Consider the following 130,366-nt stretch of genomic DNA (forward strand, 5'->3'; position numbering starts at 1 on the left):
ATCAGTTTTCGGCATCAACATGCTTCGCATTATTCAGACACCTTTGTGAAGCATGGATACTATGCTATTATACTACAAAACCAACTTTAAAAAAACCCCACAAACCAAAAAATTGTTACATACCCATAAGTATTATAACTGGATTTAAAGTAGTTAAATACCATAGTGAAGCACGGGTATCAAGCTAGTTGAAATATAAGGAGGACCGTATTTCTCCACACCCTCAAAATACATTGAAGAGCAAAGTGATCAATTTCCATTGATATGATTTGAGAAAGAAAGGCAATCAGTATTTGAATAAATCAATATACAAGCAGTCCATGTTCATTCAGGGTAAAGAAACTGATATGCTCAAGCTCAAACGAATCATGCTTGCAAGAGATGCATGACTGGATTTTGAATGAACTTTTTAATAGCAAAAACAGCTGTGGGGGATGGGGGCCGTGGTCTGTGGTGCAGTGGGGGAGATCACTGGGTAGTATACACGTAGTATATTGTTTTCTATAAGACTAAGTTCCTGCTTGGAGGTCTTTGATACTGGTGCGGTTCTATCTAGCACATAACTTATATTATTGGTTTCTTGGACGGGGGGGTGTCCATATGACCTTTTTTTCTAAACAGAAAAAGAAACTCACTTAGTTTTTAAAGTGACATACTTTCCCTGAGTTTTTCATAGAATTGCCATGTGCTGCACCATTTATTAGTAATTTCAATCCATTATTTAAAATGTTTTCTCAATACTGTGTATATATATATATACGTGTGTGTGTGTCAACTGAAGAGACACTTTCTGCATTGGATAAAGTGGGATTCTGACCCAGGCAAGTGTCCACCAAGGTCAATTTATTCGTCTTTACAGTGAAATGGAGGTCCCCTTTGCTTGGGTTTTGTTTTGGATTTACTAACAGGGAACCATGGGCCCAACAACGACCTCTCTCCAGATGATTCTTTTAAGGAATGCCTCATTTTTAAAAAGTTGGTAAGTCCTTTTAAAATAGCATTTGGATTTTCAGAATTTTAGTTCTGACGTTCAGTGGAACCCCCTAAATGGAATTGGAGTTGGATATTTTCTTTGGAAACAGTTATTTTCCATTTGTAACATAAGATGTTGAGTTTAAATCCATCTTGAGATTCCACAGGGACAGCAGTCATACATTCTGTATGCTAGTATAATGTGCTTTGATAGTTTTAAAGCCTAGGTGCGCTCAGATAGTCTTTTGGATGGTGAGTTAGGGAATATTCTTTCCCCCTATTTAAAAAAAAAACTGCCAGAGGTCCAGAAGTAACTAGGACTTGACTTCAGTGGACTTAGGATGGCACTATGTATCTCCTGCATGCTCGGAAGAATACCAGCAAGGGTTACCATAAGCTCAACTGGCTGTCAATGTTGACATCACCATACTGATTTCTTCCCTCTTTCTTTCCTCCCCAATCAGAGTCCTGTGTCTCTTGGCTGGCATAAGCTGCTTTGGGACATGGCTACTGGTAAAATGGAATTTAAATATAATGTTCACTCCAAAAACATGAGAAACCTATTTAGTAGAGAGAGGAACAGACTGTGTTCAGCTAGCACAGTGATGCATCTGTTGTACCACCATTAACTGTCTCCAGACTTTAATGTTAATAACATAAATAAACAGGATTATGAGGTCCCCTAGATGGATCTACTGTCTCTTCCTTGGTCACCTGTTTAATACAAGAGGAATTAGAGATAACTTCCTTCCTTCCAGAAGGTTATTAGACATGACAACAGAGACTGAAACCAGGCAGAGTCCACCTTGATTCGACTTACAAACGAACACTTACGGGAAGAAGTCATAGACTGGATCGTGTTTGAATTTATGGCTCGCATAGAAATCGGTCTTTGTAGGGATGACTGCTGCAAGGAGGTAGTCTCCTGGCCTGTGATAATTATTTGGATAGGTGATCAGATCAGCCACATTTATGTTCCCACAAATCAAATGAGGCAAGAATAACAGTAAGAGCAGCACCAGCAGCATCGGCATCCTGAGAAGACAGACTAGTTTTTCTAACTAGTTACAACAACAGAATTTACTAACTGCATTATCCTCTTGTTTTCCATCCGTGCTGCTCAAGGTCTTGCATGCTCAGAGTCCCCGGATGATTTCACAGCCAGGCACTGACGAGACTCAGATGTACAAGCTTAGCTTCAGCAAGGTTGCTGCATCGTGGGAGCTCAGCTGCAGCTCACTTTACCACCAGCCTGCCTCTGTGCCGAAGGAGACTTCATCAGCAATTATGTGAACAGAATCTCCAGCCTAACTTACATTTAACCCTCCTGGAACACATATTTGCAGTTTTCTTTTAACCTTTCAGATGGGGCAATTTTATTATGTATTTTCAAAGTGAGCTCAGGGACCTCCATGAGCAAGAAGGAACAAAACTAATCAATCTGGAAATTACAGGGAAAATAATTACATTCCCAAAGCCCCTGGATGTGTTTGTACCTTCTGTGAGCAGCTGGCAAAAAAAAAGTTTCCAAAAAGTTCATTGATGTCACAGTTTCTCAGATTGTCAAGGAGGAAACATTATCTAACTACATAACTGAGTATGCGTATTTGAGTCAAGTCACCCCATATCCCACAGCGCAGGCACATTAGCGCACCCCTAGTGGGGATAAGAGGAGAGTTGCTCCCAGTTGCACTCACCGCCCAGCTCGATTTGGTGCCTACAGGTGCTAGGGAGGGAGCAATGTCAAGCCTCCAGGGCACCTGGCACGCCCCCCCCCCGCCCCCGCGGCTGCAGCCGGAACTGGGTTGCCAGCTCCAGGTGGTGAAATTCTGGGGGATGGGGGGGGAGCCTCAAGAGGGTGGTTTCTAGGAACCTCAGCCAGGTATAATGCCATAGAGGCCACCCTCCAAAGCAACCCTGTTCTCCAGTGGAAGGGATCTCTGTCAGCTGGATATCAGTTGTAACTCCAGGAGATCTCCAGCCACCACCTGGAGGTTGGGAAGTAAGCTTGTCAGCTTCAGGTGGAGTTCGGGGAGGAAAGGGACCTCAGCTGGGTATAATGCCATAGAATCTCTTCTCCTAAGCAGCTATTTCCTTCAGGGGAACTGATCTCGGTGGCCTGGAGATCAGTTGCAGTTCCAGACCTCCATCACCACCTGGACATTGACAACCTGCCTTCGATGACAGAACAAGTCAGGTGGAGAGGAGAATTTGAGGTTGCAAGGCTCTCCCGCTTGTTCAGGGGCAAAAGGGGTCGCTGCCTCATTCAGGGAAGTCCTCTCAGGCCAGCAAGCAGAGATTGTTTACGTTTGCAGACCCTTCTTTTTCTGAGATAAACGTATTCACAAAGTGCTTGGATAGAAGTGGTGCAGTCACTGCTGTTGGTCTTTAGGGCTCAGCTAGATTCCCGAGATCACTGGGGTATCAAGTGTGCACATGGGAATGCACTTAGACGTAAGCCCCACTGCGCACCACAGCATTTATTCCTGCAGAAAGGCCTAGCGCTGTAAAGGGTCTTGCAACCCGCCGGTGGATCCTGGCTCACGGGGGGAAGATCACTGCTTTAGGAATTCAGGTTGCGTTGGTTAGAAATAAGAAACTTGAGACAGAAGCGTCCGTGAGCCAAAGCCTACTCACATTTGCTAAAACATCAGAACGTTTCTTATATTTCTTATAATGAGTTCCATGGTCTTAACTCACTAAATTTTACAGAAACGTTGAATAAAGAGTCTTTTTTTTTTTGGATTAAAATGAAATTTAAATACATTCTGTTTCAAGACTTATCCTGAAATATATATTGTTTTTAAAAATAAGAGCAATATGGTAAGGCGGATTATATTGAAACAATGCAATAAGAATGGAATAAAATCAGATCACAACATTAGAGAACAATCCACTTAAACAATATAATATAACCTACAATGCAACAAAGTTGGCCAGTAAAATTAGAGAGCAATGCCATAAAACAGTATCATGTATACAATGGACAAAGCGGTGAAAACTGCCTAAAATTTCATAGCCACTAACTCCAACCCTATTTCCTTCGTAAAAAGTGCCCTCCTGACCAACTGTATTTTACCGCAACTCTGTTCTGTTTGTAAAAAGTGCCCCCCTGAACACTTCCATTGTATGCATCCTGCACAATAATAGACGTGTGGGAGACTTCCTTAGCTCCTCAGGCAGGCCGTTCCATCAGGTGAGAGCCACATCGGGGAATGCGCAGGTGTGGGGAGTTGTTGCTCTAACCCAGTTGCAGGGTGGTACCGGCAGGCGGCTTTGCTCAGAGGAGTGAAACTGCTGCAGCAAAGCATACTGGGAGAAGTAAGTACGAGTCCTACGCTATGAGGGACTTCTCACCTATAAAGAACTTGAATTCAGCCTGGATATGAATGGAGCAGCTGATCGATTGGTGTAATGGGCATAATCAGCAGGGGTCATTTTGTAGAAAAAGAGCTGGAGGAACTCATCAGCACAACTCATTAGCATAACTCATTAGCATATGCCATGCCCCTTGACATCACTAGAAATGTGTCGTTGGCGATACTGATTTGCTTATGCCACACACCCTGACATCACCTATCCTGGCTGTTTTGGACCCAATCCTGGCCATTCATGGCCGAAAAGGGGCCCCAAATGGTCAGGATTGAGCCACTGCTAAACAGGAGAGTGATCCACCACCTGTCAGAGGCCCAATCCAGGACAAAATGGGCCTCAAATGGCCAAGAGTCAGGTGGGCAGGTCCACCTGACATGTGACCTCTTTGGGGAACTGTTGGAACTGCATTCCTGCGCGTTCCCCCTCGAAATGAGCCCTGATAATCAGCCACCAAAACTATAATACCATCCTAAAGAGAGTCACATGTTTCTAAGGTGGACTTAGAACGGTAAGTATTCAGGATTGCCTTGCTAATCTCTTTAGCCTTTCCTCTTGGGAAAAGCGCTCCCATCTCTTGATAATTGGGGATGATTTTTGGCACACTTTCCAGCACTACAACGACTTCTCTGAGATAAGGCAACTAGAATTGTACACAGTATTCCAATGTGGCTGCATCATAATGCTATAGAAGAGCATTACAATACTCCCGCGGAGGTGGCAAGGAGGCCCAGCGCAGCGCATCCCTCCCAACCGTTTGCTAGAGCCCATTGCATTTTTTCACACAACTGGCTTTGATGCTAGTTTAGAATAAAACTAACAATATGAGGGCTCCTTTGGTGCAAAACCAGTAACAATAAAGGGAGAAGACCCTCCTCTGAAGGGGAAAAAATCTTTCTTGTCATATAACATACAATCAATGGCCATTTTCACACATCTTACAGGCCTCCAGAACATTGAGCAAAACTCCTGGCAGACAGCGTTTTCTTGCGTGAAATTGCGCCAAGAAGACAATTTCATGCAAAACTCACGGATAACACTTTTAGAACTCTGATTCTGTATAGAGTGGAAACCTAACGGTTACCTTCATGGGCGTAAACTTTGGTACTAATCCTGTGGTAAAAGACATTTTGTCACTTACTGTTTGCAATGGAAATAATGGTTTACATGCTGGAAGGCTGTGGCAACACAGAAAGGGAGGTGGAGTATATCCTTTACCAACCTTCTGACTTGTTTACCAATGAGGCCGATGCTCAGAGGAAACGGGCAGTTGTGTGTAAATGGGTAATGGTAGTATTTCATAGCACAGAGGTAAATACTATCGCTTGATAAAGAACTTCCCGCTAAGCCTCTGCTAAAGTGGCAAGACATTTTGTCTCCAGATTGTCAACAACAAGCACAGGTTACCTCACAAGTGGCAGCTTTCAACCCACTGGAATACATGCATGAAAAGGAAACTTGTTTGATCACTTGATCTGGGTTTCAGTTCACCCAGAAGAGATGGAGAGTGGGGGAAATTCAAATAATATCCACATCAAACTAGCTGGTCATATGCCTATTTATTTATTTATCTATCTATCCCATTCCAAGGTCTCCTCCATTGGTGCCTGCATGCTTCACAGCAGAGTACACATTTGAACTCAGGTCTCCCAGATAAAAGTCTTAACTGTTACAACATATTAATATCACGTTGCTCTGTCTTAAATCAGTGGATTGATGCCATCAGTAGTGATAGCTCGTATACAAGCCAGGATCTAACACCAGAAAGATAGGGAAGGATATACGGTGATTTTGAGAAACTGACCAGGGGAATATTCTCTAAATAATGCCTTTCAGAGTCACACTTTTTCTCTCTTTTTCATCATAAGATGCTCCTTTGTGTTCAGACCAGGCCTCAGTACAATGATGTAGCATTTGGGAAGGAAGATGCAGCCCAACAAGCCAGCACTGGAGGCCAGGATGGAGAAGATCTGCACGGCTACCATGTATTTCCCTTTCGTGCTCAGGTACGTGGGCACAAAGGACACCCAGACGCTACAGAAGACCAGCATGCTGAAGGTGATCAGCTTGGCTTCATTGAACGAACCAGGCAGCTTCCTGGCCAGGAAAGCCACTGTGAAACAGACAGCAGCCAGGAAGCCCATGTAGCCCAGGGCCGTATAAAACATGGCGACAGACCCTTCGTTGCACTGCAGTGTGATCTGTCCAGGCTGGGAGTGCATGTCGGAGTCTGGGAAGGGGGGAGAGATTCCCAGCCAGACACTGCAAATGGCCACTTGAAGGCCAGAGCAGGTCATGACAGTGGAGTTTGCCAAGCTCTTCCCCAGCCATTTCCTCATCGTGTTCCCTGGCTTTGTGGCCATGAAGGCCACCACCACCGTGATAGTTTTGGCCAATAAGGAGGAGATGGCAACAGAGAAGATGATGCTGAAGGCAGTCTGTCGGAGGAGGCAGGTCACCTTCCCAGGCTGACCCATGAAGAGGAAGGAGGACAGAAAGGAGAACAGGAGGGAGATGAGAAGAATGTAGGAGAGATCTCGGTTGTTCGCCTTGACAAGTGGAGTTTCCAGGAATTTAAGGAAGATTCCTAAAACAACGCTTGTGGTCAGGGACAAGAGTAGTGCAAAGAAAGCCATGACGATCCCCAGAGGTTCTTCGTAGGAAAAAAATACGATCCTCTTGGGAACACATTGATCCTTGTCCTCATTTGAAGACTGATCTATTGGACACTCCTCACAACGATTTGAATCTAAAAAAAAAATCACGTAATTTGTTACTTCCTTCTTAGATGCATTTTTGCTTGCTATAATATTATTCCCCCATATTTTTCTGTATCCTCTTTTAATTGATAGAAAATGCCTCTTAATTTTGTTCATCATACTGTCTCAGTTTCCTTCCTCTCTTTTCCCAACATGCTCAAAGCAACAGTCTTGTTTTGTTTTGGGTTTTAAGTTTTCAAATGGTTTTGATTTGTTTTGGTAAACTACTTCCAGAAGGTCATGAAAAGGGAGGCATAAAAATTTTCTTTAAAAATTAAACAATTTCTAAACAAACAAATGACTCTCTCTTCCTTTGTGTTTTTCCTCCCAACAAGCCAGTTAAGTGGGCTAGGCTGGGAGGGAGAGCAACCCAACCAAGGGCACAAAGCAAACTTTATTGTCGGGTATGTGTATGTTGAACAGTCATCTGCCAATCCACTATTGGTGTGTGACACTGAGTTGAGAAATGTATCCCAGCAACACAGAAGCCAATGACAGCAGCCAATAGAAGGTCAGTTCTGGGGAAGAGTTAAGCTCTGACAAGGGCAATTTTAGCCAGCTAGGCTTTGAGGGCTGAGAGTTGGAGGCTGGGAGTGGTGAGTGAGTTAGTTTATCAGGAGTGTGCAAAGCATTCCCAGGTCCCCTGGGGCCCAAACCGGGAGCTGGGGGGCTTGGGGGGGGCATGTGTGCAGAAATTTCCTGTGTATGCATACAGACTCGACAGCCTTTGTTGGTCTCAAATCAGTATTTATTTTTGTAGAACTTTAACCAAAATCTATCATCAGACTTTCCTAGCTAGATCTCTGCCTAACCTCCTAAGTTCACCATATTTTTGTACCTGTCTGTGTGGAAATTGTCCCTCCTCTACATGGTACACAATCATAGCAGCAAATCTGCTGTCCTTCTGGAACCATCTTGCTATATCCAGGCAGGCAGCTCTTGGTGCATACCGATCTAGGTTGTGTCTACATGGTACAGAGAAAGCAAAAAGTTGATTAGGCTCACATAAGAGATTCTGGATCTAGGTAACCAAACTCTGCTGGGCTAGATTATTTGGCCATAGGCAGGCACCACAGGCAGTGGAAACAGAGGCAGAAAATCACCGAGTGATTGGCAGCAGCATACGTGAGAGGGCAGCGGCACAAATGCAGACAAGCTCTGTGCTGCAGCAGGAGAGTAGGATCAGGATGGTGGGGTGGGGGAGGAGGCAGCAGGCAGAGTGGATACCCGTCCCACCCCTCCGCCCCTGCCCAAGCTCCAAAAGAGCCCTTCAAGGCACTTCCGGCAATGTTTTACATTCTGAGGCTCCAGAGACCCTCACTAGGGGTGTGCAGCAGAAAAATTTTCGGGATTCTCGTTTCGGCTTTAGCCGAAAAGAGAATCTCTTCCGTCTAAGCCGAAAGCCGAAACGGCCAGCTGTTTCGGCTTTCGGCTTTTTTTCGGCTTTCGGGGTTCGGGATTCGGCTGTTTTCAGTGGGAAAATGCCTCCGCGTCTTTCCGGATGCCTGGGGGAGGCATTTTCCCACCGAATCAAGCCAAAATTGGTGGGGACCTTCCTCTAACCCCTCTCTAACAACCCCCCAAGTTTCAGACGGATTGGACTTTGGGGGGCCATGTTATGGCCCCCCAAACCAGGTCCCCCTATCCTCATCTTCTTCTTCAGTATTTCCAATGGGGGGAAAATGAAGAGGCAGGCTTCCTTTGCCAAGGGTGGCATTTTGCATGCAAAATGCCCCAACCCTCTGGGGCCCTTCTCCCACCCTTCCTCCCACCCCCCACCAAGGCTCAGCCTGCTCCCCCTTGGGGGGGCATTTCATGGCCTCCCCAAGTAGGTGCTCTCAGCCCCCAAAGTCCACCCCCTACTGCCCCATACAAACCCAATTCCCCCCCATCTGCCAAACACAGACCCAAATCCCCACATTAGCCCCTCACAGACCCAAATCCACCCCCAGCTGCCCCACACCCACCATAACCCCAGGGACAGGCTGGCCAGCCCTCCCCCTTTGAGAACTCCTAAAATCTCTTTCCCAGGGCAATTCCGCACAGCCCAGGGGTGCCACAATGGTGGGCACACTCCTGAGTGCCAACTTATCCCTGGGAAAGAGCACCTGACACACAACCACCCCCTGACACCCCCCCACCTACAGAGAAGGCTGCCTAGCCTGCCCCATTGTTCCCAATGATGGGAACCAACGTCGCATCAAAGAAGGAAACACAGACACACAATGATTCAAGTTACAAAAAAACTTTATTTTGTCACTTTCAAAGTGCAATATGGGTCAACAAATCACAACATACACAATAACTGTTGCCCACACAAAAGAACAACAGAATTAACTACACATCAGAGAATCTTAAAAAAAAATTTTTTAAAAAAAGTTAGAAAAAACTTTATTTTGTCACTTTCAAAGTGCAATATGGGTCAACAAATCACAACACACACAATAACTGTCGCCCACGCAAAAGAACAACAGAATTAACTGCACATCCGAGAATCTTAATTTTTTTTAAAAAAAAAAGTTAGAAAAAACTTAGTGTAGCAAGAGGGGTGGGGGGTGACGAAGGAGTGAGTGATTCACTCCTTCTCCCCCCTCCCCTCTTCTAAGGGGGAGACACATCTCTGCTGCTTTGCAAATGCAAAGTGCAATGCAATGCTTGCACCTTGCATTTGCAAGGCAAAGCAGGATTCCCTTCCCTCCTTTGCAAAAGGGGTGGGGGGTGACGAAGGAGTGAGTGATTCACTCCTTCTCCCCCCCTCCCCTCTTCTTTGAGCCTGCAGGAAGCCTTTGCTTCCAGCAGGATTTTGCTAGGCGCTTGCTAAGGCAAACGCCTAGCAAAATCAAAATGGCGATTCTCGAATGCCGAGAGAAAGCCGAAAATGCCGAAACGTTTCGGCTTTCTTTCTTTCAGATACCTGAAACGTTTCGGCTGCCCCCGAAACGTTTCGGGTACCCCGAAAGAAGCCGAAAGAGGTAATTTCGGCTTTTTTTCGGCATTCGGAATGCCGAATTGCACACCCCTAACCCTCACCCCCCCCTCCCCGGCTTCTGTTCAGGTTGGTATTTCTCTTATTTTGAGGTTCTGTGGCTTAATATTAGGATTCTCTGGTTTGATATTGAGCCTCCTTGACTTTGGTTTTATCGGGCTTTGTTGGTTTAGCTTACATGGGCATGCGATTTACGTTTGGAACTAGCTTTTGGCCAGAGAGTGACTTCGCTTAAGCTTTCCCTTTACTATAAACCTTGGAAATGTTTCTCCCTTATGAAACAATGGAGAATAATGGGGGGTAGCTTGTTCAGTGGTCCAATCTAGCTGAAAGTTGGGAGGTCTTTAGTGGACAGGAAGGAGTAGCTTCCCAGCAGGTTTGGTGGAGTTTTTTTGAAAAATGATCTCTCCTCCCAGCTTCACAGATAATTTTCCCCATTTGGGATTCTCTAAAGAATCTTACCTGGATACCGGTTGTTTTTTTTAAAAAATTATTTATTTTATTTACTTTAGATTTCTATTCTGCTCTCTTCACGAAGGGCTCAGTGCAGATTACAACAGTTTAAAAACATATTAGAATTAATTTATGCAATTAAAACCATAAATCAATTTAAAAGAGAATTTAAAAAAGAAACTCACTCACAGAATTTACGCTAATTACAATCAGATGGCGGCAATCGATAGGCAGCAAGCACAACTCAACAAGATAAGGTGGTGGACAGCCCTAGCAGGGAGGGATTCAGGTTTTATAATCTTCTCCATTTTTTTGGCCAGCAGAGGCCAAGCCCTACCACTACCATATGCCTGGTGGAATATCTCTGTCTTACAGGCCTGGCAAAATGATAACAAATTCTGCCAGGCCCTGGTCTCAGTAGACAGAGAGTTCCACCAGGCTGGAGCCAGGACACAAAATGCCCTGGCCTTGGTTGAGGTCAGGTGGGCCTCCTTGGGGCCAGGGACCACCAATAGATGTTTCTCTCCTGGGCAGGGCTTTTTTTCTGGGGAAATAGGTGGGGAAACTCTCACCTGTGGCAACTCCTGGGAGGAGGTGGTGCGCCTCAACATGTGTGTGTGCACAGTGCCTGCGCATTCCTGGAACTGCATGATGATGTCACTTCTGGGAAGTGATGTCATCACACAGGCGTGGTTGCCCTGGGAGCACTCCTGTGCTCTATAGGGGGGTTCTGATTTGGCCTGGAACAGGCTGCTTCACCACGGGGGAACACTCCCCCGCCCGGCAGTGGCCAGATCTGGGCCATTTGGGGCCCAAATTGGGCCAATATGGGCCCAAAATGGCCTTGATCAGCATGGAACAGGCTGTAGCCACATGGGAGAAAACTCCCCCTCGGGGCAGCAGCCCAAACCTGGCCATTTAGGGGCCAATCCAGGCTGTTCTGGGCCCAAATTAGGTCAAAATGGGTCAGAAATGGCTTGGATCGGCCTGGAACGGGCTGCTGCCACATGGGAGAGCACTCCCCTGCCGGGCAGTGGCCCGATCCTGGCCATTTTGGGCCTGATCCTGCTGATTTTGGCCCAGAATTGGGCCCAAAATGGACAAAGGGGCCCAAAATGGTCAGGATTGGGCAGCTGCCACAAGGAAGAGCACTCCCCCACCCAGCAGAGGCTGAATCCTGGCCATTTCAGGCCCGATCATGGCCATTTGAGGCCCAAATTGGGCTCAAAATGGCCAAAAGGGGCTTAAAATGGGAACCCTCCCACACCTGGCACCGGCCCCATCCTGACCATTTTGGCCTCAATCCGGGCCATTTTGGGCCTTAAATGGGCCCAAAAGGGCCGAAACGACACCAAAACGGCCTGGATTGGGGGAGAAACGGTCTAGATCAGGGCCGATTCCAGACGGCCCTCTGCAATCCAAAACATTGCGCGTTGTTGTGCATCATCGTGCAGGTTGCTGCTGAGTGGGGGAACCTTTCCCCTCCCAGCACCATCGTATCCTGTCTGTTTTGGCCCTGATTTGGGCCGTTTTGGGCCCTAAAAGGCCAAATGGCTTGGATAAGGGCTGAAATGGCCTGAATTGAGCTGGTGCCAGGTGAGGGAACTCTCCCCCACTCAACTCTGGCCCGATTCTGGCTGTTTCAGCCTTGATCCTGGCCGTTTTGCCCCCAATCCTGGCCATTTTGGGCCAGGGCCCAGATAGGGGCTGAAATGGCTGGGATCCCCCAGTGCTGGGTGGGGGAACCCTCCCCTGCCTAGCAGGGGCCTGATCCAGGCTGTTTTAGGCTCAATCTGGGTCCAAAACAGCCAAAATAGGCCATTTTAAAAATACTCACATGTCACCAGTCACGTGGGTATTTAAAAGAGCTGCCAGAACACAGTTCCGGGGTGTTCCAGCTCAAAAAAAGCCCTGCTCCTGATTGGAGCATCCTCTGGGGCACATATGGGAAAGGCGGTCTCACAGATATCCCTGACCCCCAGTTCCAGATCAACTGGATTTTTCCCCTTGCACATCCCTACACATCACTGTTCTCACAAAGGTCTCCTCTGTTCCTCCAACCAAACCAAATAGTACAGATGTGACTCTGGTGCTCAAGTGAGTCACACAAACCTTTCATAGGAAGAGCCCTGTTGGAGCCAGGACAAAAGCCAGCTGAGTTTAGCCTCCCACCCTGGCCAGGCAAGCCATTTCTGTGCTGGTGGGTGCCAAGCACTGTGAACACTGAAAGCACTATCCAAATGCTCCTACTCCCGAAGCAGAAATGTACAAAATTGTCATAAAAAGCAAATAAATGTCTCACCTGGTTAAACAATCTGGGCCAGACAATGCCATTCTCCTGAATGTTCAGCTCTGGGCCTGAGGGAGCCTGGATTTCAAGACCCCCAACTTTCACTCTCACGGCAGAGCCATTAGGAAAGACAACCAAATTCAGAATATCATAGTCAGCAACTAATTCCCCATCCTCGTTAAAATGCACATTCTTTATGGTTGTCGTGTTACAGTAGATGTTTCTCAGAAAAGGATGAAGCTGAAATGAGAATTCCAAGACCAGAGTCAGGGAAACGCTTTAGGTACCACATTCTTCTCCATTCCATTTTTAAAAGAGTTTGTTAAGAGCAATAGCAGTTAGAGCCAGAGGGAAGAGTGTTGCGATCCCTTCATGGTCCCACACACTTCATGTGTGATGGCACTGACGCCTCAAGACCCCGCAAACCTCATATAGGAAAGATATCCCGTTTGGGTTGTTGGCTGGGATGGTGTTGGTTCATTGAAGATCCTGGACATGTAGTCCAGCACATTGTGGCATCTTTCAGGTCCTTTGGATAGCTACATGACCGTCAGGACTAGAGATGGGCATGAATGGCAATATGAACTAAAAAAAACCCCATGAACAGCCCAATCTGCTGTTCGCGAACAAGCTGTTGGTGAGGCCCCATTCTAAACGAACAGGTGGTTGTTGCAAGCCTCATTCGTTGCTGTTTGTTGCTGTTCATCAAGGCAGACAGTCTGGCACCTGCAATCAATTCCCTTGGCAACTTAGGCAGGATAAAAATATATTCAGTAAATACTAATTAAAGATATATACTGGAGGCAAATGGCGCCTCAGTAGAATAATTCCTTGCACTTGTAATATAACGGAAACCTGTCTTACCTGCCACGGCTGTATATTGTGATATTCCGGTCTGTCCCTAGCCATTATATGGTTATATCTAGAAGAAAGCCTCCTGTGTAAGGCATGTGCCACAATATAGACAGCATTATGAACAATGTAGCTCTCTGCAAAGATCTCTTTTTCAAGCCAAGCTGGGGGGGAGCCCTTTTCTATGCATCTGTTCCAAGTTTTCCGTGACCATCTTGGGACTGGCGTGCTGTATGATACAGAACTGTAGCAGTGAAATATATCTGACCAAACTTGTCTAAGGGGATATTTTTCTCGAAGCAAGGAAAGTTCCTGGAGGTTTAACCTGTCCGTCGTTCTGATCACAAAGGACAAGGCGCCGTGGAAGTATCTGACATCCCAGTGGACAAAGGATGTGCTCAAGGTGAAGCCCCACAGGGTGGTTGTGATCCAGACCTTCCCTGCAGGGTTACCTGTTTTTATAACCAATTGTTCCAGTATGAAAGGCAAAACTAACATGGAATGAGGGTCCCCATAATAAATGAACACATTGACTTTCTCCTTTGTGAATTCTTCCCAGATATTTTGATTTGAGTGATATGCAGTGCTCGAGCGGAGAGTCATCATTGTAAAAATCCTCCATGTGAAAGCAATGCAACTCCCGCTCCTGGTGAGCACTGTCCGCCAGGTATTTACAAACAAATCTCCATCTTCATCAGCTGGGGCCACGAGGCCGACCCATGTCCATCTGAAATACGAGAGCAGCTTGACTATTCCCATGTACTGGGACTCTTCATTCGGGCTCATCCAGTATGAAAAAGGGAACTGAGTTTTATCGCTTCCAGCATGGTGCACCAAACCATAGGTCAGCTAGTGAAGAAAAAAATATAATGTTCCAAAATTTGCAAGCATAAAATGCAGGGCTGGCATTGGGTCTCAGGCTCAATCTCTGGCGTCTCCAGTTAAAATAATTAGGTAGTAGGTGACAGGAAAGACCTCCAGCTGAGACCCACGAAAGCTGCTGCAAGTCGGAGCAGACAAGACTGATTGTGATAGGGTCAGACTTGGTATAAGGAAGCCATGTGTGTGTGTACATTAAAAAGTAATTTATGGATAAAGGGGTAGATGAGTCCAAAGATCAACATGTTTGGGCAAAGGGGGTTGATTCTTTTTAAGCAGATAATGAGTGTGTTGTGCATATTTAGTACCTTATCTTGTTTTAGCTCAATTGGTAAAGAAGAAACATAGGCCTTTTATTTGCTCATAAGCAAAGGAAGAACAATACCGTTACCAGGATAAAGGCTCCTTGAACTGATACATTCTTCGGAGCTATGATGCTACAGTACAAGCATTTATACCCTTAGATTAATTAGCATAAGTTATATAAGTCACAACCTTGAAACTGCATCGGTCAAGTAAATGACCACCCCAAATGGTCTAACAGTCTCACATTGGTAGAACAATTCTAGACATCATTACAATATGCATACTTCTCAATATCTTATCAAGGATTATCTTCTTGTGTTAGTATTGCTTAGCACTTTAGAACATCTTCTATCTTTCTCACACTTTCTCTTTCATAAAGGTCACATTATTTCCTGTCCTTTGGCATCTAAATGTCACTTCAGCAACCTTGTGCTTTAGAGATTATTCTTTTAGATAATGTGGGAGGGGAGCAATCCCCCTCCTTCGGAATGCAGTTGAAGCTATGTTCCCTGGTTCTCCCACTCCCAGGTGGCTTCTTTTCTGTTTTGCTCCACCTCTACCTCTGGCATGTTTAATTCAAAAGGAGATTTCTCTTATCAGTCTATGCATAGTACTACAGGTGCATCTGACTATCTATGAGCCACCCCAATACACACAGGTGGATTGCCCTTCTTCAGACTACAGTAACAAGCATTTCACAGTCACTGGCATACACTCATATGTCTTTTGCCTTAGTGTTTGCTGCAGTATATAACAGTAAAAATACAGTTCAGTTACATGAAAATAGGGAAGTCACATAAAATATCTTAATCCATTAAATTCACTTTCCACAAGTGTACTAAGGGAAGGTGGCATGATATAGCCCAGTGTCTTCATATCTTGGAAGCTAAGCAGGGTTAGTATTTGGAGGGGTGACTGGCGTGGAAGACTCTGCAGAGGAAGATAATTGCAAACCACCCCTACGTCTTACCTGCCATGAAATTTCCTTGCTGGGGTCTCCATAAGCTGATTGTGACTTGATGGCACATATGCATGCATGCAATAAATGTACTATTTTGGGGAGGGGTCAGTGGCAGAGAATCTGCTTTACTGGCAGAAGGTCACAGGTTCAACCTCACTTTAAAGTATCATAGGTAAAGGTAGTCCCCTGTAGAAGCATTGAGTCATTACTGACTCATGGGGGGACATTGCATCATGATGTTTTCTTGGCAGACTTTTTACAGGGTGGTTTGCCATTGCCTTCCCCAGTCATCTACACTTTATCCCCAGGAAACTGGATACTCATTTTACTGACCTCAGAAGGATGGATGGTTGAGCCAACCTTGAGTTGGCTACTTAAACCCGGCTTCTGCCAGGATCGAACTCAGGTCATGAGCACAGCTTGGACTGCAGTACTGCAGCTTATCACTAGAGGTGGGCATGAACTGGAAAAAATGAACCATCATTTTGTGGTTCGTCCCATTTCACGAACCACAAACCATGAACTTTCACAAACTTGCTTTAGTTGGTGAACCGGTTCGTGGTTCATGGGGTTTAAATGCCCCTTTCCGTACGGCTGTGAAGCCGCACGGAAAGGGGCATTTCACCCCACTGGCTTGAATCAGGAAGATCCCCGACAAGCAGCTGATTCGGGGTTTAAATGCCAACTGTTCTTCTTCCCATGTTTACAGGACTTTGCTTATTCCCTGCTGGCTTTAAAAGCCAGGAAAGGGCTAAATGGCTGGTTTCCCTTCCTCCTTTGGGGTATACACACACTCTCTGTTTTTTTTAAAGGCAAGAAAGTGTTGAAACATTGTAACATAGCAAAATGGCAACATTGAACCATTACTGCACTTTCCTCCTGGGTTTAAAAGCCAGGAAAGAATTTAATAGCTGCTTTTCCCTCCCCCCCAGGCATGTTTCAGGCTTTGCCAAAGGGAATAAAAACCAAGCGTTTTGCACAGCCCTTTGGAAATGTTGCAACACTTTCTTGCCTTTAAAAAAAAGAGAGAGAGAGAGAGAGTGCATACACACACTCTCCTGCAAACATGGAAAGCAGAACAGCCTGCATGCAGCAGCAGGGAAAGGGGCATTTAAACCCTGAATTAGCTGCTTGTCGAGGCTCAATCCAAGCCCGTCTCCAGGTGCCTAGGAAACTGATTTATTGGTGCCAGGCTGTCTGCAGTGACAAACCGAAAACGAACCAAACAAACCAGCCTAAAGTTCATCCAGGTTCATCAAAAATGGGATCTGACAAACTGCTGGTTCACGAACCATGAACCAGCCCAGTTTGTGACAAACTTTGGTTCGTATTTCAGTTTGTGTTCCATCTCTACTTACCACTGTATGCCATGAGGCAGAGTGGTAAAGTACCATATAGTCTGTGAAAGGTCTAAGACCCTGGAAAGTTTTTGGCTGTCAAAGTAGACAAGACTGCCCTTGATAGAATAAGGGTCTGACTCAGTAGAAGACATATTCATGTATTTAGTGCTAAAATGCTTGCAGGCAAGTCTCAGGTTCAATCACTGGCATAGCCATTTAAATGGGTCAAACAATGGGTAATGTGAAACAGACTAGGCTCACTGGAGAGCCATTGCCTGTCAGAGGAGAGAATACTGGGCTTCTGGTGAGGGAAATGGTGAGCGGACATCTCCTCTGAGTACAAAGAGACAATACAGCTTAATTACTGGCAGGAGAGAGGTTCCTGTTGGCTTATCTTACTTGATTAAAAGACAGACAGGGAGATTACCTAAGTGTATTTCTCAAGGTTGCTCCTGGTGGAGATTTATTGCAGTGATGAAGGCTTTTGCAATTTAACTCCTGGGTTGAGCGACCTGGAGTCTTGGGATATTCATCTAAGCTTGGAGCTGTGGTTGAAGCTGTAAAAGGATATTAAGCTCACCCACCCTCATTTCTATGGGAATCTAATGCACAAAGAGAGATTTTCTCCAAGACAAAGACACAACTGCTTATGGTGAGACAAGCCTTCTTTCTGGAATTATAAAAAGTTATCTGAATGATTTATAGATTAATAACTAAAAAAGTTTAAAAAGAATAAAAGGCTTTTGCAGTGGAAAAGGGGACAATACCTTTTTTCAAAGAACTTTTAAGTTTAATTTTATTTGTGATGAAAGTGCGTCTGTGGAAATGTTGCCAGCTAAAAAGAACGGATGGCCATGGGATTGTTTCCTGTTTACTTTAAAGGACTGCCAGTAATTGGAAGGTTCTATACAACAAAAGTAAGAAAAATTGGCAGACTGAGATCTCTGTTGTTATGATGACAAGTTATAAAGCTCTGGAAAGCAAAACTACATGCATGGTTGCTTTAAGATTGCAGATCTGTTTTCAGTTTCTATCTAATAATGGTAAATACCAGAAAGAACCCAGGCAGAAGAGGATCAGTAGATATATCTGCTGAAAAACTGGCTTCAATGGATTTGATTCAGAAATGGTTTGAACAAATGGGACCTTAGATGGAAGATTTGGGGAAAGATCTTGGGAAGAAATGGAAGATTTTGAAAGAAAAATGGATGAAAGAATTTTACAAGTTAAAGATGACTTGAAAGGTGAAATTGGAAAAAATCTATGAAGCAAATGTCTGGAGAAATTAAGTCAAATTGATGGTTCTAGAGAATAAAACTGATTTTTTGGACGGAGAGATGGATAGACAAGTAGATAATCTGGCCTCATTGGAATTGAGAGAAAGGGAGTTTGGCTTGAGATTTAGAGCCATTCCAGAGATGCCTGGTGAAGATATCAAGAAAAGAAGATATCAAGAAAAGAAAAGATTGTTCTAGCCTTGGCAAATCTTTTAGATTGTGATCAGAAAGATATGGAATCAGAAGTTGACAAAGTGTATAGAATTAACTCTAAGTTTGACAAAACAAGAAAAGTTCCAAGGGATACATTGGTTCATTTTGTAAGAAGGAATATAAGGGAGCAGGTTCTTCAACAAAATTAAAAATTGATAGTTGTTTTGAAATAAATCTGAATTTTACTTTTGTGAAAGAGAAAAGACTATGCATTTTTGACTGACAAATTAAGGCAGAAAAAGAATGCTTTTCTGTGGGATACCCCAGAAAGTGTGATTTTTACATTTAAAAAATGAAGATTCAGACTGAATTCAATCCAAAAGGTGACAATTTTCCTAGAAAGATTGAAAAGACATTTGGAGGAGATGGAAAGTCCAACAGAACTTACACAAGACCAGCTATAAGATTTGAGAAAGTATGACTCTGAATTGGATGCTACAGGTATTAATTTTGGAAAGAAAGAAAAATTCTTTTTTTATTTCTTGTTCTTGTTTTTCCCCATATTTTTCTTTTCAAAAAGGAGAATTTTAAAATTTTTGATCACAATATATATTATAAAGGTTAATTTGAAATATTCATGGAACAAATGCTCCTCAAAAGAGAAAAAATATTTCACTATTTGAAAAGATTTAAAACCGGATATTATTTGCTTACAAAAGACTCATATCAGAAAAAAGATATAAAATATTTGGTCTATAAAAAGTTTGGTGAGGAATTTATTTCAGCAGACATCAGGAAGAGGAATGGAGTTTTTTATATATTAAATCTCATTTAAAACCCAATTTGGTGTTGAGTGATGATCATGAAAGATCTGTCAGTTTAGAGGTTGTGAGATTAAGACTATGGTTGTGGGAATCTATGCCTCAAGACAAAGCTGGGTTTTATAAAAGATTTATGGAGACTTTAATAGATTTACCATATGTAAGTTGGTGTTTGATGGGAGATCGGAATGGAATGATTTCTCCACTAATGGACAGGCTTTCTGAGAAAAATATCAAAATTCTCCAGGGCAAACTACCGAAGAATATTTTTGATTTATTGGACAATCTGGCATTGGTTGATTTGTGGAGACAGAAAAATGTTAACGTAAGAGAATATACAAAATTTTTAGAAAGATGTAGATCTTTTTCAAGAATAGATATGATTTTGACTACAAGAGATAGCTAAGATATCTAAAGTAGGGATTCTACCAAAGATGTTTTCAGACTACAACCCAGCAACTATGACTTATAAAAGGAAAGCTGATCTTTTTAGATGGAGATTAAATGAATTATTGTTACAAAATGAAATAATTATTAAAGACTGTAAAAGGAAATTAAAAGTTTTTTTGAAAATAATTTAAATAAGGGCACGAATCTGAGAGTGGTTTGGGAAGCAAGTAAAGCCTTTATTGGAGGCTATTTAATACAAAGTTATGCAAAGTTCTGCATTTAGGTAGGAAAAATCAAAAGCATAATTATAGAATGGAGGAGACTTGTCTTGGCAATAGTATGGGTGAAAAGGATCTAGGGGTTTTAGCAGGGCTTATTTGGAGGCGGAAAGCGCCGGAACAGTGTTCCGGTAGCTCTGAAAAGAGGTCACGTGGGTTTTGGCCCCACCCACGTGATTCCTTTTCCTCCTGGCTGTTCTCGTCTTTAGCAGCAGGCTCTGCTGCTTTACTTCCATTTGTGACTTGTGGGAGAGAAGGAGGGAGAGAAAATGAGTGAGTGAGTGCAAGCTGGGTGGGGCTGGGCTCCAAAGGACCGTAAGCTGCTTAGAATTCATTCTGCTCTGCTTGCTTTATTTTCATTTGTGACTTGTGGGAGAAAAGGAGGGAGAGAAAATGAGTGAATGAGTGCAAGCCGAGTGGGGCTGGTCTGCAAAGGAACATAAGCTGCTTAGAATTCATTGTGCTGCTTTATTTTCATTTGTGACTTGTGTGTGTGAGAGAGAGAGAGTGAGTGAGTGCGTGCATGCGTGCAAGCAGGGCTGGCTCTCCAGAGGAGGGTAAGCTGCTTTGAGTTCATTCTGCTTTAAGGAAATATCTGGAGATTTTTGGGGAAAGGGGCCTGAGGGGTGGATGGTGCCTTCTGATACACTTCCGGCGATGTCAGGGGGTGTGGCATATGCTAATGAGATATGCTAATGAGTGCCTGCAGTTCTTTTTCTAGGAAATGACCCCTGGGTTTTAGTTAAACATACAGTAAACATGAGTCAGCAGTGTGAGGTGGTAGCTAAAAAGGCAAATGTGAATTTGGGCTGTATCAATAGTAGTGTCCAGATCGCACAAAGTGATGGTATCGTTTTACTCTGCTCTGGTTAGACCTCATTTGGAATCCTTTGTTCAGTTTTGGGCACTATTTTTAAAGAAAGATATAGACAAACTGTAACATGTCCAGAAGGCAACACAGATGCTGAAGCGTCTGGACACCAAGTCTTATAAGGAAAGATTGAAGGAGCTTGGAATGCTTAGCCTGGAGAGGAGCCAACTGAGAGGTGATATGATAACCATCAAGTACTTGAAGGGCTGCCATATAGAGGATGGCACGGGGTTGTTTTCCACTGCCCCAGAAGGTCAGACCAGAACGAATGAGTTGAAATTAAATCAAAAGATTTTTCGGCTAAACATTAGGAAGAACTTCCTGACAGAGCGATCTCTCAATGGAACAGGCTTCCTTGGGAGGTGGTTGGCTTTCCTTCTTTGGAGGTTTTTAAGCAAAGGCTAGATGGTCATCTGACAACAATGCTGATTCTGTGAACCTAGGCAGATCATGAGCGGGAGCGCAGGAAGGGTTACATCAGTGCTTAGTTCTCATGGCTCCTTCTTATACACTCAGGGTGATGCCACTTTGGGGTCAGGAAGCAATTTTCTCCAGGCCAGTTTGGCTAGGGATCCTGGAGGTGTTTTACCATCTTCTGGGAATGGAGCAGGGATCACTGGGGGTGTGAGGGGGAGGTAGTTGTGAATTTCCTGCATTGTGCAGGGGGTGGACAAGATGACCCTGGAGATCCCTTCCAACTCTATAATTCATTGATTCTATGATTCCATTAGCCATGCCATTTTGAGAATATGAAATAAACTAGCAACAAAGCCCGTTGCATGAAAAAATGCAATGGGCGCTAGCAAACAGAAGAGGTGCACCATGCCGGGCCTCCCTGCCGCCACTGTGGCCTTTGGAGGGACACACTGCCTTGCCTGGCCTTCTCACCTCTGCAGCCTCTGAAGGGATGCGCCACCTTGCCTGGCTTTCCCACCACCATGGCCTCTGGGCAGGTGCACCAGGATAAGAACTGAGTTGTCACCAATATGGCTTGGCTTAGATATGGTAGGATTATAAAGCTACTCAGGATGTGTTTAGGGATGAAGGGGCTCAGAGAGCCAAACCACACCCTGCCATGAGACACCCCTGCTGCCCCCTAATTCTGCACTGGGCCTGGGTATTTCCAGATAGGCCAGTCACCCCAGTGTAAAACCTTTGGAGTTGGGCATTGGGCTGCACTGACAGAACCCGAATGGGCTTTGATGGACTGTAAAGGACTGACTTGCTATAAAACAGCTTCATGTGTTCAATTTGTACTGGAAATGTAGGGGATTTTGTTTTAAGTCCTACTTCCTATTTCTTTCATATTGATGAACAAAGTTTGAGTTCAGTATCACCTTAAATACTAACAAAACTTTCCAGGATATAGGCGTTCCTGAGTCAAAGCCCACTTCATCAGAGTGATCCCCACGTTTCATACTGGGGCTCCCCACTGGAGCCCCACTGGAGCCCCACATTTTTTTTTTGTTTATTAGTTGCTACTTTGACTATTTTTTGTGTAGTTGGATTGCTGTTACTGTCATTTTCTCTATATAAAACTCCTAATTAAAAATGATATTGATAGACCAATGGGCTGACTCAGTAGGAAGCAGTTCCATGTATGCATGAGGAATGCATGTGCATGCACGCGTGCACAAACAGAACATAGGTGTGTCCATGCATTCTCCCACTGACCCCAATGTCACCCTCCTGAAGAGACAGCAGTTGCAACAGAAGTTGGGTCCTCCTGGGCTTGCCCTGCCTCCTCTCCCAGCCCACTCATACCTGAGGAATTTTGTAGATGCTCAGCACAGTGGCCATCTGAAAGAAGACCTGGTCATCGCCACCCTGAAGGACCGCCAGTGGCTCCTCCTGCTTTCCACACAAATAGTTGGGGAAAGCCAAGTGATGTAGCCCGGTACAAAGGAGGTCTACGGTAGTCTCAGAAGCTATCCTTGCACTTTGGTAATTTTCATAGATGTTGTAGCCCAGAGTGATGTTAGGTAAGAGTCTGGGATTCTCATTGATCTCACTAATGGCGAACAAGATAGCCAGGGTGTGCTCGTAGTTCGTTTCAAAGAATCTGTAATGTAAATTCAGTGGCATATCATAAGGTTACCTTCTAGCAAGTTGGAACACAAGATCAACTCTGCTTCTTCAAAAGATGTCGTTGTGTGGCACAGCCTTTCCTCCTTCCAGGTCCTCCTTGAAATGCACAGTTTCTGCTAAACAGTTGACAGAACCCCTGAGTTCCCCTTCCCACAGAAACTAAGCCAAAGTCTTTGTAATTAAACCAATTGCATCCCGTGGCCCCTTGACAGTTGCCTCTGTAAGAATTCCACCCCAGGCCTTCTCAGGCCACTCACTCCCCCAGCACCTGGAACAAACCAGCAAGACAGCAAGTCACAACCCTGCCCAGAGCACAGGGGTAATTGTCCGAGCAAAACCCATTGTTGTCTGTGGGAATCCCTCTCAGTAGTCCAATTCCCTGTGAATTTGGGGTGCACTTTCTCCTCTTCAGCTGGTACTACCTCTTTGGTCACCCTCTCTGCTCTGTTTGATGCCAGGAGAAACATCAAGCCAGGCTCTTTGGTATCGCGGGCACTACCAAGCTAATGGATGGAATGAGTGCAGTCTTTTATCTTTAAGCACTACACAAGCTTTCTTTTACTATCCACACAGATACAGAATCTAAGAAAAATAACACTAAACAGAGAAAGATGTCATTGCTATCTTGAAACTACCCCTGTCGGGGTAGGCCACCTGAACCACCCCCATATAAACGTTAAACCCTTCCAACCAGTTGTTAAACGTGCGCTTGGCCACCGCTTTCTTAGCCCCGTGCTTATCCTTCCTGGAGGGAGGGCCGCTCCTCCCATCCTCGGCCTCGGGCCTGAGGAAGGAAAAGACATCCACATAATATCCATCTAGAATCCATTCTCTGATCTTGCGGGCCAGATGGATTCCGGGAGGGTCCTCATCGTCAGTAAATAAGTTAGGGAGAGGAGGGGCCTGCTCCTGCCCCTCATCCCAAACAGCCACACGTCACCACTTATGGCGGTTCCCTCCCTCCTGCGCCGAGCCCACCTCGGGAGGCCTGGGACAGAGGCGGCAGTTACCCAATAATTCTCCCCAGGAACCTCCTCGTCGGAAGAGGAGGACTCACCTGAGGATCCCCCGCTGTCTGATTCCTCCTGGTGTCTGTGCCTCCGAGTCTTCCTTCTGCTGGTCCTCCTCCTCTTAGGAGCAGGCAGCCACTCACCACTGGGGCTGCTGGAGCTGGAGCTTGGCAACCGAGCGGCCCGGCTTCCCTTGCTGGCCCTCCGGCCGACTGGCCTCTTCTGGCCCCCAATGGGCTCCGAGGGGGATGAAGCCCATTCGTGCCCAGAGCTCCCCAGCTGCTCCACCCAGGCAGTGAGCAGCTCTAAGGCCTTACTGATGTCCTGGAGGGAACTGGGGGGTGGGCCAGGGTTACCACGCCCCGCGCCCCGTCCCCCTGTGCTGTGCTGCACTGCTGGCTTGGCCCTGGCACCCGCCCCTTGCCCCTTACTGCCTTTCCCAGTTGCCTTGCGGGGGGGGAGACAGGTTGCCCAGGCATTGCCCTCTGCTGTACCCTTCCAGCCTGCTTGGCCCTCCCTGTCTGCCCCTTGGAAGGCTTTGCCTTGGTGGCTGGCTTGCTTGATGTGGGTCTGTTACTGCCCACTCGCTTTTGCTGCGAGGGCTGGGCAGCCCTAGCTCTGCCCGATGGAGCTTGCCCTGAGCTGTGCTTCCCAGCCCAGGGTCCGGCTCCCCTGGAGCTCCGAGCAGGCGCCATACTATGGCAGCTGCCTGGAGAAGGTAAAGGAGAGAGAGTAGGGGGGGGTAGAAGCCCGCGGTGCAGCCTGTGCCGCACTGAGGCCGGGCTGATCCTGTGCCCGGGATGGAGCTTGCCCTCCTGAGTAGCACGTGGCCATGAAGGCTCCCTGCTGCTCTTCGCTCATCTCTTCACCATGCCAAGGCTTGGGCTCAGCTAGACCCAAGCCTCTGGCCGCGGCGCTCCCACCCGACTTGGCCTTGCCCGAGTCAGGGAGCCGATCGACGAGACCATTGGAGAGAGACTGCTCCGACCTCCCCGTCCGTCGTCTCGCAGCTCGCCCAAAGTCCTGTCATCTCTGCCGCTCGCCGCTGCTCCGCTGCTGTTCTGCTTCCTTCTGCCTCGATCGCGTCAAAAAGCAGAGTGAGGGGGAGTGGGGCCGGCTCTTGTTTAAATGCAGAGCTGCTGGACCAGAGGGAGAACTTTGCTTCTCAGGTCCGGTGGCTGGCCCCGCCCCCCGGCAGCTCCTCCCCGGCTGCCTGCGATTGGGCAGCCAAGATTTAAACTGATTGGCCGCCCCGAAAGCAGAGCACACCAGGGGAAGGAAGGAACCGGCCGCGCCCGTCCCAGCCTCCGGGCTGGCCGCCGTAAACCCTCCGCCCGGTTAGTCGGGCATCGGTTGCTTACCTGGCATTTGCTTTCTCCCCCATCCTCTACCCCTCATTATGGGCTGGATAAAATGGGTACATGCGAGGAAGGTGCTCTCCCACTCTCACCCACCATACACCTCACATATCTCATGTATCACACACCAACCATGAGTGAACAGCCTTTTTTCAATGGTCCTCGTCTCCAGGTACATTAGAGGTGCATTGGAGGTGCATTGGGCCATCTGGCCTCTGGAGCCTCAGTTCCTGGAACCTAACAGAATGTAGCGGTCCAATGGGATAACACTACATACAACAGAGGGATTCAGGATTTTCACTCCAGGATGTGAAATCATATTGATCCTGAACTGTGATGACCTTTCCTAGCTTGGCTGTCTCCATCTCAATAGCACATCTCCATAAATACCAGTCCATCCTAAGATGGAATGATTTCCCCTGCTCGCATCACAACATATTCCATCTCCCTCCCTTCTCTATCCTTGTGTTAAAGTTTAGATTGAACTCATGGGGGTGGGTTGTATTGGGGCGTTGTTGTTCCATAAAATGCCATGCACATCTAGGATACTGTAGCAATCATAAATCACACCATCAACAATTTTCATTCTCATAGGTAATGTGTTTGCCTTCCATTCTTTCTGCCTTAGGGGAGATTTCTTTTAGTTTGCAAAGTTTCGTTTACAAAGCCTTCTTCCTTATGTCTTGAGAGTTTACATTCTATCCTGGGGAGTCCAACCCACCTGAGAGTCATTTGCATTTTCCTGCCCCCAAAGGAAGACTTTTACTTTTTAGCCTTTTGGCTCTCAGTAGTCTCGGTCCCTTTTAGGGGTGAGCTGGCAGCGTGAGGTAGTAAGCCGTTGTCCTGCTTTGACCAGTACCATTAGCATAACTAAGAACTTGAGCCCTCTGTGCTATGAGGCTCCTTTCTTCAAGCTCTTCTATTTTGCAGCTACCAGTTTGTAGCTGGACATGGACAGAGAGCAATCACGGTAATCAAAATATAGGGTGGACAGCATTTCTCTACAACCTCAAAATATCTTTAAGAGCAAAGTGATCAATTTCCATCAATATGATTTCCTGTTGATGTGAGAAAGACGGGAAATCAATATTTGAATAAATCTATATAATATACAAGCATTCACATTCCATGTTTGTTCAAGATAAAGAGACCTTGGTATGCTCAGGCCCAAATGAATCATGCTTGCAAGAGATGCGTGACTGCATTTTGAATTGACTTTATAACAGCAAATGCAGCTGTGTGTCAGGATCTAAAGTAATGTTCAGTTTCCTAACCAGAGTTACGCCATGTTTAATCTGTAGTTGTTTAGCTTTTTCTCCCTCCAGGTCCAGATGCTGTTTTGACTGCATTTTCCATGGGAGAGAATACTTCTTATCTGTCTCTTCACCCGAAGACCTTGACAGCCCGAGCCTTCCCATGTCCACATTCTCAACATACAGAACTGTGGGGGGAGGCTGGGAACGAAGGGTTTGATGTATTGCAGGTTTCGTTTTGTATCTCATTCTCAACAATGCCTTCGTTCAGTCAAGTCATTTTTAGACCTTGGAATATGGACACTTGTATCAGAGCCTAGTCTTTCAATAAACCTTTTGAAATCAAGAAACTTGTGCTTCTTGCAGAAGGGGGAGATGAACTCTAGATAACAGGGATTCCATAGTCTGACACTGTGAGGGATGGGTGGCCATGGCATGTGGGGCAGTGGGGGATTTCACTGGGTCACTACTATACATGGGCCGTTTTCACACTACTAACCTGCTTCCGTAATGTTGCAAAACATCGCGCAAAAAACACGGAAGATAGCGTCTTCTCGCGAGAGTTTTGTGTGATGTCATGCAAATGCAAGAAGACGCTATCTTCCACATTTTTTGCACGACGTTTCGCAACGTTACGGAAGCAGGTTAGTAGTGTGAAAACAGCCATGTAATATATTGTTTCCTGTAAGACTAATTTTATACTTGGCAATCTTTGATAGTGGTGTGGTTCTATCTAGCACATAAACTATTTTATAGGTTTGTTTGGGGGTTTTTTTGTCCATATGACTTCTAAACAGAAAAAGAAACCCACCTAGTTTTTACGGTGCCAAGGTTCACTGATGACATTTTTATTATCTGAACCCATGGCAAAGAAGGCCTCAAAAGATTTCAGCAGGCTTTCCACAACTTCCACCCTCCACCCCCCATCAATATAACTATAAATCACTCTACACAAGAAATACATTTCCTGGATACCACTGTATGAATACATGAGGGACACATAAGTACCAAGTTATACAGGAAATCAACAGATCAGCAAACATTCCTATATGCCTCTAGCTACCTCCACAACCACATCAAGCAATCCATTGTGTATTGCCAAGCCCTACCCTATAATCGCATCTGCTCCAACTCCACAGACAGAGATACTCATTTCATGGATCGACAACAGACATTTTTCCAACGGCAGTATCCCCCTGACATGGTGAGAAAGATGATTGGAAAGGTCAGAATGACATGTAGGAAGAGCCTGCTACAAGACAATCCTAAAGAAATTAACAACAGAACTCTGCTGGTGGCAGGGCTGGATCGAGGGGGGGCAGAGGGGTAGTCTGCCCCCAGCACCTCCAGGGAGGGGGCGCCGGGAGCAGGGGCCAGCTGCCAGAGAGCACAGGCAGCAACACGGGCAGCCTTGCAGCCCCCCGCGCTGCCTTTCGCCTGCCCCACAGGACAGGGGGAGGCCGGCTTGCCGCACACCCCCTGTCCTGCAGGGCAAGCAAAAGGCAGCACGGGGGGCTGTGGGGCCGCCTGCTCTGCCTTTTGCCTGCCCAGCAGGGCAGGGGGTGCACAGCAAGCCGGCCGCCCCATCCTGCAGGGCAGGCGAATAGCGCGGGTAGCCTCGCAGCCCCCCGCGCTGCTTTTGCCTGCCCTGCAGGACAGGAAGTGCACAGCAAGCCAGCCACCCCCTATCCTGCGGGGCAGGCGAAAGGCAGCGCGGGGGGCTGCAAGGCTGCCTGCGTTGCTGCCTGTGCCCTCTGGCAGCTGTGCCAGCGTTGCTGCCTGTGCCCTCTGGCAGCTGGCCCCCTGTCCTGCAGGGCAGGCGAAAGCAGCATGGGGGGCTGCGAGGCCACCCGCGCCATTCACCTGCAGGGAGGCGAATGGCGCGGCGGCTTCCCAGCCCCACATGCTGCCTCTGTTCCGCCCTGCGTGATGCCGTTACCAAAGTGACATCATCACGCAGTGCGGGAGCGTGCTGCACGCGCGTGCGAAGTGGCCGGGCAAGGGTTGCCCTGGGTGCAGGCAACCCTAGATCTGACGCTGGCTGGTGGTCACCTACAGCTCACAACTCAAGCCAGTTCAATGCATTATTAATGATACACAACCCATGCTGGATTGTGACACTTCCCTCACGCAGGCCCTTGGAGGGATGACCTTTTCTGACTTATAGACAACCTGCTAACCTAAAACAACTACTCACTTGCAATGATAAACTACTTAACAGTAACATGGACTCTGGTACCAAGGCCTGCAACAAACTAAGATGCCAACTTTGCTCTCTTATCCATCCTAGCAACACCATCAGTGGACCCAGTAACATCAGCCATACCATCTCAGGTTCCTGCTTATCCTCTAATGTGATTTATGCCATCACGTGTCAGCAATACCCTTCCACCCACCAAATTGGACAAACTGGCAGTTCCTTTGACAAAGATTTAATAGACATGTCTAACATCAGAAACCACAACATTCAAAAATCGGGGGGGGGGACACTTTAACCTTCCAGGACATTCACTTGTGGACCTATATCTACCCCAGAGGACACTTTGATTAGCAGAAAAAATGTTGATGTTCCCTGGCCCCAGGGAGGCCCATCTGGCCTCGACCAGAGCTACTGGCCTTCTCAGTTCGGCTCCGACCTGATGGAACTTTCTGTCTATTGAAACTAGGGCCTGGCAGGATTTACTATCTTTCTGCTGGGCCTGTAAGACAGAGATGTTCCACCAGGCATATGGTTGAGGCTAGGCTAGGCCTCCGCTGGCCATGTAGGAGGAGGAGGGGAACAATTTAACATCCCCATCAGATCTGTTCACCACCCTGTGTTTTTAAATTAGCTAAGTAATGATTGCTGTCATGGGAGAAACTATTTATTATAACTTCTGTATGAAAAAGTACTGAGATTTTATGGTTTTTTTATGGAAATAGTATGGAATTATGTATTGTGTTGTAAATGATGTGATCTGCCCTGAGCCCATTCGTGGGGAGGGTGGACTCAGTCAATCAATCGATCGATCGATTGATCGATCAATCAATCAATTAATCAATCAATCAATCAATCAATCAATAGTTATCCTTCAAAAGAATTTCAAAGGGAGATTAGAAAGAGAGACTGCTGAATTGCAGCAGATAACGAAGCTCAAGACAATGCATCCACCTGGACTGAATTGAGACCTAGCCTTCTTTTCTCATTATCAGTGCTGATTTCTCCACACCTACTACCCCTCTGCATTTCCCACTGCATCCAATCAACATCTGTAATCACTCCATTCTCCAAAATTCAACGACAGATGGACTGACATTCTAGCAGTATCTGAAGAAGTGAGCTGTGTCTCACAAAAGCTCATACCCTATTATAAATAAAAGTTGTTAGTCTTACGGGTGCTACTTAACTTTTGCTCTTTTTTACTGCTACAGACAGACTAACACGACTAGGCTACTCATCTTGATCTATACCTTCGAATTTTTCATAGAATTGCCACGTGCTGCCCTTGTTACCTCTCACAGCAATTTCAATCCATTATTTAAAATGTTTTCTCTAAGCCTGTCTGTGTATACACATGTCAACAGAAGACACTCTTCCTGCAATGGATAAAATTCTGACCCAGGCAAGTTTCCACCAGAATAAATCCATTAGTCGTTACAGTGACATGGAGGTCCCTTTTGCTAGGGTTTCTTTTTGGATTTACTAACAGAGAACCATGGGCTCAACAACCACACTTAAATCTGGAAAATGAGACAATTCTTTTAAGGAATGCCTCATTTAAACATCGGGAAAAGACCTTTTAAGTCAAAATAGCATTTAGATCTTCAGAATTTTACTTCTGATGTTCAGCAGTACCCCCTGCGCTTGAGCTGGGGTTGGATATTTTCTTTGGAAACAGTTATTTTCTATTTGTAAGAAAATCATGGTGAGTTAGGGAATATTCTTTCCCTCTATTTAAAAAGAATTCTGCCAGAGGTCCAGAAGTTACTAGAACTTGACTTCAATGCACTAAGGATGGCACTATGTATCTCCTGCATGCTAGCAAGAATACCAGCGAGGGTCACCAAATACTGGCTGTCAATGTTGACATTTTCTGTACCATGCATCTGACAAAGAGAACTTGATTCTCGAAAGCTTATGCTACAATAAAATTGGTTAGTCTTAAAGGTGCTACTGGATTCTTTTTAAAGTTGACATTATCCTACTGATTTTCCCCCTTTATCTTTCCTGCCCACTCAGAATCCTGTCTCTCTTAACTAACATAAATTGCTTTGGTAAAATAGGATATAAATATAATGTTCACTCCAAAAACATGAGAAACTAGTTTAGTAGAGACAGGAACAGTCTGTGTTCCATTAGCACAGTGATGCATCTGCTGTATTTACCATTAGCTGTCTCCAGATTTGATCATTAACAGGATTATAAGATCCCCAAGATGGATCTACTGTTTCCTCCTTGGCCACCAGTTTGATCTGGGAGGAATTAGAGATAACTTCCTTCCTTCCAGAAGGTTTCTGAACAGTTGTTACAACAGAGACTGAAACCAGGCCAAGTCCACCTTGATTGAACTTACAAACCCACACTTACGGAAGGAAGTGAGAGACTGGATTGTGTTGGAAGGTACGTTTCTTATAGTAATCGGGCTTTGTTGGGATGACTGCTGCAAGGAGGTAGTCTCCTGGCCTGTAATAATTATTTGGATAGTTGAACAGATCAAACTCGTCATCGGTGTTCCGACAGATCAAATGAGGCAAGAACAGCAGTAAGAGCAGCAACAACAGTGTCAGCATTCTCTTCCAAATGTCTTTCTAACTAGTTACAGCAACACAACTTACTAACTGCATTATTCTCTTGCTTTCCATCCGTGCTGCTCAAGATCTTGCATGCTCAGAGTTCCCGGATGATTTCACAGCCAGGCTCAGATGTACAAGCAAGGTTGCAGCATCGTGGGAGCTCTGCTGCAGCTAACTTTATCACAAGCCTTCTTCTGGCTTCTGTGCCGAAGGAGATTTCATCAGCAATTATGTGAATAGAATCTCCAGCCTAATTTACATTTAACCCTCCTGGAACACATATTTGTAGTTTTCTTTTTAACCTTTCAGATGGGGCAACTTTGTTATGTCCACATAATTTTGAAAGTGAGCTCAGGGTCCTTCCTGAGCAAGAAAAAACAAAACCAATCAATCTGAAAATTACAGGGGAAATAATCACATCCCCAAAGCCCTTGAGTGTGTTCGTGCCTCCTGTGTGCAGCTGGCAAAAAATTTTTTTTCAAAAAGTTCATTGACAGTTATTCAGATTTCAAGGGACGGGAGGAAACTTTATTTAGAATAAGCAAGAACATGGTTAGATTTTCATTGGTGACATTGCCAGGAAGTCTGGATACTATGTTCCATCACAGCAACACATAATCTTCCCTAAATCCTACATTTTCCGCTTTGTAAGAGTGTATATGACTTTAGACCAGTGATTCTTATGTACATAAGTGCCTTTAAGTCGCAACCAACTTATGGCGACTCCAACAAGGGGCTTGCAAGGCGAGGGAAAAGCAGAGCTGGTTTTCCATCGCCTTCCTCTGCTGAGCACTGATGCGGCTTGGATTTGAAAAGACTCAAAACGTCCTAGCCCACATTCACTGCAAAATATCCCTGTGCTACATGGTAATCAAGCACCCATTTCTGCACCGCAGAAAAAAAGTTATTCAGCCAACTTGGGCTTTCTAGCCTCTAAACCCTCAAACCAGTGAAGCGAGATATCTGTTTTAGCCCACAGCTTTGCCTTGTTCTTTCAGATCATTTACTGGCCTTGGCACTGATTTGGGGTCTCTCTCTCTCCTGTTTTCCATTTCTGGTAAACTTGCAGTGCCAAAAATGAAAAAATTTAGAACATCCTGGCCCAGATCCATCACAAAACATCCATGTGCTATGTGGTAAGCAAGCACCCATTTCTGCACCTTGGAAATAAAGAAGTTACTCAGCTAGCCTGGGTTCTCCAGCCTCTAAACCGTCAAACCAGTGAACTGAGATACCTGTTTTAGCCCACAGGTTTGCTCTTGGGCTCCTTTACATCATCACGCTCTCTCTCGTTTTCCATTTGTGGTAAACTGGACCAAACGGGGATAAATGTGGTTCACAGTGATCAGACTGACCACATTTAAAATGAAAAGAAGTATATTAAGTAAAGTAAAAGAACATACTGCATAGGTTAAAACACAACAGACTGAGCAAGGTAAAAATTATGTGAATAAAACACAGATCCTCTAGCCCCCGACTCTTACATATCCCTGTTGATAGTAATAAGAGATAGGCTGCTGAGTTCTTCAAGTTGTGTTCTCTACCACACCTACCCCCCGGTAGACTATCCTTCCCTTCCCATTTTTGAAGCTTAGGTTTGATTCTGGCTTCCAAATATTCTCCTCTGGCCAAGGACGTCTACATTCCTATGGCACTGAATGGCTCTGTGCTTATTTATCTTTTCATTGATCTTTTCCTCTCCCCCCCCCCTTGCCCAAGCAAGCCAGCATAAAATGAAACATTTTTAAAACTCTGATTCTGTATGGAAAGGAAACCCAACCGTTATCCTTGCGTGCGTAAACTTTGGTCCTAATCCTGGCATGGAAGGCATTTTGCCACATACTGTTTGCAATGGAAGTGATGGTTTACACACTGGAAGGCTGAGGCAGCACAGCCAGGGCAAGTGGAGTATATCGCCTCCTTTACCAACCAACCTTCTGACTCGCTTACCAATGAAGAGGTCTTCCTGAGGCTCAGAAGAAACGGGCAGTTGTGTGGAAATGGGCAGTGGTAGTATTTCATGGTACAAAGGAAAGCACCATCTTTTGATAAAGAACTTCCCTCTAAGCCTCTGCTAAAGTGGCAAGACATTTTGTCTCCAGATTGCTGGCAACAACAAGCATAGGTTACCTCACAGGTGGCAAGTTCCATATCACTGGAATACATGCACGTAAAGGCAACCTGTTTGATTACTTGGTTTGGGTTTCAGTTCACCCAGAATAGACAGAGGGTGGGGGAAATTCAAATAATAATATCCACACCACACCTGCTAGTCATCAGTCTATATCTTTATTTAGCTATCCCAGCCAAGGCATCCTCCAAAGTCACCTGCATGTTTCATGGCAGAATAGAGATTTGGACTCAGGTGGTCTCCCAGGTAAAACTCGTCTTAAAATATATATATTTTATTTTATTTTCCAAACATATAAAAACACATCCATAAGATATATGCTATAATCCTATAAACCTAAAATGAAAACTTCACACCTACATTTAAGTGGAGCTCATTTAAATCTCTCTTTGATATTTCAATTCTATTTAAATGTCATATTCGAGCTTTACCGTCTCATTCTGTCTTTACCATCTGTCTTCATATCTAAGACTGCCAGGTCTGTACTCTTGTGTGAAGTTTAATCCTGGGTGAGACAGACAATTTGCTTCTTTTCCTTTGACTGAGCTGGTATCAGTATCAAGATTGTATAACTTGGTAGGTTGTTGCTATGGCTGATATGGACACCTCAGTTGGGAAATGAGCCAGAAAGGACAACAGCATGCAGGCTGGCTCTTCTCCTGCCTACATACCTTACCATACCACACACTATTAATTGTGGCCCAGTTTCCCACTAATGATATCAAGAGGAAGTCTCCCGTTCAATGGTTTAATGGTAGTAGGTATGTAAGCTAGAGTATAAGACCAGGAGGTTAGCCAGAGATATGATTTCCAGAGGGCAGGGTATGGTGATTTTAACAAATTGTAGTGACTGAGGTGGGTTGAGTGCTTTCCCTTGTGCTCACTAAACTATGGCCCCTCAGAATCACATGTTTTCTATCTTTTTCAGCAAAAGATGCTCCTTTGTGTTCAGACCAGGCCTCAGTACAATGATGTAGCATTTGGGAAGGAAGATGCAGCCCAACAAGCCAGCACTGGAGGCCAGGATGGAGAAGATCTGCACGGCTACCATGTATTTCCCTTTTGTGCTCTGGTAGGTGGGCACAAAGGACACCCAGACGCTACAGAAGACCAGCATGCTGAAGGTGATCAGCTTGGCTTCATTGAACGAACCAGGCAGCTTCCTGGCCAGGAAAGCCACCGTGAAACAGACAGCAGCTAGGAAGCCCATGTAGCCAAGGGCCGTATAAAACATGGCGACAGACCCTTCGTTGCACTGCAGGGTGATCTGTCCAGGCTGGGAGAACATGTCGGAGTCTGGGAAGGGGGGAGAGATTCCCAGCCAGACACTGCAAATGGCCACTTGAAGGCCAGAGCAGGTCATGACAGTGGAGTTTGCCAAGCTCTTCCCCAGCCATTTCCTCATCGTGTTCCCTGGCTTTGTGGCCATGAAGGCCACCACCACCATGATGGTTTTGGCCAATACAGAAGAGACAGCAGTGGAGAAGATGATGCTGAAGGCAGTCTGTCGGAGGAGGCAGGTCACCTTCCCAGGCTGGCCCATGAAGAGGAAGGAGGACAGGAAGGAGAGCAAGAGGGAGACGAGAAGAATGTAGGAGAGATCCCGGTTGTTGGCCTTGACAAGTGGAGTTTCCAGGAATTTAAGGAAGATTCCTAAAACAGTGACTGTGGTCAGGGACAAGAGTAGTGCAAAGAAAGCCATGATGATCCCCAGAGGTTCTTCATAGGAAAAAAATACGATCCTTTTGGGAACACATTGATCCTTGTCCTCATTTGAAGATTGATCTACTGGACACTCCTCACAATGATTTGAGTCTAAAAAAAAATCACTTAATTCAGTGGAAAATTTGGTACTTCCTTCTTAGATGCATTTTTGCTTGTTGTTATATTATTCCCTTATATTTTACTGTCTCCTCTTTTAATTGATAGAAAATGCCTCTTAATTTTGGTCAACATGCTTTCTCAGTTTCCTTCCAGTCTTTTCCCAAGGTGCTCAAAGCAACATTCTTGTTTTGCTTTGTTTTTTCAGTTTTCAAATGGTTTTAATCTATTTTGGTAAACTACTTTCAGAAGATCATGGAAATGAAGGCATAACAATTTTCTTTAAAAATTAAACCATTTCTAAATAAACAAGCATATGGCTCACTCTTCCTTTGTGTTTCTCCTCCCAACAACCCAAAGCAGAGCTGTAAGTGACAAAAGGCACAGATTGGACACTTGTCAGCTTCCCTCAAGTTTTGATGGGAAATGTAGGCATCCTGGTCTTGCAGCTTGGCTCTCTGACTACTGTCCAATGGACTTTTCAACTGTCACTTGTCCAACATTCCGCCAAGCTGCCTACATTTCCCATCAAAACTTGAGGGAAGCTGACAAGTGTCCAACCTGTGCCTTTTGTCACTTGTGGTTCTGCTCCCAGTTAAGTGGGCTAGGTTGGGAGGGAGAACAACCCAACCAAGGGCATGCATATGTTGAACAGTCATCTTCCAATCCACTATTGGTGTGTGAAACCAAGTTGAGAAATGTATCCCAGCAACACAGAAGCCAGTGACAGCAGCCAATAGAAGGTCAGTTCTGGGAAAGAGTTAAAATCTGCCAAGGGCAATTTTAGCCAGCTAGGCTTTGAGGGCTGAGAGTTGGAGGCTGGGAGTGGTGAGAGAGTTAGTTTACCAGGAGTGTGCAAAGCATGGGGAGCTTGGGGGGGGGGCATGTGTGCAGAAATTTACGGTGTATGCATGCAGACTCCACAGCCTTTGTTGGTGGTCTCAACTCAGTATTTACTTTTGTGGAACTTCAAGCAAAACCTCTCACCAGACTTTCCTAGCTAGATCTTTACCCTAACCTCCTAAGTCCACCATATTTTTGTACCTGTCTGTGTGGAAATTGTCCCTCCTCTACATGGTACACAATCATAGCAGCAAATCTGCTGTCCTTCTGGAACCATCTTGCTGTATCCAGGCAGGCAGCTCTTGGTGCATACGGATCGAGGTCGTGTCTACATGATGCAGGGAAAGCAAAAAGGTGTTTAGGCTCACATAAGAGATTCAGGATCAGATCTGGGTAACTCTGATGGGCCAGATTATTCAGCCATAAGTAGCTAACACAGGCAGCAGAGGCAGAAAATCAGCGAGTGATTGGCAGCAGCATAAGTGAGAGGGCAGTGGCACAAATGGAGACAAGTTCTGTGCTGTAGCAGGAGAGCAGGGTCAGGATGGTGGGGGAGGAGGCAGCAGGCAGAGTGGATACCCGTCCCACCCCTCCGCCCCTGCCCAAGTGCCAAAAGAGCCCTTCAAGGCACCGCTGGCAACATTTTAAATTCTGAGGCTCCAGCGACCCTCACCCCTTTGCTTCTATTCAGGTTGGGATTCTCTTATATTGGGGTTTTCTGCTCGATCATTGGGATTCTCTGATTTAACATTGGGTCTCTTCCTTCACTTTGGTTCTATTGGGCTCTGTTGGTTTAGCATACCTGGGCATGGGATTTCCGTTCATGACTAGCTTTTGGCTAGAGAGTGTCTTTGCTTAAACATTCCCTTAACTAAGTCTTAGAAATCTTTCACACTTATGAAGTAATGGAGAATGACTGGGGGTAGCTCATTCAAGGGTCCATACAATTGGACCCTGTGGTCCAATCTTCCTGAAAGTTGGGAGGTCTTGGAGTAGCTTCCTAGCACATTAGGTAGAGTCTTTTTTTTAAAAAAAATGACCTCTCCCCTCAGTTTCCTGGATAATTTTCCCCGTTTGGGATTTTATAAAGAATCTTACTTGGATTACAGCGATACCAGGGTTTGTGTGTGTGTGTGTGTGGGGGGGGGAATCCTTGAAACCCAGTTCCAGATCAACTAGGTTTTTCTGGTGCACATCCCTACACATTACAGTTCTCACAAAGGTTTCCTCTGTTCCTCCAACCAAACCAAATAGTACAGATGTGACTCTGGTGCTCAAGTGAGTCACACAAACCTTTCATAGGAAGAGCCCTGTTGGAGCCAGGCCAGAAGGCCAGCTGAGTTTAGCCTCCCACCCTGGCCAGGCAAACCATTTCTGTGCTGGTGGGTGCCAAGTACTGTGAACACTGAAAGCACTATCCAAATGCTCCTACTCCCAAAGCAGAAATGTACAAAATGGGACATAAAAAGCCAAGAAATGTCTCACCTGGTTAAACCAGCTGGGCCAGACAATGGCGTTCTCCTGAATGTTCAGCTCCGGGCCTGAGGGAGCCTGGATTTCAAGACCCCCGACTTTCACTCTCACGGCAGAGCCATTAGGAAAGACAACCAAATTCAGAATATCATAGTCAGCAACTAATTCCCCATCCTCGTTAAAATGCACATTCTTTATGGTTGTCGTGTTACAGTAGATGTTTCTCAGAAAAGGATGAAGCTGAAATGAGAATTCCAAGACCAGACTCAGGGAAATGCTTTAGGTCCCTCATTCGCCTCCATTCCATTTTTTAAAGAGTTTGTTAACAGCAATAGCAGTTAAAGCCAGAGGGAAGAGTGTTGTGTGATCCCTTCATGGTCCCACACTCTTCATGTGTGATGACACTGAAGCCCCAAGATCCCACAAACATCATATGGAAAAGATATCCCCCTTCTTAGGGTAGTTGGCTGGGATGGTGTCGGTTCCTTGAAGATCCTGGACCTGTAGTTCACATTTGCATGTTCCTTGAGTGGTGGATGGCATACACAGAAGCCGAAAGGTAGCCATTAGAGGCACCTCCTTATCGTCCTTATCCAGGGGACATGATCAGAGATTGATGCAGATGTATAAAGAAATACTGCAGGACTCCAGCAGCCCATGTCACGAACAAGGCCTCTTTCTCAACTGCGTCATAATTTGCCTCTGCAGGCTGCAACTTCCTGCTGAGACAGTGGACAGGGTGTACCTTTTCCTCTGCCTCATGCAAGTATGTGGCCCCCAAACCTGCATCAGAGGCATCAGAGGCATTGAGAAGGTCGAGGGCATTCTTTAGGCCTTTGAAGGTGGCTGTGCAAGCCAGAGTCCATTCAGAGACATCTGGTTCTTCCACAGGCAATCTGGCAGCAGGTCAGTAATACTGGCAAAATGAGGCATGATCTTGCTGTAATATCCTATTGAGCCAGGGAAGCCCCTCATCTGCTTCTTGAGAAGTGGGAAGGCAGCTTTGTTCCAGGACGGTCTCCTTGTTTGGTAAAGGCCTTACTCACCTGTGTCTTACAAGGAGCCCAAGTACTGCAACTCCCAGAAACCCACATGGCCCATCTGTGGGTTGGCCCGTAATTTGGCTCCCTGCAGGGTCCAGGGGATAATCTAAAAGTGCCACAGGGGCAAGGGGAAATCCAGACTAGGATTGCCAGGTCCCTATACCCTCCTTATGGGAGTGGGGAGCTGGTACTTACCTTGTTCCTCCCAGGAGATTTCTTCTTGCACCTGCACGCTCCCAGGCTTGCACAATGATGTCACTTCTGGGAAGTGATGTCATCCTGCCAGCCACGTGCATGCACTCACACTTTGAGTGGGGCAAAACATCTTATTTGGGGCCAAAATTGGCCCCAACGAAGCGCAGGACTGTGCCTGCGGGTGGCACAACGACGTCCCTTCAGGAAGGGATGTCATTGTGTCCTATGCGATGTGCACCTGAGGTGCATGTCCCTGGGTTGCCTGCTCTTGGCAGTCAATCATCAGGGGTTTGCAACTTCATGCCAATCACTGGGTAAACCCATGGGAAATTGCACACCAGTAGCAGGCAATGGGGAAGCCTAATCCAGGCTAAAGATGACTATGCTATCTATGTAGGCTAAGGTTGCCAGGGCCCCTTACCCTCCTGGCAGGAGGAAGGGGGACCTGGCACTCGTCTTTTCAGAGCCTTGTCTATTGTTCAAAGTCCCAGCACAGCATGATGATGTCACTTCCAGAAGTGATGTCATCACAACCATAGGGAGTGCACTCGCTGAAGTTTTTCCTCCTTGGCCTGTTCTCTATGGTCTTTCCCCCCATTGGCCAGGTGAGTGGCAGAGGGGGCAGCGGCTGGGAGCGAGGGATCCCCCGCCCCCACCAAAAGACCGGCAGCCCCAATGTAGACCAAGGCAAAACCCTGGTACTAGTCTTACTCTCAAATGACCAGTCGTTAGAATATTGAAGCAGCCCCATGGAATCTTCAAGTTATAATGCAAAATTGAAACAGGGCCTGCAGCGTATAAACATGGTCTTGTCCTGGTCCACAGGTCACATGGGAACCTGCCGGTAGCCTTTTATGAGATCCAGGGAGACAGTTACTGGATAGGGTTTACATTTTTTTTATATATATGTTAATTATAGACTGCCTTTCTCACTGAGACTCAAAACAAATTACACAGTGTACACCGATGCAATCAATAAGATGGGAAATCCAAAAAGCAACTTAATAGGATTAGGTATGTTACTTTCCCAATTTCCTTGCCTCAGCTGCCAGACTATTTTCCAGGAAACATTGTGGCGTCTTTCAGGTCCTTTGGCTAGCTACATGACAGCCAGGACCAGGCCTGCCCTGGAACCACCTCAAGACTATTTCCAAGACAACCTGATCCATTATCACCATCTCCCCTTCCATGAGAGGTTTCAGCCAAATACACGCCGCAAGGTCAGAGCCCAAGTTCAGTCCCTATTTATGCTGCTCTCCGTTTCTTGGAGGAAAGACAGAATATATATTCAGTAAATACTAATTAAAGATATATACTGGAGGCAAATGGCGAATTCCTTGCACTTGTAATATAACGGAAACCTGTCTTACCTGCCACAGCTGTATATTGTGATATTCCGGTCTGTCCCTAGCCATTATATGGTTATATCTAGAAGAAAGCCTCCTGTGCAAGGCATGTGCCACAATGTAGACAGCATTGTGAACAATGTAGCTCTCTGCAAAGATCTCTTTTTCAAGCCAAGCTGGGGGGGAGCCCTTTTCTATGCATCTGTTCCAAGTTTTCCGTGACCATCTTGGGACTGGCGTGCTGAATGATACAGAACTGTAGCAGTGAAATATATCTGACCAAACTTGATTAAGGGGATATTTTTCTCGAAGCAAGGAAAGTTCCTGGAGGTTTAACCTATCACTCGTTCTGATCACAAAGGACAAGGCGCCATGGAAGTATCTGACATCCCAGTGGACAAAGGATGTGCTCAAGGAGAAGCCCCACAGGGTGGTTGTGATCCAGACCTTCCCCGCAGGGTTACCTGTTTTTATAACCAATTGTTCTAGCATGAGGGGCAAAATGAACATGGAATGAGGGTCCCCATAATAAATGAACACGTTGGCTTTCTCCTGTGTGAATTCTTCCCAGATATTTTGATTTGAGTGATATGCAGTGCTCGAGCGGAGAGTCATCATTGTAAAAATCCTCCACGTGAAAGCGATGCAACTCCCACTCCTGGTGAGCACTGTCCGCCAGGTATTTACAAACAAATCTCCATCTTCATCAGCAGGGGCAACGAGGCCGACCCATGTCCATCTGAAATACGAGAGCAGCTTGACTATGCCCATGTACTGGGACTCTTCCTTTGGGCTCATCCAGTATGAAAAAGGGAACTGAGTTTTATCGCTTCCAGTATGGTGCACCAAACCATAGGTCAGCTAGTGAAGAAAAAAAAATAATGTTCCAAAATTTGCAAGAGTAAAATGCAGGGCTGGCATTGGGTCTCAGGCTCAATCTCTGGCATCTCCAGTTTAAAATTATTAGGTAATATGTGACAGGAAAGACCTCCAGCTGAAACCCACGAAAGCTGCTGCAAGTTGGAGCAGACAAGACTGACTGTGATAGGGTCAGACTTGGTATAAGGAAGCGGTGTGTGTGTACATTAAAAGGTAGTTTATGGATAAGGGGTAAACATGTCTTAAGATCAACATGTTTGGGCAAAAGGGGTTGATTCTTTTAAAGCAGATAATGAGTGTAACGAGGGAAGGTGGCATGGTATAGCCTAATCTCCTCAGATCTTGGAAGCTAAGCAGGGTCAGTATTTGGAGGGGTGACCGCTATGGAAAACTCTGCAGAGGAAGGCAATGGAAAACCACCCCTGATTCCCACTTGCCATGAATGTTTGTTGCTGTGGTCACCATAAGCCGATTGCGACTTGATGGCACATATGCATGTATGCAATGTGTGTACTGTTTTAGGGAGAGGGCAGGGCTCAGTGGCAGAAAATCCGCTTTTCAGGAAGAAGGTCACAGATTCAACACCACTTTAAAGGACCATATAGTCTGTGAAAAAACTCTACCTTAGACCCTTGAAAGTCTCTGGCTTTCCAAGTAGACCACACTGCCCTCAACAGACTAAGGGTCTGGCTCATTAGAAGGCATCTTCATGTAGTTAGTGATAAAACCCTTGCAGGCAAGTTCCAGGTTCAAGCCCTGGCATATCCATTTAAATATTCAAATAATGGGTGATGTGAAACAGACTAGGCACACTGGAGAGCCATTTCCTGTCAGAGGAAAGAATACTGATATTGGGCTTCCTGTGAGGGAAATGGTGAGCTGACATCTCTGCTGAGTATGGATAGACAACACAGCTTAATTACTGGCAGGAGAGAGATTCCTGCTGGCTTATCTTCCTGGGTCAAAGGGCAGACATATTCCTCAAGGTTGCTCCTGGAGGAGATTTATTGTAGAGATGAAGGCTTCTGCAATTTAAATCCAGGTATGCTAGGAGCAGTGATTTTGCTATAGCCTTGGCAAATCTTTTAGATTGTGATCAGAAAGATACGGAATCAGAACCTGTGTTTAGAATTAACTCTAGTTTGCCAAAACAAGAAATGTTCCAATGGATACAATGGTTCATTTTGTAAGAAGGAATAAAAGGGAGCAGGCTCTACACCAACATTTTAAAACAAAATTAAAAATTGGTAATACAGATATGTTTTGAAATAAATCCCTATTAGATTTTTGTGAAAGAGAGTCATTTTTGACTGAAAAATTAAGACAAAAAAAGATTGTTTTTCAATGGGATACCACAGAAGGTGTGATTTTTACATTTGAAAACAAAGATTCAGACTGAATTCAATCCAAAAGGTGACAGATTTCCTAGAAAGACTGAAAAGAAATTTGGAGGAGATGGAAAGTCCAACAGAATATAAAATAAAATCAAGAGAAGATCTGCTAAGAGGAGGACATTTGCCAATAGTTCTCTTATTTGCAAATTTCAGAAAGGTTTAAAATAGACAAGAGGCTTTATGATTGTGAGTAATCCAAGACTGAATTTGGGATAGAACTATGTACAAATGAGGGACATGTTATTGTCAAAATGTATAAACTCTTACTGAAATTTGAAGCAAGTGAAGGAATGTATGATTAAATGGGCTAAAAACTTTGGATATGACATATTAATTCAACAATGGGAAAAGGTGTGCTTAAAAGGGCTGACATTTACATTAAGCTTTAGTCTTGAAGAGAATTTTATAAGATGATGTATCATTGGTGTATGACTCCTGAGAAATTTGCCAGAACGTACAAGGGCATTTCGAACCTTTGATGGAAGTGTAAACAACATGAAGGAATATTTTACCATATGTGGTAGTCATGTAAGAAAGCCCCCCCCCCCAAAAGGACACAAATATGACTGATAATTTAGAAGATTTTCAAAGTAAGCATACAACTGAAACAAGAGTCTTTTGTTTTTGGACTGGTGAATACTCAGCTGCAAAGAAGTCATGGAACTTTGTTTTTATATATGACTACCACAGCAAGACTATTATATACACAAAACTGCAACATTGCCTACAATAGAGGAATGATCGATAAAGGTATTAGAATTTGCAATGACGACAACATTTACTACATTGATTAGAGAAAAGACAATAAGCATTGTTGAATGGAAACCCCTTACAGGCCATAGTCACACGGCCATAAATTTAGCGCCAAACTAGCGCCATCTACCGCTGAATGCTCACCTTATTCCGGTTCTGTTTCGATTTTGCTATTCTCCCCAAATCACGCTTTGTGACTCTTTATGTCTTCCTCATCCGCTTCCATGTGAATGCCCTGGATCGACTGTGAATGCTTCGCAACGCCAAAGTGCTCACTTCCCCAATCATCTGTCCCTCCTAACGCTGATTCTCCCGCCCCACACTCCCTCAAGCCCCAGCACAACTCGCAATTCAGCCTCAAAGTATTTTTTTTTTAAAACTAAGCCTTATTGCACTATTGCGATATTCTGCCGTGCAAGAACAACGGAAGCAGTTTATCCTGATTGACTTTTCCTCTACTATTTTATTGCCAAGTAGCCATGCCAAGGGCGGCTGTCTTGCCCACCCGCCCTGCCTGGTGCTTCTTGCGGGGTGCTTTGGAAGCCACTTCCTCCTTGGTGCGGGGCTGGGAAAGTGAAAGGGACAGCTGGGAATGGGCTGCAGCTGAGCCGAAGAAGTCGGGAGGGCGGCTGAAGCCCCAGGGCCCCAGCAGGCACCCTTTTCCCGGCTCTGCACACCTCCGCTCCCACAGCCAAAGTGCCCCGGCGAGCAGCCCCTCCACCTCCAGCTAGGCAGGTGCCCCGGTTAAGGGAGAAGGTTCTCCTCCTGCGAAGGCTCAGAGGGGTGCCCTTGGCCATCATTGGGGCAGGGCTGCCATTTTGTGCGAGTCCCAAAGTCTGTCAGTCCGTGGTGACTTTCCCCCTTTTGGCGTAGTTGTGAAACTGGCTGCCGTGCTCTTAGCCTCACCGGGACGAGCTGCTGTCTGATATAGCACAAATATGCAAAAAAAAAAAATGTTTACAAACAAGGGGGGGAAGGGTTTTTTGCCCCCTTTAAGGAAGTACTGTGACTGACTGTCAACTTACACTTTTCCCTTTTAATGAGACCGGCTCGAAGCAAAAGCACTCGACAGATGATGGGGGAATCCATTATGATAGCGATAACAGAGGATACGATTTCTAGCGCGAAACTGACGAAATAAGGGACCGTGTGATGACGGCCATAGACTATTTGAATGAATTAGATAATAATGATCTGATGATTTGCAGATTTGTGGAATAAGGAATTATGACATTAGAAAAAAGAGCCTTTTTTGGTAACACGGAGCAAAAGAAAATTTGAAAATGATACTTGTATTTGTCATTGAGAAAATCAGAAGCTTTCTTTTAATTAGTGTAGTTTTTTCTTGTTTGTTTTGTTTGCCAGTTCTGTTGAATTTTGTTTAATAGTTGCTACTTTAAGTGACTATTTTTTGTGTAGTTGGATTGCTGTTACTGTCATTTTCTCTATATAAAACTCCTAATTAAAAATGATATTGATAGACCAATGGGCTGACTCAGTAGGAAGCAGTTCCATGTATGCATGAGGAATGCATGTGCATGCACGCGCGCACAAACAGAACATAGGTGTGTCCATGCATTCTCCCACTGACCCCAATGTCACCCTCCTGAAGAGACAGCAGTTGCAACAGAAGTTGGGTCCTCCTGGGCTTGCCCTGCCTTCTCTCCCAGCCCACTCATACCTGAGGAATTTTGTAGATGCTCAGCACAGTGGCCATCTGAAAGAAGACCTGGTCATCGCCACCCTGAAGGACCGCCAGCGGCTCCTCCTGCTTTCCACACAAATAGTTGGGGAAAGCCAAGTGGTGTAGCCCAGTACAAAGGAGGTCTACGGTGGTCTCAGAAGCTATCCTTGCACTTTGGTAATTTTCATAGATGTTGTAGCCCAGAGTGATGTTAGGTAAGAGTCTGGGATTCTCATTGATCTCGCTAATGGCGAACAAGACGGCCAGGGTGTGCTGGTAGTTCCTTTCGAAGAACCTGCAATGTAAATTCAGTGGCATAACAGAAGGTTACCTTCTGGCAAATTAGAACACAGTATCAACAATCTTTTTCTTCAAAACACGTTGTTGTGTGGCACAGCCTTTCCTCCTTCCAGGTCCTCCTTGAAATGCACAGTTTCTGCTAAACGTTTGGCGCAACCCCTGAGTTCCCCTTCCCTACAGAAACTAAGCCAAAGTATTTGTAACTACAAATTTCAGAAATGCATCCCGTGGCCCCTTGACAGTTGCCTCTGTAAGAATTCCACCCCAGGCCTTCTCAGGCCACTCTCTCCCCACACTTGGAACTAGCCAGCAAGACAGCAAGTGTTAAACAACCCTGCCCAGAGCATAGGGGTAATTGGTTTTGTCCAAGGGAAAACCAACCTTTCCTGTGAGAACCCCTCGCAGTAGTCCAATTCCCTGTGAATTTAGGGTGCACCTTCTCCTCTTCAGCTGGTTCTACCTCTTTGGTTACCCCCTGTGCTCTGTTTGATGCCAGGAGAAACATCAAACCAGTCTATTTGATAACATGGGCACCACCAGGCTTATGGATAGAATGAATTCAGGCTTTTACCTTTAAGCAATACAAAAGTTTTCTTTCACTATCCACCTCTCTTGAAAGTACACAGGCTACAGAACTGGGGTGCAGAATCTAAGAAAATAACATTAAATAGAGAAAGATGTCTAACCTAACTTGAGACTACCGTTTCCTGGCATTTGCTTTCTCCCCCATTCTCCATTGTGGGCTGGATAAAATGAGACTATGCATGGAGGCTTCTCTCCCACTGACACCCACCATACCTCTCACATATCTCATGTATCACACACCAACCGTGAGAGGACAGTCTCTTTTCAATGGTCCAGGCACATGGGAGGCGCTGGACCTGCCTGGGCACGGGAGCTTCAGTTCCTGGAACCACTGGAATGCAGCAGTCCAGTAAGGTAACTCTACGTACAACAGAGGGATTCAGGATTTTCACTCCAGGATGTGAAATCATATTGATCCTGAACTGATGAGATTTCCTAGCTTGGCTGTCTCCATCTCAATAGCACATCTCCATATATCAGTCCAGCCTAAGATGGAACGATATCCCCTGCTCTCATCACATCAGCGTCCATCTCCCTCCCTTCCCTATATTGCTCTCCTCATATTAAAGTTTAGATTGTAGTTTCATGGGGGGCAGGGCGGGGGGGGGGGAAGCTTTGGAAGGTTGTTGCTCCGTGAAGTTCCATGCACACCAAGGATACTATAGTAATCCTAAATCGCACTGTCAACAGTTTTCATTCTTGTAGCTTATGAGATGTGTTTCCCTTCCATTCTTTCTGCCTTCAAAGAGATTTCTCTTCATTTACAAAACTCAGTATCTGTCTGAGTTCAATTTCAGAATCTGTGCTGGGAGCTTGATGGCTCCTTTCTCCAACCGCCTTCTATCAAGCAGCTACTAGTTTGCAGCTGGGCTCCTGTACATGGACAGAGCGCAGTCACATTAACTGAAAGATAGGGTGGACAGCATTTCTCTACAGTCTACACCCTCAAAATAAGTTTAACAGCAAAGTGATCAATTTCCATTAATATAATTTCCTGTTGATGTGAGAAAGCCAGGCAATCAGTATTTGAATAAATCAATATAATATGCAAGCAGTCTATGTTAATTCAGGGTAAAGAAACCTTGGTATGCTCAGGCCCAAACAAATCATGGTTGCAAGAGGTGCATGGCTGGATTTGAATGGTCTTTATAATAGCAAAAACAAAATAAATAATGGGGGGGGGGGCAACACACAGAAAAACATAATTATGTACCATAAAAAAATAATAGCAAAAACAGCTTGGAGGCCCTGGCATGTGGGGCAGTGGGGGATTTCACTGGGTCACTATATATGTAGTATATTGTTCCGGTAAGACTAATTTAATACTTGGCAATCTTTGATAATGGTGTGGTTCTATCTAGCTCATAAATTATAGGTTTGTTTGCAGGGGTTTTTTTTGTCCCTATGACTTTTATCTAAACAGAAAAAGAAACTCACCTAGTTTTTAAAGTGCCAAGTTTCATTGACAATGTTTTTACCATCTGGATCCATGGCAAAGAAACCCTTGAAAGATTTCCCCAGACTTTCCACAACTTCCACCCCACCAGCAAGATAACTATGAATCACTCTACACAAGAAATAAATTTCCTGGACACCACAGTATGTATACATGAGGGACACATAAGTACCACATTCTACCGGAAACCAACAGATCGGCGAACATAACTACATGCTCTAGCTACCACCCCAACCACATCAAGCCCTAAGCTATAGTCGCATCTGCTCCAACTCCTCAGACAGATTCTCACTTGATGGATCTACTGCAGTATACTTCTGAGAAAATGATTGGAAAGGCCAGAACGACACTCAGGGACAGCTTGCTACAAAACAAGCCCGAAGAAAATAACAACAGAACACCATTGGTGGTCACTGGTCACCTACAGCCCACAAGTCAAGCAAGTTCTATGCGTTATTAATGACCTACAACCCATGCTAGATTGTGACACTTCCCATACAGACAGCCTGCTATCCTAAAACAACTACTCACCTGCAATGATAAACTATTTAATAGTAATATGGACTCTGGTACCAAGGCCTGCAACAAACAAAAATGCCAACTTTGCTTTCATATAGATCCTAGCAACACCATGAATGGACCCAACAATATCAGCCATACCATCTCAGGTACATATTCCTGCTCACCCTCTAATGTGATTTACACCATCATATGTCAGCAATGTCTTTCAGTTCCCTACATTGGCAACTGGCCAGTCCCTTTGATAAAGAATTAATGACCATACGCCTGAAATCAGAAACCATAACATTCAAAAACCAGTGGGGGAACATTTTAACCTTCCAGGACATTCAGCTGCCGACCTAAGAGTGACAGTTATCCTGCAATGGAATTTCAAAGGGAGGTTAGAAAGACAGACTGCTGAATTACAACTGATAACAAAGCTCAAGACAATGCATCCACCTGGATTGAATCAAGACCCAGGCTTCTTGTCTCATTACCAATGCTGTTTTCTTCATACCTACTCCTCCTCCATATTTCCCACCAAATCCAATCGACATCTGTAATCTCTCCACTCTCCAAAATACAAGGACACATGGACTCACATTTTAGCTGTATCTGAAGAGGTTAGCTGTGTCTCACGAAAGCTTATATCCTATTACAAATTCATTTTGTTAGTCTTGTAGGTGCTACTTCTCTCAGCAGCAATTTCTATCCATTATTTTTTAAAAATGCTGTGTGTATATATATGTCAACTGAAGACCGGCTATGAAATCATGCCTCCTTTAAAAACAGCTGGAAAAGACCTCTTAAGTCAAAATAGCATTTGGATCTTCAGAATTTTAGTTCTGACATTCAGTGGCATGACCTAAGTTTGAGTTAGGGGTTGGATATTTTGGTTGAAAAGTTATTTTCCATTTATAATATTAGATGTCAAGTTTAAAACCATCTTAAGACTGCACAGGGACAGCAGTCATACATTTTGTATGTTAGTATAATGTGCTTTGATAGTTTTAAAGCCTTGCCTCTCTTCGCTAGCCTTCCTGATGGTGAGTTAGGGAATATGCTTTCCCCCTATTTAAAAAAAAAAATCTGCCAGAGGTCCAGAAGTAACTAGAACTTGACATCAGTGGACTTAGGATGGCACTATGTATCTCCTGCATGCTAGCAAGAATACCAACAAGGGTTACCATAAGCTCAACTGGCTGTCAATGTTGACATCACCATACTGATTTCTTCCCTCTTTCTTTCCTCCCCAATCAGAGTCCTGTGTCTCTTGGCTGGAATAAGCTGCTTTGGGACATGGCTATTAGTAAAATGGGATTTAAATATAATATTCACTCCAAAAACATGAGAAACCAATTTAGTAGAGACAGGAACAGACTGTGTTCAGCTAGCACAGTGATACAGCTGTTGTAGCACCATTAACTGTCTCCAAACTTCAATATAAATAATGTAAATAAACAGGATTATAAGATCCCCAAGATGGATCTACTGTTTCTTCCTTGGCCCCCTGTTTGATCTGGGAGGAATTAGAGATAACTTCCTTCATTCCAGAAGGTTAATGAACAGTTGTGACAACAGAGACTGAAACTGGACCCAATCTAGCTTGATTGAACTTTCAAACCCACACTTACGGAAAGAAGTGAGTGACTGGATTGTGTTGGAAGGTACGTCTCTTATAGTAATCGGTCTTTGTTGGGATGACTGCTGCAAGGAGGTAGTCTCCTGGCCTGTAATAATTATTTGGATAGCTGGACAGATCAAACTCGTCATTGGTGTTCCGACAGATCAAATGAGGCAAGAACAACAGAAAGAGCAGCAACAACAGTGTCAGCATTCTCCTCCAAACGTCTTTCTAACTAGTTACAGCAACATAATTTACTAACTGCATTATTCTCGTGTTTTCCGTCTATGCAGCTCAAGGTCTTGCATGCTCAGAGTTCCCGGATGATTTCACAGCCAGGCACTGACAAGACTCAGATGTACAAGCTTAGCTTCAGCAAGGTTGTGGCATCGATTCGTGTGAGCTCTGCTGCAGATAACTTTACCACCAGCCTGCCTCTGGCCTCTGTGCTGAAGGAGACTTCATCAGCAATTATGTGAACAGCATCTCCAGCTTTACATTTAGCCTTCCTGGAACACACATATTTTTAGTTTTTGTTTTATCCTTTCAAATGGGGCAATTTTGTTACGTATTTTCAAAGCAACCTCAGGGGCATCCATGAGCAAGAAGAAACAAAACCAAACTATCTAGAAATTACAGGGGAAATAATTGCATCCCTAAAGACCCTGAGTTGTCTTTGTGCCTCCTGCATACAGCTGGTGTAATTTCTCCTTGTATGGGTTCTATGGGGCTTAGGAAGCAAACATTCAAACATATTTAAGTTAAGAAAAAAACCTTTTAACAATTAATACAACTGTTTTTTTTTCTTTAACTAAACTCGTAAGTGCAACCATACAGAATCTTTAAACCAACAATGTCTTTTAAAAAGTAAACAGTTCAACTTAGTGGAATCAGACAAGTGATAGAGTCCTTTTTCACTATCCTTCCAATTTGAAGCAGCTGTAACCCAGGCTTCTGTCCTCTTCTTGGAGAATTACAGCCCTTATTCAAGGTGATAAAGATCACATTCAGGGCTTTTTTTCAGCTGGAACACAGTGGAATGGAGTTCCGGAACCTCTTGAAAATGGTCACATGGCTGGTGGCCCTGCCCCCTGATCTCCAGACAGAGGGGAGTTTAGATTGCCCTCCACGCCACGGCAGAGGGCAATCTAAACTCCCCTCTGTCTGGAGATCCGGGGGTGGGGCCACCAGCCATGTGACCATTTTCTCTGAGGGCAACCCACTGAGTTCCACCACCTCTTTTCCCAGAAAAAAAGCCCTGATCATATTGATTACTATTCAGCTCCCCAGCAACCAGCTTCTTCCTCAGCTGCCTGGCTCTAGCTACTGACTGCGCCCTGCTGGCTAAACCAAATACCTCATAGGGGTTACACCGGCAAAAAAATTTTTTTCAGAAAGTTCAATGATATCACAGATGCTCAGATTGTCAGGAAGAAAACATTTAGAATAAGCAAGAACACAGCTAGTTGATCACTGGTGACATTGCCTCAAAGTCTGGACACTACATTCCATCAGAGAAATGCATAATCTTCCCTAGGTCTTACATTTTCAGTTTTGTAAAAGTATGACTTTAGACCTATCATTCTTATGTACGTAAGTGCCGTCAAGTTGCAACTGACTTATGGCGACCCCAGCCAGAGGCTTGCAAGGCAAGGGAAAAGCACAGGTGGTTTTCCATTGCCTTCCTCTGCGGAGTCTTCCTTGGTGGTCTCCAACCCAAGCACTGATGCTACTTAGCTTCCAAGATCTGACGTGGTCAGGCTATACCATACCATCTTCCCTCCCTAAGGATTTTTGCTGGGGACAAATACAGCCCCCAAGAAGGCAATCTAAAAATCTTCCATTCAGAGCTGGGAGGAGGAAAATCAGAGCCATTTGGCATTTTAGGCAGTTCCTTGTCTGCACTTGCTTTTGGCAGCCAGCCATGGATTTTTATCCTACATTTGGGGAATAAAATCCCAGATTTTTCCAGCAGGCATTTAAAAATGTGGTGCACAGGACCATTTAAGAGTTGGCTGATCATCTTCAGGCACCGGGATCTCGTGGAATGAATATTTTTGACGTGTGTACACATATCTTAAAAGGATACACTTTTCGGTCAATCTGTTTGTGGCAGACATAACTCCTCTGAAAATAAAGCCAGAGTTTTCAGAATTGTCCACCAGATTCAGGATTATTGTATGACTTGCAGTGCGAAAAATGAAAGGACTCAGAGAACATCCCAGCCCTGATTCATCACAAAACATCTCTGTGCTCTGTGGTAAGCAAGCACCCATTTCTGTGCCACATAAATGAAGAAGTTGTCAGGGATGCTTTAGGCTGATCCTGCACTGGGCAGGGGGTTGGACTAGATGGTCTATATGGCCCCTTCCAGCTCTATGATTCTGAGAGCGGGACCACAAGTGACGCCTGACACAGGTTGGACACTAGTCAGCTTCCCTCAAGTTTTGATGGGAAATGTAGGCATCCTGGTCTTGCAGCTTGGCTCTCTGACTGCTGTCCAATGGACTTTTCAACTGTCACTTGTCCAGCATTCCGCCAAGCTGCCTACATTTCCCGCCAAAACTTGAGGGAAGCTGACAAGTGTCCAACCTGTGTCAGGCGTCACTTGTGGTCCCGCTCTAAGTTACTCAGCCACTTTGAGGTCTCCACTGCCTCTATACTCTCTATGAGTCTCCTCTTCCCGCTCTCCTCCACTTCCCTCTCAGGGAAGTGTCACCCGCCAGCAGTGAACCGAGATACCGTTTTAGCCCACAGGTTGGCTCTTGGGTTCGTTTAGATCATTTACTGCCCTTAGCCCTGATTCTGGCTCTCCCCTTCCCTGTTTTCCAATTCTGGTAAACGTGGACCAAATGGGACTAAATGTGGTTCACAGCGATCAGACTGACCACATTTAAAATGAAAAGAAAAGCACTTACTACATAATTTAGTACAATAGACTGAGCAAGGATAAAAGAGATGTGAATAAAACACAGATCCCCACCCCCACCCCAAGCAAGCCAGCAAAAAATGAAACACTTTTAAAAGTCTGATTCTGTATAGAGCTGAAACAAAGCAGTTACCCCCATGTGCGTAAACTTTGTTGTTAATCCTGAAGTGGAAGGCATTTTGCGACATACTGTTTGCAATGGAAGTGATGGTTTACATACTAGGAGGTTGTGGCAACATAGACAGGGAGGGTGGAGTATATCCTTAACCAACCAAATCTTCTGACTTGCTTACCAAGAGGTCTTCTTGAGGTTGATGCTCAAAGGAAACAGGCAGTTGTGTGGAAATGGGCAGTGGTAGTATTTCATCGCTCAGTTGTAAATACTATCTCTTGATAAAGAACTTCCCGGTAAGCCTCTGTTAAAGTGGCAAGACATTTTGTCTCCAAATAGTTGGCAGCAACAAGCACAGGTTACCTCACGAGTGGCAGCTTTCATACCACTTGGATACAATTCTCAACTATCTCCCCCCCCACACACACACATCCAAGGACCCATGCCCAGAAGATGGCAAAACACAGTCAGGATCCCTAGCTGAACTGGCCTAGAGAAAATTGCTACCTGCCCCCAAGGTGGTGATTGGCATTACCCTGGGCAAGGAAGAAGGGGCTGCAAGAACCAAGCACTGATGTAAACCTTCCTGCCCTCCCTCCCTCATGATGATCTGCCTAGGTTCACAGAATCAGCATTGCTGTCAGATGGCTGTCTGGACCATCCTCATAACCTGCATGGCCAGCCTGTTCGAATAACTTTGGTTCAGTTCTATAAGTTTCCACTGGCCCAGTTTTGGCCTGGCACTCTGAGAAAGGAATGAGCAGGCCTCTTAATTAACTGCACCTGCAGCCTGTTGGTCCAAAAGGGAGATGTCCTTGTGTAGAAGGGAGTATTAGCTCCGGTCACCTCCCATCTTTCTCATGCTAGCAACGCTGTTATCTAACTGGGCTCTGAATGGCTGACAGCTCTTGAAAAGATGGCTCCTCACAGGAGCTTGGATCGCTCTCAGTTTCGATCTGAACCTCTCTAGCCAGAACCATTCTACCAGTATGTGAGAGAGAATTTGCTCCATGGCATATACCATGATGCCCAGTGCAGCCTGACATGGTTATTGTGAGTATGAGCAACGCCTGGAAGCTACTTCAGAGAACGCAAGTTAGCCAGCCTTATGTCTAGTCAGATAGTTCTATTCTGCATAGACAAGTTGTTGCTATTTTCATTTGCCTTTTGCTCTGTGCTTCAGTAGAGTGGTTCCTGCCCTACATACAGTCTTCCTAATTTGAACTTAATAAACAAAATATATTTTACTCCTGGTGTCAAGAGTTACTGACCATATGTGGGCCTTTACTCCCAGAAACGAACCCGGAGACTGAAAGTCTCAAACTTAGGTGACCGGATTCCCCACAGGTTGCAAGCGGCTGGGGCTTCAGCGCTTGGGAACGGTGGCTGGGGCTCTCAGGGCCAAGAAGACAATGGCCATCGTAGCCCCTGCTTAAAAACCTCCAAAGAAGGTGATCCAAGGCTTCCTCCATAGTTTCCAGAGTCACCTGCATGCTTAACAACAGAGTAGAGATTTGAACTCAGGTCCCCTAGGTAAAACTCATCTTTAAAAAAAATATATTTTATTTAATTTTCCAAACATACAAAAATACATCCATAAGATACATACTATAATCCTATTGTAGCAAGCCTCAAGGAAAATGTTTTATATTATATTGATTATTAACTAATAAGTGTTATAATATTGTTGTGATTAACTAACATTTAAGAAAGATTAAATAAAATCTTTCTTCAGAGTAAAATATGGCTCTGCCAGCTAGATACTGCTTTAACAGGAAGCCTGTAGCTCGAGAAAAGAAGAAGTATACAGCATTGTGTATCTCAGAATAGACTGCTTGAAAGATAAAACTGATGATTTAAGAGAATTTGTCTGGATTTATGCTGCACTAAGAAAAGTCATGTCTGGGTCAATTGATTCTGATGATGAAGCTAAAATATTGTAAACTTGTAATCAACTATGTACCACATGCTATGTGATGTAAGCAAGCTTGACTATTTCAGCATCTGAACTCTCTCTATTCGGGGCTCAGAGATTTTGAAGTGATATGATATCACATCTGAGCCAGCCGGCTTAATAAATTTTCCTTCTTGAAATTCTGTTTGGTTTCAAGTCCTTGGGCAAATCCCTAGTCCTGCTACACTATAAACCTAAAATTAAAACTTCACACCTACATTTAAGTGGAGCTTGTTTAAATCTACCTTTGTTATTTCAATTCTATTTAGATATCTTTACCACTTGTCTTCATATCTAAGACTGCAAGGTCAGCAGCACTCTTGTGTAGACTTCAATCCTGGGTGAGAAGGAGGATTTGTTGATTTCCTGTGACTGAGCTGGTATTCAGCATTAAGATTGTATAAGCTGATAGACAGCTCAGCGGGGAAATGAGCCAGAAAGGGCAACAGCATGCAGGCTGGCTCTTTTCCTGCCAATGTATCTCCCCATACCACACACTATTAATTGTAGCCCAGTTTCCCACTAATAATTATCATGGGGAAGTCTCCTGTTCTTTAGTTTAATGGTAGTGCGTATGTAAGCTAGAGTATAAGACTAGGAAGTTAGCCAGAGATATTATTTTTAGGGGGGTGGGTAATGGTGATATGGAAAAATTGAAGTGTCTGACGTGGAGGGAATGCTTTCTCGTGTGCTCACTAAATGATGCTCCCTCAGAGTCACATGTTTTCTTTCTTTTTCAGCAAAAGATGCTCCTTTGTGTTCAGACCAGGCCTCAGTACAATGATGTAGCATTTGGGAAGGAAGATGCAGCCTAACAAGCCAGCACTGGAGGCCAGGATGGAGAAGATCTGCACGGCTACCATGTATTTCCCTTTCGTGCTCAGGTACGTGGGCACAAAGGACATCCAGACGCTACAGAAGACCAGCATGCTGAAGGTGATCAGCTTGGCTTCATTGAACGAACCAGGCAGCTTCCTGGCCAGGAAAGCCACCGTGAAACAGACAGCAGCCAGGAAGCCCATGTAGCTAAGGGCCATATAAAACATGGCGACAGACCCTTCGTTGCACTGCAGTATGATCTGTCCAGGCTGGGAGTGCATGTCGGAGTCTGGGAAAGGGGGAGAGATTCCCAGCCAGACACTGCAAATGGCCACTTGAAGGCCAGAACAAGTAATGACAGTGGAGTTTGCCAAGCTCTTCCCCAGCCATTTCCTCATCGTGTTCCCTGGCTTTGTGGCCATGAAGGCCACCACCACCGTGATGGTTTTGGCCAATAAGGAAGAGACGGCAACAGAGAAGATGATGCTGAAGGCAGTCTGTCGGAGGAGGCAGGTCACCTTCCCAGGCTGACCCATGAAGAGGAAGGAGGACAGAAAGGAGAGCAGGAGGGAGATGAGAAGAATGTAGGAGAGATCCCGGTTGTTGGCTTTGACAAGTGGCGTTTCCAGGAATTTAAGGAAGATTCCTAAAACAGCAACTGTGATCAGGGTCAAGAGTAGTGCAAAGAAAGCCATGACGATCCCCAGAGGTTCTTCGTAGGAAAAAAATACAATCCTCTTGGGAACACATTGATCCTTGTTCTCATTTGAAGACTGATCTACTGGACACTCCTCACAATTTTTTGAATCTAAAAAAGAGAGAGATTTATTTCAGTGAGAAGTGCCTTGTTGCTTCTTTCTTAGAGGTATTTTTGTTTACTGTAATATGATTCCCTCATATTTTACTGTTTCCTCGGTTAATTGATAGAAAAAGAGTCTTAATTCTGTTCATCGTGCTGTCTCAGTTTCCTCCCACTCTTTTTCCAAGAAGCTCAAAGCAACATTCTTATTTTGCTTTGGCTTTTCAGTTTCAGGAGAAACAGTGGCTGTACCAGAAGGCAGGGGAGGAAAGGAAGGAACCAGGTGCAAGATTTATTAAGATTTTTTTTATCCCTACACGTTTCGCTATTGAGGTTTATCAGGAGATCTGTTCTAAAATATATAAAAGACATACAGTGAAATCCCAAGCAGAGTTACTCCAGTCTAAGCCCTCCTTAGGATATCACTTATAGTTTGCCAATTTAAACACACAGATGGTAAGATTGTACATATTAAAATATAATAAATAATTATTCATCCAAGCATGTTACAGGTTTGCCTTAAAAATCATTCTTTATCAACATCCTAAACTGTGCATGACAAAGTTCATGAACCGCCATGAACCACCATTTTCCTGGTTCATGCTCGCCTCTATTTACCACAGTTGTTTAACATCTATTTGTTTATTAGTTTAAAATCCCTTCACTCTCACGTTCCATTTTGTAAATAAAGTTTATTTTTGTTTTGTTTAACCCTGGCTGGTTTGAAATAGTTGGCTGAGGAAAAATATCTCACACAGAGATCTCAAACACTCTGGTCATGTTAAAGGGGCCAAGTTTAAATGGTGGCAGCATATATATAGGGCAAATAACCTCTAAGTTCCCTTTTCTCAATGGCCCTGGGCGGTAGCTGGATGAGGGGAGGTACATACAGGGAATTAGATGCCTGCCTGGTGAAGTCTCTGAAAGAGGAGAGAGGGTTTGGGTCAGGGCTTTCTGTTGGTTCAAGTGGAGGTTAGACGGGGTGCATGGTGGCCCCAGCTTTTACCTGCCTGGGAGCCCCCAAATCTCTGAAGGGAGGTTTATGGTGGGTGGCAGCATAAGAAAGGCAGTGAGAGAGGGTCATTGCCAGAGGTGGGTTTTATACCCAGGCCCATATTCTATCCACTCTAACCTTTTTAAAAAATTTTGCTGGGAACCCTGAGGTAGGTAGGAAATTCTGTGACAAGTAAAATTCTGTAGAATTGGGTGGGCCAATGGTCTCACTCACTCAGTATTTCCTTTTGTAGAACTCTGAGCAAAATCTCTCATCAGACTTTCCTAGCTAGATCTCTGCCCTACCCTCCTAAATCCACCATATTTTTGTACCTGTCTGTGTGGAAATTGTCCCTCCTCTGCATGGTGCACAATCATAGCAGCAAATCTGCTGTCCTTCTGGAACCATCTTCCTGTATCCAGGCAGGCAGCTCTTGGTGCATACCGACTGAGGCAGTGTCTACACGGTACAGAGAAAGCAAAAAGGTGCTCAGGAGGTTGTTTGTTTATAGTGGAGAAATAGTCATTGGTCACCATCCGCAAAAGGGCATCACTAGGAATGAGCAATCTAGGATTCAGGATCCAGTTTTATATTTTTTAAAACATTATTTATGTCATTTATGGTCTGCCTTTCTCACTGAGACTCAAGGCAGATTACACAGTATGAGCTTAGAACAATCAGTATCAAGTACATTTCCATACAGTGTCAAGGACATTTCCATAAACAATGTCAGAGGGTAAATAGGTACAAGTTTACAAAGACATGGCATTAGCCAGGATCTGGCTGTGCTGGATCACATAAGAGAATTCTGGATCAGATCTGGGTAACTGAACTCTACTGGGCCAGATCATTCAGCCATTGGCAGCCACCACAGGAGTGGCAGCAAAAGGCAGAAAAGCCGTGAGTGATTGGCAGCAGCACAAGTGAGAGGGCAGCGGCACAGATGGAGACAAGCTCTGCATTGCAGCAGGAGAGCAGGGTCAGGATGGTGGGGTGGGGGAGGAGGCAGCAGGCAGAGTGGATACCCGTCCCACCCCTCCGCCCCTGCCCAAGCTCCAAAAGAGCCCTTCAAGCCACCGCTGGCTATGTTCTAAATCCTGAGGCTCCAGCAACCCTCCCCCTCCCCCTGTCTTCACTTTGCGTCACGCTTCTTCTACCTTGGGTTTCTCTGATTAAACATTGGGATTCTCTGATTTGACATTGGTTCTCCTCCTGCACTTTGGTTCTGTTGGATTTTATGGGTTTAGCTTACATGGATTTGTGTTTGGGATTAGCTTTTGACTATGAAGTGCTTTTTCTTAAGCTTTCCCTTTGCCAAAAGCCTTGGGAATGTTTCCCCCTTAGGAACCAACGGAGAGTGACTTGGGGCAGCTTGTTCAAGGGTCCATAGAATTGGACCCTGGGATCCAATCTTCCTGGATCTTGGAAGGTCTTTAGTAGACAGGAAGGGGTAGCTTCCTGACAGATTTGGTGGATTTTTCTTGGAAAATGACACCCCCCTCCAGCCTCCCGGATAATATTCCCCTGTGGGGAATAATGTCTGGATACATTTAGGATTCTGTAAAGAATCCTACCAGGATTTCAGGGATACCAGGGTTTTTCCAGATCACCTGGATATTTTTTTTTGGTGCACACCTCTACACATTACTGTTCTGGTCTCCTCTTATCCTCCAACCAAACCAAACAGTACACAAGTGAATCTGGTGCTCAAGTGAGTCACACAAACCTTTCATAGAAAGAGCCCTGTTGGAGCTGGGGGAAAAGGCCAGCTGAGTTTAGCCTCCCACCCTGGCCAGGCAAACTATTTCTGTGCTGGTGGGTGGCAACCACTCTGAACACTGAAAGCGCTACACAAATGCTGCTAGTGAATAAAAAGAATAACTTCTCCCACTTGGTCAGGGCGTACTTTCATTTGCTCTCTCCTGCCTCTTACCAGGCATTTAGCAACAGACCTGACTGAACGCATGTCAGGCATGAAGCTGCCTCATACTGAGTCAGGCCATTGCTCTATCAAGGCCAATGCTGTCTCCTCTGATGGGCAGTGGTTCTCCAGAGTCCCAGGTGAAGGTCTTTCAAATCCCTTCCTAGCTGACCCGTTTGATTGGAGATGCCAAGGACTGAACCTGGTGCCATCTACATGCAAAGCAGGACTCTTCCACTGAGCCACAGCTCCTCCTACTTCTGCGTATAGGTCTGCTGCCACATTAACATCAGTTCCAAGAACTGCTGAGGCAGTTGTGTGCTTTATTTAAAACTAGAAACACAGCCCATTGTGCAAATAAATACAACGGGTTCTAGAAAGCTGGGGCTGGGGAGGGCTGGTGGGGGAGGTCTGGGAAGGGTTGGCAGGCAGGCAGGGGGGTCTGGGAAGGGCTTCAGTTAGGGAGCAAGGGAGGGCTGGGGAGGGGTCTGGGGAGGGTTGGCAGGTGGCAGGGCAAGGGGGTCTGGGGAGAGCTGAGAAGCAGGAGGGGAGGGTTGGCAGGTAGGGGGCAAGGGGGTTCTGGGGAGGCTGAGATGCACCTGCCACCCTGTGAGCCCTGTTGGAGATGGGGTGCATCACTCTTGGCTCCGCCAGGGCTCATGGGGCGTCGGGTGCTTCGCCCTCGACCCCGGCTCCGCTGAGAGAGGCACTTCTCGGTTCTGGTGGGGCTCACGGGATGGTGGGTGCATCACCCCCGCCCTGTCACTCCGGCTCCACCGAGAGAGGCGCACCTCGGCTCTGGCAGGGCCCACAGGGCGGCAGGCACTTCGCCCTTGCCCTGTCGCCCCAGCTCCACCGAGAGAGGCACGTGTCAGCTCTGGTGGGGCTCATGGGGCAGCGGGCGCTTTGCCCTCACCCTGTCGCCCCAGCTCCACCGAGAGAGGCATGCGTCGGCTCTGGTGGGGCTCATGGGGCAGCGGGCGCTTTGCCCTCACCCTGTCGCCCCAGCTCCACCGAGAGAGGTACGCCTCAGCTCTAGTGGGGCTCATGGGGCAGTGGGCACTTTGCCCTCACCCTGTCGCCCCGAGAGAAGCATGCCTCAGCTCTGGCAGAGCTCACAGGGTGGCAGGTGCTTTGACGTCGCCCCAACTCCACTGGGGCTTGCAGGCATCACTCTTCCTGTGCCTCCTTCCTCCTCTAGCTGGGGTGTTCCACGGGGCACTTTTTATCCTGGTGCACCCATGCAAGTGCACCAGGACAAATGTGCGTCATCAGAAACCTGCTAAGACAATTATGTTATAGGATATTTATATTCTCCCATCTATAGCTTATCTATTATTTCCCTCCATCCTTATTCCTAAAAGTTCAAGGCAGTGTGCATAGCTCTCCTTTCTCCCATTTAATATCTATGGCTGCCCCATGAAGTAGGTTAGGCTGATATTCACCTTGTGAGCATCATGACGGAAGGGGAAAAACCAAGTTCCCCAGTTCTAATCCTGTCATTGGTAGCCTCTCCATGCTACCATTTTATCCTCATAAAAATACTGAGACACGGTCAGACTGAGAGGGCGAGAGGCTGGCCTGAGGACACCCAGAAATATGGTGGTTGTGGGGTTTTCTGGGCTGTGACACTGAGAGATCTCTGTCTTTTGGTGCTACACCTCTGAAGATGCCAGCCACAGCTGCTGGCGAAACATCAGGAACTACAATGCCAAGACCACGGCAATACAGCCCGGAAAACCCACAACCACCATCGTTCTCCGGCCGTGAAAGCCTTCGACAAGACACCCAGAAAGCTTCCATGGAAAAGTAGAGCTTTGAACCCAGATCTCCTGGTCATAACTGTACACTACAACTGCTGCACCACCATGGCTGTTAGTTATGGATCATGGCCCCTACTACCAAAGCACATAATCCAAAGAAATGTCTTGCCTGGTTAAACCAGCAGGGCCAGACAATGGCTTTCTCCTGAATGTTGAGCTCTGGGCCTGAGGAAGTTTGCAGCTTAAAACTCCCAACTTTCACCCTCATGGCAGAGTCATTAGGGAAGACAACCAAATTCAGAATATCATACTCAGCGACTAAATTCCTATCCTCATTAAAATGCACATTGTTTATGGTTGTCGTGTTACAGTAGATGTTTCTTAGAAAATGATGAAGCTGAAATGAGAGTGGGAAAATATAAGGGTCAAGTTACAACCTAATATATAAGGCCCTAAGGCCTTCCCCAGTGGTCAATTGTACAATATTTATGATAATCAAACACACCCACACATTCAGAAACTAATATAAAAATGCTTCCAATGCTCATCTAAAAATGCAAAAAGAGAAAAGGAGGAGGGAAAAATGTATTCAGTGTTGGCTACCACTATACACAAGAAATATTTTTTTTAGACAAACACAAAACCAATTTTACCTTTTATATTGTTTGGTATAATACAAATTGTTGCAGCAGGCCATGGACGGCACTCACACAGTATACTTCACTTGATATTGTATTCTGTAGAAATTTTTTTTAACGGATGAACTAAATATTCCATACAAAACTTTTTAAACTTTCCAGGGCTCTCCTATCTCCAACAAACCTGAGGCTTGGTTTCCAATGTATTTGGGTGTGTTTTACCAATCTGCAGTTGCAGTAAAAGCATCAGGGAAACGCTTGACATACCACATTCCGCTCCATTCCATTTTTTAAAGGTTTTGTTAATGGCAGTTAGAACCCGAGGGAAGATTGTTGTGGTCCCCTTTCTCTCATACAAAATTGTATCTTAGTAAAGACTCTTGAGAAAGCTTAGCAATCATGGGACAAGAGACTGCTTATCTCCTGTATTAAAAGTTGGTTAAATGGAAGGAAGCAGAAAGTAAGAATAAATGGACAGTTCTTGCAATGGAGGGAAGTGAACAGTGGCTTCCCACAATTTGTATTGGGACTGGTGCTAGTATTCAATTGGTTTGTGAGTGATTTCAAATTGGGGCTGAGCACTAACTAGTCGCCAGTTTTGCAGATGATAACATATTATCGAGGATGGTGAAAACCAACTGTGAAGAGCTCCGGGAGGATCACTTGGAACTGGGTGCGTGGGCAACAACAGGTACATGATACGTGTTGCTAAGTGGAAGGTAATACACTATTTAAATATATGCTGATGTGTTCTGAATTGGCAGAGAGTGAGAATGAAAGAGGTCTTAGAGTTATAGTGGAAAGCTCATGAAAATTTCCACCTTGTGTGTGACACAGGCAAAAAAACAAACTCCATGCTATGAAGTATTACAAAAGGGATGGAAAATAAAATGCCCAATATTATAATGCCATTGGTGTGGCTATGGTGCAAGCTCCTTTGAAATATTGTGTGCAGTTCTGGTTCCTCTGTCTCAAAAATGACATTGCAGAACTGGAGAAAACATAAAGGAGAGCAACCAAGAGGTTTAAGGAGTTGGAGCACCATTCCTATGAGGTAAGGATGGAGAATCAAGGACTTTTCAGTCTAGTAAAAAGATGGCTAAAGGGAGACATGATAGAGATTTATAAAATTATGCATGAGGTGAATAAAGTGAATAGGGGTAGCTTGTTCTCCCTCTCCATAATATTAGGACTTGGGAGCACCCAATGAAATGGCTGGGAAGTAGGTTCAGAACAGACAAAATGAAATACTTCCTTAAACAAGACATAATTCAAACTGTGGAATTTACTTCTGGAGAGATAGGATAGCTCCAAAGATACATAACATTAAAAGAAATTTGGATAGATTCAAGGAGGAGAGGTCCACTGCCTGAAGGGAGCCTGAATCTACAGAGGCGGAAAACCTCTGAATGCCAGTGTGGGGAGGCGGCAGCACCTCTATGCCCTGGTTAACCTCCAGGGCAACTGGGTGGCCACTATGAGAGACAGGATGCAGGACTAGAGGGACCGCTGGTCTGATCCAGCATGCACTTCTTGGATTCTTATGTACTTCTACTCGATGGCCTCAGACTTCTGTAACACCGTCAAAGATGCCTGGGCTCCTCTGGTGCGGCACAGCCCGAATATGTACGGCCACTGGTCCTGTGGCCATTAGGCGGCCTCTGCTGAGCTTCTAGGTAGGCATTGATATTATCTTCTTCCCATTTTGGTAACCTGGAGAGTTGGTTCCCAGGTACAGTCCAGAGCCATGCCTACATCACAGGTTTGTTGTGAGGATCAAGTGGAGGAAGAGAGCATCGTTTATGCTGCCCTGAGTTTCTTGGAGGAAAGGTCGGATAAAAATATATTCACTAAATAATAAATAAAGATATATAGTGGAGGCAAGTGGCGCCTCAATGGAAAAATTCTTTGCAGTTGTCATATAACGGAAACCTGTCTTACCTGCCACGGCTGTATATTATGATGTTCCCGTCTGTCCCTAGCCAGTATATGGTTATATCTGGACGAAAGCCTCCTGTGTAAGGCATGTGCCACAATATAGACGGCATTATAAACAATGCGGCTCTCTGCAGAGATTTCTTTTTCAAGCCAGGCTGGGGCGGAGTCCTTTCCCACGCATCTGTTCCAAGTCCTCCCTGACCATCTTGGAGCCAATCTCCCATAAGTCAGGGAAATGTAGCAGTGAAATATTTCTGACCAAACATGTTCAAGGGGAGATTCGTCTCGAACCAAGAAAAACTCCTGAGGTTTTGAGCTGTCACTCGTCCTGATCACGAAGGACAAGGCTCCATGGAAGTATCTGACATCCCCATGGGCAAAGGATGTGCTCAAGGTGAAGCCCCACAGGGTGGTTGTGATCCAAACTTTTCCCACATAGGTGCCCATTTCCCACTTAGGGTTTGCCAGGATGACTGGCAAAACTAACATGGAATGAGGGTCCCCATAATAAATAAACACATTGGCATTTCTCTGTGTGAATAGCGCTTGATAATTTTTAGATGGCTTGTAGAAGAGGATAGTCCTCAGTGTAGGAATCCTCCATGAGAAGGCGACACAATTTCCACTTCTGGTGAGCATCGTCTGCAAGCTGTTTACAAACCGATCGCCATCTTCATCAGCTGGAGCAAAAAGACTGACCCACGTCCACTTGAAATGCAGAAGCATCTTGACTATGCCCATGTACTGGGACTCTTCCTTTGGGCTCATCCAGTAGGAAGAAGGGAACCGAGTTTTATCACTTCCAGCATGGTGCACCAAACCGTAGGTCAGCTAGTAAAGAAAGGAAATAATGTTCCAAAATTTGCAGGCATAAAATGTAGGGCTGGAAATGGCATTACAGGCAGCCACTGTGGCCTTGGATGGGCCCACCATGGTGTAGCAACAGTGCCTGCAGCCTGCTTTCGGTGTCCCTTCTTTACTCAGGCCAAAAGGGGTAAGGTCCTTGGCTTAGTGGTAGAACATCTACTTCGTGGGCAGAAGGTCTCAGGTTCAATCTCTGGCATCTCCAGTTCAAAGAATTAGGTAGTAGGTGACAGGAAAGACCCCTGGCTGTGAGCCATAAAAGCCACTGCCAGTCAGAGCAGACAAGACTAACCGTGATAGGCTCAGACTTGGTATAAGGCAGCTGAGTGTGTACATTAAAAGGTAGTTTCTGGATAAGTAGTAGATGTGTCCAAAGATCAACATGTTTTGGCAAATGGGGTTGGCAATTTTTAAAGAAGGTAATGAGTGTACTGAGGGAAGGTGGCATGGTATAGCTTGATCTCCTCAGATCTTGGAAGTTAAGCAGGGTCAGTATTTGGAGGGGTGACCGCTATGGAAAACTCTGCAGAGGAAGGCAATGGAAAACCACCCCTGATTCCCACTTGCCATGAATGTTTGTTGCTGTGGTCTCCGTAAGTTGATTGCGACTTGATGGCACATATGCATGTATGCAATGTGTGTACTGTTTTAGGGAGAGGGCAGGGCTCAGTGGCAGAAAATCTGCTTTTCAGGAAGAAGGTCACAGATTCAACACCACTTTAAAGGACCGTATAGTCTGTGAAAAAAACTCTACCTTAGACCCTTGAAAGTCTCTGGCTTTCCAAGTAGACCACATTGCCCTCAACAGACTAAGGGTCTGACTCATTAGAAGGCATGTTCATGTATTTAGTGCTAAAACCCTTGCAGGCAAGTTCCAGGTTCAAGCCCTGGCATATCCATTTAAATGGGTCAAGTAATGGGTGATGTGAAAGAGACCAGGCACACTGGAGGACCATTTCCTGCCACAGGAGAGAATACTGATATTGATAGACCAACGCACTGACTCAGTCTGAAGCAGTTCCATGTACGCATGAGGCGTGAATGACCATGTGCGTGCACACAAACCAACACATGCCCCCACTGACCCCAATGTCACCCTCCTGAAGAGACAGCAGTTGCAACAGACGTTGGGTCCTGCCTTCTCTCCCAGCCCACTCATACCTTTTTTTTTTTTAACTTTTTATTTTGCATTTTTATATAACTTTTTCCAAAACTACAAATAACCAAATTAAACAACAGCATAATGGGCAATACATGGAAGAGATGAAAACCTTGATGTTTTAACAAACAGCCAATATTAACATTGAAAACAATACACTGAGTATAAGAAGTCACATTATAGCAAAGAAGCTAAGTGTATGTAAATCTACGTTAGGTAACTGATTGGTATTATGACAATAGGTTAAAAATGGTAGCCATTGTACAAGAAAGCACGATTGATATTGTGGATTATCTAAGCCTTTAAGGTGATCCGCTATTTTTTCCATTATGAAAATGTCCCATAGTTTTCTGAGCCATTGTGATACACTTGGAGTTTTTTCCTGTCTCCAGGTTGAGGCTAAAAGCAATTTTGCCGCAGCAATCAATAAAAATATCAGATTTTTCCTAGTAGATGGGACCGTCTGATCCTCCCAGAGTCCTAGCAGGATTACTTCAGGGCACTTGGGAATTGCATAGTTTGTTATTGTTTTAATTTTTTGTATGATTCGATCCCAGAACAACTGAATTTTAGGACAAGACCACCATAGATGAATATAGTCTCCATTTTGTCCACACTGTTTCCAGCATAGTGGATTCGTTTCATGATTAATGTGGTGGAGAAGAGTGGGAGACAGGTACCACCTCGCCATTATTTTAAAGGATGTCATTCTGATGCTCACTGCTTTAGATTGCAAGCAGTTTCCTGACCAGATGGAAGACCACTGAGCATCAGATAAGATTGTATTACAGTCTCTGCTCCAGTTTGCTTGGTATTTCAATGTGAGCTGATCATTCCTTGAGTTTAAAATAGCATATATTTTAGCTATTAAACCTTTCCTATGAGATTGTGTTAATTTAAGTAAATATTCAAAGTCAGTTAGTTCACGCTTTAATGAGGTTACAAGTGGCTGACTTTCTAGTAGGTGTCTGATTTGGAGGTATTGAAACCATGGGATCGTAGCATTTGTATCCTTTTCTATTTGAGCCTTGTTCAGGATAATCCCATGTTTGGTTATATCAATAATCCTGTTTTGTTTAATTACTTTCCATAATTTAAAAGAATTTAAGTCCATGCCAGGTGGGAACCAATTCTGATCTATAAAAGACGATAATGGCGAGATGGTTGGAGCAAGATGTTGCCTTAACTTGTCCCATATGTCTAAGGTGGTTCTTAGAAAGGGGTTAGTATGAATTTGAGGTGGTCTATTCTTAGGTTCAGCCCATATCACATCCTGTAAGTCGTGTGGGTAGATGTGTGATGATTCAATTTGTGGCCAACCTGAACCTTCTACAGTATTTAATAGTATTACGATGTTTGCTAGTTGGGCAGCTATGTAGTATTGTTTTAAGTCTGGGACTGATAATCCACCTTTCTTAGCAGACCGTTTCATGGTTAAATAGTTTATCCTAGGGCGTTTGCCATCCCATATAAAACTGTTTATAATTTTTTGCCAATGTTGGAAATCTTGATCTGTAAGTTTAATTGGTAGCATGCGGAAATTAAATAAAAATTGTGGGAGAATCATAGATTTTACCAGATTAATCTTTTCTGCCCACGACAACTTCATTTCCGCCCACTCTTTAATTTTGTCTTTTATCTTTTTTTGTAACGGTTTAAAGTTAGCTTCTTTTATATCCAGTAAATCAACTGGTATCTTAATGCCTAAATAAGTCCATTGCTTATGGGTCCATTGATATGTAAAATTAGAAGCCATCTCTGACCTAATGATTGGAGTTAGGTGAATAGGGTAAATTTCTGATTTGGTTTTATTAATTTTAAGACCTGAAATGTAACCAAAATCATGCAGGGTTTTTTCCAGGGCTGGTAATGAGGTGCATGGATGTGCAAGGTAAAGGACCATGTCGTCCGCAAACAGGGAAATTTTATAAACGCGTTTTCCAATAGTGATGCCACTAATGGCGTTGTTTTGCCGTATAGCCTCAGCCAGAGGTTCTATGGATAAGGCAAATAATAATGGGGAAAGCGGGCATCCCTGTCTGGTTCCTCTTGTGAGCTCAAAGTCTTTTGATTTCAATCCATTGAGTTTTATTTGGGCCTTAGGAGAAGCATATAATAGTTTGATAATCTGAATAAAAGAATGGCCAAATCCCATCCTAGAGAACAATCTTATTAAATAATTTGTTTCTAAGCTGTCAAAGGCTTTTTCAGCATCTAATGAGAGCAGGATCGACTCTATTTGATTGGTTTTACAGTGATTGATAATGTTTAGAGTTTTTCTTACATTATCTGTAATACTCCTGTTTGGTATGAAGCCAGTTTGATCAGATTGTATGTAATGACTTATGATTTTATTCAGACGATTAGCCAGTACTGCTGTAAATATCTTTGCGTCCTGATTTAGTAATGATATGGGACGGTAAGAAGATGGGAGGGTGGCATCCTTCCCTGGCTTAGGGATTACAATAATTGTAGCTTCATACCATGTTTTTGGGAAGTTGCCTTTTAAAAGGATTGCATTGCAAGTTTGGCGAAGGGGTTCTGTCAGAATGTGTATAAACTTTTTATAAAATTCGGCAGGGAAGCCATCTCTGCCGGGAGTTTTATTTAGTTTGAGATTTTTGATGACTTCAGTGATTTCCTGAGAGGAGATCGGTAGATCTAGGGAAGCTTTATGCTCTGGAGTAATTTGTTTCAAGGTTGTAAGAGAGCTTAGGAAGTCCTCGATACCAGATGGTGTTGGATTCTTTGATTTATATAAAGTAGAATAAAAGTCACGAAATATATCTAGGATTTCCTTATTATTGGAAGTGTGAGATTTACCATTTCTTTTAATTAAAGAAATTTGGTTGGAAGAGGATTTCTTTTTAACTTTCCAAGCTAGGAGGCGTAACGTTTTAGGGGTTTTGTGCCAGTACCTCTGTTTTAAAAACAGTAGATTCTTTTGTATGGAAGATGTCTCAAGTGCCTCCAGCTTTTTCCTTTCTAAAGTCAATTGATTATAGTCTTTCTTATTGCAGTATTTTTTGTGTTTGTTTTCAAGAGCATGGATTTTGGATATAATTTCTGATCTAGTCTTCTCTCTCTCTTTTTTATAGAATGAGGCTAATGATATGATTTTACCTCTGACTACAGCCTTCATGGCTTCCCAAATTATTGCTTGAGAGACTTCACCTTCTGTATTCTCTTTGAAATAATTTTCCAGTTCTAATTCAATTTCTTTTTTAATTGTTGGGTGTAATAAAAGAGATTTGTTCAGTATCCAGTGAGTGTCTTGTTTTATTTTTTCCGGAAAGGTCAAAAAACAGTCTACCCAGGCATGGTCCGTCCAGATTTTACTGCCTATGGTGGAAGAGATTATATTATGATAAATTTTGGGGGAAGCCAATATGTAATCTATTCTAGTATGGATTTGATGACGGGCAGAAAAATAGGTAAAGTCTTTCTCTAGGCCGTGCTGTGAGCGCCACACATCCTTAAACTCAAATTTGTCAAATAGTAAATTGAGGTTTGATCGATTTACTTTGTTTCTCTGATGTACCCTGTTGTTTTGGGATCGATCCAGGTTTGAATCTGCTATGCAGTTAAAATCCCCCCCTGCCAAAATTTCACCATCCGCATACAACCTTAAATTAGATAGAGTTTCATGAAGAAATTCAATTTGCTTGTCATTTGGAGCGTAAATAGATGCCAAGGTTATTTTTGTTTCTTCCAGAACCCCTTTGACAAAAATAAAGCGTCCCCTAGGATCTATTTTTGAGTCTTCACATTGGAATCTAACATTCTTTGAGATTAAGATTGCAACACCCCTGGCACTGGATGAGCCTGGGGCTTGAAAGTGCACATTGAAACGATTAGACTTTAATACCTGAGGCATTTCTTTCCTATAATGGGTTTCTTGCAAAAACAGTATGTCTACCCCTTGCTTCACTAAAGCTGTAGTAACACGTTTAAGTTTTATAGGATTGTTTAATCCTCTGCAATTTAGAGTAATAATTTTGATTCTATCTGTCATTAGTTATGTGTTAAATAGAATGATATAACGGACAGATAAAACTCTGTGAGCATGAGGAAATAAGGCATCCTCTGAGTCTTTGATAACCTATTTTCAGCTACTCTGTATGGTTCCTCCAATATTGCATAATATATGTTGTCAAACAGAACTGTAACATTAATACAATAACCCCATCCCACCCCCTTGAACAAAAACAAAACACCAGTTAACATAATACTGCTCCTTCGTGTGAAGGAGCAATCTCTCCAGAGGCACAGGTCTAAACTGCCTGTGTTAACACAAATAAGGAGAATGGTTAGGTTCTCCCCTTTTCTGGAGGATCCTATACAACTGGGAACTAAAATGAGTACCAGGTTTAGCCCCCCCCTCCCCCCCCCGACTGAAGAAGTAGAAAAGAGATGAGGACTACAGTTACAGAAAGGTCTGAAGCTACAGATAGAGAAGAAGAAGAAATGTTAGGGGCAAGAACAATATTGACAGACAGAAACGCTAGAGAAAAACTCTAAGAAATGATGGTTGCTTGCATGCATTTTCTCCCTCAGGCAGTTGTTTTCATCAGTATCGTGGCCCATCCCATCATAGTGGAGGATTTCTGTGCGACAGTAGAGCTTTTGTTCAGATCCGGTGAGGATAAGTTCAGTTCCTTAAGAAGAGATGTGCCAGATAACAGATCCGTTGCTTGAAGAGTTCTTCCCTGATGTACTACTTGGAGTTTAGAGGAGGCCACCCATTTGTATCTGATGTTTGCGCTGTTTAGTTGAGTGGTTATGGGTTTAAGCTCTCTTCTCTGCAAAAGGGTTTCGCTTGACAAGTCCTGGAAAACTTGAATTCTCTGCCCTTGAAAAAGGAAAAAGCCTCTTTTTCTAGCCTCTTGAAGGATTTTCTCTTTAGTACGTGAGTCCATAAACGTAACAATAATATCTCTGTTAGTGTTTTTTCTTAAGTTGCGGAGGGAGCCCATCCTATATGCAGCTACAATATTTGGTGCCACACCGTCTTCCAATTGTAGTTCCTGAGCCAGCCATCCTGAAAGGAAGACTATTAACTCAGTTGAGCCTTCTTCTGATTCTGAGAATCCGCGAAATTTTAAATTATTTGATTTCCATTTATTTTCCAGGTCCATGATTTTATTTCTCATCCAGCTCTCGCTAGCCTGCAGAGTGCGTGTTTCTTTTTGCAAGGACAAGCTAAGCTCTAAAGCAGAGTCTGCAGTGCGAGTTACTTGCTGGAGAGACTCAGATATTGCAGTCAATTGATCCTTCATAGGTTTCAGAAGTCTCTCCATTCTATTGGCAATTTTATCTTCCAGTTGATCTATTTTAATACTTAGGTTTGTTTCTTGTACCTGGGTTTCTGTGTCAGTTATTTCCTCAGCAATGACGGAGGCCATTTTGGCTGTAGAGTGGGGTTCAGCTGCAGCGCTGTTTCTGTGCTCTCCCGCCGAAAAAAAGGTTTTTACTGATTGTGAAATCGGCTCTGAAGATTTATTTTTATTTCCTCCTGTCTTGCCCATAGTTGTAGCTTGTTAGGATCACTTTAAGGAGCTAATAATTCAGTCGGGGGAAGGGAAGATCCAGGAGCCTGAAACTCACGCGTCTAGCATACACGCTGACGCCCCGCCCCCTCCCAGCCCACTCATACCTGAGGAATTTTGTAGATGCTCAGCACAGTGGCCATCTGAAAGAAGACCTGGTCATCGCCACCCTGAAGGACCGCCAGCGGCTCCTCCTGCTTTCCACACAAATAGTTGGGGAAAGCCAAGTGATGTGTCCTGGTGAAAAGGAGGTCTATGGAGGTCTCCGAAGCTATCTTCGCAGCTTGATAATTTTCATAGATGTTGTAGCCCAGAGTGATGTTCGGTAAGAGTCTGGGGTTCTCATTGATCTCGCTAATGGCGAACAAGACAGCCAGGGTGTGCTGGTAGTTCCTTTCGAAGAACCTGCAATGTAAATTCAGTGGCATATCATAAGGTTGCCTTCTAGCAAGCTGGAACACGATATCAACAACCTGCTTCTTCAAAAGACGTTGTTGTATGGCACAGCCTTTCCTCCTTCCAGGTCCTCCTCAAAATGTACGTTTTGTGCTAAATATTTGGCACAACCCCTGAGTTCCCCTTCCCTACAGAAACGTAACCAAAGTCTTTGTAACTGAACCAAATGCCTCTGCAAGAACTCCACCCCAGACCTTCTCAGGCTACTGTCTCCCTCAGCATCTAGAAGTAGCCAGCAAGACAACAGGTCGTACACAACCCTGCCCAGAGCACAGGGGCAATTGTCCAAGCGAAACCCAACATTCTCTGTGGGAATCTCTCTCAGGGCCAAGCTACACATGACGAATGACACTTGAACAGCAAGTGTTTTTCTCCCTGTTCACTTGCCCTCCACTCAATCCACTTGCCGTTCAAGTGTCATTCGTCATGTGTAGCTTGGCCCTCAGTAGTCCAATTCCCTGTGAATTTCTCTTCTTCAGCTGTTACTACCTCCTCGGTCACTCCCTCTGCTCTGATGCCGGGAGAAACATCAAACCTGGCTATTTGGTAACACAGGCACCACCAGGCTCATGAATGGAATGAGTGCAGTCTTTTATCCTTAAGTAATACGTAACCTTTCACTATTTACATCTCTTCAAAGTATACAGGCTGCAGAATTAGGGTGAAATAAGAAAATAACATTAAACAGAGAAATATGTCTAACCTAACTTGAGGCTACTTGGGGGCTGGAGAAAATGGATATATGGGTGGAGAGTGCTTTCCCACTCTCACCCTCCATACACCTCACATATCTCATGCATCAAGTACCAACCATGAGAGAACAGCCTCTTTTCAATGGTCCTCATCCCCAAGTACATCGGAGGTGCTGGACCCATCTGGGATCCAGAGCCTCAGTTCCTGGAACCCACCAGAAAGCAGCGGTCCAAGGGGATAACACTACATACAACACTGAGATTCAGGATTTTCACTCCAGGATGTGAAATCATATGGATTCTGAACTGGTGAGATTTTCTAGCTTGGCTCTCTCCATCTCAAAAGCACATCTCCATATACCAGTCCACCCTAAGATGCTTTTTCCCTCCCCTGCTGCTTCCTCCCCACTCTGGCATTCAGAGGCTTTCTGCCCCGTAGGTTCAGGATTCCCTTCAGGCAGTGTTTCTAGCAGCCATTGATGGGCTGCTCCTCCTTGAATCTATCCAAATACCTTTTAAGATTATCTGTGCTTGGAGCTCTCCTACTTTTCCCGCAGTGAACTCCACAGTTTAATTATGTGTTGACTAAAGAAGTATTTCATTTTGTCCGTTCTGAACCTATTTATCAACCATTTCATCCTGTGTCCCCAAGTCCTAGTACTATGGGAGAGGGAGAAAAAGCACCCCATATCCACTTTATCCACTTCCTGCATAATTTTATAAATCTCTAGCATGTCTCCCCTTAGAGGTCCAGAAGTAACAAGGACTTGACTTCAGTAGACTTAGGATGGCACAATGTATCTCCTGCACACTAGGAAGAATACCAGCAAGGATCACCTTGATCTCAACTGGCTGTCAATGTTGACATGACTATACTGACTTTTCCCCTCTGCCTTTCCTCCCCAATCAGGGTCCTGTGTCTCTTGACTGTCATAAGCTGCTTTTGGACATGGCTATTGGTAAATATAATGTTCACTCCAAAAACATGAGAAACCAATTTAGTAGAGAGAGGAACAGACTGTGTTCAACTAGCTGTCCCAGCATCATCTGTCTCCAGTCCAGACTTTAATAATAACATAAATAAACAGGATTATGAAGTCCCCAAGATGGATCTACTGTTTCCTCCTTGGTCACCTGCTTGATCTGGAAGGAATTAGAAATAATTTCCTTCATTCTAGAAGGTTACTGAACAGTTGGGACAACAGAGACTGAAACCAGGCAGAGTCCACCTTGATTGAACTTACAAACGAACACTTACGGTAAGAAGTCATAGACTGGATCATGTTTGAATTTATGGCTCACATAGAAATCGGTCTTTGTAGGGGTGACTGCTGCAAGGAGGTAGTCTCCTGGCCTGTGATAATTATTTGGATAGGTGATCAGATCAGCCACATTTAAGTTTCCACGGATCAAATGAGGCAAGAACAATAGTACGAGCAGCACCAGCAGCATCGGCATCCTGAGAAGACAGACCAACCTTCCTCCAAACGTCTTTCTAACTAGATACAGCAACACAGTTTACTAACTGCATTATCCTCTTGTTTTCCGTCTGTGCTGCTCAAGGTCTTGCCTGTTCAGAGTTCCCGGATGATTTCACAGCCAGGCACTGACGAGACTCAGATGTACAAGCTTAGCTTCAGCAAGGTTGCGGCATCGGTTCGTGGGAGCTCAGCTGCAGCTCACTTTACCACCAGTCTGCCTCTGGCCTCTGTGCTGAAGGAGACTTCATCAGCAATTATGTGAACAGAATCTCCAGCCTAATTTACATTTAACCCTCCTGGAACACATATTTGCAGTTTTCTTTTTAACTTTTCAAAGGAGGCAGTTTTGTTATGTATTTTCAAAGCGACCTCAGGGGTCTCCATAACCAGCAAGAAGAAACAAAAACAATCCATCTGGAAATTACAGGGAAAATAATTACATCACTAAAGCCCCTGGATGTGTTTTTGCATCCTGTGTGCAGCTGGCAGGGGTGGGGGGGATGTTTTCAGAAAGTTCATTGATGTTGCAGTTGCTCAGATTTCAAGAATAAGCAAGAATGTGGTAAGATAATCATTGGCAACATTGCCTGGAAATCTGAATACTACGTTCCACCAGAGCAATGCATAAACTTCCCTGGATGCTACATTTTCAGTTTTGTATATGACTTTTGACCAGTGATTCTTATATACGTAAGGGCTGTCAAGTCACAGCCGACTTATGGTGACCCCAGCAAGGGGCTTGCAAAGCAAAGGAAGAGCAGAGCTGGTTTTCCATTGCCTTCCTCTGCAGAGCCTTCCTTGGTGGTCTCTGATTCAAGCACTAATGCTGCTTAGCTTCCAAGATCTGACGTGGTCAGGCTATTCCATGCCACCTTCCCTCCCCAGGGATTATTACTGGAGGCAAAGACAGTCCCTAGTGTTGGCGGTCAGACTTGCCCGCATCATATTAAGAAGGCTTATGGTTATGGTTATGCCATAAGCCCCTACTCTGAATGTGCTTCCTGCACTAAAATGACTACTCAGACAGGCAGAAACATTGCAGCTGCTGCCTAAGCAGGTAAAAACATGAAAACCAGATCCCAGACGGGAGATGGAACGTGTAAATGAAGCCAATGACAGGTGAGGCCAGGTCACCTCCTCCCACGCCCTGGAGGCACGCTAAAGCTCCTGTTACAATAGGGCCTTCCAAGAGTTCTTGAATTAGTCTAAGCAACACACCCTATTGATATCCCCTTAACCACTTTCCTATTCTTAAGTGTTTCAGGGAACTGATATCTTTACCTGTTCACCTTGCGGGTTGTCAGTCATAATTGATAACTTCAGTGCCACCCAAGAAAACCCAATCAAACCCTTCTAGTTCATTATCACACCCCAGAGATGGTTTACTGGTTTATTGTCCCACTTCGGAGACAGTTTGCCAGCTCTTTGTCTTGTTCCGGAGACAACTTCTCGATCCTTTGATACCTTTCACACTCGTACTTAAAGCATGTCCGTATCTGTTTTGTGTCCCATGTTTGCAGAGGTTTCACACTTGCAAGCTAGTCATGGGATGCAGTGCTGCTCTTAGTCTACAGTATCCCTGATTTTTTCCCCTGCAGACATACCGCGATGTTATTTTGAACCCGCTGCTGACTTGCAGCTGGCCCAATTAATGCCACTGTGAACACTTTTGTCCTCTTTTTCCTCCCCCCCCCCTTTCTCCTTTTCCTCGGGAGCTGATTGGTCTGTGCAGATCTAACCGCACCCACTCTCCTCAGTTCCCCGACCACTCTGTTCACCCTCTTTTTTTAATGTATCAGCACTGTCCTCGGCCTGCTTGGCTGGCTGGCAGCAGGGAGCTGGGTGCCTGCTTGGCCTGGCCCAAGCACAGAGAGGGAGGGAGGTGGGCAGGGCCGGGCCCAAGTGGGGTGCAAGTGCACATGCTCGCCCTCTGCGTCCCAGCAACTCCATCTGAGCAATGCCCCTGAAGAACTTGGGCTTGGCGTAATGGGTGGCCCTGGCAGGGGGGGCTTCAGCTGTGCAGCACACAAGGTACTCGGTGTGTGGTCTGGGACTAAGCTGACTTTCATCTTCACTCAGCTGCCTCTTGCCCTTGCCAAATCCCGATGAGTTTGTGAATCGGGGATTATCTGCAGCCCGGAGTGAAGGAGAGTGGAAGGCTAGGAATGAGCAAGGGGCGCAGGGAACTCTCCCTCTGGCAAGGCCTCTGCTCAGCCTCTCTTCTCTTCTGGTTCCCATCCTTGCAACCCCTCCACCCCTGCATCCTGCTGCCACAGCTTCCTCTTAAGCTTCCTCATTACATTTGAGTTGTTTGCTTCTCCACACTGCCCTCTCCTTTTCCTTCAGCTGATTGGTCTGTATGGATCTAATAAAACCCACCCTCCTCGGCACCCTGTCTGCTTTTTCTGTATTTTTTTTGTATTTCTAAAGGACAGTAACGTTTCAGCGTTCTGCATCTTTTTTTATCAATGGATAGGAAGCAATGCTTTCATGTTACTGCTGTTTGGGGAAAAGGTGCCATGAGAAATCAGCACCAGTAGATGTGCTTTCTGGCTCTGCCAAGAACCACTTCTGTTCATTTGAACATTTGGACATGCTTCCCTTTTGATTTTTAATGCTCAATATAAATGATAATGATGGCCTTAAAAACGGCATTCGAACAAGCATGGGGAGTCTACATTTTCTCCAAAAAGATCACTATACCCCAACCACTCAGGGTTCACATGATTGCTTAAGACCAATGGTGGCTGGAAAATTTGCTGGGCAGGGACAATCAGCTCTCCACACCCCTCGGTGCTATTCTGAAACATGAAAAATTAGAGTGTGAAAATGGCCACAGAGAGATGCAGTACTGATGTGCATAGGGAGGGGAGGGGTTTCAAGTGGTAACGTCACAATGTTACAAAGCATGCACAAACTTTTTTTTAAAGGGTGATGTGAATTCCAAAGCCGACAAAGCCCACAACAAAACCGGGGCTTCAAAGCGAGAGTGAAACAAAACGTAGGACACCATTTCGAAACTGCTCAGAATCATGGGTATCAAGCTAGTTTATTTATATATCCCATCCAAGGCCTGTTCCACAGTCACCTGCATGCTTCATGGAAGAATAGAGATTTGAACTCAGGTCTTCCAGATAAAAGTCTTAACTTTTACAACAAAATGATATCAAGTTGCTCTTTCTTAAATCAGTAGATTTATGCTATCAGTAATGATAGCTGGTATACCCGCCAGAGTCTAAAAGCAGAAAGTTAGGCATGAATATATGGTGATTTTCAGAAACTGAAGGGGTGCTTCCCTTCATGTTCTCTAAATAATGCCTCTCAGATTCACCTCATTTCATTATTTTGCATCATGAGATGTTCCTTTGTGTTCAGATCAGGCCTCAGTACAACGATGTAGCATTTGGGAAGGAAGATGCAGCCCAACAAGCCAGCACTGGAGGCCAGGATGGAGAAGATCTGCACAGCTACCATGTATTTCCCTTTCGTGCTCAGGTATGTGGGCACAAAAGACACCCAGACGCTACAGAAGACCAGCATGCTGAAGGTGATCAGCTTGGCTTCGTTGAATGAACCAGGCAGCTTCCTGGCCAGGAAAGCCACCATGAAACAGACAGCAGCCAGGAAGCCCATGTAGCCAAGGGCAGTATAAAACATGGTGACAGACCCTTCGTTGCACTGCAGTGTGATCTGTCCAGGCTGGGAGTGCATGTCGGAGTCTGGGAAGGGGGGAGAGATTCCCAGCCAGATAGTGCAAATGGCCACTTGAAGGCCAGAGCAGGTCATGACAGTGGAGTTTGCCAAGCTCTTCCCCAGCCATTTCCTCATCGTGTTCCCTGGCTTTGTGGCCATGAAGGCCACCACCACCGTGATAGTTTTGGCCAGAACGGAAGAGACGGCAACGGAGAAGATGATGCTGAAGGCAGTCTGGCGGAGGAGGCAGGTCACCTTCCCAGGCTGGCCCATGAAGAGGAAGGAGGACAGGAAGGAGAGCAAGAGGGAGACGAGAAGAATGTAGGAGAGATCCCGGTTGTTGGCCTTGACAAGTGGAGTTTCCAGGAATTTAAGGAAGATTCCTAAAACAGTAGCTGTCATTATGGAAAAGAAAAGGGCAAAGGAAGCCAAGATGGTGCCCAAAGTTTCTTCATAAGTGAGGAAATTTATAACCTTGGGAACACAGCGATTCCTGTCCTCATTTGGATGTTGATCTTCGGGACACTCATCGCAATGATCAGAATCTGAAAAAAAAAATTGGTTTCAAAACTCCTGGTTTCTTCTATTTTTTAGGTATTTTCCCCTCTACATCTACATCTGTCTAAAATCTAATCTACTACAGTGTTACGCTAAACAGTTACACCCTTCTAAATCCATTGAAGTCAATGGGCTTAGCACAGTTTATTCATTCTATATCCATAAGAGTTTTGATGGCAAGCCAAGTTATAGCTAGGATTGCCGATAGGCCTGGAGAAAAATGCTCTGCCTCATTAATACTGGCGTAATGGGATGTGGTTTATCAGGCGATTATTTAACTCTAGGCCCTGAAAAGCTTCAACTGCCCATTTCCGCACATTGAGCCACTATTAAAGGGAGAGAACATTCTTCTCCAGGCCTGCTGGCAACCCCTATTTATACCAATTTCATTGCCCATTTCCTCTAAGGAGCAACGAGCAACTTTCTTGTTTTGCCCTCGTTTTTAGTGCTTTGCTCTCTCCGTTAGGTTCATTATGATTTGGTTGATTTAAATTGAATTGTAATTGTTTCATTCTAATTTTTGTATGCTGCCACAAACAGTTCATTGAGTGACATCATTGCACAGGCCTTGGGATCGCTCCCATGCTTCTCATTGGGCCAATTTGGACCAGTTTGGGGTACAAATCGGACCAGTGCAAAGCACAGGAGTGCTCCTGGGCATGCGCGCTGATGCCACTCCTGGGAGTAACATCATTGCGTCATGCTTGGAGCGTGCCCAGGAAGCCTGTTCCCCCACCTTTTCCCTCCGGCCAGGTGTGTGTGTGTGTGTGGGGGGGGATCTGGCAGTCCTAGTCCCACCTGGCCCCGTCTATTTGTTAGGAATGGTGGGGGAGCACCATGGAGCCCATTGGGAACTCCTGCACTTCAGAATGGCTGCTAAACCAAAGAGACTATGGACAGACCAATGGTCTCATTTGCCTAGAGTGTCAGACTATGATCCTGGAGACCCAGGTTTAAATCCCCACTAACTGGGTCACCTTGGGCCTGTCACTCTCTGTCAGCTTAACCTACCCACAGGGTTGTTGTTAGGGTTGCCAGGTTCCTGTACCTTCCCAGTGGGAGGGTTGGGACCTAGCACTTACCTTGTGTCCAGAGCATGCTTCTCTTCTGGGAAGTGACATCATCACACCAGCCATGGGTGTGCTCCTGCACTTCGCGCAGGGCTAATTCTGGCCCGTTTGGGGCCAAAATTGGTCCCAATGAAGCACGGGATCATTCCTGTGGCCAGCACGACAATGTCACTTCAGGAAGTGATGTTGTTGCACCTCAGCATACACACCGCACATATTCCAGGGTGCCTGCTGGTGGCAGGCGATCTCCACAGGTGGCCCCAAACCTCCTGTTGATCACCAGCAACTGGCGGGCAAGAAGGTAAACTGCCAGGAGACTGCCTGCTATTGCCAGGCACCTGGGATCCCTAGCTGTTGCCTTGGAAAGGGAATGGAGAAGAGGAGAACTACACTGTCAGCCACTTCGGGTGCCCATTGTTGAGAAAAGGAAGGTAAAACAAAATATTTCTTTTGTACAGTTTTGAGTAAAATCTCTAAGCAAAAAATTTCAGTGCTGCACTCCTTAGACTGTTGTTTCTTTGTACCTGTCTGAGTTGAAAGTGTCCCTCCTCTGCATGGCAGGCAGTCATAACAGCAAATCTGCTGTCCTTCTGGAACTATCTTCCTGTATCCGGGTGGACAGGTTTCAGTGCATGTAGAATGGGGCCTCGTCTACAGGGCATCCAAAGAGGAAAAACATTCTTCAGGAGTAATTTTGCTTAGGAAGTGGAGGTCATGGTACACAAAAAAATCACATATTGGTCCCAGCAGGACCCTTCTCTCAGTTCCTCCAACCAACCAACCCCCCCCACACACAATTGTATGTGTGTGACTCAGGGCCCCGGTGAGCCACACAAACCCTTCGGAAGAAAATCCCTGTCAGAGCTATGCTAAAAGACCCGTACAGTTCAAACTCCCACTGTACCCAGACAGATGGAAACCATTTCTGTGCTAATGTGACCGCTGAAAGCCAAATACAAATGCCATTACAAATACAAATAATAATAAAATAATTATGAATAATAATAATTCTGGTTGTTGTGGATTTTCCGGGCTGTATTGCCGTGGTCTTGGCATTGTAGTTTCTGACGTTTCGCCAGCAGCTGTGGCTGGCATCTTCAGAGGTGTAGCACCAAAAGACAGAGATCTCTCAGTGTCACGGTGTGGAAAAGATGTTGGCATGTCATTTATATCTACTCAGGAGGGGTGGGGTTGGGCTGAGTCATCCTGTAAGAGTTTCCCAGAGTATGGAATGCTAATGGAGGGAGGATTCACTGTATCCTGAGGAGGTTCTTTTGCATGTGGATTGGTGCTTGATGCGCTAATTTCTTTGCAGGGCTATTGTCGGGTATAGAGTGTTTTGTTAGCCAGGTGTTTTTCAGGACTGGAAACCATGCTCTATTCATTCTTAAAGTCTCTTCTTTTCTGTTGAAATTGTGCTTATGCTTATGAATTTCAGTGGCTTCCTTGTGCAGTCTGACAAAGTAGTTGGAAGTGTTGTCAAGTATTTTAGTGTCCTGGAATAGGATACTGTGTCCTGTTTGAGTTAGGCTATGTTCAGCCACTGCTGATTTTTCCGGATGGCCAAGTCTGCAGTGTCTTTCATGTTCTTTTATTCTTGTCTGGATGCTACGCTGTGTGGTCCCGATGTAAACTTGTCCACAGCTGCAGAGTATACGGTATACTCCTGCAGAGGTGAGGGGGTCTCTACTGTCTTTTGCTGAACGTAGCATCTGTTGTATTTTTCTGGTGGGTCTGAATACTGTTTGAAAGCCGTGCTTTTTCATAAGCTTTCCCATCTGATCAATGATTCCTTTGATATATGGCAAAAAATAATAATTCTCACAGCCAGCCTAAGCTTTCATTCACTCTTTCCCCTATCTTACCAGACATTTGAAGGCTAGCCTGATTCTGAAAATGGTGCTATTTATGTGATATTACTATCAACCCCAAGAATTGTGGCAAATCAGAGATTGCCATTATCTAGTTAATATTTGCTTTATTGACCGAGGCCACTGCCACACACTCCAATTTTTGGGGGGTTTTCCTGTCCCAAAGCCGCATCTTCCTGATTTTCTTCAAGAACTCACCTTCCTTATGCATCGTCGTCATGCATGTTTTGTGGGTGTTTGTCACGGGGGGAAAAGGTCCCAAAACAGAAAGCGCATTCTTTATCTGCACCTTCTCACAAATGACATTGGTACATTCCTGCCCAACCTTCCCCCCCTTTTTTTGAGTGCCCGTGGGATTGTGTTATACTGTTGCCCTGTCTTCCAGCTTCTGTAGAAACTGCGTGTGCATAGTACTCCGTTCTCTACTATTGATTTCCTGCTCAAAGTTTTAAATGCAAATGCTTTAATAAATATGCGAACAGAAGAGTTGCACAATCACGTGATCTCATATCCTACTATATAAAAGGCAAACCATGTTCCCTAGCACTCACTTCTTACCCCCACAGAAGCGCAGTACATAGGGATAAGAAGCAAGTGAGGGGCAAAACGGTTTGCCTCTCCACTGCCTCCTTGGGGCCTCCAGAGGCCCGGAAGAGCTCAGCGTGGGCTGCAGGAAGGCTCAGCATGGAGGCAAGGCTCCACACAAGCCAAGCAGTAGCCAAGGGGTCAAAGGAGGAGGGAGCCCCTCCTCTCTTCCCTGATCCCCCCCCCTTTGACTGATGCCGTGGGGAGAGGTGTGGGAGGAAGAGCTCTGCTAGGGCCTTTTGTATTTTCCCAAACAATGGGCCTTATTGCTAGTTTGAAATAAAATCAGAAATCGCATTCCATTCCCAATGCTGTTCCTAGACAGATAGTCTTGATTGCTGAGTGATCCAATGTAGCAAGCACTGCCGCAGGATTCCCTTGTATGCATAGATATTGTAACAGCACAAGGACCATTTAAAAATTTTCTAAATTTAAAAAATTGCGCATGCGAGCCAGACCCATGTGTGGGAGGGGTCATGGTGAGAGGAGGAGTTGGAGATTTGTGGGAGGTCATTTCAAAAGTGCAAAAATGCCTCCACGTGCATTGATACGGTAGATATTCGCGTGAAAAAAGCACGCGAATATCAAAAATGAAAATGGACTAAAACAAGTTTCACAAAAAAAATTTAAAAACCGGGATCATCATGACCTGCTCGTGCATGGGAAACAATGATTGTGTGATGAGTGAGATGACCCGCCAAAGTTCCATTGGCAGACTGTCCCATTAAGGTCATGTGGAAGCGACCCTACTTATAATATTTATATTATCTCCCTTATACGTAGTTTCCTTAATTCAAAGGGCTCGTTGCAGTGTATGTGGCTCTCCCTCATCCCATTTTATCCATTTTACCCTATGAAGTAGGCTATGGCACAAGGTCCCGATCCTGATCAGGTCTGCAAGCATGGCGGGATGACCCACTCTTGCCTCCTCTCATGCACCCTTTTGAGAACAAAACAGGCTGTTATGATCTTCACTTTCTTTAGGGTGGATTTTGCTTTAAATCTCCCCCTTACACCCTCTGGGTAGTTTGCTGCCACCAGGAATATTAAATTCCAATATTTTTATTTAAGTTTTCCCTTTTGTAACGTGTTTGAGCGTCAGGCTCCTTCGTGGTTCTATGTGGCCCTGAGGATAGGAATGGGAGATAACTCTGGGATATAACAAAACAAAGTTTATTTTTTTAAGAAGCGTATTGGTTACATAAAAGTCGTTCTTAGTTCTTCTAGTTGCTTCATCCAAACTCATTCACACAGATCTCTTGTAAGGCTTCACACACAGTTAGCCTCTTTCTCTAGGCTCTATATTTCCCTCACAGAGAACTCCTCAGACAGCACACAGCTAGCCTGTTTTCTTTTCACTCTCAATTCTTTCTCTCTCAGGCGCACACACAGTTTGCCTGCTTCAAATAGAGTGAATATATAGTCTCACAGACACATTCAGTTCAGACTTCCACTCAGGTTGCCTTTCCCTCACAAATACATGAACACACTCAGGCTGCACACAGCTCGCCTCTCTTGCCCTAACTGAATCTTTTTTTCTCTTCCTCAGTAACTGAAAACCGCCTTCACTCCGCCCACTCTGTCATCAACCAATCATATCACTCACTCATCTTTCTCTTTCACCCCCACTCTTCACCTATCTCACCAAACATTTAAAGACACATGCACCCATTTCTTGAAATCATTACAAATTCCCCCCCTTCTCCTTTAAGCGGAACACATCTCTTTTCCAGAAGAGTTGTGTGCAGCTTCCTCTGGCTTAGGGAATAGTTTATTGTCTATGCAGTTCCTGTTAAGTCCATTTCTCACTCTTCTGTGGTTTTTGTTTAAAGTACTAGGTTTCTTTATCTTGCATTCCTGCTCTGCTGGGGTGTCATCTTCCTCTCTGGGATGTTCCACTGCTGGGCTGAGGTCATCTTGCTCTCTGGGATGTTCCACTGCTGGGCTGAGGTCATCTCAGCTTTGGCCTTCTCTACTAGGTCGTTGTTTGCTTCTTCTGGTTGTTTCTCTATCAATATTCTGTTCTTTCCTAAACAGTCTATTTCTTTCTTGCGAACAGGGTTTGAGCTCAGTTCTTTACATACTCTCTTCATGTTTGATGCACTGGGTGACTCATTTAAAAGGCTAGTATCCTTCAAAAAGTTTCCTAACTCTTTATACTGGTTTTTGCACAAGCTGAGCTTTTCTAGTACTTTCCATTTGTCTTCAATCAGTTCAGCAACTTTACTATCAAGTTGCTTCTCTCCTCCAACATAAAGTCTGTTTCTAATTGACTGATAGCTTCTGTACGTTAGAAGAAAGATGATTAAAAAGGCAACAACGGCAAAATAAATCATCATTTCTAAATGCTGCATTTTTTGTTGCTGTTTTCTAGACCTTTCTCCAGCCTTTGGTTTCCTATATCCAAACCTTGGTAACTGACTTCTAAACGTTTAGCCTTCTTAAAAGAGGTTTTCATAAGCTCTAGACTTTTCTGAAGCTGCTGTTTCTCACTTTCCAGTTCTTAATTTTCTAATTGTAACTGAGCCATCTCGATGTTTATACCTTTCAAAGTTTCAACTGTTTTGAGTTCTAAATTCTCTTCAAATTGTGTATTCTGTTTTTCTGAGGACTCTAGCTGAAATCTGAGTTTTTCCAGAGTCTTTTTCAGCTTTCTATTTTCCATGTCCAGATTGCAGTTTTCTTGCTCTAAAGAATTTATTTTTCCACAAGTTATCTTTACATTAGTAACCCTTTTCTGTAACAACTCATTTTCCCATGCAAAAATGTCTGTTTCTACATTCATCTCATTCTGCCTGGCCTCCTCTTTTTCTTGGGACATTTCAGCAGTACTACTAACAGGAGTTTGTCTCTCTCTTTTTCTCTCCTGCAATGTATCAATTGTGTCTGTTGCTAAGATACCTAGGGTCTTGTCTTCTGCTCCCCTGGCTTCAGCTTGTAGCAAATCATTGGAGTCAGTGCATACTTGAATTCTTGCTTTTGCTCCCATTACATCTCTTCCCAATACTACTGGTATTTTCTGTTCTTTAATAACTGCTACAGGAAAATCTTCTTCTTTTCCTCTCCAGTTAATTTTTAGCCGTGCTAGTGGCACTCTTTTAGAATTTCCCCACACACCTTGTAAGGATATTTGCTTATCTGGAATCAGGTTTTTCTTATTAACAAAATCCTCCCTGACCAGTGTTACTGAGGCTCCTGTGTCTAGAATGGCTAAAGTATCTCTCCCATCTATTTGTACCACCTGTCTCAGTTCAGTACCCTGAGCAACCTTATCTGTCTTTACCCCACACAAATAGACTGTTTCTTCAGTGTTTTTACTGGGTGTTTCATTTGGGTTTGTTGAGCTTTTGAATTTTCTAGCATCTTCATCACTCTGATCATCTGAGTCAGTTCTAGAGACCCTCCTTACATGCTCAGGCATTGTTTGTTTGGGTTGGTTCTTTAGACATTTGTAAGCTAAATGTCCTTTCAGACCACATACATAACATCTTTTATCATTCCAGTATCCATCTTGGGTTCTTTCTATATTTTTATCCTGACTTTTTATAATCTCAGCTCTCTCATATGTTCCTTTCCTTTCTCCCTCTTGTCCTTTACTGGATTTAAACTCTGGTTTATAAGAATAGTCTTTCTTTTCACGGCAATCCCATCCTCCTCTATTAAGTGTTAATCTGTCTGCCCCCTCCGATGCTTGGTTGACATTCTCTGGAAGTTTGTCTTTAACCAGAAGTCTGATCTCTGAAGGAAGTTGAAATAAAAACTGATCCAAAATCTTTAGATCCCTTATTCCTTCTTTAGAGTTAGCTTTGGCAGACGAAATACACTTATCAAAATAGTCTGTCAGTTTGGCACTAAAAGACTTAAATGATTTCTCTTTCTGAGGCACTAGGCTTCTAAACTTCTTTCTGAAGTAATCAGCACCTAGCCTAAATCTGTCATATACTGCCTCTTTGTATTCAGCATAAACAACAGGCTTATCTGAGGGAAATGTGTTGTAGATCTCAGCCAATTCCCCTCTAATTAAGCTGGGTAAATACTTCATATATTGTGTGTCTGGTATTTCCCAGTTCTGAGCAGATCGTTCAAAAGTGGACAGGAAAATTTGTGGATCTTCTCCTGACACATACACCATAAAATCTTTTGGGGTAACTCGAGGTAAATCAGCTCTGGGTTCAGAGTTTCCCTCCTTTTTGTCCCCATTCTTAAGTCTCTCTCTTTCTAATTGTAATCTTTCAGCTTCCAAACTGGTGTGTCTTTCCATCTCTTGAACTCTAAGTTCCATTTCAGCTTTCCACTTTTCCCTCTCAAATAGTTTTTGTTCTATTTCAGCTTCCCTTTCCCTTTGTTTTTGTTCTATTTCACAAGTTCTAAATTCTGCTTCAACTTTCAGCTTTTCCCTTTCAAGCTGGTTTTTTTCTCTTAGAAACTCTAAATATTCTGGACTAGGATTATACATTCCTTCACGGTTTCTCTCAGATGCAGTACTCCTAGGCTCCACACTGCTTTGTATCAGTATAACTCTCAGTTCTTCTACACTTTTCCCCTCATGAGGTAAATTTAACTCTATGCACTTCTGAATGAGAGCCTCCTTTTTCATCCCCATAAACTCTGCCATTTCTCTCTTTTACTTTTATTTCCTTCTACAATTGTACTAAACTTCACCAGATTATGTTCTCTCTTATAAATCCTACTAGTTCTTCTGTGTCTTCCTTTATAACAGTTCTATGTTTCTCATAGGATTTAACTGAACACTCTGTCTCCTTGGCTATCTGTCCCTTCAGAATGCCTTTCTCTCAGAATGTTCCTTCCTCTCAGGCTATTATATCCCCCTTAAAATATTTTCTTCTCCTCAGGATGTTTGGATCCCACCGCTATGCCCCCACTTGTTATGATCTTCACTTTCTTTAGGGTGGATTTTGCTTTAAATCTCCCCCTTACACCCTCTGGGTAGTTTGCTGCCACCAGGAATATTAAATTCCAATATTTTTATTTAAGTTTTCCCTTTTGTAACGTGTTTGAGCGTCAGGCTCCTTCGTGGTTCTATGTGGCCCTGAGGATAGGAATGGGAGATAACTCTGGGATATAACAAAACAAAGTTTATTTTTTTAAGAAGCGTATTGATTACATAAAAGTCGTTCTTAGTTCTTCTAGTTGCTTCATCCAAACTCATTCACACAGATCTCTTGTAAGGCTTCACACACAGTTAGCCTCTTTCTCTAGGCTCTATATTTCCCTCACAGAGAACTCCTCAGACAGCACACAGCTAGCCTGTTTTCTTTTCACTCTCAATTCTTTCTCTCTCAGGCGCACACACAGTTTGCCTGCTTCAAATAGAGTGAATATATAGTCTCACAGACACATTCAGTTCAGGCTTCCACTCAGGTTGCCTTTCCCTCACAAATACATGAACACACTCAGGCTGCACACAGCTCGCCTCTCTTGCCCTAACTGAATCTTTTTTTCTCTTCCTCAGTAACTGAAAACCACCTTCACTCCGCCCACTCTGTCATCAACCAATCATATCACTCACTCATCTTTCTCTTTCACCCCCACTCTTCACCTATCTCACCAAACATTTAAAGACACATGCACCCATTTCTTGAAATCATTACACAGGCACTGAAGGAATTTCTGTGCTAGGAAAGGTGTTGGGGGAATCCTCTCAAACAGTTTGTTTGGGGGCAGTTTTTAGAGAATTGGCCTCTGGTGGGATAAGTCATTCCACAACACACTAGAAATGACTCCCTTTTCTGGCACAACTGGTGAGTACAGAGTAAACCCTGCCACTGTCACCCCCACTCCCCCCCCCCAGTTTGTCCCCAGAGGCCCTGGCAACCCAGTTTGAAACTCGGTCTCCCAGATCCTAATCCAATACTGTAACCATTCCTCCGCAATGATAGTTGATCAAGTGTCATGTAGATTCCATCGCTTCTATTCTCCAAACAAAAATGCATAAAATGGACACCAACTGCAAAGAAACATCTCACCCAATTAAACCAGCTGGACCAGACAATGGCATGCTCCTGAACGTTCATCTCTAGGCCTGAGGGAGTCTGGAGCTTGAGTCCCCCAACTTTTACTCTCACAGCGGAGCCATTAGGGAAGACGACCAAATTCATGATATCATAGTCAGCGGCTAAATCCCCATCCTCATTAAAATGCATGTTGCTCATGGTGGTCGTGTTAAAATGGATGTTTCTCAGAAAAGGGTGAAGCTGAAACAAGCATTCCAAGGTCAGCACTAGCTACAATATCCCTCTCCCTTCACTCAATTTTTTAAAAAAGGTTTCACTAGGAAACATGAATTAGAACAACAGTTAGTTGTGGAGTGAAAGTGGGTCCTGAGGGGCAATAGGCCCAGGTTAGGCTCCTGGCCAGCAGGGGCCAGTTCGCTATCTCAGAGGCTAGTGGTAAGGCCTCCCTTGCATGCTCTGGTGTGATCAGCAGGTGCCTCTACAGCATCAGGCCCTCCCTGATTCTGTTGGTCCTTCTGGTTCCCCAGCCTCAGCTCTTCCTCTGAGCACTCTAAGAGTCACTGGGCCAGTCGGGCAGCTTGCAACCATAGCACAATAGAACCATGAAAAACATCATTGCAAAAAACCAGACACATCACAGCAAAATTATATCAACAAAAGAATATCATAATGAAAATCGTAATGAAGCAGACAACAATCATAAAAAACCATAGATATGGAAGGTTGCAATTAAATAGGTTTTTTTTCAAGTTTGCAAATAAGTTCAGTGCCTCCAAAGGGTTATTCAACTGCAGTAATCCTGCTGGCTTGTGGCTATGCAATGGATATTATTCTGTTTCTCAGGGCTGCTAAGCAAAATAATGGTGCAGTTCTAAGCAGAGTTACAATCTTCTAAGTCCCATGAAGTATTAACTCTGTTTAGGATTGCACTGAAAAGCATGTACACATATTATCATTATACGAACACAATCAGACAATTAACCAAAAATAAAACCCAGGGACATAACAAATTTTAAAAATTTAACATCTAGTTTGGCATTTGGGGGATGACCTTAGGCCAATTTCTTGGCCTTCCGTACCTCAGAAGATACCTTGTTGAGAAGAGAGATATTCTCATGGATGCATTTTCAAGCTTCTTGGAGGAGGGAGACAGAGATATTAAGAGTGCTGCATTCTGGGGGGATAATGAGGCTAAAGCACAGGAGTGTTACAGTTTGCTTGCGCTCTTCATGCAAAACAAGAATAATAAGCTTGCCCAAAGATCACGCATGCTTTTCACAAATGGCCAGGGGATGCTATTTTTCTCTGAGGTGGAAACAGTTGCAGGGAAAGTTTTGTATCTCTTCTGTTTGCCAGTGTCATTTTCAATAGCCATTGAATGGGTTCCGTTTTGATTAAGAAGTTCCAAGATTTAGAGATCTGGCATGGAACAGAGTTCTGAGGCTAGGATCTGGAATAGAGATGGGGACAAACCAGGAAAAAAATGAACCATGTGGTTCGTGGTTCATCAAATTTCATGAACCATGAACTTTCATGAACCTGCCCCTGGTTCATGAACCGGTTTGTTTGGTTCATGAAAACATCACATCCAGGTCAGAAAATCATCACTTCCGAGCCAGCAGAAGGTCACTTCCGGGTCAGCAGAAGGTCTGCAGGAAGTCCATCCCCTGTTGCCTAGGAAACTGATTGATTGGCACCAGGCTGTCTGCAGTGACAAACCAAAAAAGTAACCAAATGAACCAGCCTAAACTTCACGGCTGTTCATCAGAAATGGGATCTGACGAACCGCTGGTTCATGAACCACGAACCAGCCTGGTTCATGCTTAATTTTGGTTCGTACTTCGGTTCGTGCCCATCTCTAATCTGGAACACCCAGTCTAATGAAGCTCAGTGGGTGACCCTGGGCCGGCCTCTCTCAGCTTGACCTACCTTCACAGATGTGTTGTGAGGATAAAATGGAGTAGGGGAGAATCAATTATGATACACTTTACTTCTTGAAAGAAGAGTAGGACAAACATGTATTCAATAAATACTAAAGATACATGGTGGAGGCTAATGGTGCCTCAGTGGAAAAATTCCTTGCAGCTGCAATTTAATATAACTCTATCTTACCTGCCATGGCTGTATATTGTGATGATCCAGTCTCTCTCTAGTCGTTATATGGTTATATCTGGATGAAAGCCTCCTGTGTAAGGCATGTGCCACAATATAGACAGCATTATGAACAATGTAGCTTTCTGCAAAGATTTTTTTTTCAAGCCAAGCTGGGGGGGAGCCTTTTCCCACACATCTATTCCAAATCTTCTGTGGTCTTCTTGAGATTGGAGTGTCATAAGGCACAGAGTCGTAGCAGTGAAATATTTCTGACCAAATATGCACAAGAGGAGATTCGTCTTGAATCAAGAAAAGCTCCTGAGCGTTTAAGCGGTCACTCATTCTGATCACGAAGGACAAGGCTCCGTGGAAGTAACTAACATCCCCGTGGAGAAAGGTGGTGCTCAAACTGAAACCCCATAGAGTGGTTGTGATCCAAACTTTCCCCACAGGGGGAGCATTTTCCCAATCAAATCGTGCTAGGATGAGCAGTAAAACAAACAAGGAGTGAGGGTCTCCGTAATAAATGAACACATTGGCTTTCCTCTGCATCAGTTCTGCTTGATACTTTTGCACCGTTTGAGATGCGTTGATTAAGAGGACATATATTGCCGCTGGAATCCTCCATGTGAAGGCAACACAGTTTCCGCTGCTAGTGATCATCATCCCCAAGGTGTTCACAAACCAATCACCATCTTCATTATCTGGACCAACAAGGCTGACCCACCTCCATTTGAAATGCAGGAGCAGCTTGACTATCCCCATGTACTGGGACTCTTCCTTGGGGCTCATCCAGTATGAAGAAGGGAACTGAGTTTTATCACGTATAATATTGTTTGCCGAACCATAGGTTAGCTAGTGAAGAAAGGCATTGATGTTTTACAGTGGAAGTTATGCTCAGAAATTTCCAGGCATAAAATGCAAGGTGTGTATCATAGTGAAACAGTTACCAAGGCCTCAACGCTTGGGAGGGTCCACCATTGTATAGTAACACCACACACCTCCTGCTTTCAGGGCTAGTTCTTTGTCCAAGACAAAAGAGGCAGGGGTGCAGCTCAGTAGCTGAGCACCTCCTTTGTAGACAGAAGGGTCCATGTTCCCAGGTTTTGCCTTGCTCCTGATTTTCAGTGGTGTGGGAGATGGCAACGGGTTGCTTAGGCCAGGGCAACAAAAATTTTGAGCTGAACCAGCCTGCTTTCTCTCTCTGGAGGGTGGCTCTGAAGAAATAACATCCTCCTTAGAATTCACCCCAAATAATTCAGCCGCTAGAACTACACTGTTCATGAGCTGGAATCCAGCTGCAAATTCATATGTGGCTGAAAGGAAAGGTTTGGGGAATAAGTCATCAAGCCCCAGAGTACCTCAGTGCTTCCATATGCTAATGGCTCTGGCCAAAGGAAGACAATGGTTTACCAACTCACACCTGGCTGGTATATAACACTCCAGGGACAGAGATAAGGACAGCTGGATGGATAGAAAGTTCTCTTCCTCTCAAGGCCAGAAAATGAGAACAACCACTGGGGGGATGGACTCCCTGTGGTCAGAATTCTGGAGTTTGGATTGATCTGAACCCAAACCCGTAACATAGAACCAGTCCTGGCTCAAGAAGCAACTTCCAAAAGCTCTCGCTTTGGTTCATGTATGCCTATTCTATGTGAGAGCTGGCAGAAGTCTGCAGCAGCCACCCCCCTTGACACAAACCAGGCATGGGCCATAAAAGAGCATTGAATTGAGGAAAGGTGTTCAGGTTTGACATATAAGACTGACAGAAAGAGGCTCAAGCCATGATATAAGGGCTAAAGTTCCCCTTTAACCTCTTTGGCCAATCAGAGCAGGACAGTTTCTTAGGCTTCATGAGTAATGCTGAGTAATGCTGACCCTTCAATAAGGTATATCTGATAGCATCCATACAGTAAAAGTCTGTATGGATACACACATTCACATGGGCAGAGAATGGCTCAAAACAAAGGCTATTCTAGGCACAAGGACAAGGAACACCTGAAAATCCAAGATAGAGCAGAAGAACTGTTAGACCATATATGTCAACAGGGTCATGTGACCACCTATGTCAGAGAGCCACTGACCAATCAGGAGGCTGAGGACCACTCTATAAAAAGAGTGACCACGGAGCTAGTCCTCGCCACTCCTTGGGAAGACACAAGAGCTTTGTGTCTGCCAACTGGTGGCCATTGAACTTCCTTTTGGGAACCCATAGAGACCCACTTTGGTGCAGGGGTTTTCCAGGAGGTAAGTCAGAAGGCTTTTTGTAGGGTTTAGTCACTTTGCTATAAGAGTTTGATGTATTATTTGCTTATAGGTTAAGGATTTATTGGTTAATATATAAGTATAGGTTAAGGATTAAGTAGTTAGGATTATAAGGGGATTTTACTATAGAACTGATGTGAGATTTGCTTAAGGGTTTATATTATTAAGGTTAAGTATTCTGTTAGCTCTCTATATATAGTATAAGGTTCATAGGTTAGAATACTATACTACTAACTGCATGCTTGCATTTCTGTACCATTATCGGTCTAGCTCTGTTTCTGTAACATCCAAGGGCAGATAGACCAGAGGTGTCTGGTCTTGAGATTAAATGTAACATTTTGTCTGTCAAAATAAACCTTGATGCTAGTTAAGATCTTCCCTGTACAGAGGCGATTATTTACATCACTGAAGACAGACCAAGAAGGGGGAAAGGCGAGGATAGGTTAAGGGTTACACCATTCACACCTCACAAGCCTTGGTAAGTGGCTCTCCAGAAGAGATGAACCGAGGGGCTGCCAGAGGGGACCCAGAAAGGGAGAGAGAAGGAGGGGTCCCCCATCATCACCACACACACACACCCCAAAAAAATTCCAGCTACACTCCCAAGGGGAGCTTATAAATTCCCAGGACATCTCGGACAGTTCCTTGGATGGGCACAATTTATGCAAGACTAAATCTTTTCCTAGGGACTCCATCTTGCCCACGTTGTGTGGGACAAAGGGGAGAAGGCATAACTCTGAGAACTAAAGTTCACTAAAGTAAAGCTGAACTTTAAACTACTGCAACTTCAAGTGTGGTGGAGAGTGCCCTCAAATCAGTTCTTATGGCGAGCCTTAGTGGGGTTTTCATGGCAAGAGACTAACAGAAGTGGTTTGCCATTGCCTGCCTCTGCAACCCTAGTCTTTGTTGGAAGTCTCCCTTCCAATTACTAACCAAGGCCAACCCTGCTTAGTTTCTGAGATCTGATGAGATTAGGCTCAGGATGCAACTTCAAGTAGCCTGTCCTAATTAAACATAGTTTAGGATAAGTACTAAGCATAGGTTGAGAGGATTGTATGTCTTCACATTTTCTTTGTATCCTTGCTCAGCCTGATGCTTGAACAAATCGTGTGTACTCTTAATATTTCTTTATTTACCTTCCTTGTATTTTGAATGTTTGAAGCCAGAGGTTTGTACCAATACCAAGTCTATTTGCACTTTCTATCTAAAGCAAGGTAATGGAGAGGGGCAGCGGATAAGTTTGCCATCCCTTGAGTTTGATAGCTCAAAATTATGAAAGCACAGTCAAATGTCCCTGTGCTAACTGGTAGGAACAAAGCAGAAGATAGGGCAAGTAGGTGGAGCCTCTATATGGCAATGTGGGTATAGAGTGCTCAACATGCAAACCCCATACTCTGGGAGATACTTTCTGATTTGGTAGCAGTGGCACTTATTACCCAGTTTATTTTTGGTAAGTTCCAGGGAAAGTGGCAGCTTCTCTGAGCAGAGATTTTGGACAGCTGCAGGGTTTTCCAGCCTCCAAAGGAACAAGGGCTTATGAAGCTGTTCCTTCACAGGAGCATTGGGCCTCCAAAATGGATGTGCCATGCCCCTTTCTCCTCCCTGCCCAGCAAGGACACCACCACCACAAGCAGACGTGGCAGCTCTTCCTTCTTTTGCCAGATATAGGGTCAGCAGGTGGTAGCTGCTGAATGCTGCTGTCTAAACTTCACCGCCAGTCTGAACAAGCTTCTGCTAGCCAGAGGGAGGGGGGCCTCTACAGACAGCAGGTGCTCTTCTTAGCACTGGTTACTGCTCTGGAAGCTGAATAACTCGCAGCAGCGGCCAGCATTCTCTTGCCAGCCCTCTGAAGCTCTGATGTCACAGTTTCTGAGAAGAAACATAGTGGAAAACACCATCCTGACTGCTGACAGGTACGGAAGTTTCCCATAAGAACCATATAGCCATCAGAGTTTGGAGAGGGTCCTCTCCCCATACACAACACACTCAAGGTGAGTGGAGGGGCACACAGGGCTCTTTTAATGCTTGGGTAGCAAATCTGCCAGAGTGGTAGAGAACAGGTCAAACAGCCTCGTCTGTAGGTCACTGCAACCTGTTGGGGGGGCACGCCCCCACATGTGGCAATTACATTTCTTATTGGTACTGTCGTGAGGTACAGTGTACCACGACTCACGGCAAAGGATGGGAGTTACCACTTGGCCCCTTTCTCATTGGAATTCTGTGCTGGTTTCCTTTCCCCTCACTTGTACTGCTGCTTCCTGCAAGGGTGAAGAGCTGCATCTTCTTGGGCTTGCCTGAGTGGAGAAGGGGGCATTTGAAGTGGCAAAATACCTTGAGGCAGACAGAGCTGCATGTGTGAGTGTGAAGAAAATAGAGAGAGACTTATGGAAGAGACAGAGCAAGAGGAGCAGAAAGAGCTAGTAGTGAGGGCTCATTGTGCCATGAGCACTGTCTATACTATTTTAATAATAAACTATCAGCTTAATAATTATCATTTTGAAAAGTTATTTTATGCATTTGTCTTCCATTCTTTCTGGCTCATGAAGACATATATTGGTCCATTTAGCTTCAGATGGTCTACTTTGAAGGGCAGTGGCTCTCCAGAGTCTCTTTCGCAATACATACCAACTGTTTCTTTGAATTGGAGGTGCCAGGGATTGAACTGGAGACCTCCCGTTTACAAAGCTCTACCACTGAGCCACAGCCCCTCCAAAGACATTTCTCTCAGTTTAGACTCAGGCAGCTAGAATTGCACTGGGCGCTTGATGTCCGAGGGTGGTAGTATTGCTATATCAGGAACTGAACCTGGGAGCTCTTGCCTGCAAAGCAGGTGCTCTGCCACTGACCCCAGACACCATTTTACCATCCCAAAATGACAGCAATTTACAACGTTTGGTCTGATTTGCTTTGCCTTCTCCCCTAGCTCACTCATACCTGAGGAATTTTGTAAACGCTCAACATGGACGCCATCTGAAAGAAGACCTGATTGTTGTCACCACCCTGAATGACAGCTAGTGGCTTCTTCTGCCTTCCGCACAGATAGTTAGGGAAAACCAAGTGTTCCTGCCCAGGGCAAAGAAGTTCTACAGTGATCTCAGAAGCTATCCTTGTACTTTGATAGTTTTCATAGATGTTGTAGCCCAGAGTGATGTTCGGTAAGAGTCTGGGATTCTCATTGATCTCGTTAATGGCAGACAAGAGGGCCAGAGCATGCTGGTAGTTCCTTTCAAAGTACCTGCAGTGTAAATTCAATGGTGGATCACAAAGTTACCTTCAAAAGGAATCAAATGTTTTGCTTCTTCACGAGATGTCATTGTGTGACCTGAGCGCTCCTTCTTCTAATTCCTCCTCAAAATCCATCTTTTCGGTGAAACATTCGGCGTACCCCCCTCCAGAAACTAAACCAAAGTCTACGTAAATGAACTGGATGCATTTCCTTCCCTCAACAGTTGCCTCTATCTCCTTCCCAATGTTGCCTCCCCTTTGTCAAATTTTAGATTGTGGCTCTTGGGGGGGGGGTTATGACTCTGGGGGCTCTTGGGGGGTTATGACTCTGTCAATTTTGTATTACTCTGCCAAGCTCAGTTCTGAGTCTGGCCGAGTACAATTTCAAAATTCACTTCCGCTGCAAGTACAGAGGACCAAGCTACATAGGATGAATGGTGGCACAGTGTCCATATGGCTATGTCAAGATATCAAGTTAATGTCTAGGAAACCTGATACCCCCAGGATTGCCCTGTCCACAAACACAGCCATGGGGTGTAAGCAAAGAGTGCACATGTGGTATCCTCTTCACCCACTTGCCTTTATGTTCTGAGTCCCCTCCCCATGGACCCATAGCATGCATGGTGGAATTCAGCTTTCTGGATACATGATCCGAGGGGTTTCTAACCCCCTCCCCCTGCAGTTATACAAACAAAAAAGGCGCCCAGGCTTGCTGCTCTGTCCTCGCCTCTTCCCTGATCTCTTACCTTCTTCCCTTTCTTCCTGCTCATGGGCACAAGGATTAAGCCTTTCAGTGATAGCCAGATAACATAGTAATTTGAAGGTCCCTGTGCCAAACTTGAAACAAACCAGTAGTTCCACTGCAATTCAGAAAGAACACATTGCTTTGTGTCTTCTGGTACATTCATATTTAGCCCATCAACTGGTCTGGCTTACCAATAAGGGGAAGAGCCTCCTATACACACTATCTACTCTGACGTTCATACCAAACCCAGATATGTTATCATAACTATTGCAATGGTTAAGGATATTCTTCAAAGGAGTTTTGCAGCCCAATAATAAAGATTCCTACCTTCACCCGGACACCTGAGATTAATCATTCATCCATTGGTTTTCCCACTGCCTATCCAAGTACTGTAACTGTACCTGCCCCCCCCATCATAGCCAGAATTAAGGGACATGATGAGCCAATCCAACCATCTGTATGTACCAAGTGTTCATATTAAACAGCATGTGAGTGTATGAGCAGCAGCAGATTTTTCCCAACTGCGGGGTGTTACCTGCAGAAGCCCCTGGCGTAACATAGGGGGGAAAGCAGTTCTTTAAATATGAGAGACCAAGGCCATGAAAGACTTTGTTATGTGATAGTCAAAACCTTGAATTGACCTGGTAACTGATGAGTAACCATTCTGGAGTCTCTGAGTTGTCTTTAAGAGAAGACCTATGCAGAGTGTGTTATAGTAGTTTAGTTTCAATGTGACCATGGCTTCACTCAAGAAGGCCAAATCGACCTTGTCAAGATAGGGGGCTATTTTCCAGGCTAGTCAGAGTTGGGGAAAGGCCTGTTATTGCAGCTGCATTTACTTGCTTTTCTAGCAGCAATTGTGGATCCACTATAACCCCCTGGTCCCTTAACTGAGTTTGCCATTGCTTTTCTCTGCATAACAGCTCTGATTTTGTCTTCCTTGGTGGTCTCACATCAAAATACTAACTGTGGCCAAAAAACCTGCTTAGCTTCCAAGTTCTGATGAAATCAGACTAATCCTAACAGGTAAATTGTTATACAGAGCTCAAGCAGAACTCTAAAAGATGGGAGCCGTCTTTCTTCCAAAAAGAGAACAACGGCTTGAGATGGACAATCGCTTTTGTGCGCACTGAAAACAGTATGAGAGAAGTACCTGCTTCCATACTTATTTAATTTCTTCTGTCTCTGTTCCAACGGGATTTCTTTTCATCACAATTAAAACAAACTTTAGACACCATGCAAACATTTAAAAAATTCTTAACAATGTTAATACAATTTCAACATAAGCTCCAGAGCAATATGATTGATTCCCATTGATGTTTATTATTGGGGTGTGGAAATCGTGTGTGTCAGTATTTTAATAAATTGATATACAGTTACAAGCAGTTGCAGGGTAAGGAACCCTTGCTAAACTAGCCATGACTACAAGATATTTGTGACTGAATTTTGGATTGAGGGGTTTTTAAAGAGCTGTGGGATCCCAGAGCCATGAGATGTAGGGGATTTAGCTGATCCCCCCTGCTCTGTTTTCCTCCCCCCTCCTTTCAAACTGCTATTTTCATGTATGGAAAATATATGCATGTTGTCTCCTGTAAAACTAGCTTTTATACTTTGATTATAGTGTGGTTCTATGTAATACACAAATTATATTAAGGGTTTTTTTGCCAATATGAAGAAGCTTGTCTGAAGTGGCATGCCTTCGGAGTACTATAGGCCAGGCCTGTTACATTTCACTGTCATTTTCAACACATTGTTTACAATGTTTTCTCTATATCTGTTTCTACATATATCTGCCAGCACACTTCATGCGTCTAACAAAATGGGGCTCAAGTCTACAAAAGCCTCTACCACAACACATTTGTTAGACTTTCAGGGTCAACAAGGGCTCTACTTTCTTTGGCTTCTTTTAGGATTTACTACAAGAAACCATCAACCTTGATCTGAAACACTGAGATGACTCTTTTAAGGAATATTTCTTTTCAAAACAGCTGGAGGAAACCCCTTTTAGTTCAAAAACAGCATTCAGCTTTTTGGAATTTTGGTTCTGCTGTTCTGTGATGCCATAGAAGTTTAATATGGGCATTGGATATTTTCTTTGGAAACAATGATCTCCCATTGTAAGATCAGTTGCTGAGTTTAAATTTCACTTGAGTTTGTATTAGGATTGCAATCATATAATGTGCTTTGACAGTTTTAAATCCAAGCCTCTCTATAGTCTTTCTGATGGGTAGTAATGGAACCTCTTCTCCACTTTTTAAAGAAAAACTGTCAGAGGTCTAAAAGCCAGTAGGAAACTGTCTACTGGCAGACATTACTTCAACGGCCAACAAGTGTAACTCTGCTTAGAATGGCACTGTGCAACTCCTCTCACCTAGAAAGAATATCCGTAAGAGTTATCTTGAACTCATCTTGCTATCAATGGTGACATTACCTCTCTCTCTCTCTCTCTCTCTCTCTCTCTCACACACACACACACACACACACTCTTGAAGTCCTGTGTCTCTCTTGACTGGTGTGCGTTGCTTTAGGACACAGCTGTTAGTAAAATGGGATTTAAATATAATAGCAACTCCAAAAACACAAGAAACCAGTTTAGTAGAGACAGGAACAGAATATCTCTAACTTGCTCAGTGATGAACCATTATATGTCTCTAGGTGGTTTTGATGTCCCCCCCCCCCATGGATCAGCTATTCCCTCCTCAGTCACCTGTTTGACATGGAGAAGTTGAAATCACCCTTACTGGATGTTTGTGATACCTGCGACTGAAATTAGGCTGAGTCCCTGTTGATCATACAACAAACCAACACTTACCGAAAAAAGTCAACAATTGGATTGTAGTTAAAGTCGTGAGTCATATGGAAATCAGTCTTTGAAGGAATGACTGCCGCAAGGAGATAGTCTCCTGGTCTGTAATAATTATTTGGATAAGTGAATATATTGTCCACATCGCTGTTCTCACAGGTCAAATGAGGCAAGAACAACAGTAAGAGCAGCAACAGCAGCGTAGTTGGGCTGGGCAGAAACACCCACCATCCTCCAATCAGTTTCATAACTTGTTGCAAGATAATTTTACTAACTACAATGATTCCCCATTTTCCTTCCTCAGCGGCCTATACACTTGGGGTCCAGCTACACTCAGAACTACAGGCTTAATTTCAGCAAAGTTACTGCATTATGGAGCCTCTACTGCAACTCACTTTACCACAAGCCTAATCCTGGTTTCTGTGCAGGAGATGCTTCAGACATTATGTGAACCCAGCCTCACATCTAATTTACATTTCAGCCTCCACCTTCCCGAAAACTTATTTTTGTAGTAGGTCTTTTATTCTTTCAAATGATGCAAGGAATCAGCATCAACGCTGGCTTCTGCCAGTTTTGTGATGGGAATTAAAAGAGTGCTCAGGGGCTTTCTTAAGCAGAAAGGAACAAAAACAATCATTTTCGAAATTACAGAGGAAATAATCACATCCTGAAAGTGCCACACTCCCTCTGCGGCCTCCGGAGCAGCTGGCAAAAATCTGTTTGCAAAAAGTTCACTGTAGCTGAGATTACTAGGCAGGAAACTTAATTTAGAAGAATCAGGAAGATGGATTCTGGTTGGATGATCAGCGGTTACTGTCAAGAAATTGACAGTTTCTTGGCCAGGGTTGCCATTTCCCCAGTGGGGGCGGGGGATCCCCCGCTCCCACCCTTTACCCCCCTGCCACCACTCACCTGGTAGTGGTGGGGGAGAAGTAGGAGAACAGACCCCAGCAGGAGCACTTCCGTGCTTCACAGCATGCTGATTTGGACCCTGAAAGTGAGCACGTGCGTGAAGATGAAAGACAAGGTGAGTGCCGGTTCCCCCCCTCCTGCGGGGAGGGTCAGGTGACCTGGCAACCCTATTCTTGTCCTATTCAATCATTGGTTCAGGCTTTTGGGCCTACCTAGAAGTTAGAAGCAAAGAAAGCCTTTTCCTCTGGGAAAGTGCCATCAGGATGCTGCTGCAAATTCCCAGATAGATAAGAGAGGGAGATGGAACCAGCCACAGATGCACATCATAAAAGCTTCAAGGGCAGAAAATAGATGGGAGTTTTCACACCCACATTTGATCTCATTAATGCATAGCATTCCAGGTGTGGAGTGATTTGCCCCTACTTTGATGGATGTGCTGACTGCAGGGCACGTCATCCCAGGTTGAGAGACTTCGCTCATTGATCAAGTGCATCAGGCCATACTGCAAGCCTTGAAGCTCATTCTGTTACATCCTTCCTGGTGATCACATCCTTTTTAGGGATTAGATGCTGGCTAGGGATCTTATCCTTGCTAGAGGTTGCTTGAAAATACCTGCAGCCATATGCTATCTTGCGTTTGTTCTTTAGACTTTGGACTCTGAAATTTTGCCTGGATGTTTGTGTTCTAGCTGAAAGGTAACATCTAGTTTAGGACTGAAAGCTTTTACAGTGTTATGAGTTATTTAGCTTGTTATTATTTTCTTCTCCTATTTTGCACACTTCTATAATTGTAATTTCATGCAGTTCTTCTAACAAACTTTATTAATCCTATCTTTGTGAAGTTATCTGGGTTCTAATGCTTTAATGTGAATCCTGCCTCTTGGCCTATTTGCCATAGTTAGCCAGGTAATTGGTTTGTGGAACTCAGTCTGTGAAGTGTCCTATCTTGCAGGGCTGACTGTTTTTCGTTAACACCTCTTGATCTCAGGTTGAGGGTTAGTCAAAGAGGCTTTGGGTGTTTTGACTTCTGACCCCATAGAAAATTGCCCTGTGGGACAGGGAGATCTTCAACAGCTACATTGCCTAGGTACTACTTTAAAGAAGGGCTTTCCATCAGAACAATGCATTCTCTACCCCAGATTCTTCCCTGCAAGTCTGAAAAAGCGTATACTACCTTAGGCCTGTGATTTTTATAGGGGGTGTAATTATTTTAAATGTGTGTCTGTTCCTTTAAATGCTTGTTGTGATCCATCTGAAGTGTGGGAGTGAAAGAGAGGAGTGAGTAAATGAGATGATTGGTTGATGACTGAGAGTGTGGGTGGAGTTGAGATTTCACTGGAGTGAAATCTGATTGGACAGTAGCAGCAGGGCTTTTTTCAGCTGGAATGTGGTGGAATGGAGTTCTGGCACCTCTTGAAAACAGTCACATGACTGGTGGCCTCGCCCCCGGTCTTCAGACAGAGAGAATTTAGATTGCCCTCCGTGCTGCAGGAGCAGCACAGAGGGCAATCTAAACTCCCCTCTGTCTGGGGATCAGGAGGCGGGGCCACCAGCCATGTGACCATTTTCGTGGAGGGCAAGCCAGCCACCCCTTGTCCTGGGGAAAGGCAAAAGGCAGCGCAGGTGGCTGGGAGGCTGCCCGCACCGTTCGTCTTTCCCCAGGACAAGGGGCGCACGGGCAAGCTGGCTGCCCCTTGTCCTGGGGAAAGGCAAAAGGCAGCGCGAGTGGCTGGGAGGCTGCCTGTGCCGTTTGTCTTTCCCCAGGACAAGGGGTGCGCGGGCAGCCTCCGAGCCACTCGCGCTGCCGCCAGCTAATTCAGGCCTGGGGCGACCCAGGAGCGCGTGGTTGCAAGAGCCTGACTACGGTTGCCCTGGGCGCTGGCAACTGTAGATCCGGCCCCGGTGTGAATGTCCCCTCCCTGAGGGGAGGCGGCTCGTTGCCAGGTTAAAAACTCCCCCCCCCTCTGCTCTAAGTGTGTGTGTGTGTGTGTGTGTGTGTGAACGAACGTCCCCTCCCTCCCTGAGGGGAGGCGGTTCATCGCTGCCTTCCCATGCCCGCCGGGCCTGGCGGCCGCTGCTGAAAACAGCAGGGCACCTCCCGCTTTGGCCTTCCCGATTCCGGATCGGAAACGGGACTTGATCGGTTAGAATCGGTGACCTGGGTTCGGCGGTGGCCCAGATCCACGAACGGCTTGATCGGTATTTTTTTTTGGATCGTGCCCACCTTATGTATATGGATTCTCCCCTGTATGAATTCTGTGACGTTTAGTGAGGTTACCGCTGTGAGGGAAGCTCTTTCTACACTCCAAGCATATATATGGCTTCTCCTGTGTGAACTTTTTGATGTTTAGTTAGGGTGTCTTTCCGAGTGAAGCTCTTCCCATTCTCCAGGCATCTGTATGACTTCATCCCTGTGTGAGCCTTTTGATGAGCAGTTAGGTGGCTATTCTGAGAAAAGCTCTTTCCACATTCCAGGCATTTATATGGTTTCTCCCCTGCGTGAATTTTTTTATGAGCAATTAGGTTGCTATGCTGAGAGAAACTCTTTCCACACTCCAAACATTTATAAGCCTTCTTCCATGTGTGAAGCTTTTGATGAGCATTTAGACTGCCATTCCAACAGAAGCTCTTTCCACATTCTAAACATTTATAAGGCTTCTCCGCTGTGTGAACATTTTGATGTTTAGTTAGCCTGCCATTCTGAAACTCTTTCCACACTCCAGGCATTTATATGGCTTCTCCCCTGTGTGAATCTTGTAATGTTTAGTGAGGTCACCATTGTGAGAGAAGCTCTTTCCACACTCCACAATATAACTAGGCAATACCCGGTACAGAAGAAAGACTACACAATGAAAAATCACCCGGGTATTTAGAAAAATATTCAGTTGTTATTATTTAACAAAAGGACAATCACTATACCCAATGTGTGTGAAAAATTCATACAATGTGTCTTCCCAGATGTTATTTGTAGTGTCCAACCAAAAAGCAGCCCTAACTGTAACCGGCTAAGCAGGCAGATTTCGTCCTCATGACTTCCTCAGGGGCTGGTGGACCACCTGTACTCATAAACGTCTGTCTCACCACCCAAAGAGCGACACGCGTATCAGTACTCACGTCTTTGGGTGGTGAGACAGACGTTTATGAGTACAGGTGGTCCACCAGCCCCTGAGGAAGTCATGACGACGAAATCTGCCGCTTAGCCGGTTGCAGTTAGGGCTGCTTTTTGGTTGGACACTACAAATAACATCTGGGAAGACACCTGTATGGAAAGAAAAGAGAAGAAAAGACATCAAACACATTAAGGATCATATGTGATTCATACCATCTCTTCTACCCACGGAGTACTTGCCTTGTTCCTAAGAGGATCGGAGCGGGGCATGGAGTTTCCTGCATGGTTTGGACTGTGAGAAAAGGACATTCTTTGAGATAATTAGAGTATAGGAATGCACTGTTTGCACATTGTATGAATTTTTCACACATATTGGGTATAGTGATCATCCTTTTGTTAAATAATAACAACTGAATATTTTTCTAAATACCCGGGTGATTTTTCATCGTGTAGTCTTTCTTTCCACACTCCAAGCATATATATGGCTTCTCCCCTGTGTGAACCTTTTGATGTTTAGTTAGGATACTCTTTCCAACCATTTATATGGCTGCTCCCCTGTGTGAATCCTGTCATGTTTAATGAGGTCATTACTGTGAGAGAAGCTCTTTCCACACTCCAAGTTCTCCCGTGTGAACTTTTTGATGTTTAGTTAGGATTTCTTTCTGAGAGAACCCCTTCCCACGCTCCAGGCATTTGTATGCCTTCTCCCCTGTATGAACCTTTTGATGAGCAGTTAGAGTCCAATTCTCAGAGAAACGCTTCCCACACTCCAAGCATTTATATGGTTTCTCCCCTATGTGAATCTTTTGATGTCTAATTAGTTTGTCATTACGAGATAAGCTCTTCTCACACTCCAAACATTTATAAGATTTCTCCCGTGTGAACCTTTAGATGTCTAGTTAGTCTGTTGTTCCGAGAAAAGCTTCTCCCACACTCCAAGCACTTATGTGGTTTCCAGTATGTCATAACTGTCTCATGATTTTGAACACTGAATTTGCTGCTGAACTTTCTCTCATTCACAGGACCCTTATGCTTTGTCTTTCTCTTCTGTATTTCATTTTGAGCTGGATGCTCAAGTTTATTTCTGCTCTGACAGGCAACTAATTCCTTCCTCTGATTCTGTTTTGCTTTTCCTTCTCCTCTGCACTCTTTCTTGGGTACTACTTGGTCCCCAGGTTTTGCTTCTACTTGCGGTTCTTCATCTTTTTCTAAAATCACTCTTTCTGGTTCCTTCACATTCGCCTTCTCCCACATATCTGCAGCTGGAAAAGAGTGACAGATGTTAAATAAGAATAAATAGATACAAATTTTGCATAGCAAGTATACTCAGTAGCAAATCGTATTTTCTATACTGAGAGCCAGAACCCTGGAAAAACCTTAGCAATATCCAGCCGCAAGTCAAGTAAACACAATAGGAGAGAACAAACTCTTTGCTACTGTTGCGGAAAGTTGTTTTTGAAACCTCAGAGGAAGAGCAGCCAGTGAGCTAAAATTTAAGCCTAATGTGTTTTCTGGTAATAATTTAGGAATCTGTGGAGAGAGAATGGGAAAGGAAACGTCTTTTTTTTTAAAATCTTGAATTTTATTGAAATAGTTTTTGTTTACTGAGAAGAAAAAAAACACATATTTGGAGATTGGAGCCATGGACACAGAAGACAGAACTTTCTACAAACCTAGAAAAAACATTTGCAGGGGAAAAAAGTGCTCTCATGCACTGTGCTAGGCAAGAACACAGTACTGAGAACCTTCCAAGCCTTGGTTTCTGTCAACAAAAGGCAGAGGGGAGGGGCAGGGTCCTTTCCAGTGCTATTTGGCATTTGAGGAAGCACTCATCAGGCCAAGCCTGGAGGGAATCACCAGTTGATTTGCTATCTTCCAACTTGCATGATTCACCCAAGCTAAGGTTCTTGCTCTTGTTCCAAAGCAGCCACCCCATGAAAGCCAGTGTGCTTTAGTGGCGGCCAGTCACATACTTTTCACCTAACCTAACTCACAAGGATGTTGTGAAGATAAAATGCAGGAGAAGAGAATTATGTAAGCTGCTTTGGACCTATATTGTGAAGAAGGATGGAGCACAAACATAATAAATAAAAATAATTTTGCATCCACTCAATAAATCTGAAGTTAAGATTGCATGTCCAAATAATAAAAAAATGATTAATCTAACTATTTATTCTGTATTAGTGAACAGATTATTTACAAGAATAGAGGGGGAAAGGATTTTTGAATGAGTATAACAGAATATCTATGGCTTAAGATTCATAAAGGGACCCAAAAAATCTCTGTAAATGTGACTAGAATGGAAAATATTCATAACATGCTATTTAGATGGTACTTAACACCAGAAAGAATCACAAAAACGACACCTTCACTGTCTGGTATATGGTGGAAATGTGAGGCTTATAGGGGCTCTTTTATTCCTATTTGGTGCTTCTGCTCAGTGGTTAAAAGAATGTCAGAATGACAATTTCTGGTTGTGCCTTTGCACTCCATCCTTGGTCGGAATGCTCGTGACCTGGCCATAAGAGGTCTATGGGCAAATGAAAAAACATTCAACTTGAAGAGTTGCCCGCATTACACTTCTTAAGTTTTTTCTTGGGAAGATCTGAATATATTTCCTCCATTAGTTTGGCACATCTTTGTTTTCATTCTGTGCAGGTCAGGAGCTTTGTAATAATCAATTATATATGAGGGAGTGTATGGCCATCATCATGCCATTTTTTTCTAACAAACCCAAGGCCTCTTCAGCCCTGGCTTGGAAGGAGAGAGATGCAGAGCACAAAAAGCCCAGCAGTGACCATCTCCCAGTCTTCTTTTCTATAGATTTATCTTTAGATCATTATCGTATTCCAGGACAAAGCTTCCGTCTTTCTCAGCCATTAATCGCAGTAATAATAAAGCTTTTTTGTCTATCGTTAATACCACTATAAATCCATCTCTAAAATCCCATGCTGTATAGCCCCTTAGACATGGGATATTTTTAAGAGATATTCTCCGATGCTAATGTACCTACCATATCTCCTATTATTCCTCTTGATGCATCAATGTGCTGGCCCAAGGTATCAACCAAGAAGGTCAGTTGCCTTATCAAAGGATTAAAACCAGGACCCACAATAGTGGGTCACAATTTTGGACCCAGTTTTTACTCAAGTTAACATCAGTGGACAGACACCTGGTTTATGGAGACTGTCATGTCTGTGTATAACCATACCATGATTGTTTGGTTGTACTGTCACTGATGCCACAGTATAATGAAGTTACAATGCTTTAATGCTAACCTGATGTATTCTCTCCTTAGCCATGTTCTTTCCATGTTCCAGCAAGCTCCCCCCATGCCGCTCCAGTCTTGTTCCGCAAGAAAAAGGATGGGGGGCTGAGACTCTGTACCAATTACAGAGGAATAAATGCTGTTTCCATATCAAATGCCTACCCCCTCCCTCTCAGCAAGGATTAGTTAAGCATAGTCGCTCAAGGGAAAATCTTCTCCAAACTGGACTTAGAAGACCCTTACTTCCAGGTAAGAATTTGTGAGGGGGATGAATGGAAAACTGCCTTCAACACCCCTTTGGGGCAATGTACCGAGTCATGCTATTCAGTCTCCAAGGGGCTCCTGGGTTTTTTTATGAATGTAATTAATGAAGTACTGCATGAACACCTGTATAAAGGTGTGGTTGTTTACCTAGATGACGTGTTGATTTATTCTCCTGATAAAAAAATCACGTCGAACTGGACAGAAAAGTATTAAAAGCCCTAAAAGACAATCACTTGCCTATAAAGTTGTCCAAACGTGAATTCCATAAAGAAGAACTGGACTTCTTAGGCTACAGAGTCTCAGGGCAAGGGTTGAAGAACCAAGTGCAAAATTAAATTGGTCTCAAGAATGCCAGGAGGCATTTGATCAGTTGAAAAAAGCATTCACTTTGGAACCGGCTCTGCAGCACCCAGATGAGAACCATAAGTTCATTGTGTAAGTGAACGCTAGTAAAGTAGCCATGGGAGGAGTCTTGTTACAAGCAGATGACGCAGGAAAGCTCCATCCCTGTGCTTTCGTGTTCAAAAAGTTCTCTGAAACTGAACGCCATTGGGCAGTCTGGGATAAAGAGGTGGGAGTTATTAAATTAGCGCTGTCTACATGGAGGCACTGGCTAGAAGGAGCAGAAGTACCATTTGAAGTCTGAACTGATCACAAAAATTTAGAAGCTTTGCGCAACCCCCGCAGACTGGGTGCGAAGCAACTGCGGTGGGCGGAGTTCTTCTCCAAATTCAACTTAACGTTGAAACACCTCCCTGGCAAAACAAATTTCCTAAGCACAGCCGGAGCGGAACTCCATAAGAAGACCATAAACACTACCAGGCGTTATCCAAAGTTAATTATATTAATTTACAAGTGCAAGTGCTCAATTGTAATTTTTCAAATATTAGTAAATTCCTTAAGTCCTCATTCCATCTTAATAAGGTAAGTCCGTAAATAGATGCAATAGTCTATAACCGCAATTCCATTGTGATTCCTATTTCTTTCAGGCGGATGTCAATGCTCATGTCTTCATGGAACAAGGCCGCTCCCGGTTCTGCAACGCGGCAGCCACAGGGCTCCCGGCAGTTGGCAATGAGCCCGCCAGCTTGTAAACCTGCTCGTTCCGAAGTCTCTTCGTCCTGGCCAATAGTTTCTATAAATATAATTATCCATTCATCAAGCCATCCTTAACTAGTAATTAATAAAGCATATTACATATTATATACAAGATGTACATTTTTCTTCAAAGTTGTACATTTCACACCGCATAATAGCCATCCAATTTCCTGTTACGTGCAGCCCCGATTGGCTGCACCACATTTAACAGTGTAATCATTACCCAATGTAAGTCCGTTGTGTATAATATGTAATATGCTTTACTAGTTAAAGATGGCTTAACTAGTAATTAATCGTCCCAGATTGTAGAACAAACTCAAAACTTAATGTTTTCAGGTGCTATAATAGCCTGAGATGTGCGAGTTCCACTCATTCATTTATGGCAAATTAAAGTGTGTCATGAAATCAAAGAGGGCCAAAAGAAGATGGCTACTCCCTCCTCTCTCTTGTTCTCATGATAAAAGAAAGTAGATCGTTACTAAGAGAGGTGATGGTCTCATAATTTTCCTGCATCACTTCCCAGTAGAGGTCTTTTTGGCCTGGATCCAGCAGACCCCATTCCTCCTCTGTGAAGACCACAGCTACCTCCTCAAAGGACACTGCGGATGTCTGAAAGAGGAAAATATCACCCACTTGATCATCTAGTCCTGTCCCTGAGCATTCAAGAAAGAGGAATCCCTTTGGACAGTCATTTGACTAAATGAATACAGTACATCAAACCAAGAACAATTACATGGGGTTTTTTTTCAGACCCTGTAAGGAGCAGGCGTTCTACCACCTACTACAGAGTAAAACTTTAGTTCAGGCCTCACATCCTGTGTGACTTTCACTAGGCCTGTTTGCTGGGAAAGTACAGCCTCTGTTGATAAGCTGCACCTGGGCTGCTTTCTTCTGAGAGAGTGGCCTTGGGAAGGCCAGTGCTTGGTGCAGATCTCAGCTCCAGCCATACTCTATAAACTTTCACAGGGCTGTGATATCCAATTAAGAAACCAGCCCTGATTGGTTCCTTGAGTGGGCTGATGCCCCCTCCAGATTTCAAGAAGCCCCTTTGTTTCTAGGCAGTTTACCAGACCATACCACTCCTGACCAGCCTTGCTACCTTGCAGCCATCATCAACTATCTGCAATGTAAAGGAGATCTCCTCAGCTCCATGCCATCGCCAGGATGCCTAGAGTGAGCTGGCATGAATGGGCTTTGGTAAGACCAACCAGCCTCGGAACCAACTCAGAGAATGCTGAGTCAGTCAGTCAGCAAGTAGTATTTTAGCCAGATAGAACATATTTAGATCAGCAAGCTGTTGTTTTCTGCCTTGCCTAAATGCTTTCTAAAAGCGGTTTCTGCCTTGCATACGCTCCTCTGTTCTGTCTGTAATAAACTCCAATATGTATTTTACCAGCCTTTGTCCGGTGTTGCTTGCTAACACACACTCAAAAAGAACCCAGGAAGCTAGAGTGCTTCAAAACAAATGACCAGGGCTCTTAGAGACTCCCAACGGACCTGAGTGGCCAAGGGAGCCATCAGGGATAATGGATGAGAGTCTGGGTCAATACAGATCCTAATGTTTTTACTGTTTTTAATTTGCTGTCAAACCGCCCTGAGCCCGTCTGACGGGGAGGGCGGTCTAAAAATGTAATTAAATAAATAAATAATAAATAAATGCAGCCTCAGAAAACTGCACAGAACTGGGCTTCTGTTGCTCAAATTCACTTAAAGCCTAGTTCAAATGTAAAAAGAAAATCTAATTCATGAAACTGGTATCTACTACAGCATATTGCACGCTTCACTCCACAAGAAAATTGTATTTGCACAGAATAACAACAACAACAACAACCTTCGATTTATATACCACTCTTCAGGACAACTTAATTCTCACTCAGAATGGTTTACAAAGTATGTTATTATTATCACCCTGTGAGGTGGGTGGGACTAAAAGAGCTCCAGAGAGTTGTTCGTGACCAAGCGGAGGAGTGGGGAATCAAACCCAGTTCTCCGGATTAGAGTCCTGCTGTTCATAATCAGTACACCGAACTGACACTCTGCTTTAAACAATTTTGTCCACAAGGGAGGTCTGTGTTACTCTAAAGCTTGCATCCAGCTCTGTAGAATATAAAATAGCCTAGTTAAGGTCATGTATTTTGTTCTATTTTTTCTAAAAAACCCAACTCCTGTGCACTCCAGGCCTTGATGAGTCAGAGACGCAGCGCACAAAAAAGCCCAGCACACACCTGACAGCTCAGAGACCTTTCCAGGTATTTCTGCATTGTGGAGTGACTGCAGTTAGAACTAAACGGACGTTTCCACATCACCTCGACAGATGCTGGATTTCAAACACAAGAAAGGATTTAAGGGTGAAATAAAGATATTGCAGAAAAAATAATAAATAAATTAGAGGGGCATTCTTCCTATGCTAATGAAATAAAAGCTAGGCGCCTCAACATTGGCTGATTCCAGACGGGCACAAATAAAGCGAGTGCTTTCGCTTTTCCAGCGACCTCACTCGTAAAAACCCATAATGTCCCGTCCCTGCTTACCTCCGGTTCATGGCGCTGTGTTGCGCTCCAGAAGCGGACGGTGTGAACGCCGTATTGCGGGTTTGCACACTTCTGGACGCTTCGTCGCCATGGAGAGGCCCTCCCCTTTCCCTCCTTCCTTTGCCGGCCGGCCAGCAACAATATTCCCTTAATTTTTTTTTTAAACCGGGCGCCATTTGCGCAGTCGCATGTTTGCACACATTGAACTGCGCAAATGCGCACAAATGCACAAATGCACAAAAGTTGACGCTGCATATTCGCATACCTGCACATTTGCGCATTTGTGCAAAACACGTAAAAAAAATTTTTAAAAAAAACAAATGCGAAACAATGAAGGCCCCCGATGTCAACTGTGACGGGGAGGAAACAACCAATCCCGGGTACCTCAGTTGGCCGTGCGAACATCCGGAATCGGGATGGCACGCTGCGAGACAAAGCAGATGGAGACGAAAGTGAACGTGTGGCCGGTAAGCGATTATTTCTGCAGAAAAACCACAATTTCTGGCCATCTGGAATCGGCCATTGACTGCCACCTTCAGGATAATTATGGTGGTTGCAGGCCCAAAAATGAAGAGAATCACACAACATCTTGGTCCAATAGAACAGAACATGCTTCTGTTATATTGCAATGGAAGTGGTGGTTGACTCCCCAGAGGCCAGGAAGGCAGAGGCAGCCGAGACAGGGAGGCTGCAGTAAATCCCCTGCTTCTCAAAGCAAACCTTTCAGTCAAGTTGCCAATTGAGAGTCTGATTGAGGATGATGCTCATTGTAATCACAGGCTACAGAAAGAAACAGCATGTATTGAAATACTTTTTAATTGAAAATAATAGGAGCAAAACACCTCTTTCGAGGTTAGCCCATGTTGCATAAGGACAGAGACCCTAAAAAACAAAATGGCGAGCGCAGCGAGCGCTACAGGGGCCCTAACAACAGAGATCCCTGCCGGATCAGATCACGAGTGGTCCATCTCGCTGAGTAAAATCAAGCCAGGCTGGCTGCACAGAGCACATTCAAGTAGGGGGAAACAGAAGCCATCCCCCAACCCCCCTTGCCCAAGAAGACATTCTCCCTCCTCCATCCCTTTCACGCGTATTTTCTCTCCCTGCTACTCTTCTCACCTAAGGTCTCTTCATGCAATCCTATACTCACCTTTCGTGCAGACCTGCAAAGGCCAAAGTCTCCCTCCAAGCCGGGGAAACCGAGAAACAGAATCCCAGTTTAATTCCCTGACTCCCGCATTAAACTTCCTGCCGCATTGGGCGCCTAGAAACCGCAGGCTGTAGGCTCTCTGGTGCCTACCGTAGGGGAAATGTATCTAAATATTTCCTAAAGAGTTCTTGGGCAAGATGGGCAGAGGGATGAGAAAAGGGGGGCATGTATGTCTGGAGTGAGTGAGTGAGCGAGTAAGCGAGTAGCGGCTGGCTGGATGAGCACCTGGAAAAGGAGAGAGACGTTTCCAGGTTGATGGTTCTTGAAACACCTTTGAATGAGTTTCATGCAACTCATGGGGCAGTTATTCCAAGAGAAAGGAAACTTGGGAAATATGGAATTTCACAGGGAGTTTCTTCCCTTTTCCCCCGGTGGAGGGTTTGTTAGGAGCAAAAAATAGAACAACAGAGATTATGACTGTAATTAACACAACCAGTGTTTGCTGAACAGGATGCAAGCTTTAGAGTAGCACAGAACTCCTCCAGACAAAGACACTTGAAATAAGGAGTAATGTTTGAAAATGCCATCTTCAGGTATTTCTAAACATGAAATATATCTGTTAGTCTGTTCTTTTTTTGTCCAGTTACAGGCCTGTGGGATTCGTATCTTCTTCCCTAAATAGGGATAGATCAAATGGGAAATGGTTCTTCGAGTGTTCTTCGAGGAGGTGGCTATGTGCTAAAGAGCTCACTACTGGGAAGTCATGCAGGAAAATTACGCGACTGCAGCATCTGCCTGTAAGGATCTTTTCCCTTTTATCATGTTTTTTTCCCCCTTGTGGCAAGCTGCTTTGTGAGATCTCTGGAGTGATAGAATGGGGTGTTCATACTTCTGCATTTTATTTTGTTTGCTCAGCATCCCGTTATGCCAGCTGTGTCATATTTTGTTCACATTTCGTGTAGTTTTGTGCTTTTTTCTGTATAGGAGCTAACAGATGTTCAGGAAGGGTGCAGATTATTCTTAGCACAACTGGAAAATCACACTGCTCTTCACATGGCAGATTCAGTTGGCAAGATGCTGATCTTGTTAAAGTATCAACAGGTTAAAATGCCTTCTCTGCAGACTTGTCTTATTTAGAGGCTATTCTGCAGTAAGGCAGAATCAAGCAGAAGGTCCCAGGTTCAATCCCAGGCATCTCCAGTTAAAAAATCAAAAAGAGTCCAGTAGCACCTTTAAGACTAACCAATTTTATTGTAGCATAAGCTTTCGAGAATCACAGTTCTCTTCGTCAGATGCATGGAGGGCAAAATGAGAAACTGGGCCGATTCCAGATGACTAACCTTAAGACGCTTCATGCCGCCCTCTTCCGGATCGCGACGGGGAAAATGCGAAATATCGCGTTTCCTCGCACGAGTTTTGCGCGATGACGTGCAAAACTCGCACGAGGAAACACGGTATTTCGCATTTTCCCCATCGTGATCCGGAAGAGGGCGGCATGAAGCGCCTTAAGGTTAGTCATCTGGAATCGGCCCTGGTCAGATATAGAGGAGGAAAAGGGGGGCAGGGTAGATGCAAACATCAGAAGGAGAGTGAAGAAAACTGACAGGAAGAAAATGGATTAATTTGAAATGTGGTGCTGGAGGAAAGTTTTGCGGCTACCATGGACAGCCAGAAAGACAAAAAGCCTTAGGACTATAGTTGGTGCATGGGGATAGATAGGGGGAGCAGACCTTTAGATATGTGGATTGTAATTATAATAATGGTCAGTTGTCTTCTGGTTTCCCATTTGCTATGGCTTTCAGATGAATATTAACTAAGCATTAATCTTAAATTACCCCAGAAAGGTACAAAAAAAAAACAATATACAGATTAAACTAGGATTGCCAACTGAGGGTTGGGAATTTCCTGGAGATTTGAGGTTGGAGCCTGGAGAGGGTGGAGTTTGGAGAGGGAAGGGAGCTCTGGAGGGATGTGATGCTATGAAGTCCACCTTCCAAAGCTGTCATTTTTTCCCCAGGGGATCTGATCTCTGTAATCTGGAGATCAGTTGTAATTCCAGGAAAACTCCATTTCTCCCTCCTGTCGGAGGCTGGCTATCCTATCCTATTGAGTTGACTGCCCCAAAAATAGAATCCAGCACTCTTCAAGGGATCCATCTTGCTGGCACTTTCCATCTGCCCCATTGTTCCCACTTCTTGGGTGCTTTGTTGGCCATTTCAGTTCCTGGCGAGCTTGGGATTTGCCAACACAAACAGAGGGATGCCAGCATCATGCCCCATATTGCTGGGTCGCAGTGCTGAGCTACCCATTCCATAACTGCCATTTGTCTGCCACCAAGACCAATTTTTAAAAAGCATACAGTTTAAAAAGATACATTTGAACTGAGATAATATTTGCATATCTGGGCATGCATTTAGTGTCTGCGTGCTGGCAGAAATTATACCTTTGTATTTTTCTTTTTCTTCTGGCCAATCTATTACACAATGAAACCAGGAATAATGCCAACGCGGACAAAGTTAAAGTAGTAGTAACAAATTGTTTAAAAAATGTGTACTTTACTCCACAAGTAATTCAGACACTGACAGAACAGCAGCAGTGAACTGGCCTGTAGAATAAGCACAAAGCTACTGAAATCAAACGTTAACAGGCATCACAGACCAAAGCAAAAAGGTGCAGAGAGTCCAAACCTCTTGGTCTTTCTAGTTCTATTCCCCCCTCTGATGTCAGTGTAAGAAACCATATAAAATCAATGAAAAAACGGCTAGGTCAGGACAGCACCATCCTTCTCTTCTTCTGCATATCAGAGATCTCATCAAGTTTGACTTAATCACAGTGGTTAAGTGGTTCGGTTGCAAATCAGCAGTCAGCTGGTTCGAATCCCACTACTGCCATGAGCTCAGTAGGTGGCCTTGGGTTAAGCCACTCCTCCAGCCCCAGCTCTCCAGCTGTATTGTAAGGATAATAATAACACTAACTTGTTCACCACTCTGGGTGAGGCACTAATCTGTCTAGAAGAGCGGTATATAAGCGCAGTTGTTGTTGTTGTTATAGGCCCACAGTGCCAGGCCAAGTATGTCCCTTGCTAGAGGTTTTCAGCAGAAAGTGGGAGCCATGTGTTGGGGGTATATTGAGTAGCAGCTTATACATTTCCTTCCATTTCTCTAATCCTATGATTATATGTACTTGACCAGGACACCTTACCTGCAACCTGGGATTAAACAACAATGTAAATGGACAAACAAACATCCTGAGGAAATATGTGGAACTTGGATGATTAAGGGACAAGAAGATGCTGAAAAAAAAGTACCTGCTCCAGTTTGGATGCGAAACCATAGCAAGATTTCCATGTGACAGCAACCCTTACTAAGATCCATCACATTGTCTATTGACATATCAGAGGCAGAGCAGAAAACAGAGGGAGATTGGTCCAATTCTGAAAATCAAAGTAGCACTTTTATTAGTCCATTACAACAGCCAACATGCCTAAGGAGGAAAAAAATCACACGAGAACGGCAGGGTCTGCCCTGCTCCAGCCAAGACATCAGATATAAGTTACTTTCAGCAAGAGGGTATGTGCGCATGATAAGAGTGGAGGCTCCAGAGTAGAGTTAAGCGCTGGCTGCCTTCTCCTTGTAGGTGGCCATCATCTTCTTGATTTCCGCAATTGCTTTTCCAGGGTTCAGCCCCTGAAAGAGAGAAGCAGATTTAGGAGCTGCCAGTGGAGCAGTCAAAGCAGCGTTACTGGGCTGGGGCGCTATCAAGAAAATTGGGAGGTGGGGATGAGTAGGAAAGAGTGGAAAACAAAAATGGGATTTGCTTTGTTTATGCCCCACCTTTTTTGCTCAACGTGGACCCAAAGTGGCTTAAATAGTTCTCCTCTACTTTATCCTCACAACAACCCTGTGAGGTAGGTTAGTTTGAATGTGTGTGACTGACCCAAGGTTACCTAGCAAGTTTGCACGGCAAAATGGAGATTCGAACCTGGGTCTCTCAGATCAGAGTCTGACTCTCTAATTAGTACACCTCACTGGTTGTATTGTAATGCCCTAGTATAGATCTCTAATGTGGTCCACCTTTCAAAGGCTACATACAGTCCTGCTTACTCATCCCAAAAATACTGGAGAGCAGGAGAAAGGGCAGCCCAGATGATCACAAGATTGAAGTTTGGGACACTTCAGTTTAGAGAACAGATAAGGGGGAGGGGGGTGGCAAAAGGTTTAAGAATACTCATGGGGTGGAGGAAGTGGATAGAGAGAGCTTTTTCTCCTTCTTCCAGCAGACTAGAACCCATGAGTGCCCAATGATACTGACGGATTGATAAGGGGAAACACCTCTCCAATCCAAAAATAATTCACTTGCAGAACTGCCACTTGGTGTTGTGATGACTGTTAGCATGGATGGATTTATGTAACATACTTTGGAGGCTCCTTGGTAAACTGTACCTCACGTAGATCTGTCTGTCATACATACCCACGCTGAGGTCACCTTTCTGCTTTCCCTCTTCCCTAGAAACTTCTCGCAGGACTTTATTACGGACACAACAGGCTCCGTTTTGTGCAATGAAAAGCCTGTGACTGATATGTCAGCACAACACCCCCCCCCCAAAATGGTTTGTTCTAGTATAATTTTAATGTTTGAAAGGGAATTTTCAATAATTCAGCTATACGTACCCAGATTTGCATTCCAGGCCAGTGTAACAAACACAGTTTAACAAGTCAGCACAGGGTTGAACTAAATGGACCCTAGGTCTGATCTCACAAGAGTATTCTGTTTCAAAGCAGTGAGATGGACAGCCAGGCATGACGTGGCTCTAGCCAGACCAAGTCACTGCTATCTGAATTAAACTGCTGCATGCTGCAATTTGGTGCAACTTGGTGTGTGAAGGGGAAATGGTGGGGGGAAACATGCAACAGCTATCTGGGAGCCCGCCTGCTGGCACACCCACCTTGGGGCAAGCCTTCGTGCAGTTCATGATGGTGTGGCAGCGGTAAAGGGAGAAGGGGTCTTCCAGTTGTGCCAGCCGCTCTTCCGTGTAGTCATCCCGCGAGTCGACCATCCAGCGGTAGGCCTAGGAAAACAGGGCACGGCTGAGATTTACGGATCTACACAGGGACATCCTCATTTTCCAAGGAGGCTCATGAAAATTCCCCACTTTAAGTACGGGCATCAAAATTAAATAAATCCTCAACTATATTAACTAAAATACAAAGCTATAAAATTATACATAGGTGGTACCTAACACCCAAAAAAATCTCCTTAATTTATTCTTCAGCATCGCCCTCTTGTTGGAAGAAATGCAATAATGAGGGTAATTTTGCTCACTGTTGGTGGGAATGTCCCTTGATATCTCGATTTTGGTCAGAAATACTAAATATTATTAAGGAAATAACAGGGTACAGTGTCCCTATGTCGCCAAAAGTAATCTTCTTGGGACTGTGGGATCAGACATCAATCCCAAATGTTAGAAGAGACCTTATCAACTCTCTCCTGGTGGCAGCTAGGAGTGCAATAGCAACCAAATGGAAAGACCAATCTCCACCTACTACAGAACTTTGGTTTACAAAAATCTGGAACCATTTGATAATGGAAAAAATAACTGACAATCTACATCAGACGGAATATCAATCTTCGGGATCAAACTTCCGGGAAAAATGGATCCCATTTTACGAATTCATAGAAGCAAGAGATCTGCAACCTCCCTCTTCACACCACTCATTGTTAATGTATTAAAGTTGAAGCACTGTGTTAATATTTGTAAATGCAATGTATTATATTGGTTTGTTGTTTGATTATTGTTACAGTTCTAAAATTGAATAAAAATATTTTTTTTAAAAATCCCCCACTTTAAGTAACCATGCTATTTCCACAGGATGCTGGGATCATTCAGGCAGAATCCCCCCACCCTATTTTTCCTTCTGCCTTCTCTACAGTGCCTGGCACATCACTGGCACCTGGGTCAAGACAAATGAGTGCCAGACCCTCCCTGGATGTGGTTGGAAGGAACTCGATGCAACTGGCCTTGCAGAAACTAAGCCAGGCTGGGCTTGGTCACGGGTCCCAGCAGGAGATTCCCCCAGGGATGCCACAGTCACTGCCTGGAGTGTTGTGACAGGTGGCATTACTGATGTGAGAAAAATCAAATCAGATGTGGTTGTTCCATCTTCCGGAAGCCACGTGCAGGAAAGTGAATGAAGAGACTGCAACAACAGTGGAAAATAGGCATCCCCCCCAATACCCCCCACTTTTTCTTACTTGCATGAGCACGGCAGGACCCAGATACTTGTCTCCATTCCACCAGTAACTGGGACAGCTGGTGCTGCAACAGGCACACAGGATGCATTCGTACAGCCCGTCCTGGCAGGGGAGAAAAGAGAAGGGGCACTTGGTAAAAAGGAACTGAAAGGCCAGCCAAGACTGTTTTGATATGCAAGGTCACTTTTGGTGTGGACCGAGCTGCAAGGCTGACTCTGGTGGATGTGGAACAGAGCCCCTGATTGGCAACAGGTCCCAGGTACAAGCTCCGGCAGCTGCAGCTGGGAGGCTCTTGGGTAGGACACACACATGATGCTGCCTTATCAGACCATAGATCCATCAAGGTCAGTTTTGTCTGCTCTGACGGGCAGCAGCTCTCCAGAGTCTCAGCATGAGGTCCTTCACATCACCTCCTACCAGGCCCTTTTAACTGGAGATGCCAGGGACAGAGCTTGGGACCTTTTCCAAGCAAAGCAGATGCTCTGCCACTAAGCCACAGCCCTGGGAAAGATCTGGAGAGCAGCTGCCTCTTGAAACAGACAATCCCAAACCAGAGTGACCAATGGCTCAGCAGCTTCACAGGTTCATACTAGCTTACAGTTGGGGACAAGCCATGGCTCAGTAGCAGAACCCCTGCTTTGCATGAAAGTCTCTGGTTCAAGCCCTGGCATGTTCAGCTAAGGCATTTCAGGTCACAGCTGTTGGGAAAGGCATATTTCTACCTGAGTCTTCAAAGTGCTACTGCCAGCCTAATACGGTACTAATTATCTGAAGCCACTGTATAGGACGGCTTCATACATAACATGTGTCACAGGCCCCCCTTGAATGCACAAATCCCCTGGCATCTCCTGTTAAAGGATCTTGTATAACAGATGTTGGGAAAGACCTTTCTCTGCCTGCAGCAGCTGCCAGACACAGCGGACAATAATGAGCTAGCTGGTCCAAGAGCCTGAATCCCCGTCAGTCCCGTGTCAGGTTGCAGCTTGGTGGCAGATTCCCAGGACGTTGCATGCAGAAGGTCCCAAGCTCAAGCCTTGGCATCACTAGTTAAAGTATCTCTAGTGTTCCTCTGTCTGAGACACTGGAGAGACACAGTCAATCAGAGCAAATAAGACTGGGCACAGTCGACCAGCCAACCAAAGGGGGCCTGCAGCAGAGTTGAGCGAGAGCACAGAGACAGTGAAAGGGAGGAAGAGTTGCAATCCAGAATGACTACTAGAAACCTGAGAGGTGCTGCAGTCACAGCAGTTAGGAGTATTCTGAACTAACCAAAGACAGGAGGCAACAGTGCTAGGCAAGATGTAACTCATCCCATTGACATGGGCTAAGCCAGAAGTCAACAAAATAATTGGGGGGAAATGGAGTTGGAAGGAATAAAAGAATTACCAGCTTCTCCCGATCTTCTATAGATTGGATGTATTGCTCTTTGCCCTGCTTAGACTCGTCCTTCTTTTTCAAGTAAGGCTGGATGGCTTTGTACTGGGCGTAGAAGTTGCTTAAATCCTTTAAAAAACAAGACCATATAGGATTAGAGAAACACAGATCGGAAAAACAAGTGAAGGCCCGTTCTCAAAGGTTCACTGCTGCTGTGCAGTACAAAATCATTTGACAGTCGGGAACATTTCAGCTTTCATTGATTGGGGATAATGGACTGGCTGTGATTGGAGGGAGTTCAAAATAGATCAGCGCTTCCAGAGAGGGTAGGGGGATAACCAGAGAGAACCTACGGAAGTAGGATTAGGAAGCACTGACTCCCGAAAGCACCTCTCTCGCTGGGACCAGGGGGTCATCATTGGTTTTGGCTGGCTAGCTGACTTTAACAGCCAGCCCAAACCTCATCCTTGTTGTAAGTGGTCCCTAGACAGCCATGACCAAGCCTTTAATGTGACACAAAGCAGGGATTATCCATCATCTCCCTCTGTCCAAGCTCAGGAGAAAAGGAATACCCCACATCATTCAATGCTTGAGAAACATCCCCCAGATTTCAACAGTGCACAGAAGATCTGACTCCTGCCCTTCTCCAGAGCCTGACACTGGGAAGCACATCCTGGCTCCACACCCCACAGCTTCTGCTTCACACTTGCCCGTCCTCGATGGGGTGAGGGGAGCAAGTGGACTGGCAGCCCCTTGCCAATGAGGGTTTGCTACTGCTGCGTCACATTAAAGACAACTTAACCTACACTGACGAGCCAAAACATTTTGTACGCTGCTGCCTCCTTTGTGCCACAATCATTTGGAAAAGGAAACATTTTTCTCCTCCGTGATCCTGGGCCTCTCGTGGAGCATATAAGGTGAGTTTTGTATATCATTTATCGGCCCCAAACAGCATCACCTTCTCAAAGTTTTGAGGACATCCATTTGCCAAAGCCACAATGGCAAAAGCAGGAACTCACTGGGACGAGGTCTTTCACCACATACATGTGGGGGAGAGGGTAGATTTTGGCCACCTTGCTGAGGCGGGTGTCAATTCTCTTGGTACAGGCCAAAGTGTTCCCCCCATCGATATTCATGGCACAAGAGCCACAAATGCCTGCAGGAGAGAGAAGAGGACAGGCTTTTTTCAGAACAGAGACTCGGCAAATGGAGGCCGAAAGGACACTCAGCTTTTTGGAAAGTCTCCATCTTCTTCTAATATCCTTCACACTGGCAAAAGAAAATCGAATCTATTCCATTTATATTTTGCCCTTCCTCCAAAGTGCTCAGGGGTGGTAGAAGTTTTCCCATCCTCCATTTTATCCTGTGAGCAAGGCTGGGCAGAAAGGAAACGTGGCCAGTCCAAGGTCACCCAGTGAGCTTCATGGCTTGCATGGGGATTGGAGCCACTCTTACCACTACACCACACTGCCTCTCCCTCTCATGCTTTGCAAAAAAGGTAAAGAGATGCTTACTCTCTGAGAATGCTGCTTAAAATATAGCTAGAATTCGAGAAGACAGCCCAAAACAATTTCGTCGGCCAGTGTGGCATAGCTGCCAAGAGGGGGAGCTGGGATCGCCAACTTGTCTGTCTCTCAGACTCACCAGGTGGCAGGCGGCTCACCTTTGGCCTTAGCCCCCCTCCTCCAAACTACCTACATTTGTGGCTCCCTAGAAGCAGAGGGCGACGAGCGAACTTACCTTCTCTGCAGGACCTGCGAAAAGTCAACGTGGCGTCCATTTCATTTTTAATTTTGATTAAGGCATCCAGAACCATAGGCCCACACCTAAAAACAGAAAACACCCAACCAATGAGTGCCTGCTGTCTCTCCTATTTATTTCCATTTTCTAAGGGAGAGGACTGATAAAGCAAAAAAGTCCATTGCTAGTTAGCAGGCTCATGAATACTGCACCTAGTTTCCAAGAAGGAAGGGCCACGTGTACAACTGCTTGTTTACATTCCAAGCCACCAGCTGACAACCTGGCTGACAGAACCCATGAAGCAGCAGCTTCTTTAAGGAAACAAGGGACTCCACAGAGTGCACACCCTAAGCAGTTTCCCAAGCACTATATCCTAGAGAAGCCTCTGTGTAAGGAGAAAACGGAGAACGAGAGAACCATGTTGGTTGCCCTAAGCCCCTTAAGAGGGAAAGCAAGATAAAAGTTGATATGTCATTGACTTGATTTAATTATATCCTATAATCCCCACCAAAGTGACTGTGGTGATTTAAAATACCAAACTAAAAAGAGGATCCCAACACACAGAAGGTATGTTGTTCAAATAAAACAGGAGAATAAAAACAACTCAAATAGAGGCAGACCTAACTGAAAAACAGGCACCTCCAAAAATATTTTCCCTGGTGCTTAAAAGATTGTCAGTCTGAGGCCTCAGTGAGGGGGAGATTCCAAAGTGTTGGCATCACACAAAAAAGCCTCTGCTCTTGCTGATTCCCCCACCCCTACAATCCTGGGCCATCGGGACCGATGAGCTAGAAAAACAGCTCATTCATCTTATTTCTGTTGGTGGGAAGGTTTAGATGAGTAGTCGTGGTGGCCTGCAGTAGTACAGCAGGATTAGAGTCCAGTGGCACCTTAGAGATCAACAAGATTTTCAGAGTGTAAGCTTTTGAGAGGGAAAGAAAAAGGGAGCTCTGGCTCTTGAAAGCTCACACTCTGAAAATCTTGTTGGTCACGAAGGTGCCACTGGACTCAAATCCTGCGGTTGGTGGGAGGAACCACAGAAGACTTCTGAATATAGGGATTGGGTTTTCTGGGAGAAGGCGGTCCTCAAGTGAACTCCCCTTCTTGCAACCCCCCCCCCCCCCACACACACAGAGCTTTCCCCTCCCCAAACTGTCTCTCAAGGGAGCCAAGCCAACTGACTCACTTGTTCAGGTCCACCTCATAGGTCTGCATGCGAGGCTTTTCTCCAGGATTGTCTGGGTTCCATCGGTACACTGCAAATGTCTTGATGCGTGCCGAGGCCTGTGTGGCAGGGGCAGCTGCAGCAGCCGCGTGTGCTCTGCGACAGACCTGAAAGCCAACAAAATGGAAGGATGCATCACCCACAAATCTCTCCTAGCTGGAGACACTTGGCAGAGAGTAGGATTTTGCCTGTTCCTATTTTACAAGCGAGATCCTTGATTTCTCTCTTTTGTAGGTTAGGCTTCATTTCTGATCTGACCTCCCCTTCCCTACCCTCAGAGGCACTTCCTGTATGCAGCCTACCCACCCAACCCTTCTCTCCTTCCCCAATTACTTGGTCCACCTCCTCTGTATTCTGTTTTGCTGCATTCATTTAAGAAGGTCCATTCCTCTCCCAAACTTACACATGTTCAGACCCTTCTCTCCTAGCATTGCCACGGGTGAAGTCCAAATGGCTGTAATGCTATCACTGCTTCCCAGGTGTTGAAAAGATAAACGCATAGAACTGAGCAACAGAGCCCCCATCCATTTTCAATTTCAAGTGTACAGCCTCCTCTTACCATAATATATTTAATTTTGATTGAAGGAGTGGAGGGCAACGTGAGCCCCTTCCCCACACATACAGACATTACCCTCAAGGCAACAGGCTGAGCTTTTGGGGAGGGGCCATGACTCAGTGGTACAGCATCTGCTTGGCATTTATGTTATTTTGTTTACAGCATGGTCCCAGGTTCAGTTCTCAGCATCTCCAGTTAAAAGGGCTGGGTAGCAGGCGACGTGAAAGACCTCTGCCTGAGACTCCAGGGAGCCACTGCCAGTCTCAGTAGACAAGACTGATCCTTATGGATCAAGGGTCTAAATCAGTATAAAGCAGTTTCATGCATTCAAGCTGAATGAGGATTTGAACTCAGGTTTCTCCAGAATGGTATACTGGATACTGCTGGATTAGGATCGGGGAGTACAAATCCCAGCTCTGCCATGGAAGTTCGCTGGGTGACCTTGGGCCAGCCCCCCTCTCTCAGTCCAAACTACACTGCAGAGTGGTTGTGAGGACAGAATGGGGGAAGAAAGAGCCGTGTTCACCTTGGAAAACGAGCAGACCCCCAACCCAAACTGACCAGTCACCCCCCCCCCCCACATACATCAAACCAAAGGATGGCGGGGGAGAACACATCTGTCTCTTGCAGATAGACTCTGAGTGACAGTTTATTGTAAGGAGAAATGCCATCTTACAGTTCAGCAATCATCTTTCAGGCCACCAAGAGGTGGTTGCTTTTTTAGACAATGGTGGTTTTAGGCCCTTCTGTCTGTCTGCCCATCCATCACTTTTGTGTTGCCCTCCCCTTCCTCCAAGGAAAGCATTGTACACTGCATTACCCTGTACACACATTACAAATACTCTGAGAGGTAAGTATGGCTGATAGAGCACAAGACTAGTCCAAAGACCACCAATTAGGCTTCATTACAGAACAAGGTAACTAATTTGGTATCCCCTCCCCAATCCTAGTCTGACAGTCTAACCCGAAGGGACGGCAGCCTTTGTATAATTAAAGAGCCAAACTACATCAGGCAGCACAAAGAACCAGTATGAGAGAAGGAGCCCATCTGTGTAACCAAAATAATACTGACATGATGATTAATGATCTATAAAGTTTCTGCTGCTCGACTGCTGGGTCTGAAGCTCTTTATTAGGAAGTGGTACACAGTAGGTCAACTCTCCCCACCCCCCTGCCAATTTAGTGCACTGGGAAACATCTGTGCATGACTTGCATGTGGCTTCCTTACAACCATTCACCTGTCTCCTTCTCTTTTAAGCATCTCTAAAAAGCCACTTAGTAACATCAAAAAAAATATCTTTGCCTGTTACTCTTTTTTGCATACTGTTTATTCCAGCATCCCACCTGCTCCTTCAATACACCTAAGGATTTCATGTTCTCCTTTAAAGAGCCATATTCGGTTCCTTGCTGAACTACATTTTGGTGCTAGATCCCCTATTCTAACCACTTCACAGTGCTGTCTTTCACTGAGGATTTTTTTAATCCATTAAGCATTCAGAGGCATTTTTGTATGTTATTAATATGATATTAACAAAAATGACAATTCCCTCCACTCAGCTGTATGACCAATGTATCACTCTGGTGCAGTGGTCAAGCTAGGCAGGGAGATCTGGGTTTAAATCCCCAGTCTGTCATGAAGTTTCTTAAGCAGTTTTGGGTCAGTCACTCAATCTGGCTGACCTCACAGGGTTGTTACAAGGACTAAATTGAGAAGGAGAGCGTCATATATGCCACCTTGAGCTCCTTGAAGAAGAAAATGTCATCAATAAATATATATGAATTAAAATATCAGGCTTATCATCCCACCATACCCCTCCTTCACCTGTACTGCCACCCCCAAAGGGCCGCCTCTGAAGGACACGAATCCCGCCCTCCCTACGGTCACGGCCGCCGCCATCTTGCGTCTTCTGACAGCTGGTTCCGGGATCCGGAGGAAGAAGCGAGGTAGGGAAAGCTCGGCTTGGACGTTCGGATGGAAGCGGATGGACAGGAAGCTTCAAGGACGTTTTCAGAAGGGGAGGGACTAAGAGGACGCCATCTTAGGAGTGGCCGGTCAAAAAGAGGGGCACGTGAACAGCCATATTGGGAGCGGCAAGTTCCCCAGCCAGCTCGGTTAGAAAAGGACTGAAGCGGTCGGACGTGCTGGGAATGAGTGGCCGTTACAACTCGATCATCAGCCATGTTTGTAAAGTCGGCCTGTTGTGACAGTGGGGAGAAAGGGGAAACGAAGCCGGCAGCCATGTTGAGAGTGGCAGAGGAAGCTTTAGATTGTCTCCTACGAGCCGCTGTTTGGATCATTCTACCAAAACGAGCCTTGCCGATGCTTCAAAACTAACCCGGAAGATAAGGCTGCAGTCGAAAGACCCGACTCTCTAGAGCTTCTTTGTGATTGTGATGTCATAGAGGGCCAGTTATTTCGCCTGCAGACCGATCTTCCGGGTTAATTTTGAAGGGTCGGCTAGGCTCCTTTTGAGAGGGGGGGTTGCAAAAGGAGAAGGCCCTTCCTCTTTCCTTTCCTATCTCCTGGTGTTTGAATTTCTCAGCTTGGCTTGGAGGGATTTTAACCACAGAAGAAGCTCCAAGGAAGCTGGGAGATGAGTTAAAAGGTGAGGGTGGGAGTGAAAAGAAAGCCCAAAAATGAATAGGGATATTCAGCAAGGTCGAGATGCAAATGAAGAGGGTTTATAAAAGTAAAAAGTCTACTTTCCTTTTTGGTGAACTAGCCTTTAGGGCAGTTTGCACAAATGTATCAAATCTAACAAGCACAATTAGCAGTGTAAACTGTGGGATCTGTTTAATAATTTATTTAAAAGAAGAATTTTGGCAAAGCAGAAGGACGGCAAAGCAGTCGTCCTTCATATCCGTCATCAGTACTGCGGGGAACTCTTTGAGTATAATTTATATTTTCAACTTTTTGCTATTGCGCTGTATCAATAATCCACATTTAAAAAAAATATTTAATCTTGAGGGTTTACTCACCTTTCTGACCTCTGAACCTAGGCACACAGTCTTGGCAAGAAGTTCTTTCTCGTGGGAGAAACAGACCTCCAAGACTGTGGTTGCAACTGTGGACAGCCCCAGTCCGAAATGGTCACCCGCAACTCTGTAACACGCTCCATTGGCCAGACACCATACTGCCACGGCCACTCTCTTCTCCACGGAGACGGGTTCCCAGAGGAAGCACTGTTGTCCCACGTTTGCAGGACTATCCTCTCTGACCAGTCCCCGCTGCTTGGGTAAACCCGGCATTTCCTTGGCTGCTCCATAGCTGCCAGGGCATACCATCGCTCACGAAGCCTCCTTCTGCATGCCCTCCCCAGGCGGCATTTTGAAGTGGCTATTGTTGTCGAAGTGTGGAAGATTATGGCGGCTGCCCTTCTCCGCCAAATGATGTGGCAGAGGTGTGCCTGACACAGAGCCAGTGAGCTCTGCAGCAGAAATCCTACCAACTGTGTGATCAGAAACCAAATTGCTCTCTGAGGTGCCATGGCAGAGTTTTCAGAGAGGATGATCTCATCAGACAAGACGATTTGGGTAGCAGCTCGCTATTTAATGGCTCTCAAATTTGGTTCAGCTTTGGTGAAAATTTGGTTAGACCAATCTCTTCACCAGTAAAGAGGCGGGCAAATGCATCTGCCTATCACAGGGAGTGTAGGGGGAGGGGGAATTCAATTTTCATATTATGGAACTGTGATATAGCGCTAAGCTTGGCGCCGCTTTTAAAAAAAGGAAAAAGGCGGGAATGTGCTGTCGTCAGCTGTGATGCGAGCGCTTCCATCGCCCCCTCTTGCGCTTCTGCTTTGGAATGTGAACTTCTGGAAGCGCAAGGAAGCACAACAAGTCGTTCCATATCAGGCAGTGTGAAAACGATCTTTGAGATAGATTGCTCCATCTCTGCCCCCAAATCAGCACAAAAGTAGAGGCAGCGAAAACTGAGTCAGGAGTGAGCCCCAGAAATATCCCCACCCCAACCGTATATCAACCCTGGACTGCATAGAAGGGTGTGTGTAGATGCAATAAAAATAAAACAAAACAGGAGTTCAGTGGTTATCAAAGTTTATTGCAGCGTAATCTTTCATTTCAGAATGTATTGCAGCGTAAGCTTCCATGACTTATGAATGCATCCAGACCCAATTTCATATTCCAAACGGGGAAGGGGAAGTATTACAAAGAGACAGCAGTTCAGGAATAGATCCAATCTAAAAAGTAGTCAGTTCACTCATAATGGGTGTGAGACACACTAGTGCAGGATGAACTGGGATAAGCAGATACAATAGGAAGATACAGAGGCATTGCTGTAGTCAGCAACATCTGTAAGGAGTGGGGAATACAAGATATTATTTAGAACGTATAGTGGGCAAGAAATCCCAGATCCCTATTAAGACCTTTCTCAGAGATAGTGTTAGATAGCAGCTTACTGAATATTATTATTCAGGAAGAGGACGGACCGTCCATTTGTGTTAAGGAAGAGGATAGACTGCCTATTCACATTAAGGAAGAGGAAGACCTGGCCACCCAAATTAAGACAGAAGATGGACTATCCGTGCAGAATCCATACAGGTCAAGCAAGAACAGTAGACTATTCAAATTAAACTAATAGGGGGAACATATGACCAAAAGCCACAGAAGTCTGGACTGGAGGAGTTCAGTGGAATCCTTTACACACGTGAGTATGACTAACAGAACAACCTGTATCCCTTCTTGAATTTGTGCAAAGATGCGTCCCTCCCAACCACTGTTGGGGAGCAAGCTATCCTGGTACTTTCTACAAAGGATGGTCAGCTTTTTGGTCATGCCTTGAAAAGGTTGGCATAAAGATTGCTCAATGTGCTGCTGAGACCTCCATGCTAGCTATTTATAGAGGGATGAATGCAGGGCTGGAAGAAAACCCAGTAGTCTCCTCGCCTGAACATCTAGAAATTTAATATTTAGCATCTAGGAACTTGAACGGTTCATCCCCATGCATGGTTGCTATCTATAAATATCACACTGAATCTACTGGAGCTGGTTATTTAGGATTCTGAAAAGTTCGTGCAGCCATGGGTGTGTATGGCAGCTAACCTTGAGGAAAATCCTATACAGCCATTAACTTGTGACAGGAAATGAAGTGCTATTCTTGAGGGGGCAAAAGGTCTGAATATCCCCAGAAGATTAGAAATGAACGACTGTTCCCTTGAATTGACCATAATAGGATGAAGGGTTAGCGCAAAATTAATTGAGGGGGAGAGCTCAGCGGCAGAGTTTAGGCTTTGCATGTATAAGGTCCTTGGTTCCACCTCCAGCAAAAATAAGTGCCTCTTTTGTTGCAAAGAGATGCCTTTTCCCTGTTGCATAGTGTTATGACATGCTGTTTTTTTAAAAAAGCCCCCACTTTGGTGGCAGGGGACATAATGGCTGCCATGGTGAAAATAGCTGCCATGAGGGGGGAAAGGAATCTAGCCTTTTCTTCCCGTGTAGCAGCTATCTAGCCTTTGCTGAGATCTTTCTCAAAACTTTAAAGCAAAGCAGGTCTGGGAAAGCCAGGAAGAACATAGGAGGTACACAAATGCATGTGGGGAAGCAGGAGGGAAAAAGCATTGAGCAATGAATAACGTGTGTGGAAATGGCTGAAGTCTGAAAGCATAGGACTTGGGCCAAAGTCCCACCCTAGTTTTATAATCCCACCCTGGACTGATAACTGAGGCACAAGATTATTTGCTTTTTAAAGTGCATAAGAACAAAGACAGAAAAAAACAAACACAAATTGAGGTAAATAGAAACACTTAACCAGGAGTTGTGTGGATTTTGGGTTTCATACAGTACATGGCTGAGGAAAATACTCTCTCAGGCACGTTTAAAACATAAATACAACATTCTGGTGCCATTTAGTTGCACACCGGGCCCAGCAAAGCCTTGCTGTCCTACTCAGTTCCCTCTCACTCTGATGGAACTGGTGAAAGTGCCCCACAAGTGGGGCCTCTTGCTGTCTAGTTCTGATTTTTGAAAGATGTTCCTGAATCCGTATCTTAACTGGCTGGGATGTACTGCCAATATATAGTTTTGGGCAAGTGCATTCTATAATATAAATCACATTAGCTGTGCTGCACATGGAGAAATCATGGAGAGGGATGGTACGGTTAGAAGCAGAGAGTATAAGTTCCTTGCTGACTATATGTATTGTCACTTACTTCAGATCCAAGAAGCTGCCTTCTGTTTGAGAACTTTGTTTTTTGCAGCAGGAGAAAATTGTTGCACTATATGGTTATTGTTGCCTCAACTAGTAGAAATGGTAACTGTGATGTAAAAGGTAAAGGTAGTCCCCTGTGCAAGCACCAAGTCATTACTGATCCATGGGGGGATGTCGAATCACGACATTTTCTTGGCAGACTTTTGTTACGGAGTGATTTGTCATTGCCTTTCCCCGTCATCTACACTTTACCCCCAGGAAACTGGGTACTCATTTTACCGACCTCGGAAGGATGGACGGTTCAACGTCAAATCCACCTTGAGCCGGCTACCTGAACCCGGCTTCCACCAGGATCGAACTCAGGTCACCATGAGCAGAGCTTGGGCTGCAGTACTGCAACTTACCACTCTGCACCACGGGGCTCCTGTGATGTATTTATTGTGATATTTTGTATCTTGGTCATCATTACTCTGGTTATCTATCTGGTTACTCTGGTTATTTATTTATTAATTTACATATATGATATTTTTGATACTGATATTTATTAAATATGTAGCACTTTGCACGTTTGCACTTTAAAGGCATTAGTTTTTCAATACTTGTCATTGGCATTGATTGTTTACCACGGAAGGATTTTCCCCTCACTTTTTCTTCCATTAATCCATGGTAGCTTCTCTTTCTGTTGTTGTCTACTCAGTTCCCTCACTAAAGAAGCTTAATCAAAGATCTGATATCCTCACAGAGTTTTACTTCATGCTCCTGTTAGATCAGTCCTCAAAGCCTAGCGTCTCTCATGTGGGAATTCTACCCAGAGGTGGGAGCCACTGTGCAGGCGCGAGATATTTCGCGTTTTCCCCGGCACAATCCGAAACGTGGCGCGACGTCGCACATGCCGGTCGGCCGTCTGGAAACGGCCATGTATAAGACGCTTCACATATTTGTGTGCAATAATCAGAACAAGAGTATCCACACATGGTAGAAATTAGAAATAATATAATATTTTTACAGTGTCATCAATATGCATGCACTTTACAGAGTACAAAAAGCTCTCCAAGCTTCTAGTCCTAACTTTGACCTGAAAGGGAGGGGGCAGAAGTGGGAACAAACAGGGATCCTGCTCTAATGGCAGTTTTTGATCAGGCATCTGATGAAGAGAACTTGATTCTCGAAAGCTTATGCTATAATAAAATTGGTTAGTCTTAAAGGTGCTACTGGACTCTTTTTGATAATGGCAGATGGTAGCTGATATTCTCCAATCTCTAATAGCTGTCTGAGCTCTTGGCCATCCGTCCTTGCCATCTGTGTCCCAAACACCACAAGTTCAGTTGGATGTGGTGCTGTCAGCCCTTGCCCCACCTCGATATCACTCAAGGCTGCTTCTGCCTAGGGATGCAGAAATGTGCCCTCACAGCGGCAGTGACACCAAATCTGACATTAAAAATCTCGTTTAGTTGCAGCGGGGTTCAGTCTTCCAGGACACACTGTTACTGATGGGCAAGGCTTTTTTTAACTGGAACGCGGTGGAATGGAGTTCTGGCACCTCTTGAAAATGGTCACATGGCTGGTGCCCCCACCCCCTGATCTCCAGACAGAGGGGAGTTTAGATTGCCCTCCGTGCTGGAGCATTGCAGAGGGCAATCTAAACTCCCCTATGTCTGGAGAGCAGGGGACGGGGGCCACCAGCCATGTGACCATTTTCGCCGAGGGCAATTTAAACTTTAAAAAACTCCCCTTTGTTCCAGCTGACCCAAAGTGACAACATTGTGCAGTCCTGGGAGCATGTGCGCACATTGCGCATGTACATGTGGTACTGGGGCACAACCTCCTGCCAAGAGTTGCCCCCTGTGCTGGCAACCCACTGAGTTCCACCACCTCTTTTCCCAGAAAAAAGCCTTGCTGACGGGTCAGTACTTCAAGGGGAGAATTGAGTGTGAAACTACTGAATTTCTTTCCTCCCCAAAGGACCAGAACTTGGAATTTCTTTAACGTTAACTAGCGTGGCAAAGGTACAGAAATGGCCAGTTGCTACAATTGTGAATGGTCTCTGTACTTTTCTCAGTTATGTTAGAATTTACATCTCAGCCTGTACTTCCTTCATTTCATGGCCCTTTGACCTTGCTGTCCCCTACGATTTCATATAGATATAGAGCCTGAAGATCATCCTAGAATAAAATCTTGTTAATCTTCATAGAGCCACTGGACCCCTGTTTGTTTTCTGCTGAGTATGAGTCATTTTGCTGAGTCAAATGGGGGGCAGGACCTGTAGCTCAATGGTAACATACATGCTTGCAAGCAGATGG

General features: G+C 44.7%; 4 protein-coding genes across 4 annotated transcripts; all 4 read right to left on the bottom strand.

Annotated features, from left to right (window-relative positions):
- Window positions 1-6,182: 6,182 nt before the first annotated feature.
- On the bottom strand, window positions 6,183-25,442 carry LOC129327798 (vomeronasal type-2 receptor 26-like). The gene is made up of 7 exons (XM_054976553.1): window positions 25,420-25,442; window positions 24,982-25,129; window positions 24,601-24,767; window positions 22,725-23,022; window positions 12,845-13,072; window positions 7,942-8,068; window positions 6,183-7,093 (listed from the first exon to the last, which is right to left on the bottom strand). The coding sequence occupies exons 1-7, from the start codon at window positions 25,440-25,442 to the stop codon at window positions 6,183-6,185; spliced, it is 1,902 nt and encodes a 633-aa protein (XP_054832528.1).
- Window positions 25,443-34,477: 9,035 nt separating this feature from the next.
- On the bottom strand, window positions 34,478-52,766 carry LOC129327799 (vomeronasal type-2 receptor 26-like). Its single transcript, XM_054976554.1, has 8 exons — window positions 52,693-52,766; window positions 45,002-45,299; window positions 43,826-43,885; window positions 38,768-38,838; window positions 38,456-38,606; window positions 37,723-37,950; window positions 36,469-36,565; window positions 34,478-35,388 (listed from the first exon to the last, which is right to left on the bottom strand). Exons 1-8 carry the CDS (start codon window positions 52,764-52,766, stop codon window positions 34,478-34,480), a joined length of 1,890 nt encoding a protein of 629 aa, XP_054832529.1.
- Window positions 52,767-55,181: 2,415 nt separating this feature from the next.
- LOC129327800 (vomeronasal type-2 receptor 26-like) lies at window positions 55,182-55,979 on the bottom strand. Its single transcript, XM_054976555.1, has one exon. It carries the CDS (start codon window positions 55,977-55,979, stop codon window positions 55,182-55,184), a length of 798 nt encoding a protein of 265 aa, XP_054832530.1.
- A 58,205-nt stretch (window positions 55,980-114,184) lies between these two features.
- Window positions 114,185-123,876, bottom strand: SDHB (succinate dehydrogenase complex iron sulfur subunit B). Its single transcript, XM_054975649.1, has 8 exons — window positions 123,723-123,876; window positions 121,306-121,451; window positions 120,120-120,205; window positions 119,399-119,535; window positions 118,392-118,508; window positions 117,006-117,107; window positions 115,699-115,821; window positions 114,185-114,439 (listed from the first exon to the last, which is right to left on the bottom strand). Exons 1-8 carry the CDS (start codon window positions 123,795-123,797, stop codon window positions 114,362-114,364), a joined length of 864 nt encoding a protein of 287 aa, XP_054831624.1. The 5' UTR covers window positions 123,798-123,876; the 3' UTR covers window positions 114,185-114,361.
- Between the last annotated feature and the right edge of the window lie 6,490 nt (window positions 123,877-130,366).

The sequence above is a fragment of the Eublepharis macularius genome, chromosome 4 (assembly GCF_028583425.1).
Source record: "Eublepharis macularius isolate TG4126 chromosome 4, MPM_Emac_v1.0, whole genome shotgun sequence".
In the NCBI taxonomy this organism is placed as follows: Eukaryota; Metazoa; Chordata; class Lepidosauria; order Squamata; family Eublepharidae; genus Eublepharis; species Eublepharis macularius.

Bases quoted from the DNA above. Each gene is read 5' to 3' on its own strand.
- SDHB (XM_054975649.1), bottom strand. From the start codon at position 123,797: ATGGCGGCGGCCGTGACCGTAGGGAGGGCGGGATTCGTGTCCTTCAGA. The intron at 120,206-121,305 runs GTGAGTCAGTTG...TTCTGTTTTTAG, and splicing joins TATGAGGTGGACCTGAACAA to GTGTGGGCCTATGGTTCTGG. The intron at 115,822-117,005 runs GTAAGAAAAAGT...CTGTTTTCCTAG, and splicing joins GTCCTGCCGTGCTCATGCAA to GCCTACCGCTGGATGGTCGA.
- LOC129327799 (XM_054976554.1), bottom strand. From the start codon at position 52,766: ATGAAATACTACCACTGCCCATTTCCACACAACTGCCTGTTTCCTTTG. The intron at 36,566-37,722 runs GTGAGACATTTC...TGCATCATGTAG, and splicing joins GGCCCAGCTGGTTTAACCAG to ACACGACCTCGATCCGTATG. The intron at 35,389-36,468 runs GTAGAGGAGGGA...ATTTTTTTTTAG, and splicing joins CTGCTATGATTGTGTACCAT to ACTCAAATCATTGTGAGGAG.
- LOC129327798 (XM_054976553.1), bottom strand. From the start codon at position 25,442: ATGGGGGAGAAAGCAAATGCCAG. The intron at 23,023-24,600 runs GCAAAGCCTTCC...TTTACATTACAG, and splicing joins CAAGCAAGCCAGCCACCAAG to ATTCTTTGAAACGAACTACG. The intron at 13,073-22,724 runs GTATGAGTGGGC...TTCTCATTTCAG, and splicing joins GCATCTACAAAATTCCTCAG to CTTCATCCTTTTCTGAGAAA.
- LOC129327800 (XM_054976555.1), bottom strand. From the start codon at position 55,979: ATGGCTTTCTTTGCACTACTCTTGACCCTGATCACAGTTGCTGTTTTA.